This window comes from Papaver somniferum, unplaced genomic scaffold (genome assembly GCF_003573695.1).
Source record: "Papaver somniferum cultivar HN1 unplaced genomic scaffold, ASM357369v1 unplaced-scaffold_154, whole genome shotgun sequence".
Taxonomy (NCBI): Eukaryota; Viridiplantae; Streptophyta; class Magnoliopsida; order Ranunculales; family Papaveraceae; genus Papaver; species Papaver somniferum.
The window spans coordinates 5,052,591-5,168,815 of NW_020624820.1; the positions used below are offsets into that span (position 1 = coordinate 5,052,591).

At 36.7% G+C, this 116,225-nt stretch overlaps 2 protein-coding genes across 3 annotated transcripts; one reads left to right on the forward strand and one right to left on the reverse strand.

The window, feature by feature from the left end:
* Positions 1–25,882: 25,882 nt before the first annotated feature.
* On the reverse strand, positions 25,883–30,157 carry LOC113336896 (receptor-like cytosolic serine/threonine-protein kinase RBK2). Of its 2 annotated transcripts, XM_026582592.1 has the most exons (7): positions 29,879–30,157; positions 27,779–29,312; positions 27,453–27,604; positions 27,162–27,253; positions 26,941–27,079; positions 26,707–26,856; positions 25,883–26,356 (listed from the first exon to the last, which is right to left on the reverse strand). In XM_026582592.1, exons 2-7 carry the CDS (start codon positions 29,289–29,291, stop codon positions 26,195–26,197), a joined length of 2,208 nt encoding a protein of 735 aa, XP_026438377.1. In that variant the 5' UTR covers positions 29,292–29,312; positions 29,879–30,157; the 3' UTR covers positions 25,883–26,194. The 2 variants fall into 2 exon arrangements, 1 of the variants encoding a protein (XP_026438377.1); XR_003354041.1 differs by lacking the exon at positions 25,883–26,356 and having other exon boundaries at positions 26,723–26,856; positions 27,173–27,253.
* Positions 30,158–38,188: 8,031 nt separating this feature from the next.
* Positions 38,189–83,853, forward strand: LOC113336778. The gene is made up of 5 exons (XM_026582455.1): positions 38,189–38,924; positions 39,297–39,476; positions 39,905–40,555; positions 40,892–40,921; positions 83,468–83,853. The coding sequence occupies exons 1-5, from the start codon at positions 38,189–38,191 to the stop codon at positions 83,851–83,853; spliced, it is 1,983 nt and encodes a 660-aa protein (XP_026438240.1).
* The last annotated feature ends 32,372 nt before the right edge of the window (positions 83,854–116,225 follow it).

Below are 116,225 nucleotides of genomic sequence, written 5' to 3' on the forward strand. Positions count from 1 at the left end.
TCTAATTCATGGGGGTGACTCATATCATGTGTGGTGTTGTTCCTGTTTCCCTAACGGATTCCCATTGATGGGTTTTCTCTGCAATCTCGGCTAAAAAATTCCATGCATCATCCACAGATTTATCAATAAACTCACCATTACACATAGACTCAACCATGGTTCGAGATTTAAAGTCTAGTCCCTCATAGAGGATGACGACAAGTCTCCACTTCTCAAATCCATGGTGCGGACATTCACTCAACAAATCATTAAAACGTTCAAAATAGTGAAAAACAGTTTCCTCATCCAATTGGACAAAACAATTGATACTTTGACGAATAGCGATGGTCCTATGATGTGGAAAGAATTTTTTGAAAAATAGATCTGTGAGTTGGTCCCAAGTGTTGATTGATTGTGGTCTCAAACCGTAAAACCATGTTTTGGCCCTTTCCTTTAAAGAAAATGTAAACAAACGCAATTTCAGAGAGTCTTCGGACATATGATCAGGTTGCATAGTCCGACAAATTTGTTCAAACTCTCTTACATGAGTATAGGGGTTCTCAGAATCGAACCCTCGAAATATAGGAAGTATTTGTATCATGCTTGCATTTATTTTAAAAGGGTTATTGGTTTGAGGTAATACAATACATGATAATGGAATTTTTATTGACGGATACATGTATTCATGGAGAGCACGAGGTTGGCCCATTTTGAAAAGACACAAAGCCCACTATTTGGTTTTAATGGGTTTTCAAAAATTTGGTTTTTTATGGGAAAATTTTGGTTTTGATGGGATATATTTGAAAAAGAAAATTTGGTTTAAAAATGGGAGCAAAGTAGAAATTTGGTTTTAAAATTGGGAGCAAAAGAAAATTTTGGTTTTTTTTTTTTTTTTTTTTTTTTTAAAAGTAAAGTTTTTTTTTTTTTTTTAAAAAGAAAATAAAATTTGGTTTTTGAATGGGAGCAAGCCCACTGTTGGTTTTGTTTGCTTTGGCTCCGCTTGGTTGAAAACTTTTGGTGGAACTGAGTCCAAAATCTCGGCCTAGAATTTGGGTACTCGGCCCACTAACGAGTTCAACTAGCGTGATCGGTTACAAGCTCAGCTGGGTTTAAAAACCCAGAATACAAATTACCAGTCCAAATTAAACAAGCTCACAAAAATTAAATACAAGCCCACAAATTAAACAAACAAGCCCACAAATAAATTATTACAAACCCAACAGAAAATAAGAGAAGCCCAAAAATTGGCTTTAATATTACAAGCCCACAATTAAAAAATTGGAAGCCCACAATTCGGGTTCTCTTAAATGGGTTACCTTTTAAGCACAGCCCAGCTGCTCTGATATTGTTGCAAAAACCCAGTTGGGCTTTGGTTCTTTTCCTTGGTGGCGTCCCAGCAGAGGAAAAACAGGTTCAGAACAGCAGGTCCAACAGCAAATGAAGTGAAGCAGATGCAGATGCAAATGCTATGCAGTGAAATGCAAAAATAGCTAATAAAACAACAAGAAAAACACAGCACCAATCCCCGGCAGCGGCGCCAAAAACTTGGTAGGCCCCAAAGATATTATATTTAAGTGCAAAATGGTCCCCGGCAGCGGCGCCAAAAACTTGGTGGGCCTCAAAGATATTATATTTAAATGCAAAATGGTCCCCGGCAGCGGCGCCAAAAACTTGGTAGGCCCGGAGGAGTGTGAAAATTCAGCGTAATAAAACGCGGGCCTACAGTAATACCGCAAGTGCACGGTCGTCAGTTGTAGCTCGTGCAAGTACGGGTCGATCCACAGAGACTGGGTGTGTTTGAAGTGTTCTAGCTATTTTGGGCTCCTAAATTGTCGTTGGTTAACTTATGAAGCCTTTTTGGGTTTTGGGCTTAGGGGGTTTGTTTGTAATAATGAGAACTGTTTTGGGCCTTTTAATGATTTTGAAATGGATTGAACTGAGCTTGGGCTCAGAAATGTGGACTATGGGCTTTAGGTCTTAAACCTTGTTTTGGTCTTCTGGTGAGCCCAAGTTGTGCTCTGGGCTTTTGGGCTCAATGGGATTGAGCTAACAGTGGACTGTGGTCTTTTGATTAGACCTGGGCTTTGGTTTGTAAAGGGCCAATGGTTAAAAACCCAGGCTTTGGACTTATGGGCTTCTGGCTTAGTAGCAAAAGAGGAGTGTAAACAGTGGCTCTAGGCCAAATTGGAAGCAAACCAGAGAACAAAAGAATGGCAAAAACAGCAAAGATTAAACAGACTAAAAACTAAACAGCAAAAGAAAGACAGTGAGAAAAATGGTGGAAAGCAGTGTGTGAAAATGTGAAGAAAAACAGTGATACTAGAGGTAAACAATGGCTGTGAGCCAAAGGCAAGAGTGTGAAAGGATGGCACAAAGGCAGTTAGCCTAAGGCAAAGTGTAAAGAAAGAACAAGATACAAAAATAAAATGGCAAGATCCTAGACATACAAATGGAATGGGAGGAGAAGAAGCTTGTCCACTGTTTTGATCCTAGAATTGACTGTCTTTTAACAGCACAGTCAATCACAAGCAACATTGGACACTAAATTCCCCCCATTTCTCAATGAGCTCAACTTCCATGGATTCTAAACTAAACTTGATTAACAGGAACAACACACATTTAAACAACACACATTTAACAGGAACAACACATTTAACAGGAACAACTTAGGATGGAAAAACAGGAACAACACATGTAAACAACACACATTAACAGGAACATCACACATTTAACAGGAACATCACAACATTTAAACTACTAAACAGGGAATGAAAATTGCAAAACAAGAACCCTAAAAATTAACAGTGAAATTAAAATTGGAATTAAACCAAAAATTGAAATTAAACCTAATTGGTAACTTGGCTAGTCCAAGAACAGTTTTCTACAACACCCCATCTCTCAATTTATAGTTCTATACATTTTCCCCAAATTCCCCCCAAAACAGTTGAGGCTAGGGTTTGAGATTACTCACCCAATTTGACACAACCACTCCAGTTTGATGTCGACCCATGCTTCTATTTTTCCTCCTCTACCTCTCCATGCCTTCAATTTCTCTCTAGCACACGTTAATCCATCAACCCATAACCTAGGGTTTAGGTTAGGTAATAAGTTGATGGGATAAAGGGCTAGAAGGATGGGGGAAGCTATCAATCACGTGTAGGATGATAGGGTGGCAGTGTGTGAGCTCGAGGTGGTTGTGGCAGGGCGTTTGGTGGCACGGCAGGGAGAAGGTGGTTGTGGCAGGGTGATGGTGGTGGAGTTGGCAGGGTGATGGTCGGGAGAAAGAAGAAGAAAGAAGGAGGAGGAGAAAACGATTTGGGTTAGGGATCGTTTGTTTTGGGGTATAGATATTAGGTACTAGTGTGTTGAGCGGGTGCATCAAATTTTGATGTTTTGTGACTCTGAGCTGCGGGATGCGAAGATGGTAGGTTGATCTAACGGATAAAAGTGAAGATGCTGGCAGCGACCGTTGGATGCAGATATACAACGAAACTAACGGCGCCAGATGGAGTTAGGTGTTGTAGTGTTAAGCGGAAGTATCTGGGTTTGATGCGCAGGCAAAGAAGCGATCGTTGGATTCAACTACAATCTAATCTGAAGGCTTGGAATTTCAGCGCTGTGGTGCTTGGCAGAGACTTCAGATTTTGATGCTCTATGAAGGAGCGACCATCTGATGCTTCTGAGAACTGATCTGATGGCTGAGAACGGAGGCGTTTTTGTGTGTAGAAAATGAGGTTGTGCGCACCATTCTTCGCGGCTTCCTTGCGTAATTTCTTCCGGCTTTTCACCACTCTTCAACTCTTTCTGCTCTTTTTTCTCCGCAACTCATCCAATCTTTATTTATTACCTAAAAATATACAATTAAGTAAGAAAAATATTTATTCTTGAAAATAATGAAAATACAGAATATGGGATAAAATGTAGAATTAATGCACAAAAGATGAGTTAAATGCCAACAAAAAGGGATAAATATATACAATATTTGGCACTCATCAACTTATATGAGATCTAATCAATTGAACAACTCTCTAACTAGTTCATTTGAGTCATTTGAACTAGCTGTGGTAAAGAAGAATAAGGTTGATATGAAAGTGCTCATATGGCTAACCTATGGTTAACTACTGTTGAACCAACAACTTGTACACGTTTAAGGATGGTTACTCAAACCTAAATGAACGTGCATTTCATGTGTGTATAACAAGGTAAGTTCGATCTAAATGTTGAAAGATATTAGCTTGAATCAAGTCAGGTTTTTCATCTAACGGTGAATATTGAATACTTTATTACCAAGGTAACTTAGATTGCAAACCCTGATTTGAAGACTATATAAAGGAGAACTCTAACAACTGGGAAACCTAATCCCCACACCTCCTATGTGATACTAGTTGTATGCTAGAGTCGATTCTCCTTTAACCTTAGGTTTCTATCGAGACCCTGTAGGTTAACGACTTGAAGACTTCATTGGGATTGTGAAGCCAGGCTCAACTATCTTCTATATAGTTGCGTGATCTGATCTTGTTGTTTCTATTGTATTTGAGTACAATCGTAAGGATTGGCTCGAGATTAATTTCTCCGATAGGCAAGATAAAAAAGTAGTCACAAACATCTTCATCTCATCGTTTGTGATCCACAATATCTTGTTTCGCTAGTCGATTAAGATTATTGTGAGGTGATTGATATTTCTAGGCTGTTCTTCGGGAATATAAGTCTGGTATATCAATTGTTTCATGTTCACCTTGATTTATCAAAATACGAAACAAAACTCTTAGGTATTTCTGTGGGAGACAGATTTATCTATTCCTCTAGACTTTTCTGTGTGATATATTTGTTTATTAAAGTCTTCGACTTTGGGTCGTAGAAACTCTTAGTTGTGGGTGAGATCAGCTAAGGGAATCAAGTGCGTAGTATCCTGCTGGGATCAGAGACGTAGGGAGCGCAATTATACCTTGGATCAGTGTGAGATTTATTGGGGTTCAACTACAGTACAGACCGAAGTTAGTTTGTAGTAGGCTAGTGTCTGTAGCGGCTTAATACAATGTGTGTTCAATCTGGACGAGGTTCCAGAGTTTTTCTGCATTTGCGGTTTCCTCATTAACAAAACTTCTGGTGTCTGTTTTATTTATATTTTGTTATATAATTGAAATATCATAGGTTGTGCGTTGAATCGATCAATTGGGAAATCCAACCTTTGGTTGTTGATTGAAATTGATTGATCCTTGAACATTGGTATTTGGTATCGTTCAAGTGATTTCTCTTGTATTCAATTAGATTCGCGGATTTCTATTTGCTTGAGTAAGTATTGAATCGAGAAATTGAGATATAACTCCTTGATATACTTTTTATTAAGATTGAGTCTGACTGTCTAATTAATTCTCTTAAAAGTATATTGGAGTTAGTCCATATAGATTGCTAAGCAAAATATTGGGTGTGGTTGTTAGACCCCCTCTTTTTCAGTCATTCATCCAACACAAGCTTCTCATAATATAAAATCACTTTATCAAAGATATCTCCATAAATATAATGTAACTAAGGTATGACGGCACGACTTTGAGTTTTTATTACAGTTTAATGTGACCAAATCAACCCCCCAGTTAGTATTGAAAGAAAACCTCACACGCGTTAGCGAGGATGTTAATAATGAATATAACAGGGAAATCCAAATAACATGTTAATACAACAACTAAGACATGAGATAATATGCATAGAAAAAAAAAAGATAAACGACAAAGTATTCTCTTGTAGTGAAACAACCAAAGGACTTACAATCAACGCTTACTAAGTGCACAATTATTGAGGCATCAAATTGAGTAAAAAAATCAACCTTCAATAATACATATAATAATATGTTGGTTATTTGTTCTCGATCTTAATAATTAAATTACAAAAAATATATACTAGGGTCAAAAAAATCTTAAACCTTTAATTCTTGACTAATTATATTCATTTGAGTATGTCTTGAGTTCTTTTTTCATTCTTTCAAAAGGGGAATCTTAAAGAATCAAATAACAAGAATACATGGTACCAAATAGTTTGTGAACTGATGGTAAATAAGAGGTTGTCTGATTAGATTCTAGTAAACTTCAACTTAATTTAACAGGTGAATAATTACGTTTTCGTTATAAAAAACACATGATTTTTCGTTGAATATGAAATTATTTGAAGACCAAATAAGATTTATATTTTGGTTTTCACTAGCAGATTTTTATTTTTTTTACCATACTTTTTCATCAGTTCGCTAAAGTTTTAATAAGCTTTAGATTTTGGTAGTCAACACCATATTAATTATCACTAATTAATTTAGTATTTTATGACTTGAATCAAGATTGTATACAATTTATTTTTATCAAGACCAAACATCCAAAATAGATAAATTATGTACATAACAGGTAAGTAAAACTAGATAAAATCAAAGAATACTCATTTTACAAAACTGAAATATATTTAGAAAATCAAAGAAAGAAAGAAAGAAAGAAAGAAAGAAAGAAGAATGATTGTCATTAAATAGAAAGCATCTGTGATGTTCTTGGAAACAAGAAATTGGCTGAAAAATGACTTGGGAAAATGCATGACAAATATGATGAATTTTACATACGTAGGCCTCTACGTGAAATGTTAACATTTTAATTTTACCTAGTATTTATATAGTTTATGGTAGTTCGTAAACATTTAATATCTTTTTTAAGATTGAGCTACAAAATTTAATATTCAAGAAAATATGATCATCTGAGTAATGTGTCTCAAATCGAGAAAACAGATTGAAAGTTTGTTGATTACAAAAAAAATTATGGAAAAACTCAATTGAACATATTCGTTTTACACCTGGGTTGCGTATATATGTTAGCATTTCACGTATAATTTTATATATAAAGCGAGCTTCTTTTTTTTTTAGCAAAATCTCAAAAATCCTAAACCATTTTTTTCTCCAAAAAATCTTACTTCTCAAAAAATTATTTTGATGAACTTTAATTTCTAAAAACCTTACTTATATAACAATATTATGATCATAAACATTATAATCATCTTTAAATCAATAACAAGAATTTTTCTTTCCTAAGTAAAGTAACGATGAAATTAACTTTGATTTTAGTAATTAATTTAGTTGTTTTTTCGTTTGTTTATTGTGTGTTTAATCTTGGTTCAATTTAGATATTTAATTTGGATTTTTGATCTTGATTCAAGTGATTTTTATTAATAAATAATTGAAAATTTTAGTAAAAATAGAGAACGTTGATATCCGACAATCAAGACTTGCTAGGTTCAAGTTTTTGGCCAAAGTCAACATGTGGTGAAAAACATAATATATTTTTAACACCTAAACACATAGCATCAAGCTATCAAACTACTAAGATAAGCTAGTTTTTCTTCGTCGCCTCCTATCAGTATCAAAACCTAAAATACCTAAGTTGCATAATGAGTACTCCGCCTATAGAAAAATCAGAAGCCATGGCCTCGAAAGAGCAAAAAAAACGCGGAATCAACTGATAAAGTATTGGAAAATATGGAGAAAGACCTTGAGAAAAATGCTGAAGAGATCCATCAGCGATGTAAGAAAATTGATAAATTAAAAAAGGACTTGATGCATTGGAAAAATGAACTTAAGAGGGTCGAACAGGAGGAGTGAACACAGAGATCTGTGGTGTTTGAAAACATGGAAATTTACCTTGTTACTGGAAATCCCCCTCAGGGTAGGGGACCTTTAAATGTTACAGAAAGCTAGCCTCAGAGTAAAACTGGAAAGGGACCAAGTGTTACAGGATGCCAGCAGTCTCAGGGTCGAATTGGAATGGGAACTTCAAGTGGCCTGACACAGCGTCAATCTAAAAGGGGACATACAGGTGACCCAACTCCAAGTACCTCAACTTCGCGTGAAACCGGAAGTGCTGCTACCGCAAAAAAAATCCAAGAATGCTTCCAGGAAGCTTATCTGAGGTGTACGTTATGAAGTTGAGAAGCATTTTATTAGTATCGTAGAGCTATATCAGAGGTGGGATATAATGATCACCAGAATTCATGGAAGCATTATGTTGTGTTAATGACCCATGCATCATTTTCTATGCATAGTGTAGTGCCAATGTTTTAGGTTGATAATTTTGAATGAAGGGGTTTTGATTGATCCAAAAAAAAAAAGAAGCTATCAACTACTAATTGTGTGCTCCTTTAAAGTCATTTTAGATACCTACTCTATTGATGAACATATATTATTTAACTACCAATTCTTTTAGAAGCTAAAATGTTAATTAACTTTTTATCCAACTGCATTCAATCCCAAAGACTCGGTAGAAAATTCTACGGTAATTTTTTATTTTGAAATTTTTTCAGCTAGGTGGATGAACAAAGTCGGTTTGACACTATGGAAAAATTCATACAACGACGTAACATATAACGCATGACATAATTTGGATTGTGCGACCCAATATATGTTGCTTAGTGACACAACCCATGTCACTAGCGACAGATATTGGGTGGTGAAACCAAATTTTTATCACCAACGGCTAGATTCCAGTGACTCTTTTTTTATGAGAGGCTATATTTTGAATTTCTAAGTTCAATTTATTTCGATATTTGAACTCGTATTTCTCTAGTTTCTATTATCTGAAATTCTTCTTCACAGACTCTTTTCAATCTACTTATAATGTAGAAAATAATAAGGAAAACTTTTATCACAAAAAAAAAAAGTCAAAAGTTTGAGTTCCATCATTTGAAATGGCGAGGGTACCAAGTACACAATAATATTTTCGTATCATCCTCCTGTTAGACCATTGCTCGGTTGAATCCACAAGTTTTGTTATCTCAAGCTTGTTGTCAATGTTGGGTGATCAAAACTATATTTTGATTTCTACTCTACTAAGTCAAGTTTCGAATAAGTTAGAATTGTGGTTGAGTATCAGAGATCACCTTTGAAGACTGAAGATCGACGAAGAATTCAGAGAAACTTATGTATCAAGTATGTGAAGACTGAACCATTCTATTTTACTGACTATACCATCGTTCTATTTATTGAGACTATGTCTTATCAGTTATAGTAGAATTACAAAGAAGAAGTTTCGAGTCAAGCTTGTCTTGTGAAAAATCTCAAAATATGATTTAGTGATTAGATGTTCAAAGGTCCTTAACAAATTTAGTTCTATGAATTAATTTGTGGATCAATTGAAAATTTCCCATGCAAATGATTATATCACTTGAGAAAGTTTCAAACATCATAAGAAAGAAATATGAACTTATTGTTAGATATCTGAGATACAGAAATACAGGAAGGTTAGCGAACCAGTTCGTAAACCACAAGTTCAGTTGAGAATAATTCATGAATCCGGTAGCCGAACCGTGGTGAACTGAACCGTGGTCAACTGAGTTCGGTAGTCTAGTAGGGTTGGCGAACCCGGTTCATGAACCGTAGCACCATGACTCATGAACAAGCCCTACGGTTGATAAACCGTTGTACCTATTGTCCCTATAATATTTAACAAATGCTTAAAACTTATTATTTATTATGTTTAGCATTGCTAGAACTCTCTTAAACACTTCTAAGACTTCATTGGTTACTTAAACACTTATATGTTTGTACCATGATTAATTTCTTAGGTGTTTAAATGTACATCAAATAGCTTTCAGTTCTTTAGCTAACTTGCCAAATCCGAACAATCATTATACACGGTTCTGTAACCGAACCTATGTGTATAGTCTTCTATCGTATTTTAGAGACCTAAATTGTTTGCTTGATTATCAAGTTATCTTAGCATGAATTCTAAGCTAACCTTATTCTTTAAGAACAATAAATAGAGCATATTTGTCAATTGTGTGTCCTAGTTGATTCTAGAGTCGTCCTCTATTGACCTAGTCTTCCTCTGTGAAACGTTATTAGGTATATGACTAAAATACTTCATTTTAGGAATTCGTGAAGCCAAGTCCGACTATTTTTACCTTGACATTTCTTGAATCCTGATCTTGCTTTTCTGTTATCGAGGTTTTCGTAATCTCTTTCGGGCAAGATAGATAGTGATCGCAAAGTTCTCTTCATCTCAGACTGTGATTCCTCAAGATAGATATCTAAAGATGGATCTTAGTTGATCTTTAGAAGACTGTTCTTGAGAGGTGGTTAAGAATCTAGGATTCTCATCGGGAGTCATAAGTTCCGGATTTGTGAGATTGGCCAGCTTTGCCTACTGCAAACAGATTTCCATACCTTGATATTTGATCTAAACAGAAATCAAATAGGCTTATCTGTTAGAGGCAGATTGGTATCAAAAGTATTCACTTCGGATGATGCAACTCTTAGGATGTTAAGGACATCAACTAAGGGAATCAAGTACGTAGAACCTTGCGAGGTTCAAGAGACCTAAGGAGCACGACTGTAAGTGAATCGCTTGGTGGGTGGATTCAATCTCAACTACATTCCAGTCCGAAGTCTGATGGTATTCTATATCTATAGTGGGTTATTATATTATGGTGTTTAATCTAGACGAGGTCCCCGGGGTTTTTATGCTATTATAGTTTCCTCGTTAACAAAATTTCTGATAACTTGTGTTTTTCCTTTTCTGAATCATATTGTTTATCTTTATAATTGGATTTACACAAGTTTGTACGTATTCAATCTAAGGAGATATGTCCGCTTAATTGTAACGATTACGAGACTAGTTTCTTGAAGAATTTGTATTTTGAAAGATAGATAACAAGTTTAATCATTTGGAAGAATTCTGATTGAATTATTTGGCTACGACTAAATTGATCTTGGATATTGATTTTTGAGATCATCCAAGTACTCTGCTTAACAATCAGGTTCACAGAGCTTGTGTCTATATACATCTTGATTGAGTAGAGGTTGAGATATTAACTCTATATACACATTGTCAAGAATTATTAAGTTTGTCTACTTGCTATTATATTATGTTTTGTCTATACAGGTTTTCGGACGAAAAAGTTAGGTATATTTGGTATCCCTGCATTTTGAATTGGTGTCAGAGCAGGAAAACACTGTTGACCTAATAAGTCTATGTTTTCCAAATTAAGAGTGTAATCTCGATTAACGTACCGTCAGATTTTGATGTCACAAATTACTTATGATGGAAGACTGCTATGCGTTCCTTCTTAAAAGCTCATGACTTTCTGACATGGGTTCTTGTTGTAAGAGGATATAATGCTCCACTATGGAGAAGGAGTTGTTGTTGTTCCTAAAGGCATAAAAACATATGGCGATGAAGAAATCAAATATGTTAAATATAACTTTGATGGATTAAAATCCATTATCCACGCCATAAGCCAAAATCTTCAACATCATGTGTCTACATGCACTAGATCAAAAGATGCTTGGGATATCTTAGAAACCATATTTGAAGAGAATTCTGAAAACGAGGGTACCCAAGTACACCACAATCTTTCGAATATCAACCTATAAGTCATATACCAAGTGTATGGACAAATTCGAAATAATACGATAACTATTGTATTCACTTTGTGTGATTGTCTATGGATACGAAATCGAGACAATATGACAACAAAGTGTTCACTTGATGATAAGTACGGTATTAAACCGAAAGACTGCAGGACCAATATCAAGTGATTAGGAATTAACGCACAAGTGTATATACTTTATTATAATATAAAACAATTATAATTCGGAAGTAAAGTAAATAACACAACACAAGGTTTTGTTAATGAGGAAACTGCAAATGCCGAAAAACCCTAGGACCTAGTCCAGTTTTGAATACTCTCATAATTAAGTCGTTATACAATATCTAATACCAATTTCGTATAGTTGATACCAAGTAGACTAGCTACCCCTATCTATTTAGTTTCCGTAGTATCCATGCTCCTTCGACTTCTAGAGTCACGCACGTGAATAGCTACTCTTTGGATCGTATTCCAAACATCAAAGGAATGAATATATTTGGTAACCACTCTAATCAATCTTTGGTAGAAGATATTTATGAGTCGTTGTCAAAGGCTCTTCCGTTTAAAATAATAAAATCCTTTGTATGGTTAGATCAATCCAAAACTTGATTACCGAAATAGCCAATTTGTAGATTCATAGTCAGTCAATATTGTTTGTGGGTGAAAACGGTTTCTGCTGGTTTTGGTAAATTCGTGTGTGTGGTGAGAAACAAGTCTAAACCCTAAACAATGTATTGCACAGGAGTACTTTTGATTCGAGAGATCAATCTGTACAATCCTGCCCTAAACCAAGAAATGGTCGTTCCAGGCTTGCTTCGGTCACAAAGTGAAGGAGAAGGGTTGGTCTTAGGGAGGGAAGCGAAGAGAGTGTTAAGACCAGAATCGTTTGATTCTGAAGGTGTGGTTGTTTGTGACTTGTATCGGAAAGTAGAACTGGCTAGCAGAATGGAAATCTACCAGGTGATTTCTGGATACTATGTTGTTGCCGACCAAAAACTTGTTCTTTGGTGGAAATAGGTGAAACCTATTTATATAAGTCGTAATAAAACGTACCCTGGTCTCGTAGGAAATGGAAACGATTGAATGGTAGAAGAGTAACGTGTAACGTCAGGAATAATGATTCCATAATGAAGGAGGTGGATCCGTTTACACCATTACTTCTTGCGATTAACCTCCCCACTTTATGACACTTTCTTGTAACGGACGTATTGCACGACGTACGCTGTAAACCACCAGACCAATACCCTGATGAGTATCCCCCAGTTTGTGACATGTATGACGTCTCGAGTGTTCTCGTGGAAAACATGTAGCACTTTTCTACGTGTGGCAAGTTAAAATCAAGAGACTTTCCGTAGGAAAATAGAATGTGATGATATCAGGCTTGTCTTGGATGGTCGCCAAAAACTTGCCACAAGCCTGTCAGTTCGGTGGTGAACTTCGATGTCTGAGATTGCATCTCATGAGGAAGGGTAGCCGTTGATTATGGCTACTTCTATTGGCGCCTGATAATGGCACAATGGCGTTTTTATGTATGCCTGTGGAAATGCGTCATGGCTGGCATGACTCGTGCATGCCAGTGGCATGGTGGTGTAAGTGGCGCCTGGCGTAGCCATGGCCACTAGAGTTAGGCGGCTGGTCGCCTAAAACTTGCCACAATCCTGCCAGCTTGGTGGCGAACTTGGATGGTTGAGATTGCATCTCATGAGGAAGGGTAGCCGTTGATTATGGGTACCTTCTGTTGGCGCCTGATAATGGTACAGTGGTGCCTTTAGCGCACACCAGTGGCATTGCGGCATGACTGTCATTACTCGTGCATGCCAGTGGCGTGGCGGAGTGGCTGGCATAGTTTGTGCATGCCAACGACACGATGGTGTAAGTGGCGCCCGGCGTAGCCATGGCCATTGAAATTTTGGCACGTTGGTGTTAGACTCGAACGTGGTGTGGCAACATCAGTTTTAATAGCCACATTGATCCCCATGTTCTGTGGAACATTGTTTGGCTCGGTTGGCGTGGCAACTTTTCCTAAATTAGGGTTTGGCATGTCGAAACCCTAATTAGCATATATGGCATGTAGCATGCAGTAGGTGGCCGCGGCATGGCATTTTATACAAACGATGCCAGAGTCATGCCGGAGGAGCCATAGGCAGGCCACCATGTAGAAACGGCCACATGAACAAATATTTCCACGAGTGGCCATGGTATGGCGCCTTTTTAGGGTTTCTTAAGCCCGAACAGCTTGCGGCACGTTGGAGACCCAAGGTGGCATAGTTTTGGGCCACGATTAGAAATTAGGGTTTTATCCACCGCCACTAGAGCATGCCGCGTCTAAGGTTTAGGCTATCCAACTTGAAGTCCGTTGTGAAGCTGGTCACGCACGGAGAGTGGGTTGGCAAGTTTTGGCATGATATCGCAGTAAGTGGCGCGTTTGGCATGTGCACTTGGAATGCATGTTTGGCATGTGCGCCTGGCATGCGTGTTTGGCATGTTTGGCGTGCCATTAGCGTGTTGCCATGGTTTTGGGAAGCCAACTTAGTATGGAAACCTCTTGACACAAGTTCCACCTCTTTTAAGGCTGTGGCAGGTTTAGAGCAACCTGATTGGTCAATGAAAGTAGGGAGCCGGCCAAGCATGGGCATGGATACCTTTTTGGTGCACGTGGAAGGTTTAATGCGATATGATTGGTCGATGGGGAATAGGGCCAGCAAGTATGGGCCCAGCCACAACTCATGGGAGTGTGGCGGGTTTAAAGCGACCTGATTGGTCGACAAAGGAGTAAGGGACGGTTGGGTAGCATGGGGCGTGGCAAAGTGGCTCCGGCTGGCCTATGGCATGGCTACGCTTCCTCTCATTGTTGCTCCTACTCCGCAACTCCTTTATTCTTTGCTTTCTGATTTCGGGTAGGACTTTGCACCTACTAATCCATGTCGGGTCAATTTCTTAGTCTGGGATTGTTGCTACATGCACCAGTCTGGATAAATTTCATGTGAACATATTGAGTTGCTCAATAAATACGCCAGTGGAGAGGTTGAACACTCATTACTTTACATGGCTTCGTTTCTTTGCAGAGTGACGGCACATTAAATGTGAGGTTTTACAATTTTAACCTTGAACTAAAAACCACCATCAACATTAAGTCCCCTGCTTAGCACGTAACAATGGCATTGTTGCGGGGTGAGCATGAGATGGTGACATATAAGGATAAAAATCGAAAGGGAAGACATTAAGAGATTGTGAGGAAAATTCGACTAACCTTTGGCAGGAGGCATGTGTAGTCTATGATCCTCGTGTTGGCATACTTCTGGCTTGGCCACAGGGTGCTGATGCCATGTAGTGTTGGTGCAGCGAGTTTTGAATACAAAGATGAGTGTTGAGGTGGTGGAGCCTTCAGCACTATAATGTATTGAGGTAGTATGCATGACAGCACAGTTGTGAGTGTTGAGGAATTTGTACGTATCAACACTAAAAGGAGGATGTGTTGAGGCAGTATGCCTGACAACAGAGTAGTGAGTGTTGAGGATTTTACACGTCTCAACACTAAGAGGATGGATGTGTTAAGGCAGTATGCCTTGCAACACACTGGTGTTGAGGAATTTGAGCGTCTCAAAACCAAGAGGAAAAAATGTGTTGAGGCAGTTTGTCTGGCAACACAGTAGTGAGTATTGATGAATTTTCAAGTCTCAACACCAAAAGGAAAAATGTGTTGAGGCAGTTTTCCTGGCAACACAGTAGTGAGTGTTGAGGAATTTTCACGTCTCAACACCAAGAGGAAAAATGTGTTGAGGCAGTTTGCCTGGCAACACAGTAGTGAGTATTGAGGAATTTGCACGTCTCAACACCAAGAGGAAAAATGTGTTGAGGCAGTTTGCCTGGAAATATAGTAGCGAGTGTTGAGGAATTTGCACGTCTCAACACCAAGAGGAAAAAATGTGTTGAGGAAGTTTGCCTGGAAACACAATAGCGAGTGTTGAGGAATTGCATGTCTCAACACCAAGAGGAAAAATGTGTTGAGGCGGTTTGCCTGGCAACACAGTAGTGAGTGTTGAGGAATTTTCACGTCTCAACACCAAGAGGAAAAATGTGTTGAGGCAGTTTACCTGGCAACACAGTAGTGGGTATTGAGGAATTTGCACGTCTCAACATCAAGAGGAAAAATGTGTTGAGGCAGTTTGTCTAGCAACACAGTAGTGAGTGTTGAGTAATTTTCACGTCTCAACACCAAGAGGAAAAATGTGTTGAGGCAGTTTGCCTGGAAACACAGTAGTGAGTGTTGAGGAATTTCATGTCTCAACACCAAGAGGAGGGTGTGTTGAGGCAGCATTCCTGGCAACACAGTAGTGAGTGTTGAGGAATTTGCACGTCGCAACACTAAGAGGAAGGATGTGTTGAGGCAGCATGCCTGGCAACACAGTGGTGAGTGTTGAGGAATTTACACGTCTCAACACTAAGAGGAAGGATGTGTTGAGGAAGTATTCCTAGCAACACAGTAGTGAGTGTTGAGGAATTTACACGTCTCAACACGAATAGGAAAGGTGTGTTGGGGCAGCATGCCTGGAAACACAGTAGTGAGTGTTGAGGAATTTACACGTCTCAACACTAAGAGGAGGGTGTGTTGAGGCAGCATTCCTGGCAACACAGTAGTGAGTGTTGAGGAATTTGCACGTCTCAACACTAAGAGGAAGGATGTGTTGAGGCAGCATGCCTGGAAACGCAGTGGTGAGTGTTGAGGAATTTACACGTCTCAACACTAAGAGGAAGGATGTGTTGAGGAAGTATTCCTAGCAACACAGTAGTGAGTGTTGAGGAATTTACACGTCTCAACACGAATAGGAAAGATGTGTTGAGGCAGCATGCCTGGCAACACAGTAGTGAGTGTTGAGGAATTTACACGTCTCAACACTAAGAGGAAGAATGTGTTGAGGAAGCATGCCTAGCAACACAGTAGTGAGTGTTGATAAATTTAAACGCCTCAAAACTAAGAGGAAGAATGTGTTGAGGAAGCATGCCTAGCAACACAGTGGTGAGTGTTGAGGAATTTACACGTCTCAACACTAAGAGGAATGATGTGTTGAGGCAGCATGCCTGGAAACACAGTGGTGAGTGTTGAGGAATTTACACATCTCAACACGAATAGGAAAGATGTGTTAAGGCAGCATGCCTGGCAACAGAGTAGTGAATGTTGAGGAATTTACACGTCTCAACACTAAGAGGAAGAATGTGTTGAGGAAGCATGTCTAGCAACACAGTAGTGAGTGTTGAGGAATTTACACGTCTCAACACTAAGAGGAAGAATGTGTTGAGGAAGCATGCCTAGCAACACAGTGGTGAGTGTTGAGGAATTTGCACGTCTCAACACTAAGATATTTAAAATTTATTGAATATGCCTAATAGATATAAAACATTTAGTTTAAGGATAGTTACTTAGGTATTTCTCCGCTAGGCATGTCCTTCGCGCATGATTTGGCTTTGGGTATTTTAGGCTCCCCCATGAGTGAGCAGCATCAGGCGTTATTGATGACATCTGGATGATGACGGGTTGATAGACGGACAAAAGTCCCCAGGTCTTTTGATGGGATGAAACAAAGGGTGACCACAATTATTAACCTTGGATGGCTGCGATCACGATCCTTGAAAGGGAGGAGTGTGGTGGCTACGGGCACGAACCTTGGAAGGAAGGAGTGTGGCGGCTACTGCAAGATCTTTGGCAGGAAGAAATGGCGGCTATGGCACGATCCTTGGAAGGAATGAGGCGTTGAAGCGGCTACGGCACGATCCTTGGCAGGAATGAGGCGTTGAAGCGGCTTCGACTCTTGGAGAGGACGTTGAAGCTTATCGAGAAAAACGTTGAAGCTTCGGCTTCGGATCCTGGAGCAGCTTATGGAGAGAACGCTGAAGCGGAGCGGCTCCTGGAGCCCAAAATTCATAAGACACGAAAACTAATAAGAAAATCTTCTTCGTCTTCAAATCTCCAATTGCCTTATCAATAACCTACACAACACAAACTTGGATCCTCTTGTGATCAATCACGCACTGAACCGAGTCAGTTAACGGTGAATTATCACAAGAAGTTTTTAAACCGCAAATGGTTCCAAAGATCCCGTCGATACTTTGATCTAGTTTTAATGACCCTTATGTCAGAAGAGAAGGTTTTCAAGAATAATCAAACTAGGTGCAATCAAAGTTTCAACAACCCTTAGTCAAACAAATACATAATCGAAAACTAAAATAACAATGTAACTATCTAGTTTCTCACCAACGGTACTCGTAAAGCTTCTTCATCCCACAAAAGTCTTTAAACGAGCGGTAGTAAGAGATTTCGCCTAATTAGGATACTTTCCTCTCCGGATAGACGGTTCCACCAGAAACAACAAGATTGAAGTTTGCCTGACTCCTGAGATGTTTGCAAGAAATGCAATCTCAAGTATTCATAGACCAAGGTTGTTTGGACAACAAGGAATTTCCAAAACCGAAAATATTCTCCACATATGCAATAAAGTACCTAATTTCGGTTTTCCTATTTCCAATTCATTCCAAACCATATTTATGAAATCTCTCATAAAAAACTTCTATTATTAGCTTTGTACATTAAATAATAACCTTTTCCATAGGATATGCTTCAATTGCTGGTAATTAAAACATATATATTTGAAAATCATAATCAAATGCTTTTTAATATTTCGGTTCGGGATCACCTTGAGTATCAAGGAATATCTTTAAACAATTAATGATAAGAATTATGTACATGTTCAAATAATGTCAACATCTAGAAGTTTCTCATCTCAGCAAACCCTAATTCCAAAATCACACAAAACATAAAGAGAAATGTGAATATTGGAAACTCGGTTTTGTTCCTTGGGATCAGTTATACCATGACTCACAATTTAAGTTGTGCCTGGTTATACCATGCTTCCCAAATATATTGTGACCGGTTACACCATGCTTCCTAAGGTAGTTTGTAATCGGTTACACCTTACTTCCAAGATTAGCTTGTGATCGGTTACACCTTGCTTCCCAAAGTAGCTTGTGACCTATTATAACTAACTTCCCAATGTATCTTATGACCGGTTACATCTTGCTTCATAAAGTAGCTTGTGACCGATTACAACATGCTACATTATAGGCTATGACCGGATATACCTCAATTCTTAACATAAGTTAAGATAGCTTCTACCTTGTCATCTTGTATTGGTCAACCAAACATATTCAATAAGAAACCAGACCAACACTCTCATGATTTCCCTTTCGATTATGAAACAATTTCATACATATACTTCCTTAAACCAATGTGATAATACATAGTTTTCTAGGATGAAATGATACATATATCTACACATAATCAAGTAACTAAATACATAAATTATGTTGATGTCATATTTACGAAGTTCAAAAGATAAGTGTTATACTTCGTAATTCAATATAATTCCTTGACACTTTGATCATAATGATATGACCAAGTATAATCACTAGAGTATTATATATATACAACCTCACATGTTATGTTTTCAATATAATACGACTTGAAAGATAAGTTAGGCATGGAAACAAAGAAGTACTCCTTGTTAGGACATATATATAAAACAGCGATGTTTGTGCCCAAGACATTTAACACAGAAAGAAGTATCGTTGATAGAATTTCTGATAGAATTTTTCAACTATGTCTTCTTCATCTAGTTTAACCTCTAACAAAGACGATGTTTGGAATGTTTCGTTTCCTTCTAAGAGAGTTCGTTTTGAATCTTATGACAGTGATTCTTGTCAAGATAAAGGTGTTTCTACACCTAAGTCTGATTTGTCAAGCTCTCAACCTAATGAGTTTACTCTTAAGATAAATGTGATGCTTAGAAAATTTCAAGCTTTGAACGAAGATATGCATTCATTCTCCAAAAGAATTGAAGACAAGATTGAGATCATTGAGTCAAGGTTGACTCTGATTGAGGAAGAGTTGGAATCTTAGAGAGAAGTTGGATACCACACTCTTTCTTCTCCTTAAATTTTTCTTTTTACTAGTTTACTCCTTGTAGGAATTTTATTCTTATTGTTTAAGGAGGAACACTAGTTTTTGGAGTAGTTTTTATGTGTTACATTAGCTATTCCAAATATTATCATCTTGCATAGTTAAGTTTATTAATTAAATTTTATTTTGGAAGATAATTTGCAATACCTAATCTTCATGGTTATATAATGGTTTAGTACTACAATGATAAGAAGAGGAAAAAGGAAGTTTGCGACTTCTACCAAGATGACATTCATGAAAAAATAAAGGTTTCTTTATTATGTTTGATAAGGAGAAGACTCTACTAACATGTTGCATTGTGTTAAATGAAGGGAGGCCAAGTCTTCTATGCCAGATGGCTGCGGATGGTAAAAAGTATTGGAGTAAGCATGATGTCTTGTAAATGGTGAAGATTGAGATGAGGTCTTGTCAGTGAAGTTGATAGGATATAAACCATTACTGTGAGGGCCTTGTAAAGTAATCTTTCCAGAGAAGAGATCCTTCACAGTAAAACCAATAGGATGAAAAGTAATTGAGCATTTGTTATTTGAGGTGAATTTATGGACAGACAACAAATTGGCTGAAGCTTGTGGTACATGTAGCATATCATTCAAAGCAAACATCTGAGCATGAGCATACTTAAAAGAAGATCCAACAATGAGATATTTCCATGCTTGTACCATTAGCAGTGTGAATTTCTTCAGAACCCTCAAAAGGATTAGAAGTATGTAACTCATATTCATCAGCTGTAATATGATTATTGGCTCCAGTGTCTGCATACCAAGGATTCTCCTCCAAAATATTTGTAGAAGCCAACATAGCACTTAAGTGATGAGGTGTCTTAGTGTTTTGATAGGAAAAATTCATTTGATTGCGACAAGAAAGAGCATCATGTACATGTTTGATACGAATTTGACAAACAACAGGATATGATGTAGTTGAAGTAGATGGTTGTGAAGTTGGTGGTGGTGGTGATGGTGGTGGAATAAAAGTAAAGTTGAAATAGCTAGGAGCTTGGATGAAATTGAAATTGACTCCTAGAATGTTGATGAGAATAATTACCTCTACCACGACCAAAAGATCCAGAAGAATATTTATTTCCCATAGAGGCTTGAAAAACAGCAAAGCTCTGCTATTAGCTTCAGAAAGGAGAGCGGAGGACCTATTGTGAACTCCAATTCTTCAGAGAGAAGAAAATTATGAAGTTCCCTCGAATCAATAGGTGGATAAAGAATTCGAATTGATGTGCTAAAATATTGATAATCTTGACCAATTTAGTTTAAGATAGTTACAACAAGTTCATCATCTGAAATAGGAGATCCAGATGCAGCCAATTGATCAGCGATTTTCTTGATCTCACCTAGATATGTTGACATAGATCCTGAACCAAGCTTCAAGGATTGAAGTTTGGTAAGAAGTTGAATAGAATGTGTTGTCGAGCTCCTTGCAAATCGTAATGCAATATTATCCCAAAGTTCTTTTGCAGAAGTAGCGCCAACAACATAAGGAAGAACCGAACCAGAGATTGTTGATTGGATCCATAAAGTTAATTTATTATCATCTTCGATCCGGTTGTTGTAAGATTGATTGATGACATCTCTGTTATCACCATCAATCCATTCTTGAATGTATTTTTATAAACAAGAAAGAGATCCATCAAGAAAACCTGATACTTTGTATTTCTTTAGTAGAGGAAACAAAACACTCTTCCAGGTAAGAAAATTATATTCAGTCAGTTTGAAATAATGGTGGGTTTGGATGTAGAATTTTAAAAATGGGATTTACGGGTCCAGGGGATTTGGTGGAATTACGTTTCCCTTGCTACATTTGGTTGCCCAAATTCCTGGAATTACGTCTCCGACGGGATTCACTTTTCCAGCAAATCCTCCATATAGAGTCTGACCCATCCCCCCTAAGATTTGCTGGGAAACTTATCAGGGGATTTATGGACCCACTTTTTTTTACTCCAAATCTCATATATGTACGATTTTAAGATTCTTAGAGCAATGCCAAACAATACATGGACTTTAACACAAGAAATTTTTATGAATCCTAGGAATCTCAACTGAGTTACCAAACATACGAGGGATTTACATGAATCCCAGAATTTGTAATCCCGTCGGATTACAAATTCCTGGAAATTGTGAATTCTGCAACCAAACCTACCATAAATGATAATGGAAATGTGATTAAGGGGAATTTGAGAAATTCGAGAATCATAATGATTGTAAGCCATTGTAGATCGTGAAAGAATGAAAATAAAATTGCAGAGAGATCAAAGATCAAAGAAGAAGGCGGCGGAAAAGGATCTTACCATACGAATGATACCATAATAGATTTATGTTCTTGATAAAACAAGAATGTGAAGAAGAAACTGATTTACAGAGTAAACCTAAAAACATATTCAGACAAAGTCTGTGTTCTTCATTACAGATGCAAAGAGAAACTATAAAAGCATTTATAGTTTTATACAGATACCAAAACCAGATAACCACTCTGTGATTCAGCAAGAGAACCAATGAGAGACTAGCACGTGTGAAAAGAAGACTGGTACAACTGTGACCAACTGACATCTAAGAGGAAGACATGAGTTAACCAGTAATCTGTCTATTAAAGATAGTTAACCAGTAACCTATCTATTAAAGATAACAACGAAAAAAAGAGGATCAGAGTTTTTGATTATAGTGAGCTACGCCAACGGAACGAAAAGTCCAAGACGCGTTTGGATATCGGAAGCAAAGAGATTTGGCTTCAGAAAGAGTCGATTTTTTTATTTTTAGAAATTGTTCTGAAATTTCACACCGACACTAACTTATTACTCTTTGATTTCTAGTAGTTTATACAAGGTAACTTTGTCTGTCCGATCCATTACGATGGCTGTTAGAAGTACGAATTACAATATAGAAATGTATTATCATGTATTTTTCTCTTAGATCATTAAGTTTTCTCTTATAAAGAGGAACACGACAATGAGTGTTAAGTGTTTGTGTGAGGACTTTCCTCCTGGTCATAAAATTTGTTTGGATAATTTTTTTTACTCGGTCAATAAAATAGAATAAAAAAGCGAAACTGTACAGGGATCAGGCTAAGTTAGCGCTAAGCCAAAAGGCCGCACACTAAAGTAACCTAAAAACGAGAGTAAACCTCTCCAGGCCATTCAACAGATTGAATAAAACCTGGCCGACCCTCATAAAACTCATAATGTTCCTCAGCCAACAAACATGCTTGTTTGGCCGAGACATCTTCTGAAAAATTAGCCTCTCTGTAGCTATGAACATAACTAATATTGTTGTAAAAAAGTCTTCGCTATTCTCCACCTCTGCATTAGTTGCCACGGTAACTCTCCTTTTTGAAGAGCAAAGAGGCAACTCATCGAATCTGATCTGATACACAAGTTCTTCACATTCCATCTTTGAGCAACGACAGCACCATAGATAACCGCACAAACTTCAGCATAGAAGTTAGTCTGCCAACCCAGACCAACGCATAAAACTCCCAAGACTGCCGAGTTGGAATCACGAAAAACAACACCAGAACCAGTTTGCCCCGGGTTGCCAAGTGATGCACCATCACAACAGATCATAAGCTCACCAGGATTTGGTGGCGACCAAGTAACTTCAATTGGATCAGAGTGATCGCAAGATCTATGCTTCACTCGAAAGAAATTAACAATACGCAAATCATCCAAAGTATTATGCATATGGCCCTTCATTATAATAGAGTTATCACGAATTACCTGATGAACTCTTCCTTTAAATTCCAGCCAACGAACCCGCATGTTCTCAAAATAAGCTTTGTTACGCAACTTCCATAACTCCGTGACTATTGCCAGATTAGCAACAAGCCAAAGGTCTTTTATCATTCTACTCCGTCCCTTTGCCACCTTGTAAGATGCAACGAGATCCTCGTTTGGCTGAAGCTTAAAAATAGCAGCTGCCTAATTCCAAATCTTCTTAGCAATTTTGCAATGCCAAGTGATATGGCTAACATCCTCGCAATCTTCCCTGCATAATCGACACATAGAAGGCATCTCCCTACCTGTCTTCTTCATAACATTATCATCAGAGGCACAACATTGTTTATGAAATAACTTCCAGTACTGAACACTCAAAGTAGGATGCACAACACTTCTAGAGAAAAGAACTGCAGCTGGCAACACTTCAATTGGCCCACGGATGGCAGCCTTGGCCGACTTGACAGAGAAAACACCCTTACTGTCCAAGTCCCAAATATTATAATCATCTCCACCACCAATAAGAGGCAAATTATCAACGTCAATATTGCAACGAATCATCAATTCTTTAGTCTTTGGAGGAATAACCCAAGAGCCATCAACAATAATATCACTAACTTTGGCCTTAAAATCATTAGGCCCTTTTGTTGTAATGCCAAGGCGGCTCGCAATTGAAAAATCAGCACACCAATTATCAAAGAATAAGGAAGTATTAGCACCATTACCTATAATTGAGCGTGTATGTCGTTGCACAAAGTTATGTACCAATCTGATTCCTGGGAAAACCGAAGAACCCAACTTATAATCAATCAAGTTGCCACTAACCTTGAAATATTTTGCCTTCAAGAATCTTGCCCAAGTCTTATTAGAGTCACGGATCGAGACCCACAACTTCATAAGCATGGCCTTATTAACATCATTCAACTTCTTTAGCCCAAGCCCACCTTCACGCCTAGAACGGCATAGATCATCATAAAGGACCGTGAAATGTTTGCGCTTCTCAGCATCACCAGACCACAAAAAATTGCGAATGGCCCTCTCCACCGTCTTGATGGCTGTGCAAGGCCATTTATACACAACCATGGAATGAAGCAAGTAACTAGAGATTACTGATTTGATCAAAACTAACCGGGCTTGAAAAGACAAGAGTTTACCCTTCCAACCTGCCAGCTTATCCATAATCTTTTCCATAACCTGACGAACATGAATATGACGCACAATACCAGGTTTCAATTGGATTCCCAAATACTTATCCGGGAATAGCGCCCTCTCCATGCCCATAAAGTTTGCAATAGCAACAGCACGAGAATGTCTATCTCCACCATAATAGAATTTGCTTTTGGCATAACTAACATACTGACCGGAAGCCCGTTGATACATGCCAAGCATCTCCTTCAAATTCTGCAGACTATGAAGATTGCCTTTACAGAAAATAAGAATATCATCCGCAAAGAGTAAATGAGTTGGAGCCACACCTTTCTTACTCACCATGTGATGCATACTTCTAGCAGCAAACAACTTTGAGAGATTGCGGCTCAAAACATCTTCAATAAGAACAAAAATCAGAGGGGAAAGAGGATCACCTTGACGAAGACCTCTTGTGATACTGAAAAAACCTTCAGGGCTACCATTAATCATAATAGAAATACGGGCAGAGTTGAGAATACTCAGCAACCACGAACACCATGCCTCAGAAAAGCCATATTGACGAAAAACTTCAACAACAAACTCCCAACTAACCGTGTCAAAAGCTTGGGCTATATCCAATTTAAGGCCGACATTACCATGTTTCCTTTCAACACTAATCTCATTGATCAGTTCCGAGGCCAAAGCTATGTTCTCATGAATATTTCTTCCTTTCATGAACGCCACTTGTTCTTCAGAAATCAACTTATTCAACACCGTGCCAAGCCTGGTCGCCATAATCTTTGTAATGATTTTGAAGAAGAAGTTGCTTAAACCGATTGGCCTATAGTCTTTAATAGCATCAGACTTGTTATTTTTTGGAATTAGAACAATAAAACTAGAGTTAATGCCATTAGGAATTTTCTTCATCGCCCAACAGTTAGCAATAGCATTAAAAAGATCTCTAGAAATAATGTTCCAACAGATTCGAAAGAAAGAACCTGTAAATCCATCAGGGCCAGGTGCAGAATCCGCTCCCAGATCAAAAACCGCTTCCTTAACTTCCTCCAAGGATGGGATAGCATCCATAAAAGTACTCTCATCAGCTGAGATGCTCTCATGCTCGTAATCAAACAAACTCGGATCAATATTAACAGCTCCACCATTGAACTTTGCACAATAGTGATCAAAATTTGTTTGGATAAATTAATTCCAACCGGGGATGAATTCTATAGCTTTGTTTAACTTGTCGTGGAGCAACATGATCTAGACTTCTAGTAGAGTTTCACATGGATAAATACTGTAACCAAGACCAAGGACCCAACTCTCTTGAGCGGACCCAACCAACCTGACCGGTCTCACTGATGATGGCCATCCCCAGCAACAAGCCCTCAACCTAAGAGGATTCAACCCGACAAAGATGAATATTACCGGCGCATTAGACACTGGTATTTGGCTTACCAGGATTAAAGCTCCAGGATCAAAACATAGGATGTTTGACCATAATTGGCCGTAATGCCACTATCAAGGAGGCACTGGTTATAATCTCTGCAAAACTAGCAACATCGTTCACACACAGCCAAACTACTGAGCTATAAGAAGAAGTTATTCTATTATAAACAAAATGCAATTTACTTTCTTACAAGAGTTATTTTTCTGATGCTCTGAATAACATACATCTACAAATACCTAGCACATATCATTTATAAGATTCATATGAAAATCTGGAAGCTCGATGCAGAAATGCAATTCCAACTGCCAAAATTCCAGAGGGATCAAATAACTGACCATTAGACTGCGGATCATATACACCCTTTTTCCGGGTGTGGTTCTCGAGATCACAGCTGCCCAGTGTTGTGCTAGGAATATTATTTTCTTTCCGCTACACCTAATTGAAGGAAATAATTTTACTTGTACGAAGCCTACAAGCCCTTCTTTCCAGGGTTCGCTGTTCACCAAGTAGAAATACTTTCACAGCGATGTTAGAAGTCGAGAGCAATCTGTTTATGACGATTAAGATCTTTTAAATATCTACTCCTGCTGTAGTCTTCCACATCAAAGAACTCTGCAGAGCAGGTTCTATGAAGGGATCGTCTTTGACACAAATCTGAACCAGTTTCATTGCCTTTTAGAAGAGGAACGATCTGCACCAAAAGAAAAAAAAAAAAGAACAGTCAAAAATTAAAATTAGACGCGTAAGTTGGTTTTCACCTGAAGCCTGTCCTAGTATATGTGAAGCCAATAGAGCTCGACTATTTTTAAGTTAGTTTTCACCTTAAGCCTTTAGAGCTCTGACTATTTGAATATGTTATTTTATCTCGTATATCACCTACTGGACTCTAGTCAAATCCAAAATGAACAACTGCACCTAACAATGTTCCTAGTGCTCACACAATGTCTTCTTTTATTTCATTCAGTAAAATCAAATGAAATAAATTGCAGTGATATATGAGGAGGGGAAGTTTTGAATATCTGACGGTTTATCTCAACATACCTGAATCATTCGAGGTCTTAAAATAGACGAGTGTTGAATGCATAAAGCCGCAGCTGAAGCCACACGATTCATCTGTTGTCGGTCATAGGAATCCCCAAGAGAAGGATCTACGAGCTCTTTGAATTCATTCTTATCGAGAAAAGGCTTTGCCTGTAACACCACCGAAAATAATGAAACTCAGTAATAAATTATTGGAGAAAAACATCTATTTATCCGAGAGGTAGTCACACATACCCACATCACAAGGCTTTGTTCTGTGTTGTCTTCTAAAGCTCGTTTTCCAGTGATGAGTTCCAACAGTAGAACCCCAAAAGCAAATACATCTGTTTTTTCATCCACGATACCATGCATGCTGTATTCTGGAGCAAGATAGCTGCCATGGACAAAAAAATTTAGAAAAGTAAGAATCAGAAAGTCTTATTTCCACTGAAGAAAAGAACCATAGAGGTGTAAACATTATACAAACCCAAAATGTGCCTTCAAATTTTGTAACTGTGTGGTGAGTCCACTGGTCCGGCAACCATTTTGATAACCCGAAATCAGTAATCTGTATCAATATCGTGGAAAAGAACTTATTATTAACATGTAACGGACCACAAGTACCAATTGAACTAAAATTAAGCATTGCAACGAATGCCTGAAGCTCAAAATAGTACAACACATTCTAAATTGCAAGACAGTAACTTATCCACAAAGTTGTGATATTAACACGGGGTTCAAAATTCTCTGTGAGCCGCAAAAAGTACCTGAGGCTCAAAATTCTCAGTGAGCAAAATATTAGCAGTCTTGATATCTCTATGTATGATACGTCTCTGACAAGTCTCATGAAGATATAGGAGTCCTGCTGTCCCAACAGCAATTTTATACCTAATTCCCCAATCCAATACATTGTTGGAACCTGAAAACAACAATTAAGGAAATACATTGTTAGCTTCAAGAATCTCTTCTTTTGATACTAATTTTCAGAACTTAAGCATTCTAATGCGGAAAAGCGAATAACATGCTGAGATAATTTTGCACCGAAAATTGCGAACATCAATAAACAGAAAGCAATACAAATTAGTGAACAAACCGTGAAGCACTGATGCTAAGCTCCCATTGGGAGAAAATTCAAGAACCAAGTGCAGTCCCCCTTCAACTCCATACCCAATTAACTTAGCCGTATTCGGATGGTTGACATGAACTATAACACCTATTTCAGATAAGAAATCACCAGTTCTCTCTTCTTGTGTACCTCGAGTAAGCTTCTTAATTGCTACGAGTTGCCGATCTTGCAAACGCCCCTTGTATACTTCAGCATAACCACCCTTTTCAATCAGCTTATCAGAACTGAAATTTTTTGTTGCTACCTGAAGTTCTGAAATGGTGAAATTCCTCCAAGAAGGTTTGAAACAACTGAATTCATTAGTATTCTCACTAAAACTTCTTCTCTCGCAAACTGTAACCTTAGAAACACCTCGAAGTGGAGGTAAACTAGCAACCTTAGAAACACCTCGACGTGGAGGTAAACTAGCCAGACGCCTAATTGATCGACTTTTCAAAACACTTAAAATCATTCCGCGCCAATGACTCCGGCGTGAATTCGATTGAGAATCAGAATCTGATGTAGTACTACTAGCTTCGGGGGGAAAATCAGTTTCAGATTCTGAACAACTCCTTTCGGAATTCTCAATAACTCCTCTTGGAGATGCCCATTCTACCTTTCCCTCTACCACAAGAGAGATCTCAGTAACTCCTGTCGGAGGAGTCCCTTCTACCAGCTCCTCTTCCAATATAGAATTCTCAGTAGCTCTTGTTGGAGATGATGTCTCTTCCACCTTCTCCGAATTCTCAATAACTCCTCCTGCAGATGTCTCTTCTACCATTTCCTTTTCCATTACAGAAATCTCAATAACTCCGGTAGGAGATGTATCTTCTACCTTCTCCTCTTCTACATTAGAATTCTCAATAACTCCTCTTCGAGATGTGCCTTCTACCTTTTCTTCTTCCACAATAGAGTTCTCAGTAATCTCTCCTACCTTGTCCACTTCCATAATAGGATTCTCAATAACTCCTCTTGGAGATGTCTCTTCTACCTTCTCCGCCACCACATTAGAATTTTCAATAACCCCATTTGGAGATGTCTCATCTACCTGCTCCTCTTCCATACTGGAATTCTTAATTACTCCTCCTGTAGATGTCCCTTGTACATTTTCCTCTTCCACAGTGGAATTCTCAATAACTCCACCCGAAGATGTCTCTTCTACCTTGTCCTCTTCAATTATAGAGTTCTCCGTAACTCCTGTTGGAGTTATCTCATCCACCTTCTCCTCTTCCATAATTGAATTCTCAATAACTCCTCTTGGAGACGTCTCTTCTGCATTCTCCTCTTCCACAATAGACTTCTCAATAACTCCTCCTGCAGATGTCTCTTCTACCTTCCCCTGTTCCATTCCTCCTGCAGATGTCTCTTCTACTATCTCCTCTTCCACAATAGAGTCCTCAATGACTCCTCTTGGAGCTGTCTCATCTACCTTGTCCTCTTCCATAATTGAATTCTCCATAACTCCTCTAGGAGATGTCTCTTCTGCCTTGTCCTCTTTCATATCGAAATTTTTCTTCAAAATCTGTTAAAGATAATGAGATAAAATTAGCAGGACTTTAAACGTTTAACCTGAATAAACTGAAGAGATGGGCCAAAAAAAAAAAACGATATCATGATAAGTTTGAGAAGATGAAAAGATTGGAACTCTACTCCAACAAAAACAACAAAAATAAACAAATCAAAAGATGTCAAAACCTATAAAAATCTAAAACCCCACTGTAGAAAAATCATGAATAGAAAAAACCCAGAAACTCAACTTCCCAAAACTCAACTGACACAGAAAAATTGAGAGAGGAAATCCCCCAGATACAGAGGATACAGGGGATTCTGGAAACCAGAAAATGCCAAAGTTTCAGAAAACGCTAAAACCCTTTGTGAAAAAACAAAAAGGAAAATCATGTACAATAAACATGAATTTTATAAAGAAACCCCTAAAACACAAATACAGAGAGTGTTTAAAACAAGTGAAGAACTGATAAAAGGAATCAACTTTCTTCATAATCATCATACACAAATACCAAAATCAAACATACCCATAAGAAGCTAAAATTAAATCAACCAGAAGAAATAAGAAACAAGAAGACTTACCAAAGAAGGAGAAGCTACTGTTATAACTTATTGCGAAAAACCCTCCATTGATTCATAGAAGAAAAGAGAAGGAGATATAGAGATAAACATAGGTAATCCTAGAGTTTGATGCTTCAACGGTTGTATTTTTCATACATTATTCCTAGATTCTCTGCTCAAATATAGCCTGGTTTTTCTTCACCCTATATACTCTGTTTCTTTCTTCTTCAGTTTTCAGTAAAATGAAATACTAGTAAAAAAAATGGAAAACACAAGTACAAAAGCTACTGGCTTTGTTTCTCGTTCTTCTTCTTCTTTGTCGAGTCAAATTCTTCTTTCTTTATTTATTGGGTTTTGAAGGTTACAATAACTCTCTTACAAAAAGCCGTCACTCGGAAGCACGGACACTGACACGGGACACGGACATGACACGACACGGACACAGGAATCGGCAAAAATTCAAAATCATCAGGACACGGACACGTCTATATATATATTAATAAAATGATTTTTATATACTAAGATCATAGTGTTATAGTATATCAGATACATTAATCAAGCAAATACATGAAAGAAACTCAATTTTATGCCGTTAGGTTAGCTCACATATAGAAAAATTAACAATTATAGTGATTTTCTTGACAAACTAGGTCACCAAACTACTAAAATGGAGTATAAATTTTTTCACGTGTGTCGTGTCGGTGTCCCATGTGTGTCGTGCGTCCGTCTGACGCGGACACGGTGCTAATACCGGTGTGTCCGTGCTTCCCTGCGGCGTCACAGTAGCAGTCGGTGTTTTTTCCTAAGTTATTTCTACACGTGGAGCACAATTTAAAGCCTTATTTAATGATAAATCCTTTTAAGATCGTTAAGGGGTAATTTGGGAATTTATCAAGATATTACACAACGGATATTTCAAAATTTTATCATGGTACACTTCACAACTACTGTATGGCTGCTATGATTTTCATAACTTCAAAAATAATTTAGTTTATCAGAAAAAAAAAAAACAAACATTGATTAATGATGAATCCGGTGATAATGATTATTCAATGATGAATGGAAGAAAAAAAGATGTTTTATACTGATATCTTATTTTATTACGTGGAGGTAGAAGTATCTGATCTGATTTTGCAGGAAATTTTGTCAGATGGGAAGAAATAACAATTGTATTTAGCAAGTTACATTTGACTGTAATTTATATCGATTTTTCAAATTATAAGAGAGAACATGTAAATATCGACGTTTATTTTATTTGATATCAATAACGGTATCTAAAATAACGTATTAGTAGTTGTAGTTAGTCGTTTTGTTTAACTGAAAAAAATTGTTGATTAACAATGAAAGTGGTTGTAATAATTGTTCAATGATGAATGGAAGAAAAAAACACCAGATAATATTTCACATGAACATCTTTTTATTACGTAAAGATAAAAAAATATAGTCGGATTTTGCAGGAAATTTTTTCAGGTGGGAAGAAATAACAGTTCTAAATTAGCAAGTTACATTTGGCGTTTTTTTAATTTGATTTGTTTCCTTTATAGAAATTACTTCAAAATTATGAGTATTTTTTCAAAAATATTTAACATTACAATAAGCCAATTTAATATCGGAAGGAGTTTGTGTTGAGTCGGTTGACATTTTTGCAGTTCAAGAAATATTACATAGTCAAATTTTACGCTTCAAATAAGTACTAGTTAAGTTTCGTTAAAATTTAATAGAATATATCTTCGAAGATGTTTTTAGGAGATAGTGATGAATTAGAGGCATTTAATAAAAATAGTGGTCGTTATAACTATTATAATGGTAGTTTGATGGCATTGTCTTGTCTAATATATCAGAAGAAAATAACTAATTAGCGATGTAACTGGTTGTAATAATTGTTCAATGATAAATGGAAGAACAAAAGGTCAGATAATATTTTATATTAGTATCTTTTTTTTATTACATAAAGACATAAATGCATTTGGTCCGATTTTGAAGGACATTTTGCCATGTGGGGAGAAATTACAGTTGTTAATTAGCAAGTTAGATTTGATTGTAATATAAATCTGTTTTTCATATTACAAGAAAGAGAGAAACACATGCAAGTACCAACGGTTGTTTTATGTGATTTCGTAACGGTATCCAAAATAACGTATCAGCAACTACAGTTATTCGTGTTGTTTAACAAAAGAAAATTGTTGATTAACGTGGTTGTTATAACTTTTCAATTATGAATTGGAAAAGATCACGTCAGATAATGTTTTATGATTTCTTCTTTTTCTATATCAAAATAAAAATATCGGGTCCAATTTGCAGAACATTTTGGCAGGTGTGAGTAAATAATAGTTGTATTATACAACTAGATTTGATTGCATGTTATATCGGTTTTCCAAATAAGTATTAGTTAAGTTTCATTCAAACTTAATAAAATATCACATCTGAGGTATTTTTACGAGAAAAATAATACATAAGGGATATTCAATAAAAACAATGGTCGTTATAACCGTCATAACGTTATTAATAATTGCTTTTTGTCGTGTTGTATAACAGAAGAAAACTATCGACTAACAGTGAAACCGGTCGAAATAATTGTTCATTGATAAATTGGAGAAAATCACATCAGATATTTTTATGATTTTCTTTTTTTTAAACTATATCAAGATAAAAGTATTTTGCAACCAGTTTCCATAACATTTCTCCAGATTTGAGTAAACAATAGTTGCAGCTTAAGAAGTTATATTTGATTGCATTTTACATCTGTTTTTCGAATAAGTACTACTTGAGTTCCATTAATACTTAAATAAAATATTACTTAGAGATATTTTTATGACAAAATGATTGTTGTGTATTTAATAGATACAGTGTTTGTTATAACCGTTATAATTGTATTGGTAATTGCATCTTGTCGTTTTGTTTGATTAAAAAAATTATTGATTGACGATCAAAGTGGTTGTAATAATTGTTTAATGATGAATTCAAAAAAAAATCACGTTAGATAATGTTTTATGCTTTCTTTTTACTATATCAGAATAATTATTTTTTTCTAGGTGTGAGGAAATTATATCAGGATGCTGGATTTGGTTGTAATTTATATCGGGCTTTCAGATTACGAAAAAAAAAACTAGATGCACAAACCGACGTATTCTTGTTTTATTTGATATGAATAACGATATCATAAATAAATAATATAATCAAAGTTCCTTGTAAATCAAATCATGATACAAATTCAAGCACTAATCCCCTACGCACTGCGAAAAAATTATATGGAAGTTGAGTTGTTAATGACAATAGGAAAACCTCCATAAAAGACAGGGACAATACGAAAAAAATTATATGGAAGTTGAGTTGCTAAATATATTATCCACAACCTAACCAAATCTAAAAAGTCGTTGTGACCAGATTGGGTACCTATCGAACAATCATATATATATTTTCTTTAATATGCTTATGCTATCCTTCAAACTTTTACATGTTTTAAATCATTTATTTTTTTTGTCATATCTTCTGTTTTGTCCATAATTGCTTTTTTAATGTTATGATAACGGATTTCCCATTTGAGAATATAATTTACCAAAATACAATTGAAACCCTACATTACAATATTCTGAGATCTTAATTTTAAAATTAGTATATTTAGTGAAATTTGTAAGGCAAAACTCAAACCCAAAAACGCTAATGACTCAAGAGAAATCAGACCTGCAAGAAGAATATCGATCGATACAACATATATATAAGCCTTTTCCATAAATAGTGAATGATGAGTTCAAGAACTGAGGTTTATATGAGTCGATTTTTTAAGTTTTAATCCATTTGAAAGAGGCATGGTTTATGGAGAATACTATTCTAGAGAAAAATAGGGATTAATAAGAAGGAAAGTTGAAATCGTGGAAGAGAAAAAGAAGCCTGGTAGTGCTTTGTGATGTTACTTTGGTTGAATCAAGCGTTAAGAAATGGACCAGCTAGATCTGTGTTTCTATTTCCCCCCTAATCACCTAGGGGCATGATAGTTTATATATACATGAATACTCCTTGGTCTATGGATATCAAAACATGTATATTATAATAGTTGCTCTTGGACCAAGTTTTATATACTCTATGTAAGTTCAAATTCCATGTAAGGAAACCATGAAAATCCAAGCGTAATGGTTCAAAGTTGTTTTTTTTTTCATTCCAATGCGTGTTCCACGATGATGTAGAAGATGCCTTGGAATCCAAATGGAAACGTCGATTATTTGGCTCTTTGGATAAGGGTCGAGTCACTTGTTGCTTTTCCCTAAACATTCAATCTAGAGATCTTATGTTAGTATGAAATAGTGGCAAGTAATTTGGCATTTTGGAAATCCTTTTATATATTTAATATTATTTTTTTATTCTTTATCCAAATATTGAAGTGACGTCAAGTCTGGAAGATGAAACTTGGACACCATAAGACTGATATATGATTTCAAAACCTTAATTTCTCAACCTCTCAGTTTGTAAATTAAACCTGAAATGACGAGGGTACCAAGTACACTACAATCTTTTCGATATCAACCTATATGACATACACTTTGGGTGATCTAATATAGACAAAGACTGTCAACCACAAGATGTTTACTTAGTATATAATGTTAGTTCGGAACGATCCAATTATGGGATCAAACAAAGTGTCTGATTAACATAAAAGTGTATTTACTTTAATTATAACTAAGAAAATAATTATAATTGCGGAAAGAAAAGTAAATAACACAACATCAGATTTTGTTAACTAGGAAACCGTAAATGCAGAAAACCCCCAAGACCTAGTCCAACTTTGAATACTGTCAAAATTAAGTTGATATATAAAGACTAATACCAACTTCATATGGTTGAGACCAAGTAAGCTAACTCCAAGTTACCGAGTTCCTTCAGTATCCCTGACCATATAACCGATATGGCCAATGCACATGAATCCTAAGATAAAGTCAATTATCTTAAGTTGCTTCACTTGCTGTAAAGACTTCTTGCACTAAAATCCTTTGGCGTCTTCTGAAACAGTAAATGTATAATTAGTATTCTGAAACAGTAAATGACTAATTCAAATATGTTTGTTGAGTTAAACAAAGGTTCTTCCGTTTAAACTAATAAACACTTTTGTCAGGTTTAGATCAACCAAGATTTAGATTATCAAGATAACCAAATCTAGGTTCACAACCTATCAGTTTCAGATTCTGAAGAATACCACCAAATGATATATCGCCAATTTATACGACAAGCTACGAAAGTATATCAAAGATAAAAAAAAAAAATTGTACTGGATACAACCAATCAAGTGTACATGAATTATATCACAAAGATCAGAAACCAATAATAAATCTTCTTGTCTTCAGAACTTTAGTATTAAAGGTAGGTATAAGAAGTTTTTTAATAGCCAGCGAATCGGGCGCAACTCAGGCGAAAAATCGGTCTAAATCATTTTCATTAAATTCTTTGATCTACCTTGATTGAAACATTCCCTCATTAATTCAGGTGATTTCTAGTGTCATTCAATGATCGGTGTTAACAATATGGATTTATTTTAACAAAATAAATATGTCTGATTCAATGAGGAATCAATCAGGTGAAAAATCTGGGTCTTCTTTGAATCCAGATGAAATTCTTATACCCGATGAAACTAATCATAATTCTTTTGCATTTGTTACTTTCATCCCTGATGAAGATATGGATGAGAGTTTAGAGGAATGGATTTAGCTTAATTGGTAGATTAGATCTGGTAAAATTAAAATTTGGGGTTGTCGAATTTTCTTTAAGAAGGCAATGGAATACTTCAGGTAAGATTCAGTTAATCCACATTGGTAAAGGGTTCTTCATTATAAAGCTGGAGAATGAAGCTGATATGAACTTAATATGGAAGGGAAATTGGGAAGTTGAATCACAAGAACTCAAATTAAGGAAATGGGAACCCAATTTCAAACCAGAATCACATAAATTATCTATGGAAAATGTTTGGGCTCAGCTCCGTGGTCTTAATATTGAACACTTGAAGGAGAGGATTCTAATGGACATATGGAAAGCTTTGGAAGACCAATTAAGGTGGATAAAAATACACTGAAGAAAGAAGCTGGTTATTATGAAAATATCTTGATAGAAATGGATTTGCCCAAGGAAATACCTACCAAAATCAATGTTGAATCTAAATATGGTAAGTTTGAGCAGGCAGTTAATATTCCTAATAGGCCAAAATTTTGCTATCATTGCAAGATTGTAGGTCACTTTACTTCAAAATGCAGAAATAAGAGAAGGGTGCAAGAAAAATCAGATAATGAGGCTGAGACTAATAGAGTACCTAAACAAGTTTGGAGAAAGGTAAATAAAAGGACTCCTTAACCTCATGTTAGATTTGATATATGCTATCCTGAAATTTTAGCAGAAGCAATTACTCCAATTTTTCAAGATTTAGAAGCTTCACAGGATACCCCTGTAAATTCAGGTAAATTTCATGTATTACAAGAAATGTCTGAAGATGTGTTTAATTCAAATATTGAGTTTCCTGCTCAATCAGTGGAAAATTTGTTGAAAGCAGCAACTGGAGCCCCAACTATTAATAAGGCGAGTACTATTATTCCACCAATTGGAAAGAAAACTTCAAATGAGAATCCAATTAAACCTAAATGAAGTCCAATCATGAAAGCAATGTTCTTACTAGACAATAAACAACTAATTTAGTACTGAAGGGTGGCAAGAGGGAATTCTTGAGGATAAATTATTCTCAGCCATTAACTCCAAAATAAGAGTGGTATATTGGAATATCCGAGGCCTGAGAAGATTGAGGGCCCAGGATAAACTTAGGAATTTAGTAAAAACTTTTAACCCTTCCTTAGTAATTATTGCAAAATCAAAAATACATTATTCAATAGAGTTTTGTAAAAAAAGTTGCAGGGTATGCATTATGAAGCCATTCACAATTCAAGGAATATAAACAAAGGTAATATTTGTATTATGTGGATCTCTTCAATTCAAATACCAAACATTAGTTTTTCTTCTGATCAAGCAATAACAGTGGAAGTGGAAGATAATATTATTATTGGTGTTCATGCAGCATCATTGACAGTGAACAAAAGGAGTTTATTGAATAATTTAGTATCAATTAGTGCTTTGAATAAACCATGGTTGGCTTTGGGAGATTTCAACACAGTAATGAAAGAAGATGAAAAAAGGGGTGGGCTTAAACCAATGTTATTGTCCATGCTAGAGTTTAATAATTGCCTTCATAGTTGTGGCCTAATTCAGGCACCAAAGAAAGGTCTTGAGTTTTCCTGGTGTAACAATAGAGTTGGGATAAAAAGAATTGTTTGTAATCTTGACAGAACTATGTTTAATGATAAATGGATAGAAAATTTTTCTAACTGGGGTTATATGAGCAGCAGAGGTATTTCAGATCATAGTATTTTATATGGAGGTAATAAATACATACCAAAACCTAAGAATGCTCCATTTAGAGCTTTAAAAGTTTGGAAGAGCCATACTGAATTCTTGAACTGTATTGAAAATTCTTGGAATCAAAGTCTGGAAGGTAATCCTATATTTGTATATATGAGCAAAATGAAAAGGCTGAAAAAAAACTTAAAGGATTGGAGCTGGTTAACCTTTGGTGATGTAAATCAGAAACTGAAGCAAATGGAAGAGGATGTTATGTCTGATACTACTGCTTCAGACAATAATCCTGCAGATAAAACATTATTAAATACTCTTACAACTGCAAGGGGTAAACAAAAGTTTTATTGCAACAACAAAGAGAAATTATACAACAGAAGTCAAGAGTATAGTGGCTAAAAAATGGTGCTTCAAACTCCAAATATTCACATCAAAATGAAGCTAAGACAAGCTCAAAACATGATAACTGAACTGGAGGATGAGGAAGGAAATATTATTTCAGACCAAAAAGCAATAGCAAATGAACTAGTAAAGTACTTTGAAGACAAATTTAAATATCAAGAAGTCAACATAGATGAAAGCATTTTTTTCAAGTGTGCCAAGAATCATTACTAATGAAGATAACATTCAGATTAACTCCACTCCTTTAGCAGAAGAAATTAAAGAGGTAGTTTTCAATTTGAATCCTGAGAGTGCTTCTGGGCCTAATGGTTTTGCAGGTTGGTTCTACAGATTCTCTTGGGAAATCATTAGTACAGAGTTTACTAAGTCAATCCAGTTCAGCTGGAGAAAGAGCTTCATTCCAAAAGGAATAAATTCTAAATTCCTGAAGTTAATACCAAAAGTGAATAATGCAAAGAAAGCCAAACAATTCAGACCAATTGGGCTTATGAATTTTATCTTCAAAACCTTTACAAAAATATGGGTAACAAGATTGGAGAAGGTGATAGATAAATGGTGTCAAATCAGCAAGGTGCTTTCATAAAGGGAAGAAATATCCAAGAACAAGTGGCATTAGCTTCTGAAATGACCAATGAGATTGATATAAAGAGGAGGGGAGGAAATTTTGGATTAAAGCTTGATATTATACAAGCATATGACTCCCTTAGTTGGAAGTTTCTTTTTCAAGCTTTAGGCAAATTTGGTTTATCAGATCAGGGAATACACTGGCTTCAAGTTCTGCTACAATATGCAAGTATATCAATCTTAGTAAATGGAGGACCAGAAGGATACTTTCAGGTTGGTAGGGGATTGAGGAAAGGGGACCCTTTATCCCTTTTGCTTTTTGTTATTTCTGAAGATATACTTAGCAGTAACATCTCCAAAATGATACACGATGGAAATCTGAAAGCAATGGTTAACAGAGGAGGTGTTCAGCCCTCACATATTTTCTTTGCTGATGATATTTTTTTATTTTGTAATGGTGAAAGGAGAAATGTCAGCAAACTAATGGGTCTACTAAACAAGTACCAAGCAACATCTAGACAACAAATAAATCTGGAAAAGAGTAAGTGCTTCATTGATGGTACAAGTCAGAGTAGAAGAACTCAAATTTCTGAAGATTGTCATGTTTTTTTGGCTGAATTCCCTGATAAGTACTTGGGGGTAATGTTGATGCAAAGTAATGTTAAAGCCCAACATGTATGGAGTGTGGTGGATATGATGCAGGAGAAGTTGGCTGGATGGAAGGGTAAGATACTATCTTTTCAAGAAAGACCTATTCTAGTCAAATTTGTGTTAAAAAGTTTTCCAATTTACTTAATGTCAGTTTATAAGTGGCCTAAGAGGGTAATAAAGGAGTGTGAAAGAATTATCAGGAATTTTTTTATGGTCAAGGGATCCAACAAATAGAAAGATGATTACCTTGAAATGGAATAAAAAATTTTCTCCAATGAGTGAAAGAGGCCTTGGACTGAGAAGATTAGATGTCATTAATAAAGCTCTTTTAATGAAGTTGTTATGGAGAATTCTAAATGGAAATGATGAGTTATCAAAAAAAATTCAAGCTAAGTATATGAATAATAATGGATTACATACTACAAAAAGTCTTCCATTTGGCCAGGTTTGAGATGGATAATTGGTGAAATGAAGGAAAATACTAGATGGATTGTAGGGGATGGAAATAGTATTTCAACTTGGAGTGATAAATGGGCACTGGATATACCTCTGCAAGAAGCATTTCCTGAAAATGCTTACATTTTACAATTTCCAAAAATGAAAGTGTCTGATTTTCTTCTTGATGGTAAACGAGTGGTGCCAACTGAATTTTGGAGATGATTACTACAAATGACTTACATGTGGTTAGTAGAGGCAAATATGAGAGAATCTATACTGGTACCATTACAGGAAGATTCACGGTTGCATCAACAGTGGAAAGCTTGAGACAAAAATTTCCTTTTCTAAATTGGACTAAAAAGGTATGGAATAAATCTGTACATCCTAGTATATCTAGTAATGTTTGGAAACTTGCCAGAAACATTTGTGCAACTGATGACAATATGAAAAAGATGAACTTTAAGATTGCATCTAGATGCATTCTATGTAGAAATGAGGAGGAAACTAGAGATCATATTCTTTGGTATTGCAATTATAGTAAAATCATTTGGAGCTGGCTTGGTGGAATGTTTAATTTCAAGAATCCAAGATCATTTGATGAGATTTTTTAACTAGCAAGAAACAAGATCCTTGCTGTTAAAGAAATATGCTTAAGTGCTTTCATAACTGTGAAGGAACTCTGGTTTCTGATAAATGAGTGCAATTTTGGGAACGGGAAGTGTGACTTGAATGTAACCAAGAAGAAAATCAAGCAAGTAATGCTGGATAATGATCTCAGATTGACAGCAATAATATGGAATACTCAATATGATTTACAGATAATCAAGTATTTTGGTCTGAAGACAAGGAAAGTGAAGAGTATGAGAACACAAGAAATATACTTCAAACTTCCAGAACAAGATAAACTGCTACTCTGCTGTGATGGAGCTTTTAGGGCGAACCCTGGTAATGCTGGTTATGGAATAGTGGGCAGGCTTAGTTCTGGAGAATTTGTAGTTGCTATTTCAGGTGGACTAGGGGTCTCTACAAACTATTATGCAGAAGTTTTTGCAGTGTTAATGGCAGTGGAATGGGCTATGAATAAAGGGTTCAATAAACTTGTTTTCAGAACTGACTCTAAAGCTGCCATAAATGCTTTTCAGAATAATACTATTCCATGGTTTGCTGCCACCAGGTGGGAAAGAATTTGTGAAGCAGCCATCTCTTGGGAGTTCATTCATAGCTACAGAGAGATCAATTTTTCAGCAGACAATATGGCAAAGAAAGGTTCGTTATTGTGCAGAGGGGATCAGAGAATATATAAAAATAAACCTGACTTTCTTAGTTGCCTAGAAAATCCAAACCAAGTGTACTATAGATTAAGCTGAGTAGTTTACTTTTTGTAGATTCTTTTATTTGGTTTTCTCTTTTGAATTCTTTTGATACTATTCTTGTAAGTTCTTGAGTTTTAATAAAATTTTATTATTCAGCAAAAAGAAATAAAAAATTCAATATACCTCCACAAATAATTTGATCCCCTTGTAATCGTAATTAAGTTTCAATTATCTTTATTTTGGTCTGAATTTGATTATTTTTAATACTCTTTCTTCACTTTTTTTTTAGATTTTGTTGGGGTTGAGATGTATTCTAGAGGTACTTTAACACCACCACCCAAATTATTTTATGAATTGGACTATTTCTCCATCCATATCAACGCCACCAAAACGCCTTGTAGACATTCTAGGGAGCCTATTCCTAATCTAGGAAGTACTCTATATGTCGATTATCTCTTGCTCTCTCCCTCTGTGTTTGTGTAGCACCCTTTATGTGTAGGTTGTTAATATTAGTATTTAGTTGCATTAAGGTAGGAATGATAACACGATTCCATTCTTTAAATTGCTATTACAAAAAATTCAAAAGAAGATCAAGCTAAGCAATAATTAAATATGTTGATGGGATATTTCTCTAATTGGATATATTAAATGCAACCACCAGGGAGAAGTGCCGGAATTCTTAGCTTAGCTGGTGTTTATATCTTACTTTTCGGATGCAAAACTGAAAGTTACTTAGAATTGTCCGAGTGACACACTTTGTAGAATTGTCCGTGAAGAATGACTATTTCAATCCGTTATTGCTAAGTATGCAAATGGCAGTAGAACCTATTTTATTAGTACATATTGCTATTTATTAATACAATTTGGATTTACTAAAAAAAAAAGAAGCTAGGTTTGTAAATGGCCATTAGCAAATCTGAAATATGGTCTAAATTTCATACTAAACCACTTACACTGGATGGTATATGTTGTCTTAGCTCAAATGAAAAAGCACATGGTTCTCAACCATGTAGGTGTGGGTTCGACTCCTACATATGGCATTACTATTTGAGTAGGCAACATTACATGCTTCCGACGATAAAAATAGGTCTTGTGAGAAGATATTAGGGAATCTGCTTCATTAAGGGATAGGTATTGGCGCGAGAGTCTACTGTGAAGGTATTTTTCTCATTCTCTCTCACTGGGTAAAATCTCAGTTGATTGTCAAAAACTGAAAAAACGAAAAAAATGTTATCATGGGATAACTGAGTATCTCAAATTTACTCATGGAAAATATAAGCACATGCTCTAACTGAGTGAGTTATAACACAAAACATTAGTTGCTTCAGGAAAAAACAGAGCAGCACGTAGACATGATAGGTGGACATGGGAGAAGACAGAGCATGAAGTACCACGGGTTCCTGAAAAAGGTGGTTTTGCAATATTTTGGTTTCATCAGTTTTAGATAATGATTTTTAGTGTTGTTTCATTTTTTTTATTTTATATTTGTGTACGAGGGACAATGTTGGTAGGTGTGCTGAGCTTTGTAGATTAGATGAGGGAGTACAATAATTAGATATAAAAACAATTGTTGCATCACCATTTAAGCATCATCAGACCAAGGAGATTAGTCCTTCCAGAGGCACATGAGAAGTTCAAATATCGCTAAATTGCATGAAACGGTTAAAGATTGTAAAGTTAGAGAAGCTTTTGAATTCGGAGATACAAGTATAGGAAGCTGAGACTGCACAGTTGTTTAGTGACCTTCAGATATTCACAATCTTCTAATTTTTATTTAAAAAGAGGGTACATGAAGCCATTACAGCCAAGAATTTTGAAGGTGTTACTCTAACACAAGTAGGGATTGAACAGAGAACAAATTTAGTCGTTTATATCCCGGTTATTGTTCTACTAGGAATCATAACTTCTTATGAAGATCATGCACAAGCAAAGAACCGGAAAGGTGGTAAGCAGGTGTGTCCTTTTGTTTCTTTAGTATTTATGAATCAAATGGGACATAGATTAACTACCTCCGACTCATCGACATGAATTGGGCAGTTGATGAGCTTTCAGGACAGAATAAGTGTTCTAAGAGCAACTCCGGTGGTGCGAGTATAACCAAAGATCAAAGAGGGAAAAAAAGACAAAATTTTGGGTTTAGTCTGGTGCGTGACGCTACGGTGGAAAGATTAAATTTGGTCAGGCGTACACTATACGTTCGCCTGGTGTGGGGCGTGGAGTATACAAACGCCTGGTGTGGAACGTGGACTATACGTTCGCCCAGGTGCGTGGAGTTTCAAAAAAAAAATGGGGCGTTGGTATAGTCAACGCCCCATGATATTTGCAAAATTTAAAAAGTGGGGCGTTGATATAGTCGACGCCCCACACAAAAGAAAAAAAAACAGGCTTGCACTATACGTCAGTCTGGCGTGGGGCGTGAAATATACGTCCGCTTGGTGTGGGGCGTGGACTATACCAACGCCTGGTTTGGGACGGGAACTATACGTCCGACTGGTGGTGGGGCGTGGACTATGCCAACGCTCGACTATATTTGTGTTTAGTCTTGGTCCTAGACCAAATATACTCTAGGCTTCAATCGTTGATCAAAATTTGATCGATAGTACGTCCCACTACGTCTATTCAAAAGACCAAATATTTGGGTTTAGTCGCCCACTGTGGACGCTCTAATGATTAGAAAATGAGCTCCCTTCCCCGCTCACTCAAAGTTTACTCACTCAAACTAGGAGATGGCAAGATTTTAGTCAACAACCATTAGTGTAGCTGAAAGGATGTATTTTTCCATTATCTATATTTAATGACAAGTTTGCTTCCCGTGTGCATATTAGCAAATACTTGCCTATTAAATATATTTCTAGCAGAATCACCACATTATCAACCGGAAAGAGAGGCATACCAACTGATGAGAAGGTTTGAAAAATGTCAAAGACTTGATTATACTGTCTCTATGGTTACTGCAGAATTTTGTTTGTTGTGCATAAATGTTTTAGTGTATAGTCAGGGGAGCTCAAATTTGAATGTACACAACCAATACTTCCAACTGCTTCTTTTATGCACCGGATACATTCTCTCGCCTATGTTGTATTTGGATACTCGGTGTTTGTTAAGAAGAGCTTTTAATTCGAAAGAACGTATTCCTTTGTTATAAACCAAATTTATTTATTGAGATGTCCTTCGTATCTAAGTTTAGGATTTACATATCTTGAACACCAAGTCTCCTATCTATATAAATAGATGCTTAAATATTATATCCTCTACGCACATTAATAGAGTTTTCTTCTTTCTTTTCTAGCTCACAACACGTTATCACGTACGTGTCTCTATCGAGCTCCACCGAAAAAGCAAAAAGAAAAGAAGCAAAAAAGAGTATTCTCGGTCTGTAATAGTGTGAAGTGTGATCAAACATGGATAAACATTTTGCCACATATGCAAATATGGAATCACTAGGGAGACATCTTATTCTTTAATCTTTGTTTTTAAGTTTATTATACGCTTTTATATCTAATAACAAAGATTTGTTGCATATTGGTTCCCATTGAATATTGAGAAATATTTTTTTTCTGTCCTTTTGTAGGTCGAGTCGTTGCACTGGCGGTATGCTAGGAAGATTTTAATTTTCAACCCTAGTTAACTGTTTGGTATGCAAGATGAATCAAAGCTGTTTGTGGATGAGATTTGTCCTTTTTGGCGTTTGTCCACCACTATATCAACGGTACTTTATGTATTTCCTAAGGCACTTTATGTTTTGTTCTTATTTCTTTCTAGTTATTGTATTTACGAAGGCAATCAATCATGTTGAATAAGTTGACTTTTCTTTTTTTTTCTCTATATTTTTTTTCTCATTAAGAAGAGAAAAATGAATCCACCGAAGATGGTTTACGGTTTTTATCTCTTTAATGAAACTGTAATCACCAAAAATTGTTTATTATAATTTGATACATTTACGGTAATTATTCAAATGCATGGTTGAAAAATCTACGTCTAATTTAATTGATATCTTTGTTAGACAGAGATCATGTAATTAATAGTTTCTATTTTTTTTGTAAGAAACCATCCGTCAGCTACCTATGCGATATTGAAAACGAAAATACTTTTTTAATTTGTCAATACAATTTTATTAATTGTACAAACCAATTGGTAGTGGTTTTTCTCCTCGATTCTCTTTATGAGATGCAGTTTAAGAACATTTAGCCAATTTTGGTTATTGATTTCTACACCTTCAAAGAAATCCTCATCAACCGAAAGGTAGATTTTTCTCTACAAAGAATACCATAATGATCTCTTTATTTTCTTAAAAATAATCATATAAGTCAATTGAAATTGGTTTTCTCTATTGGCTTCTGAATGATATATCGTTATTATGGTATTCGAAAATACAAACGCTGATGAAACTAAGAATTATTGGATTCCCGAGGAATATTGAACAATCTTTATTTTATTTTTTCGTCTTAATTTTCTCCAAAATTTGAAATAGTTCCACTTGTAGATGGAATTAGATACTAAAGGGTGCGCACCCGGCTTGTTAGCCAATTGTTATTAGTCCTTATAGTGACTATATTGGTCTTAATTTAATTTTCTTTTGATAAAGAAAATGCATTCTAGAGTGAATAATTATTTCGTTGTCCCTTGAGGTCACGATGTTATCGGAGATTTGTTTGCATATTTGAAATGCTTTTGGTTTTAACATAAACCTTTATTTTATTTTATTTGTTTTTGTTCCAAAAGTAATCCATGGTTGATGGTAAATATGTATGTCTATTAAGACTATATTTTTTTATGTCAAAAGATATAGTTCATAATGAGTATATGTCTCAAATTAATCGGGTAATATACTCTACGAAACATGTTTTCGTATATGAGATATGATAATTTCTGCCAGAATCAGGGGGGACTATATGCTATTAGAGGTTGGCATTAATTAACTTAAAGGTTATATCATTTCTCTCCCATCGTTATCAAATCGAAAAAGCATGTCATTAAATAGGTGTGAAAAAAATCTCATTTAGCTTTCCAATAAGCTTATGCCATTTGAAAATGCAAATCCAGTCACATCTAAAAAAAAATGTATCCTTTATAAGAGGCTAAAAATAGTACTCCAGTAGAGTCTATCAAAAAGATCCATATTCTCATAGTTCATATTTCCTCACTGGAAGATGAGGAGATTATAATGCATGCGGACGCTGGTACCAGCAATTCTGCGAATTTTTCAGGATGTGCATAAATTTGAGAAATGTGTGGGATCGTATAAGATAATTATTGTCGAATATTCATCTACAATAGCTACTGAAATAATAAGGATGGTGGTTGTTGACCCCTCTGCAGGGAAATATCGACATATGTGATTGGTTGGCATGCAATCAAAATTAATTTGGATTAATTTCTCGACTGACACGATCCAAAAACTAACACCTTAAACATGCCACTATTAGTTACAGGTTTGTGTAGTCATAATGCGTCGTTATACGAGAAATTTGTTCGTTTGTAAAAACGATTTGAGGGTCTTATTTTTTTTATTTTATTTTAGACCCCTGGGATTGATTTAATAATTGTTATCTTTATATAATGAAATTGGAATGGTAATCCTTAAAGGACTCATATTGCATTCACACAAGAAATGTGGTCGGAGAACATATTCAATTTGTAATCCTTGGAGGATCCAAATTATATTCAGGAAGCCACCTGACTCGATCATATCAGGTTTAAAAATCCTTTCAGTGTTTTTTTTCAAAATATTTGTTGAGTAATAAAATCCGGATTAGTTGATGACATCAACTTTGTAGGTCTCTTGAAGAGCCCTTAAAAACACAAAAATCCACGCTTTAACAGCATATATTCTATTTTTTTCCTTTCTTAAATCTGCAGTTAGAATTATGCTAGTATAAACTCGCATTTAAGATATACTAGAGTTATTATTTTGATGCTTATTTAAAATAAAAAAAAAACTCATATAGTTGGGTTAGCATCGATAAATACGTCAAAAGTTGTACTTTTTTCCCTACGTTTCAGGTTTTATCCTGTGTGGTTTTCTTGACAAGGTTTTAACGAGGCAACATCTTTGATGTTTAATTTTCTTTTATTGTTGATATTTGTGCTTTCTTTTTTTTCCTTCATCCAAATTTTTCCCATTGGGTTTTACTGGCAAGGTTTTAGTGAGGCAATTTAATTCAACATGGTGGTCATCCAAGGGTGGGTTGTATCAATTTCGGTTATTTGGTGGATTCCCACTATTAATTAGGTCATTTTGTAAGACCACATCAACATTACCATCTCCTATGAATTTGGTTATCATTATAATCCATATAAGATGTGATCACAAATTTTGCTCACCTACGCAACTGTAACTACGTATTGGCACTTTGTTGAAGAAATTACATTAGCTAATTCTGCAAATCATCTCGAAAATATAGCAATGCATGACACAAGTTCTTAATGTGTTAAATAAGAATGTAGACTCTGCAAAAGTATAATCGAAGACAATACTGCTTGTGCAACATAAAAGAAAACTTCGACAACTAGCAGACATCTTCATGAAAACACAATGATTTTATACATTCAAGAAAATCGTTTACTTAATTGGGATGTCTTAACTTAAAGGTTTGCAAGACAAGAATTTACTTAAGTACTCATCAGGGGGAGCAACATCATACAAGGTGCATTTTACTGGACTTATCGCGTTATATTATTTTTCCTTCGTCGAGGTTTTGTGCCACTGGGTTTTTTCTTGTCAAGGTTTGAATGAGACAACATATGCGTGTCCAACACTGTCTCAAGTCTTACATGCTTGTGCAATTTCAGGTTTTTCTCTTTTGAGTTTTCCTGATATGTTTGTATTGACTTAGCCACAATGGTCACCAGGGGGAGTGTTATAAACCAAGTTTATTTACTAAGATGTCCTCCATGTCTAAGTTTAGGGTTTACATATCTTGGACACCAAGTCTCATATCTATATAAATAAAGGCTTAAACATTGTATTCCATACACACATTAATAGAATTCCTTCTCTCTCTTCTAGTTCACAACACTTATATTGTGTGAATGATTATTAGTAAACCTTGTTGCTTGTGAATCAAGGAAGAGGATGTTGATTGAGTTCTGGAAATAAGAGGAATTAGTAATTTAATTAGTGTTTCTGTTTTAATTTTTTTTTTATGTAAGTGTTTTGTTTTGATCGATTATATATGGGTTTGTGTTTGTTTTAAGTGTATCCAAGCATTATGGTTGGCCCCATCCATTCCATATCCTTCATTTGTAGGGATAAGTACCAAAATGCAACTACTATGGTCTCCCATATCTCTACAAACCAAGGGATATCCATTCCCTTCCCTACAAAGTGTATCACATCTAATAAGCTTTATAGGGAAGGGAAATGTGACGAAAATCGAGTTTCTGTCAAAAACCATGCTTTACAGAAACTGAGTTTCCGTAGGATAACTGATGGAAACTAAGTTTTCGTATCCGAAAATAAATTTTTTTGACCTTTTTTTTCTACCACACCCCATCCTAAACATCCATCACTAATAACAGCTCTATCCTCTCCACCGTCGGATCGCAACGGTCATATTTTCAAGAATCCTCTATAAATACAACTCTTACTCTCTATTCAAATCACTCCAAATCAATTAATTTCTTATCTCTCTTACAATTGATTTCTTAATTCTCTCCTTGTACCATAGTTGTTTGATTTATATCTTTATCTTCTACTACTCAAGTTCTTATATTTTTGGTTAGATTCAAAATAGTTTTTAATTTTACACATCAGGAAAAGGTTGATCTTACTAATGCCTTTAGTTATGTGAGTTATGATGAAATTGTGGGTGCGCAACAAAAAACCTCTTTATTTTGGATACGTATTCACCAAGTATTTGTCTAATGCAATGACAATCCTACTGTAAGAGATTGGAGTGCCTTAAAAAACAAAGATGAAAGTAATAAAAAAAGATATCAGAGAATTCGTCAAAATTCTTAATACTATATATCGACAACACAAAAGCGGCGCGTCACATGAAGATTTGGTAAGTTTTTTTATATTTATTATAAAAAAAATTTGTTTGTTGCATTTAACTAAAATTTTGGTACACAATATTTCAGAAAGGAGAAGGTAGGGAGCAATTTCACAAACAAAATGGCATGCCTTTCAAGTTTGATGCATGTTATGAATTGTTTCGAGAAAAGGTCCAGTGATTTAATTATGAACTCACTGTAAACCAAAATAGTCAGTTGTTTAAAAAGAGATTTCATGGAGTAATCTACTATCAGGCTTAAATAACCAAATCATAATCATAAACCACATAGCCATAAGATAAAAATGTAATTAATCTGATACATAATTCAAGCCTAAAAATATTTTAAAATCCATCTTACATATCTCTTTAGCATTAAGACATTTAAACAAACATAAAAGTTAAAGGGTTATTATTCATCCTCTTCCTGCTGGTCGCCATCATCATCATCATCATATTTGTCTACCACATGTCGGTCTCCATAAACATTATTATTTGGTCATTGTAATCTCCATAATAATCAAATGCACCATCCCCGTTTTCACCGGGAAAAATTTCTTCTTCTAAATATGTATCATCATAATGTCCATCCGATGATGGAAGTACCACGTATTCCATATCTGAACCCTCTATACTAGACATGTCCCCTGCCTCGCCTCCTCTACCCGTACGCGCATCAATGTGCTTGACAAGATTTGTTCTTAATTATAGGTACATTTCTATGTTTTTCAGAGATAACATAAAAACACGACCTTTAATGCTAGGATATGGAATCGGAACAGGAACAACTCTGCACCAATCCCTATCCCAACGTTAATGCTTAATGATCATGCTGTGTAAAATAAGATAATATTTCATAATTAGGTTCAAGTCAGAATCATACCAATACTTACACGGTGATCCGACAATTCAGAATTTAGCTTGAAGCACTCCAAAAGCATTCTCATCTTTTCTTTTAGCCATTTGATACTTTTTGAATCTCACATACTCTGGAATGCCCAATGTCTGACTGAAAACTTGTACAATTGTAGTCAACTTTGGATAAATATCATCGGCTAAGAAATAACCCATACTGTATTGGTGACCGTTGATGACATAATTACATGGAGGTGATACACCCTTTAGCATGTTATCGAAAAGGGGTGAGTGTGCCAACACATTCAAATCGTTATTTGATCCCGGCATTCCAAAAAAATTCATGCCAAAACCACAAATCATATGATGCCACCACCTCTAGTACCATAATACTCTCTTTCTCTTTACCGCGGTAAACTCCTTGCCAAGTTGCCAGACAATTCTTCCATGGCCACTGCATACAATCAACACTACCAAGCATTCCTGGATATATTCCTCGTTCCGCATTCTCAGCTAACAACCTCTGAACATATTCAGGAGTGGGTTGATGCAAATATGTTTCTCTAAAAGTCATGCAAACGGTGTGGCAAAATATTTTTAGATAATAGTATATTATGGTAGCACCCATACGAGTGTAATCATTAACACTATCATCTGCCGTACTTTTGCGAAAAAATTTCATCATGATAACTAATTTCATATGTGGAGAATGCCCCGTAGTACTAGTTGCAGCCGGACGTTGATGCTATTCTAGATCCACTTCAAACAATTTTCCTAACAATTTCTCGAATAATTCTTACCTCATGCCTTGACGTTGTTTGAATTTTCTGGAGGTATAACCAGTTCCCGGTATAAATTAATCATTCACCATTTTCTCATTATGCGGTGCTCAATCTCGGGTAATTACACTATGTGTTTGCACCTCCATAGGTATCGGTTGACGAATGATACGCAGTCTCTCATCCAAACAAAATTGTGTAAACATTAGCAAAGCTTTTTCTTCTTCGTCACTAGAAGTATCCAAATGTATTACGTATTTAACTCTCGCATAAGCACTCATAAGACTCATGTTGTACCTTTTCAAACAACAAATATAATATCATTTTGTTTGTACCATACATAAATACAAGCCAATCAATATGATAATACATCAATAAAATAGAAGTTTACAAACATTTCATTCAACATATCAAGAGATGCATCACATAACAAGATCAAATTAATATCAACTAAAATCAAAATCAAATTAATTTTAAACCTAGAGTTACAATCACTCACCTTTGGTGATTTTGTGGATGGAAAACGAAATTGAAGGATGAATTCGTTTCACCTTGGAGTAATGATCAAACCCGTTTAATTTAAGCCAATGAATAATAATTAATCACATGAAAATAAAAAGGGGATAAAAGGGGTTTTAGAGGGGTTTAAGAGAAGAAAAAAATATAGAAGAAGAAGAAGAAGTGGAAGGAGGGGTTGATCTCCTGGAACTTTATTCCCCTATGATGAAAATTGAGTTTCCGTCTGGTCAAGTCAAGGAATTGACTGGGTCGGAAACTGAGTTTACGTATGGCACTATTTTGACGGAAACTGAGTTTCCGTCTCGTGAAGATAAGGGATGACTTACCACCATTATGGAGATGCCTTGTGATATGTATCCCTTCCATACAAATGAGGGATAGGGAATGGATGGGGCTGATGATAGTGCCTGGCCTAAGGTTGAATTTTGGGTTATTTAGGAATTTAAGTAAAGGGTTAGGGATTTGATGAATTGAAGATCTTGTGTTTGAATTAATGATGAAGAAGGTAATTTCAACAGTGATGAATCAGAGAAGAGTTGGGTACTGATTTAATTGAAGTTATAATGGTCATGAGAAGTTTGATTTTAATTTGATTGAGAAGTTAAGAATCACATATTAGGTTTTTTTTATTGTGTTCTTCCCCGGATTAAGAATTGAGGTTTGTGGATTTAGTTGAACTGGTTGTTGAATCGTGTATGAGAAGATGAATTTCAATTGTAACGAAGATATTATTTGGTTGTTGTGTATATTGGTGTTTTCGCGAAGTAGAGCCATATGTGATGAACATGAAGGGAATTTGTGGATTTTGATGTGTATTTGACAACCCTAAGTTAACATGTCGAACTTGCAACATGTGGTTAGGATCAATTCAACTCATAGAACATGCCGATTAGTTAAGTTACACTAGAGAGATTATGCAAAGTGGATTGATTGACTAGACACGAGTAGAGAACTTATTATACGAAGTGACTTTGGAGTTTAATGGACTTGTTGAACTTATAAATTTCTAGAATTATTAATAAACGTATTTTTTAAAGAAGATTCATGTTCACTAGTGGAGAAATATCCCCTAATCATTCTTATCATCATTGTTTGCATTATTTGTTTCATAGTTTTTGCATTATTCATATATTCAGAAATTTAATCGACAACTTAGACTCAACTCTCCCTTAGGGACGAACCTGCTTGTCCGCATACTACTAGTTAGTTTAAAGAGAAGTAAGGAATTTATTTTTGTGAGTTTGACACCTCATCATGTCGTTGGTCGACCTTGAGGCTTTTAAAGCCGTGTGACCAACCTATTTTGAGCTAACAGTTTGGGGCGTTAGTTGCAGGCTGGGAGCAATTTGATTGGTCGAGATTAAAGGAGGATCGTCGGTGAGCATACCGCCACTTCATTGACCGCCAAAATTGGATCTGGGCCGGTCAATTTGGATATCCAAGTTGGACGTCCGAGATCGTTTTGCGTCAATAATGTGTTGTCGCTAACATAATTTCGGGTTTTTAAACCGCGCAACCATCCTACTTTGAGCGATCGGTTTGAGGCTTTGCTTACAAGCTGGGAAGGCTTCGATTGTCAGAGGCATAAGTGGGCCCGCCGGTGTGGCCACAAAGCTTGTCTGATCGTGTCAGGAGGTGGCTAGGCTTGGTAAATTATTCGGCCAAATCGTGTGGCCATGATCATTTTAAGACTGAGATGGGCAGCCTATATTTGATTTCTTAAGGAATTATATGTGTCGAACAACCAACTTCCAACTTTAGTTAATAGTGTAGGTTGCGCATTTAGAACGATTTGATTGGTCGATGGAAAAGAGGGGACGACAGACAATATGGGCATGGCCGGCCGATGGTACGACGATGCAAGCTCGAGCGAACCGGCCGACAAAGTGGAGCGGCCGCGTCCCTTTTGTTGTTGCCTTCATGTGTCGCAATTCCTCGTTATTTCTTATTTTCGACTTTTGGAAGGATTTTCTCCTACTATTTCCATCGTAGATCAACTTCCTAGTTTTCATAGGTTTGGCCTCTACTAACAGGGTTTGAGATATTGCGCAGGCTACAAAAACCTAATTTTTGCAAATTGATAAAATTAGGTTAGAAAAACTGAATTTTGCGAGCTGTTACAAAATCAATCAATTTTGATGAATTTTGCACATTGATACAAAAATCACTAATTTTTATCTCAGAGGGAAGCATAACTTTGCGTGTCTCTGATTGAGTACTTTCATGCACATCTTAATCCTAACACTTTGGGAAATTCATGATACTCAACTGCGAGCGAACATTAATTGTCATGTCATGTCAATATTAAGAGTTCATCTGGGGAACATAACATAGATTAAATATTTGAAATTTATAGAATATTTGGGATTGTTGCTACATGCACCATTCTGGATAAATTTCATATATAAGTATACTGAATTGGTCAATACATATATAAGTAAAGAGGCCTACGCACTCATCACTTTTAAATGGCTCTGCTTCTTTGCAGAATGACGACACATTGAATACAGGGTTTCACAATTTTAGCCATATACTAAAAACCACCATCAACAGACTTGAACAAAACAAAAACAACCCTAACAATATCGATGTGCTTCCACAAGTTCCATCACAGATAAGATATGGAATCACAACCAAGATCATAAAAACTCCTAAAATTAACAGAACCTTAGGTTTACAGAATATATAGTAGAAAATGATTTTAGTTTTAGGAAATGTATATATCTGAAACCCTAGCAATAATAATTTTAAATTAATAAAAACCCATCCCCCATTCATGAAATTAAACAAGTAAGTTCGAATTTAATCTGATAAGAGAAACAAAGAATTTTCTTTTTCAATTTCCTTACCTAGGGTTTCTCTATTTCGCATCTTCCAGTCTTTCTCCCGCACAAGTAAGAGAAGGAAAGAATATTTTTCTTCTCTTTTTTCTCTAGTTATTAAAGTTACTTTAACTAACCAAAATGTCATTTTACATAGGTTTATCGCGTTATTATGACATATAGCGGGCTAGAGTAGATGTCATTTAGACTAGGGTACATGTTATTATACAGATTAAAGTTTTCTCTTAGGAATAGGCGTGACCCTCAAAGAATTTATAGTTTATTCCTGATAGAGTAGTTTATAAGGGGATTAACAGGGGAAACCAAAGGGTCATAGAGCAAATAATTCCGGAGAGAAATTTGTAGAGGGGCATTACTGTTTACTGAATTTTTTTCAACCAAATCAATCAAAATGGCTGGTGATGATGATCAACACAGACGAAAGGGTAAATCCCCTATGGCTTAAGAGCAACTATTGGAAGAACTAGAAGATAAAGAAAGACGAGAAAGGCTATCAGCCACTATGCAGATGATTGGGCAGATGACCAAGGATGATCTGGAGAAAGTACAAAAGAGAGTAGGTGACTTGATGAATGATGTTGAACTTCATCCTCTCTGGGGAAGATATGCATGCTGCAACGAATGAAAACAAAATAGAAGAGAAACCAATAGAGAAACCCCAACAAAGAAACAACATTTACATTTATAGCCTTTGGGGATGCAAAAAAAATCATTGAGGTTAAGCAGACTAGCGGGCATCAAGGCTGACATGTACGAAGTATCTCATCAACTTAAAGAGTCTGATCTCAGCACATATAAATATGTATTACAAGATTATGCAAAATATACAGTTGGAAAAAGGAAGACATGGGATAATGGGAATGAATTATATTGCAATTTTATATTTCTCTTCCTTGTTCCCAGTTTTATTAAATTTTTATTTGGGTGAAATTATACAATTCTGAACATGAAGATTATACACCTTGTACTATAGTGTCAGAGTATTCCTTAATCTTGTAGAGAAGTCGAATCTATAACATTGTGTTTATATAAATGACAAGTCTCTTAAGTTTGGAATTTCATCAAACTTTTTTTTTTCCAGTTTAAAATAGACTGGAAGGGATGACAGTCCAGCATTAAGCACTACAATTTTGAATTATGTACTTTCATCTACTTGTCTACCTGTACAGAAAAATATCCAAAAGAAAACACGTAGACTCAAATCATTTTTACCAATGAGTAAACAAACATAATATTCATACTCGAATTTATCAATAGAAAGACAAAAGGTATATTAATAATGAATCATAAAACCAAACCACACAAATCAGAGACAACATTATAGAATACCTCTTTTCTTTACAATACAATAAATAATGATATGTAGTTCATGTACAAATCACCTTTTTCATTAGTTCATATCGATATGTACTGTAGGATGATATTCAAGCATAAACTAGGTTGTTTATACAATACATAATGATATGTAATGGATATACAAATCATTTTTCCCTACTCATATCCATTTGCAATTGTACATCATCCAACATCAATTTCTTCGCACATAATGCTTTCAAGAGTGTACAAACCCGTAAAACCAGATAGGTACAATCTCCTTGTGGTTTTTGTAGGTGTTTTTGACTTCTTTTTCGCATTCTTTATATTACCTGCATAATCAACAGGGTTATCTCATCAGAAACCAAAGTAACAATAACATATTAAAATGCACCAAATATATATATATATGTGTGTGTGTATGTGTGTATGTGTGTGTGTGTAACTTGCATCCATCAGTACATTTCGATATGCACATGACTCTTATTCAAGTAGATGTTTTTCACATAATACGTGTCAATATATAATGTTCCACAATAGCGCATGTCAATATGTACAGGTTTATATTTTTTTCTTTTTATTCAACATCAAAACCTAATACATATTAATATGTACTGTTAGATCATGCACACAACACTAATCTAACTATCCAACAATACATCAGTTCATGTCAACATCAAAATAATACATAGTAATGTGTACTGTTAGATCAACACTAATCTAACTATTCAACAATACATATTGATACGTATAGTTTCTTTTGGAAGGGAAATTAGAAGTCATTTTAGATTTGTTCCTTTTTTTGGTACAATTGCTTTCATCCACTTTGTTAGTGAAGGAGTAACAACTTTTCTATTCATTTGTTGTTGATGGTGAAGGAGAGTAATAACGTTTCTCTTCCTTTTTGTTGTTGGTGAAGGAGTAACAAGAAAACGAATCACAAAATCAGATCAAAAAAAATCTCCATTAAAACAACTAGGGAAATCTTGTTTGATTTCATCGAATCTAGAGTATTCTTGTTGATTTTCTTTTGCTTTGATGATGATTGATTTGGGTTTTATGACCTAGTGTTTGAGGGTGAAGATGATTTCTGCTGATTTCAGTAATTTCGTGCGTGTGGGTGAGAAATGAGTTTAAACCCTAAACAATGTACTGCAAGGGAGTACTTTGATTCGAGAGATCAATCTGTACAAATCCGTCTTAAACCAAGAAATGGTCGTTCCATACTTGCTTCGGTCACAAAGTGAAGTAGAAAGGATGGTCCTAGAGAGGAAAACGAAGAGAGTGTTGAGATTAGAATAGTTTATTCTGGAAGAGTATTTTTTGGACGACTTGTATCAGAAAGTGAAACGCTAGCAGATTGGAAGCTAACAAGTGATTTCTGAGTGTTGTATTTTTCCTTGGTGGAAATAGGTGAGACCTATTTATAAAAGTCACAACGAAACGTACCCTGGTCTCGTAAGAATTGGAAACGGTTGAGTAAATGGAAGGAAGCGGTAACGGGTAACGCCTGGAATTGATGTTTCCATAATGAAGAAAACGTTTCACCATTACTCCTTGTATTTACTAGCCGCCTCATTCTTATGACACTCTCTTGTAACGGGCGTAGTGTACGCCGCACGCTTTAAACCGCCAGACCAATACCCTGATGAGCATCCCCCAGTTTGTAACATGTCCTGATGTCTCGAGTGTTTTTTTGGACTACGTGTAGCATGTTGCTACATGTGGCGGCCAAAGGATTTGGCGTTTGTGGCCAAGGTGGTGCTGTGACCAAAGATTTAGCATTGCAGCCAGGTTATTGCCACGAGTCGTTCGGTGGCTAGTTTGTACGGATGAGATCTGCATTTTATGAGGAATGATAACCGTAGACTGTTACAACCCTTCGTTTGGAAACCAACGGCATGGTTGCAGCGTTTGCATGCTTTTGGCACGGCCAAATTAGGGTTTTCGCGTCGTGGCCAAGAATTGGGGCTTGGAATTGGGAAAAAGGTTTCCATGCCTTAGGTGGAGAACTTGGACGGCTGAGATTTGCATCTTAGATGGAAGGGTAGCCGTTGATTGTTTCAACCCTCCGTTTGGCAGCCAGCGGCATGTGGCAGGGCTGGCCTGGCTTTGGCATGTTTTAGGCGTGGCCAAAACTAGGGTTTTGGGAAAAACCATGATGTTTTGCCTTGGGTCGGAAGTTTCCATGCATTAGGTGGCGAACTTGGACGGCTGAGATCCGCATCTCAAATGGAAGGGTAGTCGTTGATTGTTGCAACACTCTCTTTGGCAGCCAGCGGCATGTGGTAGTGCTGGCCTGGATTTGGCATATTTTAGGCGTGGAAAAAAAATAGGGTTTTGCGAAAAACCGTGATGTTTGTCCTTAGTGCGGAAGTCGTCATTCGTTAGCTGGCGAACTTGGACGGCTGAGATCTGCATTTCAGATTGAAGGGTAGCCGTTGATTGTTGCAACCCTCCATTTGGCACCTAGTGACATGTGGTAGGGCCGTCCTGGCTTTGGCATGTTTTAGGCGTGGTCAAAATTAAGGTTTTGGGAAAAACCTTGATGTTTGATCTTCGGACGGAAGTTACCTTGAGTTAGGTGGCGAACTAGGAAGGCTGAGATCTGAATCTCAGATGGAAGGGTAGTCGTTGATTGTCGTAACCCTCCGTTTGGAAGCCAACGACATGTGGTAGGGCCATCCTGGCTTTGGCATGTGTTTAGGCGTGGCCAAAATTAGGGTTTTGGGCAAAAGCGTGATGTTTGGACTTGGTCCGGAAGTCGCCAAACGTTAGTTGGCGAACTTGGACGGCTGAGATCTGCATCTCAGATGGAAGGGTAGCCGTTGATTTTTGTAACCCTCCATTTGGCATCCAACGACATGTGGTAGTGTCGTCCTGGCTTTGGCATGTTTTAGGCGTGGCCAAAATTAGGGTTTTGGGAAAAACCGTGATGTTTGGACATGGGCCGGAAGTTTCCATGCATTAGCTAGCGAACTTGGACGGCTGAGATCTGCATCTCAGATGGAAGGGTAGCCATTGATTGTTGCAACCCTATGTTTGGCAGCCAGCGGCATGTGGTAGGGCCGGCCTGGCTTTGGTATATTTTAGGCGTGGCCAAAATTAGGGTTTTGGGAAAAATCGTGATGTTTGGCCTTGGGCCGGAAGTTGCCATGCGTTAGCTGGCGAACTTGGACGGCTGGGATCTGCATCTCAGATGGAAGAGTAGTCGTTGATTGTTGGAACCCTCCGTTTTGCAGCCAGCGACATGTGGTAGGGTCGGCCTGGTTTTGGCATGTGTTTAGGCGTGGCCAAAATTAGGGTTTTGGGAAAAACCGTGATGTTTGGCCTTGGCCGGAAGTCGCCAAGCGTTAGCTTGCAAACTTGGACGGCTGATATCTACATCTCAGATGGAAGGGTAGACGTTGATTGTCGTAACCCTCCGTTTGGCAGCCAGCGGCATGTGGTAGGGCCGGTCTGGCTTTGGTATATTTTGGGCGTGGCCAAAATTAGGGTTTTGGGAAAAATCGTGATGTTTGGCCTTGGTCCGGAAGTTGCCATGCGTTAGCTGGCGAACTTGGACGGCTGGGATCTGCATCTCAGATGGAAGGGTAGCCGTTGATTGTTGGAACCCTCCGTTTTGCAGCCAGCGGCATGTGGTAGGGTCGGCCTGGTTTTGGCATGTGTTCAGGCGTGGCCAAAATTAGGGTTTTGGGAAAAACCGTGATGTTTGGCCTTGGCCGGAAGTCGCCAAGCGTTAGCTTGCAAACTTGGACGGCTGAGATCTACATCTCAGATGGAAGGGTAGACGTTGATTGTTGCAACCCTACGTTTGGCAGCCAACGACATGTGGTAGGGCCGGTCTGGCTTTGGTATATTTTAGGCGTGGCCAAAATTAGGGTTTTGGGCAAAACCGTGATGTTTGGCCTTGGGCCGGAAGTTGCCATGCGTTATCTGGAGAACTTGGACGGCCGAGATCTGCATCTCATATGGAAGGGTAGCCGTTGATTGTTGCAACCCTCCGTTTGACAGCCAGCGGCATTTGGTAGGGCCGGCCTTGCTTTGGCATGTTTTAGGCATGGCCAATATTAGGGTTTTGGGAAAAATCGTGACGGTTGGCCTTGGGCCGGAAGTTGTCGTGCGTTACCTGGCGAACTTGGACGGCTGGGATATTTATCTCAGATGGAAGGGTAGCCGTCGATTGTTGCAACCCTCCGTTTGGCAGCCAGCGGCATGTGGTAGGGCCGACCAGGCTTTGGCATGGTGGTGCAGTTGGCATGGTTGGCATGCCTCTGGCGCGGGATGTGGCTGGCATGGCATGCCATTGGCACATTGGTGCGGATGGTGATGGTTTTTCCAAAGTGGTTATAATAGTGGTAAAAAGGTTCTTTTCAGACTTGTGAAGAAAACAATTTTCAGATTTAAATTAAACTAAAATAATTAAATAAAGTTTTTCAAAGTTATAAAAAAAACACCAAGACTGTGGATTCCACCATTGTCCCATTAAATGATAAATTCTAATCAATATTCATGCGATTTTTCCTTTTCAAGTAATTCTAATATTATAATAAATTTTTGAAGTAATAGTTGTAAACACAAAGCATGAAACATCAAAAGTTTTAAAACTAAGCATGCTTCATCAAAGCAATTCACAACTACTCAATAAAAATCAATTTATCTATATTAGTTCTATGCATATAATCATATAAAAATATTGCAAATAAATAATAAAAACAGAATTATACCAATTAATCTGGAACAATTGCTTCCTCCGTCGCCTTGGCTAATGGGTTTAACTCCTCATCCCAAAAACATAATCAAAAGATGTGTTCATGGCTTAAAAGGTGTTTTTATTGATGAAATAGTGTAAAAAGAAGTTTGCAACGCTGTAATGGTGTTACAACGACACTGTTACAAACATAAGTGTAGCTATAAACGATACATTTCTGTTGCTGTAAAACAACGACACTCTGTTTCGGCTTTTAAGACTGTTGAAGAACGACTTCCTTAGCTAGTCTGTTCTTCCTCTTCTTCTTCGTCCTCGAGCAACAACAACAGCAACAACAATGGTTCCTATAACTTCTTCTTCCCGACTCTCCTGAGCTCTAAACTCTCTCCTCTCACTCTCTACAACTCTCCCCCCCTTTTTATGACTCAAACCAACCTTTTATATCCACCAGACTTCCCAAAAATCTCGTATAAATCCGAGATTATTCCTTTTTTCTTCTCGTGCAGTTGAGAGAAAAAATCTCACTTCTGAGTCTTCGTACGCGTCTTCTGGCCTATTCTAACTCTCAAAACTTCTATATAGACTCGAACAAGACCAGGTACACTCAATACATCACCGTATCTTGTCCCAAATCTTCTCAAGTCAATCCACATGACCCAAGTATAACCATCTTCCTGTTTTGTAGAAAATCCACGTATTCAACCCAAGTTTTTCGAATCTGAAGGACTTACCAGTCATGTGTGAGAGTAACAAGCTGGAATTCGTCGATTGGAAGAAAATAAACACCTCAACGAAAAGTTTTGTCGAAGAAACTATATTATCCGTGGGGAAAAATGTAGACCCGAAAAGGTTTTATCAAGTAGAACATGGATCTATAATGCTTCTTGCAGAAGTATACTGATCTAAAAGAAAGCAAAGTCCTGGAACGTTTTTTCAAAGAAAACACGGGTGAATTTCTCAAAACTTAAATGTAAACTTCTCAAAACACCATTATCGGAGAAATAGTGCTGAGAATCAAAAAGGAAAAATCAGAGGGAAAGATAAATATTTTACCGGGACTAGAGTCCCTGTTTATAGCGCCAGATTCTGAACACGAAAATAACGATAACATCCACGTGTTCACAAACAACATTCGCATTTTGTACAAAATCATGGGAAGAGATTAAGTACATATATAACCATGTGGGTTCGACGACTATCAGACTCCGAGTCTTTGGACTCGTCATCATCTGGTCATGGGGGAATAAATTAAATCACACATACGATTAAGGTATGATGATAAAACAACAAGTAAAGTGCGGAATGTAAATAAGGCAGTGATTTTACGTGGTTCGTCACTAAGGCCTACGTCCACGGGGGTTGGAGTTTCACTACGTGTTGAAGAGTTACAATGACATTCAAGTGACTCTGTGTAAATTACAAAGGTAAATGGGGAGATGGAATTCATACTTACTCTTCCTATTTCTCTCTCCTATAATCTCCTATACTCACTGAAAAACTGGTTGACCCCTTCTCTCTTAGTGGAGAGGGGTATTTATAGGGATGATGCATGGGGTCCACTATTAGAGATAGTTGCTACCTTATCTTCTTGATTTCTGTGTTAATCCCGCTGATATATTCGTTCTTGATCGAAGGCTCCAACGGTTATATGTAGTTGCGAAGGGCTTCCCCTTTCTCTTCCACAGATTGATTGACACGTACCATATGCTTAGGGTGTTTAATGCGGGTGGTTGGGACGGTTCGTACGAGTCAGAAAGATGTCGGATGCCCTTGTCCCATCCTTGTCAGTAGGACCAATCCTCACTGTTGAGCTTGGATCTCCCTCGAGATGGGGTAAAACAGGTCTTTGGGTGCTCTTCAGTACTTCGCGGTGGCTCATTCTTTCGGTTCTCCATGATTCTTAGTCGTCAGATCAATTCGAGATGATTATGTATAGATGACATATTCCCCTTGGGTGTTGATACGTGGCATCGTGCCTTGATGTCTCTAGATGTGCGTCTTCCACGTGTGACTCTTTAGACACGTGGCGAGTGATGAATTATGTGTATACATTGTTGAATATTGCTGCCAATGACAGTCATTAGGAGAAGCAATTGAGAAATGAGAAGGTCGGGTTTCATGGTGACGATTGGTGATGAAGATAAAGAAACAATGAAGTATGTGATGCTTTCTCGATCATTCAAGGCGTTACGAACGCGCAAATAGAGAGACTGGTGATGAAACTCAAAAGAAGAGAAAACGATGGATGTTGCGATGATAGCTGATGGTGCAAAAAGTATGATGGAGTTCTGTGGCGCTGTGGTGCTCGCTGGAGGAAGAAATGGACAATGGAGAAAGGGATAGCTCTTTGCTATCATCGGTGATTGAAAAGTTTCCGCTCGAGTGATCATAGCTGTTTAGCAGCGATGAAGTTGATGCTGTTATTGACGAAGATGAAGATAGCTCGTGTCTGTTGCATGGAGATGGTTACCGAGCAAAGTTTAGGGAAATCCAGGGAGAAGACTTTTCTCAGATGGATGAGTCACCGAGGGATTATAAGTTGAGTTAAGAAAACACATGGAAACATATTTTTCACGGAAGGGAGAATACCCGTGAATGGTTGTATTTGAGAAACCAAAAATTCAGGAGAAAAATAATTTCATGGAGGGCCTGGTGTACGTGAGTTCTGCCAGAGTCAAGAAGTTCAGAAGATGAAATTCACGGACAGTCTGGTATCGTGTGGGAGAACATACGACATGTACTGTTAGTTCTCCGGGTTTTCCATATTTGGGCGTGACTAGTTTTGGGAGTTTGGCTAGTTTTTGGCAAGTGGTCACAACCTAATTTGACCAGGATTCATGTACATGCACATCTAAGTTTGGGAACCCTATTAAAGAGAGAGTTTGAAAATATCTCGATGATTATCTTTTAATCTTTTAATCATGCCTTTGGAGATAAGAACACAAGGAAGAAAATCTAGGGTTTGGAGCGATTTCATTATCGTAACAATTTCTCTTCCATTTTCTTACATGTTCAACATGGGTGTTTCTACATCCATGATTATATAAACTTCTTAGTTATTGTGGATGAATTCTAAGTTCTAATATATGATTCAATTTAGCATATAAATCTATTTGAACCCTTCACATGATTATTGTTTGTTTTTACAATAATTAATTTTATGTTTGAATTGATAATTTTTTTAGGTGGCCAGCTGAACTAGTTTATTAGTTAACCTAATGCTAGTAGAGAATTAGGATATCCGTAATTGTTGAGTATTTCTCTACATGAGTAGAAATTGTGAAACCTTGTAGAGGGATTCTGTGGAGAAATCGCAAGTAGAAACAACACTAGAAACTGAACCTTGCGCTAAGAGTTCAACTACTAGGATTGACCTAAATTCACAAAAAATAAAGCATTCGAACAAATTACACTTACAGTGCGTTACTTCTAGGTGGTTTATAGAATAGAATCTGGCATTTGAGCGCGTCGGTGTCCAGTGACTTATGGAATTTTGAGGATAGCACTGCGCTAGCTGCTTTCCTGCGGTTAATAATAATCTGTGAATTATACAGAATAGATGAATATGCTACTTTGATGAATATTTAGTAACGAAGAAGGATTCCCTGATCATATTTCTCCATATTGCTTGCAAATCAATTTTCAATTGCCTTATTTTCTTTGTTTACAACTTAAAACAAAAACCCTCCAATTGTGACCTTTTTGACAACTAAACTCCCTTCTCTTCGTGGGAACAATCCTTGCTTCCATTATATTACCAATTAATTGTGTGGAAATAAGTGATTTAATTTGATTGCACTCACGATAGGCACTAAATTTTGGCGTCGTTATCTTGGAGCAGTCGGTAGCTTTAGTTGTGTCTCTTAGTTTTATTTTGTTTTTAGTTATTTGCTTTTAATTTTTAATTCTCGTTTTCTAGATTTTGGTTTCAGGTACCTAATCTCTGGCATCGAAGGATTGGAATTACGAGAGGTGCGGAATTCAAACCCGTAAAGGGACGGTACTACAATCAAGTAAGAAATTTCAACAAGAACCCTCTATATCAACAATGGTAGGCGGGGTGAATGATCCACCTCCACATCCAGCGATGAGGACATTAAGAGATTTAACATCACCATGTTTATAATCTTAAACAATGTGTATTACTCTAACTGACACAGTGGAACATAATCCAATCCTTCTTCATTGGGTTCCAAAGTTCAAGGGACTACCGGGTGAAGATCCTAATCGACATCTGCAGCAGTTTCAGAATACAGTAAGAAGTATGAAAAATAGCGACGATGATGATGATGATACAACTTTCTACAAGCTTTTTCGTTTTCATTAACGGACCAAGCAGAATCATGATTATATTATCTCCCTTACGGAAGTATTACCACATGGGCCGGAATGAAAAAGCTGTTTTTGGAGAAATATTTCCCTGCTTCTAAAGCTGCAACTATTCGTAAGGAAATCAGTGGAATTGTGCAGATTACTGGAGAATCTTTGTACTACTATTGGGAGAGGTACAAGAGATTTTTGGCGGGTTTCCCACACCATCAGATACCACCACAACTTAGCATTACATACATATATGAGGGGTTACTACCTCATGAGAGACACTTGATTGATGCATAAAGTAGTGGTGCATTGACTAATAAAACTATCGAGGAGGCTACTAGTTTGATTGATAGTATAACTGCAAATACGCAGTAATTTTATACTAGAGATTCATCTTTAAAGAGTTAGTGAGATGGGAGATTCTTCACACATGGAGCAACGAATGAGCAATGTGGAAAAAATGATATAACGTATAACATCTGCAGTTGTTCCTGCATATGAAGAGGATGCCGAGGTAAATTATATATTTCCTAATCAGAGGCCAAGGTATGATCCCTACTCTAATACTTATAATCCTGGTTGGAAAGATCATCCAAATTTTAGTTATGCGAATAAGCAAGCTGCAACTCCTAATCCATAAGTGGTTTTCAACAACAATTCCAACCACAACAAAAATCTCTAACTGAAGAATCTAAGATTGACATGCTCATCTCCATGTTTCAACAAAGTCAACAGAAGTCTGATCAAAATCAGTTGAAAACTGATAATGCTATTAGAGATTTACAAACTCAGATGGGGAAAATGGCGACATATATGAATCAAATGAAAGCACAAGCTTCGACAAAGTTTCCATCACAACCTTTTGTGAACCCAAGAGATCACCTTAATGCAGTAACTCTAAGAAGTGGGAGACAAACTGAAGAGCCACAACAACAAAAGAGTTTAGTAATGACATCGAAAAGGAAGTAGAGGAGGAAACCGTCCCAAAGGAAAAGCCAAACTCAATTGGCCAACCTAATGACACGGTTCCCACTTTTACCGTACCACCTCCTTTCCCTAGTCGTTTTTCCAAATCAAAGAAGCAAGCTCAAGATAAGGAGATCATGGATATTTTCAGCAAGATACAAATCAACATCCCATTTATTGAGGCCATCAGAACTGTACCCAGGTATGCCAAGATTTTGAAGGATTTGTGCACAAGGAAGGATAGGCTGATTGCTAATGAAATTACTCAGGTGGGAGAAAGTGCTACAACTATGCTATTGAAGAAGATTCCTGCAAAGTATGAAGATCCGTGTGGCTTCACTGTGCCAATTATTATTGGTAATCGACGAGTCGAGCGTGCTTTGCTTTATTTGGGAGCATCCATAGGTGTTATGTCAGCCGATGTTTATGATTCTTTGAATCTTGGACCTTTAAAAGAGGCAAAGATTACTATTATTCAATTACCATGTCATCCATAGGTGTTATATCCGAAAGGGAGTCGTGGAGGACGTGCTAGTTCAAGTGAATCAGTTAATCTTTCCGGATGATTTTTACATTGTGGATATGCAAAATGAAGATAATTGTTCATCTACTTCGTTACTTCTTGGGAGACCGTTTATGAAAACTGCAAAGACGAAGATTGATGTGGATAATGGTACACTCACTATGGAATTTGATAAGGAGATCATTCACTTCAACATATTTGAGGCTATTCATTTTCCTAGTGATGTGCATATGCACTCCGCTTTTTCTATTGATGTTATTGATTCCTTAGCACAACAAATGTTTGATTTGAAGATGAACTTGGAGTTGTGTTGCGAAATAGCATTGATTTGGATGTTCATCGTCAGACGAATTTGGACGTCGATTTAGTCAAAGAGATAATGGAGATGTGTGGTGCTTTAACAACATTACAAGAGACCAAAACGGGTAATATCTCTTATATTTCTTTACCCGTAACTAAGGAGGTTCCTTTACCTTCTATTGTACAGGAACCTAAATTAGAATTGAAGCGTCTTCCCGACCACTTAAAGTATGCTTACTTGGGTGATAAAGAGGAGCTTCCGGTGATTATTGCAAAGGATCTCACTGCCATACAAGAAGAACATCTACTCCGGGTTCTGAAAGAGCACAAAACGGCCATTGGGTGGACTATTGCTGACATCAAAGGCATTAGTCCATCAATATGCATGCATAGAATCCTTATGGAAGACGAGTCCATCAATGCTCGTTTGTGCATTAGGGTGCTTGGTCGTGCATCACTGTCAAGTACACTGGCACTATTTTATGGGGCTTACTCAGTGATGGTCCAGATGCCCAGTTGTTTAATATTTATTATGAGTTTATGAAATTTAGTGGAGAATAATTCATTAAGCTGAGTAATAAAGATGAGTAGTTGTTTATTATCAATTCATAGGATCATCCGTGGATTCGACCATGAATTCGGAGTAATAAAATTATCTATTACCATTTCATGAGATCAGCCGTGGATTCGATCATGAAATCAGAGTAATGAGATAAGATAGTTTGTTTATTGCCATTCATGAGATCAAGCTGTGGATTCGATCATGAAATTGGAGCAATAAAAATAGATTATATTCTGTGAATTCAGTAGTGAATGTCATGGCAGAATTAATCTATTGCAGAAAGGGTATTAGCCAGTTAAACCATCATACACATTCTGAAAGGTGCATAGTCAGAGAGTAGCGAGTGTTGCTGGTAACTTGAAGGTGTTAATGCTCTTAATCTTATGGAGAACCACTTGAGTCTATACAGGGTCTCTCTACATAGTCAGGGAACAGTGAGTGTCACCGACGTCCTGAAGGTGTTAATGCTCTCAATCATACGGAGAACCGTCTAATTATGTTATTCTACATAGAGGGCATGATGAAATGCCATGGATCGAACGCTCATCTAGTGGAGGCTTTTCGAGAGACTTATTCATCATGTCTCATAAAATATGAATCGTCACATGCCTGAAAGCCGTGTCAGAAACATGCAGTATCATGATTTTACGGTTTTGGCCTTTGTTGAAAATCCACCATCTACATTAAGTCCAATGCTTAGTGAGGAACAGTCATGTTCCGCGGTAAGCATTAAATGGTGATTTTCAGTCGACGAGATCAGTGGTTGAACTCAGTTGTACAAAGTTATTTTTCGAATCCTCGATTTGCTCCAATAGTGTCATGTACATGCAAATGTTCAGGTAAGGACCCTGAATGATAGAGTGTCATCCCGTGAGATGAGGCACTGCTGATTTGTACGGTCGGGCCTCCTGTTTTGGTCGGTTTAATATTTTCGGGCCCGAGCCCAAAAGAAATCCTTGTTTTAAGAAAAAATGTTTGTTTGTTCGTTCTTTTGTTAAGAAACAAACAAAATATAGTGATAAAAAATTTGTCTATGCGCTTTCACGAAAGCCAAAATTTAATTTTTAAATATATGAGATTTCAAAAAAGGGAATAAACTCTCATTTCAAAGGTGGATGCTCGTACGAGAGAAAATTTTTTTTTTTTTTGAATAGACGTGCGTCTGTTAGCAATAAAATTCTTTATCTATGAGATTTGATGGAAAATTTTATTTTCGATATGTGAGCTTTCATAAATTTTAAAAAAATACACTTCTCGTTTCAAAGACGGATGCTCGTGAGAGGGAGCAAAAATATATACATATATTTTCAAGTTACGTGAGTTTCACATTAAAAGATATATTTTTTGTAAAATCAATGTTTTGTATGAGAGTTTTCATAATTATAGAATGAACGTCTGTCCAATTTTGGAAAAACCAGTGAATGTTCACACAGTGAAAATTTATATGAAATCAAGTTTTGATTTTCAGCAATTGCTAGAAGTAAACAATTTTTGGTAAAATATTGTTTATATGGATTTTGTGATCTGATAGTGTATGCACAAAACCAATGAGTGTACACTCGGTTAGATTCGCTCACACGGTGAAAATAATGTGAATTTTTTACATGATGGAAGTTTCGTGAATTGTTCACAGTTTTATGAAAATCACGTTATGGTTTCGAATAATGAAGTTTTTTCATCTTTGCAGGTTTGAAGGAGCGAACCAATTCTCGAGATTGTAATCACTACATCTAGTGAAATTGTAAATAGGTAAGAGTTGGATGGTTACCATTTTTGTATATGTTGTTGTGAACACTTTCACTCCATGATTCATGGTTTTATTGATTCCTGCGCTTTGTATGAAAGATGTGCTGAAGTAACCACTTTGCAAGAATTACAGACTCCCATGATGATACTTCCAAAGATGATGTTTCCAGAGATGACATCTCTATGGATGAAACTTTAAGAAGCGGTACTTCTGGGACCTCTGAGTGATGGTGAGAGACCCTAAAATATATCTTGAGTTGTCAGGGAAAGTGCATTTAAACATATATCTTGTACTTTGTATGAACAATTAGTATTCAGGGAAAGTGCATTTAAACATATATCTTGTACTTTGTTGCACGGTGATGAATGATTCCCAAATCAGTCAAAGAAAGCCCCAAATGCAAGGTGATTGATTATCCCTAAAATATAACTACGAGAAGTTATAAAGGCATGATAAGAAAAGTTTAAACTTGAATCCAACATGGTGTCCATTGGGAGACACAGTCAACCAAGTGACACAAGTCACACAACCATAAATAAAGATGGTTGATCACTGTGATATTACAGTATTTTGGAGTCCTGTAGGTGCTCAGTTTTAATTATAAAGACTTTGAGCATTTTACAGGAAATAAACCTTTGCGAGAGGAGAAAATTTCCACAGTGAAGGACTCATCTTTAACAAGGTTGAATTGGGGGTCCTGGAAAAATAATTGGGGAATCCTAACTACAGGACAAAAACAGTCATGAAATAATAATTGGGAGCTATCCGTTATCCCACTTTGTAAAAAATGTCTAAACTATCACAAATCATTAGTATTAATTGAGTGTTAATTATTTGTTAATTAGTTTAGTTAGATTAAAATCAGATTTAGTGATAAAATTTTGATAAAAGAAAAATTGTGTTTTTGTGTTGTGGAGAGAAAGAAGTTGAGTTTTGGGGGGGAAATTTAGGGTTATTTGAAATGAGTGATTCCAGTGGAGGAATCCTATTGCTCAAAATGAAGGAACCAATCCTCAAAATGAAGAACCCGAAGCTCAAAACAATCAGGTAAACTTCCTATACTCTTCAAATTGTATGAATGATGCTCCAAGTGGTCGATTCATGTACACTATGCAACTACTCAGAGTGAGGGTCGTTAAGTCGAGAGGGTAATAAACCAACGACTCTAAGAAGTCGTCAATTACTTGACACAACCTTTGACAACTCAAACCTGCAACTTTTGCAGGTTATGAAAAATCGTCAACCAAGTGTGATATAATTGACGACTCCAGCTAGTTAGGTCACACATAGTCGTTAACTTAATATGTTTAGAACCCAACCTCTAAAACTTTTTACTCTCTGAAGATGTTACTCTTAGGGTCATTAATTTGACATTCCTATATACTGACGACCCTAACGATCCATTTCCTATTTTTTGAACAGAGAACAAATTTTGTATCATATAAAGTCGTTAGTTTCATAAAGGGGTCGTCAAACAAAGAATCGTTAATGATTTAGAAATATATTGACGACCCTATCACTATTTGTGACAGAGAGGTGGTTCTTCATAAGATAGAGTCGTCCGTATTTAAAAAGGGTCATCGAGAAGAATCGTTAACGATTTAGAAATTCCTGGACGACACTATTCTAGGGCAGAAAACTAGGTTTAGGGTCGTTATCTACTACACCCTAGTGGTTAACGATTTTTCATCAATTCAATATGCATATTAAAAATCGTTAAGCAATAAAAAACCGTGGTTAACGACCCTAGAACTATAACTGCAATTTTGCAGTTAAAAACCTATTTTTTCAATCAACAAATCAAATTAAACGCAAACCCAACTTAGATTAGGGGGTTTTAGTTCACTTACGACGATGAATCGGTGAGATTATTTTTCTCTGAAGTCGTTAACGGAATGAGAGACAGTGGGAGGGAGGGAGCGGAGGAGAAGAAGTTTTGATTGAAACGAAGATTGGGGCCGAGGTTAGTGGTTAATGAGATTTTTAGGGTAGTTATTAGAGAAGGATAAATTGGTATTTTCATCAACATTTTGAAAGTCCTCTATCTTTTATGGGGTGGGTATAAATTGGGTGAGGCCCCTAATTATTTTCCGTGGTCCCCAATTCAACGTTGATATTTAAGTTCAAAAATTCATGTGTTAGCAATTAAGTCATAAGTGACAATATAGTAACTTGGATATAAGGGGGGCGACCTAATATCAGAAATGACGTGTTACAAAATCACTCAGTGCCAGTGCTTTGAGAAATGAATTTGTTAAAATAACTTGTAGTGCAGATGGATGCTTGAACTTGGAAGGGGATTCCAAGAGTCTTTTCAAAGCAAATGTGTATTAGCTACAGAATCTAAAATCTCTAGAGAATAGCCTCAATAGACCGCGCATAATAAATAATAAAATTCTAGAGATTAATGAGTTATCGAGGGGAATGACTTTCAGCCTATTGTAACATGAACTTTCATAAAAAGACTCTACCTTGTTGATTGGAGATCTCATGATTTTGGTTCAAAGAGATAACAAAGGTATGTAAAGTTCGAAGTAAAACACTGTAGAAGATGAAAAACTTCTTCTACTCATTACTATGATAAACCCAAACAGTATTTCCTGTACAAATGATGAAGGGTAAGCAATGCTTTTAATGATTCCTTGTTGATGGTGGATTTTCAACAAAGGTTAAAACCGTAAAATCATGATACTACATGTTCTGACACGGCTTCAGGGATCCATGTGACGATTCGTGTTTTACGAAGTATGATGCATATGTCGCTCGAAAGGCCTCTCTGGAGCGTTCGACATCGGGAATTTCATCATAGCCTCTATGTAGAATAACATAATTGGGTGGTTCTCCGTAAGATTGAGAGATTAACGCCTTCAGGATGCTGGTGACACTCACTGTTCTCTGACTACATAGAGGAATTCGCCTCTACATAGAAGAACAATTGGGCGGTTCTCCGTAAGATTGAGAGCAATAAAGTCTTCAGGACGGTGACACTCACTGTTCCTGACTATGTAGAGAGACCCATGTATAGACTCAGGCGGTCCTCCATATATGAAATGTTGAGAGGGCAAAACGTCTTCGGGACATTAGCAACACTCACTGATTTACTGACTATACGCAAGAGATTGAATTCTAGGTCATATTCACCACTGAATTACTCCTATTTCATGATCGAAATGGTAATAGATAAATGTATATTACACCGATTTCATGATCGAATCCACGGCTGATCTCATAAAATGGTAATACATAATACTCCGATTTCATGGTAGAATCCACGGATGATCCCATGGAATGGTAATATCACCGCTCATTTCATTACTCCGATTTTATAATCAAATCTGCGATTCCATGAGATGGTGATGAAATTATCATTTTATTAATCCGAATCCATAGTCCAATCTGATGTTGATTTTATGGATTGATAATAAATAACTACTCATATTATTACTCAGTTTCATGAATCATTCTCCACTGAATTTCATAAATTAGTAATAAATACTCAACAACTGGGCAACTGGACCATCACTGAGTAAGCCCCACAAAAATGGTGCAAGTGTACTCGACAATGATGCACGACTGAGCACCCAGATGCACGAACGATCATCCAGAAATAATGAGGAATCCTTCGCAAAACAGGAGAAAAACATTAAATAATAATAAAATAATAAAAGGCGCACAGGGCGGGCCCACCGGCCGGATAGACGACCGTGCCCTAGCCACGGTCGGTCCATACCTCTCCCATTATTTTTCTTATTTTTGTTATTTCATGAACTCATGAAAAATCCTTGGTTTTTAGAAACTTTCCTTGTTTTTGCAAAACTCGTGAATTTTCTGTAACTTTGTGGATTCACGAAATAATATTATGAAATAAGGAAAGGTGTGCGTAACCGGGCAACCCAGCCGGCCGGCCATGCCCGAGCCGTGATCGGTCCTACACCTCACAATCCTTAGCTTTTTATAATTATTATTCCCTAATCTCACGAAACTCCTCCGTTTCAACAAAAATTCATGGATTCTCCATAACTTCAAGGATTCTCCATAACTTCAAGGATTCATGAAAAATAATAAAATAGGTAAAGGTACGTGGGACCGGACAACCTAGCCGTCCGGCCATGCCCTAGCCATGGTCAGTCCCACACCTTGAAATCTCTAATCTTTCATAATTATTATTTTCCTCAATTCATGAAACTCCTGGTTTTGAGCAAAATTCATGATTTCTTCATATTTTCTCAAATATTGCTCAAATCACGAAAAACCAAAAGCCAACATGGTCACACGACTGGCTAGGCTCTCACGACAATTTCAAATATTAAAAAAATTTATTTTAATATTTTCAAAATATTGATGAATAGAGCATACATGCTCATTCCAACAAAAATCGAGAATTCTCAGTCGATGAAACTCTTCTGAAAATTCACGATTTTGCTCGAACGCGCATCAGAAATACTGAAACTCTCAGTATGGATACATGGACACCATGGAAACAAGTTCATGCCTTCATGACCGACCAGAGTCATTCCTAGGGCTTGCACAAAGCCGGTCCCACATATTTTCATAATTCTGACCTAATTTGCTCAATTGCTCATACTGGGCCCGAACTTTTTCCAACCAACTGGGGGATTCTCCAAATGACCAATAACTGGTCCCGTGACCACCAAGATCCGGTCCCATGCCCTCTTGGTCGGTCCCCATCGCTCATGTTTAGGTTTTATCACATAATGCCGAATCCAGCAATTTTTCAGTAAATGATGAAACCACCATTTAATCATCATTCTTTCACCAACTCTCAAACTGAGAACCCTGGTGCGTATTCACTCGAGCACTGGGAACCACATGGACGCTCATCATCCCATGTGGTCGGTCCCTCTTCATTCATGACCAATCCTCAGCAATTCGCCAATTGATGAAGGATTGATCGAAAATTAGGGTTTCGAGTAAACGCTCAACGAAACCATCATTCTGAGCAGACACTAATAAATTTATGCTGATCCAGCAATCAGCATCTAAATTAATTATAAAATATTCAGTAATCCACCAATATTTTAATTAATATTTTATTGGGTCACGTTAAAAATTCGCCGAATCGAGCAATACTTGCTCAATTGCTCTCAATATTCAGCAATTCATCAGTAATTTGTCGAACTGAGCAATACTTGCTCAGTTGCTCGTCAAACCCTCAATATTCAGTAATTCGCAGAATTTATCAATATTTGCTCAGTCGCTCGTCAGTAATTCATCAGTGAATCAACAATACTGACATCCATTCATGCTTGATTCAAAGAAACTTAGACTCATTGTCTAATCAGTCAACAATTGACTAATCAAAACAAGTTTGCGCTGCAGACTCCACGATTTGTGAGACATCAATCACGTCACAAATGGGGGGGATTTCACTTAGGTTTTGGACTGGCGGTCTACGGCACGTGGATTCATCCACGACGAGAAATATGTGTAAGTCGTGCAAACGGTTGAAGGAGTTAGCAAAGTAGTGGGTGCACGATCAGTCAAGTCTCCACACGACGTGGAACTGACTTTACCACGATCTCCCACTTTCCAACTCTTTCACTCAATAAACCGTCACACTTACAGGGATCAGTGGGTTCATCATTCAGCAATTATAAATAAGTCTAAATTCGAGGATAGCAGGCAATCAATCATCAGCATTGTCATACGCCAACAATTCGATAAAACTTATTCACAGAACTCAACTTCAGCAATTCATCAATATTGCAGAAACCTTTAACAAGCCACAATCCTTGATCATCACTGATCTCATACAATTCTCAGCCTCCTTCCTATAGATCAACTCATCTCCCTGTTTGCGACTGAATTGATTCTGGAACAATCGTTTTCTTGGTTTAGGTCGGAGTCCTACAGATTGATTTCCCGAATCTAAGCACCCCCTTTGCAGTGGCGCATCTGTGTGAGGATTAACATTTTGCCCGGCTGAGGAGTCTCGAAAGCACGCTCGTCTTTTCACATCCCAAAAAACCGGTGACCCGTTTTTCCCCATCCACATTCCTATACTTAGAAATAAGTGGAATAAGACAGGTTACTCTTAATAGGAGATCACCTATATGATTAAGAAACGTGGCCATTTCTATGAGAATACTTAGGCTATATTCTCTAAAGCACTCATGAATCCGGGAATTGTTCGGGGCTAAAATGAACACAACCGTAAGAACTAAAGGTGCCCGAAAGAAGCAATGTGAATTTTGTTGTCTCAATTTACATTATAAAGTTGAATAGTTCAAGACCAACGGTCAATAGGCGACTAGTAAATTCGACAAAATTCACTAGGGAAGGTTCAAAGCCAAAAGCCACCTATACCGATGTTGTAGCTTTCATTATGTAATCCCAATGTTTGTCTTTTCGATTCGTTTTCTTTTGATTCGCTTTCTTTTTAATATAGACGATTTTTATTCATGTGGGGATTGTTGGAATTATAAGAGTTAATTCCTTAATCATTATGAATATAAAGTAGGTGAAGGGACTAAGCCAAGGGTTGAAAACGGTTTAGTAATACTAACCACCCAAACAGTTCCTAAACACTACCAGTTGTGTATTTTCGGAAGTGATGTAAGTCTGTTAAAGGACCAAATGTGGTGCCTCTTTGGAACAGACTTTTCCCCTGTTTTTCAGTCACCAATTCTCCTATAAATTCTCCTCTGATTTTCCAGTTCAATATAAGTTTTTAACTCCCTGTTTTGTGTCAAGTTTTGAGTGTCCAAGAGATTACGTATTTACATAATTTAGTTTGATGTGTCTTGATTATTGTATCATGGGAAACAAATGCCAATCAACCATACGGTATCATTGTGGGGGCGTAATCTTTTTAAGTACATAGAACACACAATCCAGTGTTTGATATCTCTATCTATATTCTATCCGTCATTTTTCTTTTCAATTGTGTTACTGATTTGAATGCCTGAATTACATTGAAACTGTGTTTTCTATATTTATATTAATGTATATGAAGATGGATATTGAATGAAATACAACTTCATTGTATTTATGGTGAACATAGGGGATGAATTTAACTAATATCAACATACAGGTTTACAAGGTGTTTGTGAAGGTCACAGTAGGACATGACCAAGTTTATGACTTTTGATATATTTGGATATTTCTTACTTATAACATTTATAGTATTGTGTCCCCTGTACCTATCACTTAGTATATTTTCCAACAAAAATTACCCTCATGACTTGTTTATGCCAACCCCATATATAATTCTGTCAAATATAGGATTTTCATGAGACATGTAAGGTCTCCTAGTCCTTCCGATGCTAATTGTGGAAACTTGAAAGAGAATTCTGAAGCCATAATCAATCTCTATTGGGAATATAAAACTCTGCTTATATATGAGTAAAATATATAAACTTGTTTAAAGTATGCCATCAGATATGGATCATGCTTCTATAATTTAGCAGTTTCTGGTAATCCAAAATTCTGTAAGATATTTTGGCAGATCTAGGTGAATGTATTTACCTTGCACCATTTCAGCAGAGTAACCGTCAGGATGGAGAAGAATCTCCACCACTATTGATGTAGAAATGCTTGTCCCATTTTAGAATGGGACATCCAAAATGTGATGTGAGATACCGAGACCCTTAATGTGATCAAGCCAAGAGATTGGTGACCTTCTAGTTCTCATAATTCTACTTTTGGTGCAAAAATAAGACCATCTTAATCAACTTTAATCTCTTTCGAGGTATCAACATCATTGCACTTTGTACGGTAAAAACAAAAAAACAAAAAATCATAAGAAAACAAAAGAAGAACCAATACCTCTATACTAAAATCAAAACTCCATATCAAGCACCAATCAAGAAAATCTATTGCAGAAAGCCACTGTTGAGGCTAGATGAGCGAGATAAAAAAAAAATAGATGGAAGAGATGAGCGACTGCCACTAATTTATAAGTCTTCGGATAAAGGAGAATTTTTTTTTTTAAGGTTAGGATGGATATGAGAGAAATCGAATAAACCTCCATATTATGCCTAGTGAGAAGAACTTTTCTGTCGGATGGCAATCAAACGATTCATACCTGAGTACAAAAAGAGCTGAAAAGCATTTACAGTATAGAAATTAAAAGTAGTAATGTACATAGGACCTCACACACCCAAAAAATAAATAAATGATAATACAATAAACCAAGCTAAAACAGTTTCATGATTTGGGAGTACGAAAAGAATTAATTTAAAACATATTACAAACTATATCCATCAACGACAAACTAATTTCAGCTTACCAATAAAGAAAAGAACTTCCATCTACGGCAGTGGTGATCAGCAGAACTTCCGCACTCAGGAATTTGTTACCAAAAAGTTGGGGTATTTGTCCTATTTGCAAACAAACAGATTTCTTAACTAATTGGAGGGAAGATTCCTTAACTAATTGTTATCAATGGATGAATAACATGTAGCTATTTTACAGGATCCATGGATTACATCTTGTACTGTAAGGCAACGGCCATTATAAGATCCATGGATCGATTATATTTAGCAAACACACTACTGGACCATTTCTTTATAGCCGTGACTTAGATAGATTCCTAACTAGATCCACTACTGACCCGTCAGTAAGATATATTGCTTGATTCAGATGTTAGACTGGCCAAATGGAGAAGCACCATACCCAGAATTTCATCGGTTGGAGCATGTATCTTGTATAGTAATTAAAGATGGTTGGAAGATTGCCGTTCCTTTAAATATATATATATAGAAGCCTTTTATGGATTTATCTGTTGTTAAGATATATGTAATGTTTGTCGTAAGTTATGCATCCTGCACCTACTTAAACCTATAGAAAAAAATATTTCTAAGCTTTAATTTCAAGATGTAACCGGATAAGATAATGTAAATAGACACAAATAAGACGATAGTAAATAGACACTTGGGGGACACAAAAGAAGCACCATTTATAAGCATAAACCGTGAAAACATTGGAGTGATGTTCATTAGTGCCGATTGTATAAAATTTCATAATCATCCAAGTGAATCTTGAAGATACAAGGCCCCACATGAATGATTTTACAACTCATTAAAGGTTGTTTTCTTGTGATTAGAGAAATATGATCCAAAGATTTTCTCCTCTAAATTGAAGGAAAAACAACACACCATACTGAACTATGTGACACACCCACGCCACTGGAAAAGGAGGTATGATGCGTTAGTACGTAAAATTGACCATGATTAATCTGTCGTAATGGAACTGCTCTAGCTATTTCGAAGTGGCTTTCGAAGTCAATATCAATGACCAAACATTCAGCTCCTCCAGTATCACGGTGAATGACCACGTCAGTATATTCATGATCACCTTCACTGCTTCACAAAAGTAGAGAAAGAAGTGAAAAATATGTCAAACGATGCCAATTAGTTAAAGTTGTAGCTTAATGTTGTTTTCTTGCAGCAAGAGAGAAAAGAATGTAAGAAAACAATAACAAAAGAATGATATAACTCATCATAATCTTTCATTTTTATACAAATTTCAATTCGTTTAATGTACCAAGATAATTAAATATTTCTCATTACGACTGTATTTATGCTGGATACCTCGAAAAACATATATGCTTCACTATTACCTGTAGCAAAACTTAACACTAAATAATTATACAAGTAACAGATTATCTTGCCAGACAAAGTAAATCTACTCTCTGGACATTCACGTATATCAAATATATAGAGGAGGAGGAGGAGGAGAAGGAGAAGAAGAAGAAGGAGAAGGAGGAGTTTACTGTAAACTAAACCCACAAATTGTTTACAGATATTTTAAGAATGGAACGATGAAAGTAACAACAATTCGATGTTCTTTGCAAACAATTGAAGATTCAGGCTTAGCTTTCTGAACTGATTAATTAAAGTAACCACATTTTAAAAGCCTATAAAACCGAATTCATGTTCTAGGAATCCCGGGCTATCATATTCTAACCGCTTCACTTACGTGAATTCGTTAAACCACTGAATATGCATGTAGTCAATGAAGAAGTATGCTGCAATTTTTTTGTCACCTTGCAAGCGTTCATCCGTCCGTACACATACACATTATACACGACATAATTTATGTTTTATGCGGACTGATAGAGAGTCCATGGGAAGTAAGCCATCGTCGGGTTTTTCCTCTTATATCGTAATTCTCTAGTAAACTTACAAAAAATAAATAAATGGTTGACCAGTAATTTAGAGTCGCCTCTTATTTCCAGATGCGTGGCTCCTGCCCGTTTGGCCAGCGACAACCCTATGAAAAAAGCTTCATATTCCGATGAATTGTTGGTGCACTGAAAGTCTAGCTTGAAAGAATGCGAAAAGACTTCACCAGTTTGAGACACTAGAACTACACCCGCTCCTCAAATATTATTCTAGGGGTGGCGGAGCCGTCGAAATATAGTAACCACATTTCTTCTTTGACAAAAGAGATCTCTGGAAATTCCCCAGAAGGTCTTCATGCAGTGTGGTGGTACATTCTCCCGGGAAGGCTGCTAGTAAGTTTGCTACTTCTTGTCCTTTAATAGACCTTGGGGGAGCGCATGTTATCAAGCTCTGACATTTGGAGGATCCATTTTTCCGGCCTGCCTGTCAAGGATAGTTTTGAGAGCAAAAATTTGACAGGGTTGGCTTTAGATATCAGCACCACTTTGTTCGACAACAGATAATACCTAAATTTATGAAAAGAGTGAATTAGGGCTAGACATGGTTTTTCAGCCTTGGGATATCTGAGTTCAGGATCTCTCAAAGTTCGACTGAAATAGTATATAAGATGTTCAATTTCTTCATCGTCTTCTTGAGCGAGGAGAGCCCCAACAGCAGCATCGCTGGAAGCAGTGTAAAGGCACAATGGTCCTCCTTGTATGGGGGATTTCATGACAGCTGGCGATGACAATATTTCTTGGATCTTCCAAAAGGTTTATTGTTGTAGGACGGTCTAAACGAAACTTGCTCCTTTCTTCAGCAAGGGGGTGAATGAAGCAATAACCTGGGCTAAACCAGGTATAAAACTTCGAATGTAGTTTACCTTGCCCATGACGCTCTGCAGTTATTTCACAGTTCCCGGAGACGGCATCGTGAGGATTGATTGGGTCTTGGCTTGGTCAACTTTGGTTCCCTCAGCAGTCACATGGAATCCTAGAAACTTGCCCGAAGAGACGCTAAAAACACATTGCAAAGGGTTCATTTTTAGTTTTTACTCACGAAATCTTTCGAACACTTGTCGTAGAACCTTTGTGTGGGTTTCTCGAGTTCTTGATTTGACCACTATATCGTCTACTTAATTTTTAACTTCCTTGTGCATCATATCATGGAAAATTATAGTCATGGCACATTGGTAGGTAGCTCCAACATTTTTAAAACTGAAAGGCATCACAGTATAATATAGTTTCTGAGAGGAATTCAAAAAGTTGTCTTACTTGCGACGTGCTCATACATCTTTGTTAGAGCATTGCTCGGTCGAACTCGCATGCATTGTTATCTCAAGAATGTTTGTCAATGTTAGTGAACAAAACTATAAATCTTGATTTCTAGTCTATTATATCTAAGTCTTAGACTAGGATAGAAGGTGTAGTTGAGCTCAAGGACTTCATGAAGATTCATCATACACAAAGAAGAACTGCTCAAGGAACCGGTGGAGCTTCTCGACAAAAAGGTATGTGAATTCTTGGACTTATCTATCACTCAAAAGTCTATCTAGTCTATCTCATACATACTCTTTGAGACAAGAAGTCATATGATATATATATATACTTGGATTATAAACATTTGGCATTTCAAGCCGAGTATACCTCGCCTATCTATATCTCGAAATAAGTGCTGGTAAGCTTTTCTTTTCGATCAAGTTTATCTTTACCTAGTGACGAAAGTCATGTTATGTTTCAATCATCTTGAAAATTGCTTTGACGAGAAATGGTGTAGCAACTGTATAACGTCCCCTAAGAATGTTTTAATGATTGCAATGAGAGTTTAGAATACATAACCAAAGGTGGACATAAACATTGTTGTGGAAACACATTTATACATAAGTCATATTTCTTGAACCAAAGTTTGCGAACTTTGTTGATCAAGAGAAATCGGATGGCAAGTGCCAAGTCCGCGAACTGCCTAAGTACTCAAACCCCGAGAATTTCAGCTGGAATTATCAAACTGCTTGCGTGAGCCAAGTTCGCGAACCCAGTCCGCGAACCGGCATAGTTCTCATCCCGAGAATTTCTGTTGGAGTTTGTGAACTCTATCTGATTGCTTAAGTCCGCGAACCTAGTATGCGAACTTAAGAAGGTTATATATCTGAAGATGATTTCTGAATTTAAACTTATAAAGACTAAGGAATGCTTTTGCAAACCGTGGCTATAAAGTTCATGAACCGATTCAAGTTAATCAAACCGTCTTTGCTTCAATTGTGTCTTGTGTAGAACATGAGATCTTCTAGCAATTGAAAAACTCTCTAACTAGTTCATTTGAAGCCATCTGAAATAGTTATGGTGAAGAAGAACATGGTTGATAAGAAATGCTCATATGGATAATCTTTTGGTTGACTATGTTTAAACCAACAATACACACGTTTGGGTACGGTTAACAAACCTAGAAGCGTGCAGTACAAGAGTGTATAACAAGCTAAGTTTTCGATCTAATGGTTGAGAAATATTAGCTTGAATCTAAATAAGGTTTCATCTGACGGTGGATATTATTTGCTTTGTTACTAAGGAAAAACCCTGATTCGAAAGACTATATATAGGATACATCTAGTATTGTGATATTAGTTTGCATACCAGATTCGATTCTCATTTAACCCTCTGGTTTTCTTTTCTCAAACCGGGTTAAACGATTTAAAGACTTCATTGGTATCGTGAAGCCGGACCGATACTACGTTTATCGTAGTTGTGTGATCTGATCTTACATCTTCTATCGTACGAGTACAATCATATTGATTGGCTTGAGATCGTGAGATTTCTCCGATAGGCAAGATATAATTAGTAATCACAAACATTTCATCTCATCGTTTTTGATTCCTCAACATCTTGTGTCGCTACCATACGATTAAGATTGTTGTGAGGTGATTGATTAATTAGGTTGTTCTTCGGGAATATAAGACCAGATTATCAATTGGTTCCTGTTCACCTTGATTATTATCAAAAGAAGGAATAAAACCTTTATGGTTTATCTGTGGGAGACATATTGATCCTTTGATAGACTTGTCTGTGTGAGTCGGATTTGTTTATTATTAAAGCTTGCGATATTGGATCGTAGAAACTCTTAGTTATGGGTGAGATCAGCTAACGGAATCAAGTGTGCAGTATCCTGTTGGGATCAGAGGCGTATGAGCATAATTGTACCTTGGATTAGTGGAAGACTAATTGGGGTTCAACTATTGTCCAGTCCTAAGTTAGTTTGTAGTAGGCTAATGTTTGTAGTGGTTTAATACAGTGTGTGTTCAATCTGAACTAGGTCACGGGGATTTTTCTGCATTTGCGGTTTCCTCGTTAACAAAACTTCTGGTGTATGTGTTATTTCAATTTTCGCATTGTATTGTTTTATCTTTATAATTGAAATAATACAGGTTGTGCGTTTAGATCATCAATACGAATAATCCAACCTTTGATTGTTGATTTTCATTGATCGATCCTTGGATATTGGTCTTTGGTACCTTCCAAGTTATTCCTTGTGTTTGATTAAAGACTCATTGATTTCTATTAGCTCGAGTAAATCAAAACATGAGAGAGATATTAACTCCTCGATATACTTTTCGTCTGGATTGAGTCTGACTATCTAGTTGATTCTCTAGCAAAGTATATTGGAGTTAGTCCATACAGATTGCTAAGTGAAATATTGGGTGGTGTTGTTAGACCCCTGCTTTTTCAATTGGTATCAGAGCGGGAAAACGCATTAAAGACCTTATAAGTATGTGTTTGTAGCAATCTGATATGTGGACAGAATCTCATACGCATACCAAAATGCCTCCTAAAGCGGTCGACTTTGTCAAGAGTCTCGGAAATACCTCAAAGGATCACTCATTATATGATTCTTCTGATCCCGAGGTAGGAAGACTGTCCCATCTTGTGTTGGTCATTCTTCCTCCAATGAGACATTGTACATCATGACAAAGGCTGAAATGGAGCTCATCAGATTTGTAAAATATTTCACTGAGTTTGTTGATCTACATGATCATGATAAGATCATTGATGAATTTGAAATGTCTATTGATCGTGAACATGCACTCTATAATATTATAGGGTTGAGAAACTTCTTCAAGAAACCTATCTACAGCGCGAAAAGATTTGTGATCTTGAAAAGATGATTAAAGAAGGCTCAATTAGAGAAAAATGTTTGATCAAGACGCATTCATCTGATCTTGATAGACTTCGTGTTGATAAAGAGAAACTTGAAGCATCACTTGTTCTAGCCCATGGACAGTGTATATCCCTGGAGAAAGAAAACTTTGCCTTAAGGAAATATTCTTCTGCACAAACTAATTCTCATGAGTTACAGTACAAAATGAAATTTTACCCTGATGAAGATTACGTCAAGAGAAATTTTCATAACTTACAATCTTCTCCGGTGGGTATGAAGGTTAAACAAGTGCCTGTGGTTGCTTCTCCTCCACGAACCTATACCTTATGTGGAAAAGGAAATCACTATGCTATCCATTGTTTTGCCAGAAAGAAACAGATCTATAAACTTCGTAATTTGTTTCTTTACACTATCAATGGAACAAATAGTCAGTCGACTACCGCAGTGAATCGAATATTCAACGAAAACCAAGAATCTTATAAACATGAATTTCTGTCTAGAAGTCTTAACAGGGGACAGGTACACTCTAATCGAGTAAACTCTCATATTTCTTATGAAAGTATTCCCTGTGTTTATAAGAATGTTTCTGGTAAATCTAAATCTAGGAAATGGATTTCCATATATTCTGATCCGCTTGAACCAATTGCAAGAGGCCCTATATTTAGTCCTCAGAGAAAGCCTTCAGAAGAATATGCTGAACTAGCTATGTCTTATTTTTCAGAACTGAGTGATAACCAAAGAAGGAAGGCTAAACAAAACAATGTTCATTTAATGAACTGAATGCTCATACTTGTACAAATTAATCACAAGGTTGATATCTCACCCACCAAAAATCCTAGTTGTGTGAGAATTGAATAAGTATACTTCTTGAAAAGTAACTCTGATTAGTTAGCTAATTCCTTATCGTTCTTAGATGGATAATCATTCATATACTTTTATATGAGTATTTTGTCATTTTTTTAATATTTTTTGTTATTTTGTTTTTATTTCAACTTGGCTTTCGAAAACAAGTTTGTTTTGTTTCTGGACTTCTAAGTCATCCTCGTACAGGTACTTGTACGGTTTTGGACTTTGTCTCATATACCTATCTTGTAAACCCTAATTCTCTCAAATCGTTCATATACCTTTCCTATTGAGTTAAAGTATTATAATCTAGGTTTCTGTTCGATGGAGTCTTCTTCTTGTTCGTGGGATTTACCTAAAGACTTCATTGACAACGGTATATCTTTTGAGTTTGATAAATATAAGGGAACTCTTATTGAAGTTGAAAGATACTTTCATCAATCTCATGTTTCCTACTCAGATATTTGGGAGAAGATTCCAAATAAAGTGGTTATTGATACTCAGCAACTTGTTGGGACTATGAAGTGTCTTGATGTTGTAAGGGCTGAGTTGAAAAAGGTTAATTGTAACCTTGATCTCATGAAGAAACATGTCAAAGAGCCTCCCAAAAAGGATGTTCCCTCAAAGTTTACAGAGGTTGTTGTCTCTCATAAGCTTGTTAATCAAGAGACTCATGCACCTCCAGAACCATTCGTCTGATGTTGTTAGTGCTCGGTTTTGGCATAAGAGTCTGTTTTTGATTTTGTTGCCTAGTATGTCTTCTTTTTGACTTAGTTGTAATAATAACTAGTGCTTGAATATGGATGATTGTGACTACACATAGATATTATTGTTTTTCATCTTCTTGTATCTTTTTAGGTTTTGGGTTTAAAAATTCTAAATTTTTTTGGAGGATGATGGTTTGCAATATTTAATCTTTTGGTTTGTTATATTGCAACTTGTTATGGGATTTGGTGTTTACGTCCGTGAACTATGTTTTCCCATATTTTGTCAAAAGTAAAGTCGTTCATAATCGGTATTCGCCTATTGATTAAAGGATGAATAAACTTTTGACAATTACAAAAGTTGAGCCTATATTATGAATCTTTTGATGGAAGATAGGTTAAAATCTTTTGTTTCCAAGGATTATTTCTATTAATTTTGTTATGAATATAATGATGGAAGATATAATGAATCCTTGAGTACTCCACAGTAAAGATCTTTATTGATCCATATCTTTTGTATTACTGTGAGGCTCCGTAATGTGTCTTATATTGAGCACGATACAACTAAGTTGATTATTATGATTAGATTTGTTGGTTGTTCCATGACATATGTTTTGTCGAGCATATTGAACTAAATTAATCATCTTGTTTGATTATTTAGTTATTGCTCCATAAGTCCTCTTGTGTCGAGCAAAAACAAATGACAATTAAATTGATTACTTTTGTGATTAGTTTAATTGTGTATCCCAAATAGATTAATTATGGGGTCTCTTGTAATTAGTCTAGTTGAGTACACATATATTCCATAAGCCTTCCTTGTGTTGAGTATATGTACGGCTATCCTAATCATTCTCTGAATGGTTATGTTAGTCATATGTTCTGTAAGTTTACTTATGTTGAGCATATTCAAGTTGACCACTTTATGTGTTTAATTTGATTGTGTATACCGATTAAATTAATCATGGGTTTACTTGTGATTAATTTGATTGAGTATGTTGGATACAGAAAATCATTCTCATGGTTTTTAGTGTCCAATTAAATCCTTTTTTTCCTTCGAAATTAAGGTCTCTCTTGTTGTTCTTTCGGGAATGACATCAAATGGGGGAGAGTTCTTTTGAACTTGTGCTTAATAGTCATATCTTTGTGGGGAGTGCGGATGTGGAATATTAAAGAGGTTATCTTGTATCTTTAAACTCCTTGATGAATGTTGTTAGCTTCGGCTATAAGATTGCATCTAAATTAAGTTGGTATTTTTTTTTTCTTGTGTCTTGAAATGTCTCTTTCGAAAATTTCATTATGATCCCGTTCTTGTTCCTTTGCCAATTTTATTAACAAAAAGGGGGAGAATTAATATGTAGTTTCATACTACAAATACATATGGTTTTCGGATCATTATGTAAGGGGGAGTGGTTTCCATGTGAGATGGATTATTGACTAAGGGGAAGTGGACATATCACCATAGTATTATTGTTGAACTTGTGATACAATTGAACTTTGACACTGTGTAACAATACAATGACACTGTATAACAATGATCGAGACCGATGTTGTCTCATTGTTATAGCTACGGATCTTCAACAACGGTGATGCTAAACTTATAACTTTTGGGATCATTGGAGTACTTGCAAGTGACGAGTATTTCGAGTAATGTTGAAGATTAGACTATAGAGTAGGAGCCACTGAAGTTCTTTATCTTTTTTGTATTCCATATGTATTGATAGTTTTGTCACTAAAATTGACAAAGAGGGAGATTGTTAGAGCATTGCTCGGTCGAACTCGCATGCAATGTTATCTCAAGAATGTTTGTCAATGTTAGTGATCAAAACTATAAGTCTTGATTTCTAGTCTATTATAGCTAAGTTTCGGACTAGGATAGAAGGTGTAGTTGAGCTCAAGGACTTCATGACGATTCATCATACAAGAAGAAAAAATAATCAAGGAACCGGTGGAGCTTTTCGACAAAAAGGTATGTGAAGACTTGAGCTTATCTATCACTCAAAAGTCTATCTATTGTATCTTCTAATCTTTGAGACAAGAAGTCGTATGCTATATATATAGACTTGGAGTATACACATTTGGTATTTCGAGCCGAGTATACCTCGCCTATATATATATATCTCCAAATAAGTGTTGGTAAGCTTTTCGTTTCGATCAAGTTTATCTTTACCTAGTGACGAAAGTCATACTATGTTTCAATCATCTTGAAAATTGCTTTTATGAGAAATGGTGTAACAACTAAATAACGTCCTCTAAGAATGTTTCAATGATTGGAATGAGAGTTTAGATTACATAACCAATGGTGGACATAAACATTTTTGTGGAAGCACATTTATGTATAAGTCATATTTCTTGAACAAAAGTTTGTGAACTTTGTTGATCAAGAGAAATCGGATGGCAAGTGCTAAATCCGCGAACTGTCGAAGTTCTCAAACCCGAGAATTTCTGCTAGAGTTATCAAACTACTTGCGTGAGCCAAGTTCACAAACCCAGTCCGGGAACCGGCGTAGTTCTTATCCCGAGAATTTCTGCTAGAGTTTGTGAACTATATCTGGTTGCTTAAGTCCGCGAACCTAGTCTGCGAACTTAAAAAGGTTATATATCTGAAGATGATTTCTGAACTTAAACTTATAAATACTAAGGAATGCTTTTGCAAACCGTGGCTATAAAGTTCATGAACCGATTCAAATGAATCAAATCATCTTTGCTTCAATTTTATCTTGTGCAAAACATGAGATCTTCTAGCAATTGAAAAACTCTCTAACTAGTTCATTTGAAGACATTTGAAATAGTTATGGTGAAGAAGAACATGGTTGATAAGAAATGCTCATATAGATAATCTTTTGGTTGGCCATGTTTAAACCAACAATGCACACGTTTGGGTACGGCTAACAAACCTAGAAGCGTGCAGTCCAAGAGTGTATAACAAGCTAAGTTTTTGATCTAACGGTTTAGAAATATTAGCTTGAATCTAAACCAGGTTTTCACTAACGGTGGATATTGTTTGCTTTGTTTCTAAGGCAAAACCCTGATTTGAAAGACTATATATAGGAGACATCTAGTATTGTGTAGAATTAATCCCCACACCTTACTGTGATACCAATTTGCATACTAGAGGCGATTCTCCTATAACCCTCTGGTTTTCTTTTCTCAAACTGGGTTAAACGACTTAAAGACCTCATTGGAATTGTGAAGCCAGACCGATACTACTTTTATCGTAGTTGTGTGATATGATCTTGCATCTTCTATCGTATGAGTACAATAGGAAAGATATAAAAAGTAATCACAAACTCTTCGTCTCACCGTTTGTGATTCCTCAACATCTTGTTTCTCTACCATACGATTAATATTGTTGTGAGCTGATTGATTAATCTAGGTTGTTCTTCGGGAATATAAGACCGGATTATAAATTGGTTCCTGTTCACCTTGATTATTATCAAAAGACGGAATAAAAACTTTAGGATTTATATGTGGGAGGCAGATTGATCCTTTGATAAACTTGTGTGTGTGAGACAAATTTGTTTATTGTTAAAGCCTGCGATTTTGGATCGTAACAACTCTTAGTTGTGTGTAAGATCAGCTAAGGGAATCAAGTGCACAGTATCCTGCTGGGATCAGAGGTGTAAGAGCATAATTGTACCATGGATTAGTGGGGGACTAATTGGGGTTCAACTATTGTCCAGTCCGAAGTTAGTTTGTAGTAGGCTAGTGTCTTAGCGGTTTAATACAGTGTGTGTTCAATCTGGACTAGGTCCGGACTTTTTCTGCATTTTCGGTTTCCTCGTTAACAAAACTTCTGGTATCTGTGTTATTTTAATTTCCGCATTATATTGTTTTATCTTTATAATTGAAATAATATAGGTTGTGCGTTTAGATCATCAATACGAATAATCCAACCTTTGGTTGTTTATTGTCATTGGTCGATCCTTGGATATTGGTCTTTGGTACCTTCCAAGTTATTTCTTGTGTTTGATTAAAGACTCGCTGATTTCTATTAGGTCGAGTAAATCAAAACAAGATAGAGATATTAACTCCTCGATATACTTTCACCTCGATTGAGTCTGACTGTCTAATTGATTCTCTAGCAAAGTATATTGGAGTTAGTCCATACAGATTGCTAAGCTAAATATTGGGTGGTGTTGTTAGACCTCCGCTTTTTCAATCTTTATTTGGTTGTAGTCGATGTACCCATCCATTTTTGAGAACATTCCGTGCCCGGTGGTGGTGTCTACTAGCATAACAATGTTGGGAAGGGGAACAACGACCTTGGGACAGCATTTTTTTCATATCCCTAAAATCGACGCAGCACCAAATTTGGTCGCTTTTCTTCTTTACAGGGACCACATTGGCCAACCAGGCCTGATGGTGAATTGGTTTGATGAAACTGGAATCTAGTAAATTTTGAATCTCAATCTTGATTTGTTCTTCCACATCATGTCTAAACTTCCTTGGAGATTGCTTGACTTGCCTGGATCCATGTATTATGTGTAGATGATGAGTGACCAGTTTTTCGTCCATGCCAGGCATTTCCTCGTATGTCCACGCAAATACATCTTGATATTCTTTAAGAAGATTCATAAGTTTTGCGCGTTCATCTGCACATAGATCCGAACTAATGGAGACGGGTCGTGGTGATTCTTCGCTTCCGATATTGACAATTTCGAGTTCATCTGTGGTAAAGTTGGTGCCCTCCTGTAACCGTTGTGGACCGGTCTAGTACTTATTCTTGCGGCTTGTCATCATGATTGCATTCCATTGGGTTGAGATATTGTACGGTAGTCTCTCCTGCAAATTGCTAACAGCGGCGCCGATATACAATTTTCCCTTTTTAATCACGACTTGCGACAAAAGCCCGCTTCCTCTTGGTATGAGGATGCTACGAATTTCTGTCTAACGAGGAAGGATGGGCGTGTCTTGTCTGCTGAGGTGTACCGTGAGCTTAATTTGGCCCCCTTGTTCAGTGATACGAGCCTGTCCACCTCTTCAGTTTACGTCCACGTAGGGAGTGGAGTGCAGTGAACCTTGCCTAATGAGTCTCAAATTTTTTTGATAAGTGCATAATTCATATGATTTTAGTGTCCATTTCATACTTGTTTTAGTTATTATTCTTGCATATTTTCGTATTAATACTCTTGTTTTCTCTTGTTTGCCTCTATTAGGTGAATCATCCACAAAGAAGCTACAAAGTTTTGAAAAGATATGGAAAGCAAAGTATTCCAAGAATCCAAGTGCCAAATTCCAACAGAAGTAGAAGAAATGCGGCGAAAAAGAGCAAAACGCTCATAATCAAGAGACGGTCCAAAGACTAATATTAGATCATTCAAATTAAGGATTTCTCATCATCATCTTTAAGGGAATCGAAATATAATAAAAATGCAAAAGGAATGAGGTCATTCCGAGTTCGGATGAAGAAGTTACGGCCAAAACAGTTTTATCAAATACCGAAGACAGTGAAGTCCGTGAACTGGGTTTGCGAACTAGGTTCGCAGACTTAATTCCGAAAAAATTTGCTGGATTTTGAAGTTCGCGGACTGGGTTCGCAAACTTAGCAATTGGGAAACGTGTATTAACACTTTGGAAGGCCTAAGGGCACGTTAATTCGTTATTTCGGGTCGGGTTCTTAAACCAAACTAAATACGTGAAGACCAAGCAACGTAAACTTATAAAAATGTATTAGGTTATATGAAAAGATATCATATCATAAGGTCAGGAAATTGTAAGCTTGGAGAGAAGAAACATCACACGGAGCGATTCTCAATCGTAACGTTATCTCTTTACTTTTCTCATATGTATATCATGGATGTTTCTACATCCATGAGTATATAAAAACCTATTGATTGGGGATGAATTCTAAGTTGTAAAATTGATTTGATTTAATATATGAATCTATTTTGATTTCTCCATATGATTATCGTTTTTGTTTACTATTAAAATACTTATGATTGATTGATAGATTATTTAGGTGGCCAACTAAATATATTTGTTAGTCTAATCTATTGCTAGTAAGGGTTAGGATATCCGTAATTGTTGAATAATTCCTTACACAAGTAGAGAACGTGAGACCTTGTAGAGGGATTCTGTAAAGCAATCATGTATAGACACAACCCTAGCAAGTAGACCGAGCGTACTGAGTCTAACTACTAGGATCAAATCTAAATTCACAAACCTTAAAGCATTCGGTGAATTACATCTTGTAAGCGTACCTCAAGGTGGTTCATACGAATAGAATCTGGTAACTAAGTGTACCTGTTATCTAGTGATATAAGGAATTTTGGGTATAGCTAAGCGTACCTGTTATCGGTTGGTGATAATCTATGATATGAGGAATAGATAAATATATTAATTCATTGACAGTTTATTAGCGAAGAAGGATTCCTCAATCATAGATCTCTCTATTGATTACAATACAACTTTATTTGCTTTGATTATTTATTTTTTCACAATCTAAAACAATACCCCCCTTTGTGACACTTTAACAGCTAAAACTCACTGCTCTTCGTCGAAACGATCCTTACTTCCATTATATTACCAGTTAATTGTGTGAAAATAAGATTATTAGTTTGTTGAGCCTACGACACCCATAAAATTTTGGCGTCGCTGTCGGGAGAGCAGTCGGTAGCTTTAGTTGTTATTTTTATTAGTTTTGATCTTGTTTTTGAATTTCTTTTTACTTTTTAATTTTGTTTTCTATATTTTTATTTCAGATACTTAATCTCTGGCATCGAAAGACTGGGAATACCAGATGTGCGGAATCCAAACCCGTAAAGGAACGGTATTATAATCACGTCAGAAAATGCAACTAGAACCCTCTATAGAAGAGGTGGTTAATACAGACGAAGAGAGATATCCTCTACCACCTCCTGCACCTCAGGAGAGGAAACTGCGAGAGTTGACATCTCCATGCTTAGATTCACAACCACTATGTATTACAATCACAAACCCAATGGAGCTGAAATTGAACGTTCTTCACCATCTACCAAAGTTCAAGGGACTTCCAGGTGAAAATCCAAATCGTCATCTTCGGAAATTTCAAAAAAGGATGACGAGTCTTAGGAAAAGTACCGAGAACAATGATACATCAGTGTTGCAAGATTTTAAATTCTCTTTAATAGATTCGGCGGGAAAATGGTTGTATTACCTTCCCCCAGTGAGTATTACAACATCGGCGGAGATGAAAAAACTATTTTTAGAGAAGTATTTTCATGCTTTTAAGGCAGCCTCTGTTCGTAAAGAGATTAGTGGTATTTTTCAGATTACTGTGGAATCTCTTTATGAATACTGGGATAGGTACAAAAAGTTAGTGGCAAGTTTCTGGTGGCTCTTGGAAAGAGTCACAATTATATAACCTGCAAGTGCGCATGGTCTAGTGTATAGAACAGGGAAAGCAGGGTCGAACCACAGAGACTTGAGTGTGTGTGAAGTTTCCTAAGCTATTTCTCTAAGTAACAGTGACAGGGCAGTGAACAAAGAGGTTACAGTGAAACAATGGCAGCGATAAACAAAAGATGACAGTGAAACTAAAACGGTGAAAAGAATGTGACTGTGACAGTGGTAGTGACACAAAGGCAGTGGCCTAAGGCAAAGGCAGTGAGCAATGAGAGAGTGATACTAAGGTTTTCAACTCCACCACTAACTTATGTTTAAGCATTCACTGAATACACTCTTGTTCTTGTATTGACATGGGTGAAGATATTGATCTTACCTATATCTAAGAAGTTTCTCCACCAGAGAAATCAAAACCAACACAAGTATTGCTCCATAGTACTAAGTGTCTAGCTAAAGTACACCTAGTCTAAGGCTCAACAGTGGCCTGGTTTAGCATGATTGGTGGCTATGTCCACATAGAGGGATTCTAACTACAATGCATACAAGGCATGAATTGTGAAAGCTAAATGAAGACATTGCAATTTGATTTTCTCCTAAGCATTTTTAACAATCAAGCATGCATTATCAGTGGACACCAAGCACATGTTAGGGATTCATTGAGACCCTAGTAACTGAATTAAAACATGAACTGAAATTAAAACATAGAATTGAAATTGAAATGAGAAAAATAAAACATGGAACAGTTGAGGTCCTGGCTAGTCCAGGCCTCTAAAGAGTGAAGCTGGCTAATCCAGACATGATTCTAACATTACACAGTGGCTCAATTTATAAGTTACACAACCCTAATTGAAAATCCCCAAAACAGCAAGATTAGGGTTTTGTAAATTAATGAAAATAACTCACACCTTGACCGAAATTGCTTCAACCCATACTTGTACTTCTCCTCCTCTGCTACTCCATGTCGCTCCATCGTGTCTGAAACCCATCTGCTTCTCGTACTCAAACCCTAGTTTCTGTCTCTCTTGGTTGTAGCGTCTAAGGGAAGCTAAGACCGAGATAGAGAGAAGCTAAGGGTTGATGTGAACTCTGGATCTGGTCGGGAAAGGGAAGGTGATGGTGGAGGAGAGGTGGTTGCAGAGCTCTCTGCAAATGGTCGGGGAAGAAGAAGATTTTTAGGTGAAAGAGATTTGGGGAAGAAAAGAGAGATGGGTTGAGGTCGATGGATTTGGATGCTAGGGTGTTGATCGGAACATCAAGTTTGATGAACAGCAAGCGGAAGGCGATGCATCGTGGGATTTGGAAAGAATCGAACGGTTAGATGGAAGGATGTGTGAATCGACCGTCGGATGTGTAATACAACAAAATGAACGGCGCATGATGGGGTTAGGTACTATAGTGTGGAGCAGGATCCTCAAGTTGGATGTCCAGTGAAGATGCGACCATTAGATGATGAGATGGATTTGATCTGACGGCTAATATGAGAAACGGGTTTGGGTATTGAAAATGGATTGTAGGAATTACCAATCGGTACTAGTTTAGTGATACTAGTTAGTGGCAGGTCCACCCATTAAAGCCCAGTAATCAGAGGTCCATAATTAAAAGAAAACATAAAATTGGACCAATTTTTTTTATTCCTGGTCCTATACACGTGGGCATGTGAAATATGAAAATACCAAAAATAACCTTTCCTATTTAAAGACCTATAAGCACGAGATGAACATTTCACGTTTCATATTCGTTTTCTTTTTCTCTTTCCTCTCACTGCTATGCGATCAGATTTATGGTCTTCTTCAATATCTCTCGCTTCTACCAAATCAGTTGAAAATTTCTTTGTTGCAACGTTTATATTAGGTTTTTCACGATCTAATCGTGGTTGTATTTGATTTCGTCTTTTATCTCCGTGTCTAATTTGTTGATTATTTTACTAGATCTAGATGAATAATCAGATTGTTTGTTCATTTTGTTATTAGATCTGATTATACTAGTTCTATTTTTGTTGGTTTTAGATTTGTTTCAGTTTGTTGTTGTATATGAACCAACAGTACGTATATCCCGTACTGACAGAAACCTAGTCTACTTTTAAGAAGAAGAAGAAGAACAAGAACAAGATGGTGCATCGTTATGATTTACGAGGAGAATATTTGTTTTCTGTTTCCAGGTATGCTTTCTAATCATCTTATTTGATTATTTAGTTCGGTTTTTCTTCTTTTGATTTGTTTTTTTGATTGTATTCTAATAATCAAATCGATTTGATTGACGCTTTTATGGTTTTTAGGTTTGTTACAGTTGTTTTTCGTATATGAATTGACAGTACATATATGGCGTACTGATACAAAATTCTTCTGATTTTGTTTTATTTGAAGTTTTTCCAATTTTTTTGGTTCGATCCATGAGTATGTATGTATAATACTGAAGTTTTGTCACCTTTTTTGTCTTATCCGTCAGTACATATACGAAATACTGTAATATCTGTTTCGATCCTCTTATTTTTCATAGATCCGCTACTTATTCTTGTCATCCAGTTGATTTGTAGTTAATGAATCTTCAGTACATATATCGCATACTGATAGGAAGTGATATTTGGCTGTGTTTTTGCTCCTTTTTTAGTCTTATCCGTCAGTACATATATGAAATACAGTAGTATCTGTTTTGATCTTCTTATTTTTTATATATCCGTCTCCTATTCTTGTATGCAATTGAGTTTTTGCCACTTTTTTGACATGCAGTTCAGCTTTTAGTTGATGAATCCGCAGTACGTATCTGTCAAACTGATATAAACTTCTTCTTATTCTGTTTTATTTAGAGTTTTGCCACTTTTTTTGGTTTGATCCATGAGTACGTATGTGAAATACTGAAATATGTGCTTTGATTTTTGATTCGGTTATATTCATGGATTCATCATTTCTTGACATGCAATTGAGTTTTTAGTTTATGTATCTGCAATATGTATATGACGTGGTGATACAAACTTCTTTTGATTCTGTTTTATTCATAGTTTTGCCACTTTTTTTTGTTTGATCCATGAGTACCTATGCGAAATACTGAAACAGATGGTAGCTTTGTTGTTGTGTTTTAATATTGTTATATTCTGCTCACATTTACAGGTTCATATGTCAAATGGATACGTACTCTATATGTAACCAGTGTTGCAGATATATACTCAGATTTGTAAGTGGTGTAGCAGAGATGTACTCAAAATTTTGTAAGAAGTGTCGCACATATGTACTCAAATTTGTAATCAGTGTAGCAGACATATACTCAAATTTGTAAACAGTGTAATAGATATGTACTCAAATTTGTAAACAGTGTAACAGATATGTACTCAAATTTGTGGTCATTTCCATGTTTTAATTAAATTTGGACCTCCAGATAAAACAAAATCCAGATTTGGTATAATGTGTTACATTCTTCACACGTGTTTAGCTCTAGGGTAATGTGGTCATTTTGTTTGTTCCAAACAATTATGGACCTAGTGATAAGTCTCAAATCTGGTTGGACCCTAGTATAACTAACTTATTGGGCTTAGGACCAACCAGCAAATTTGGGTGAGGATTTTGGGCCTTGGGTATGCCAAGCCCATATCTTCTTTGAGAACAATTCTTCCTTCTTGAACCCGTTTCTAGCCTTTGGTCTTGCGTACAACATTCTTCGCGGCTCCTTGCGTGATTTCTCCCGGCTTCCACCACTTTTCTGCTCTTTTCGCTCCGTAATTCCATCCAAACTTTATTTATAACCTAAAAATGCAAAATTAATTAAGAAAAATATTTATTCTTGAAAACAAGGAAAATACAGAATATGGGATAAAATGTAGAATTAATGCGCAAAAGATGAGTTAAATGCCAATAAAAAGGGTGCAAATATATACAATATTTGGCACTCATCAAATACCCCAAAACCTGAATTTTACTTGTCCTCAAGTAAAACAAAACTTAGGGAAATCCTAACTATACCACTGTCGCTGGTCTCTCAAATGCATTTAGCATATGCACTAAGCCTTTTAAAACAATGTGTCCCTAGTGGACGAGTTGAAGTCTCGTGAAGGTTTACCAGAGGTGTACCCACAAAACTTTAGGACAAAATATGAGCTCAGATTCCATGAAACGTGACATGTGCAAGACAGTTTAAGCTCTGATAGACGCATTTATGTGTCTAATATATCTCAATTGTATATTTTGTTAGTACTCGATTTTGTACTTATTTGGTTATTTTATGTATTTGTAGGAGTTTTTGGAAAAATAAGCTCTTGCGGCGAATTTGGCTCAAAACGTGGCATTTGGACCTCCGTAGATAGCACACCAGAAGCTCCCCAGAAGTGTACCGGAAGTACCCCAGAAATACCCCGGAGGAACCCAGAAAAAGTGTGGAAAACATCCCAGAAAAATTACTAAAGGCACCCAAGGATATGTGTTATTTACACCCCTCAAATGGATAAGGGGAACCCACTTGATAAGGGGTGACCACTTGCTATTCATACACCAGAACTGGATAGGGGAGGTCATCTTCAAAGTTTCAAAACTGGAAATTGGCGGGAAATATGACAGCAGCGACAACAGATTTGGAGTTGGATTTTGAGCGACTTAGGAGGAGATTCAATGGGCATATTTGGTACCTACGGACTCTAGAAGACATAACAGGCCTAATGCAATCATCTAGACCCATCCAATTGGGCTGGATAAGTCGGAATAGTTGATCAAAGTCCCAACAGGATACAGCTTCTCTGTTTAGGGTTTGGGATTGGTCAGAGAGATTTATGGGATTTTCTTGCGTGGGATATACTTCAAATAAGTTGAGTCCAAGTCCTAGAAGATATTTGAGACGAGAGAATAGCTAAAAACAGCGTGGAACGCAACAAGAAGAGGATTATTCTTCAAACTGCCCGTAGAGAATAATGGAGATTTCCAACGAGTTTGATCGAGTTTCAAGGGGATTCAAAGCCTATAAATAGTTGGGTTTATGTCATAGAAGGGTTGGAAACAATTAGGAGAGAGTTTAGAGGTCAGGAGAGCCGAGAAAAATCGAGTTACAGAGAAAAGAGTGCTGCTGCTGTGCTGCCATTAAAGTTCCTGAAGAACACGAAGAACAGACTCGCAGAGTCTGTCGTTCTTCAGCAGACTTATTTCAAAACCAAGTGTCGTTGTTTTCCGCGGTACACAGATATCGTTTATTTTCAACCCTTTTCCACTTTGTAACAGTGACGCTGTAACACTTTTACAGCGTTGCAAATTTCTGTTTCAGCTTATATTCATCAATAAAAACACCAATTTTAGCCATGAATTTATCTTGTGAGTGTGTTTTTGGGATGAGGAGCTAAACCCATTAGCCAAGGCAACGGAGGAAGCCATTGTTCCAGATTAATTGGTATAATTCTAATTTTTCTATTTTATTTGCAATATTATTATTTAATTATTTGCATGAATTGAATTTGATATATTAGTTTTTATTGAATAATTGTGAATTGACTTGATGAAGCATGCTGGGTTTTAATAACTTTTGATGTTTTATACTTTTTGATTACAATCATTACTTCAAAAACATATTTGAAGCAAATATTAGAATTGATTTTAAAGTTAGAATTGCATATAAACTATTTAGATTTTACTATTAATTTGGTCAATGGTGGAATCCCAGTCTTGGTAATTTTCTCTAAACTTGAATTATTTTATTTAGTTGTCTGTTTAATTTAAATCTATAAAAATTGTTTTCTTCACAAGTCTGAAAAGACCCAGTTTTACCACTATTACAATCACTTTTGATAAACCATCAAGCTCACAGCAAAATGGATATGTCAATCTAGCTTTCTAAGGCACAATCCTAGCACTGATAACAACTAAAGACATGTGATAAGAGTGTAAAGTGTATCTACACATGTTAAGAATTATTAGAAGTTATGACTACCAATCGCTAAGAGATAGGATTTTAAGCTAAGAACCGAATTCAAAGCCAAGCTAGCTGTCCGGCTTTACGAGAATTTTGAATGTTCACCCAAGAGTTGGTGATATTTCAGTTTACCCGCGTTATATATCGATGGCTGCACCCTCCTTGCTTATTACAAATAACAACAAAAGATGACTCTTATTTACATAGACTACTCTCTTTTATTTTATTTTATTTTATTTTATTTTTGTAAGAGAGAAACTTTGTCTTTAACATGACAAAACATGGAATAAATAAATACTTGATATTTTTGTATTTTCCTGAGATTTTTCTGATTTTTTTTTTTTTTTGAACTTGAGATATTTACAACATGGTAACACTTTTGATATATGAATAAAGAGAAAAATTAATTACATGACACTTAGCAAGAGGTAGCCCTTTTCGATGCACACGGTCAAATTCAATGGTTGCTTTTCTTAACGTAACCTCCAACTTCTATCCCAGCCAACCAAAGAACAAGCTAGTCAAGTCTCATTCAGTATTCTAGATGATTGACAGTCTACTTAACCGATAAAACACCTACCCGAGGCTAAACATGCATTAGTAGATCGTGCATGTGCAAAATTCTTATCATCATGTGAATTGTGCTAGAATCAGGGGTGCCTTATCATCTAGACTAAGAATCCTACGTTAACATATATGCACAAAAATCACTCTTTCAAGGTAAATGAGCTCCATTTTTTTTTTTAATTTTTTTTTCAATTTTTTTTTTTCAAAAAGGAAGGAGTTCTATTTTCAATTATAACATGTGACCGTGGTATCTACTCTATACCCCCAAACCTAAACTAAACATTGTCCTCAATGTTTCAAAAGATGATCAAAATTAAAATAACATACCATGAGAACGATGCTAAGTAGAGAAAAGGAAAGAGATTACGGATATTGGCGAAAGCAAGTTTTGAACTCCATTATTCAATGGCTAGAATCCAACATTTTTCATCCGAGAGTCACATTGGATTAGCACAATATATACAAAAGAAACACAAGATTCAACTAAAATTTTATCTACTGGATTACATACAAGAAAATTCACCATACACTAACAATCTAAAGAGTTGAGGATCAACCCATAAGACGAAGTGTAGACATTTCAACAGCTTCACACAATAATAATATGATAGACATGCAAGTGAAGCTGTGAAACAAAATGAGCTACCCCCAAACCTGGATTTTTCAACAGATGTAAGTTTGGATACAAAATCTCGCAGTTTTGGGGGTTCATCAAGTATGAGGTCTAACTCAAAATGGACTTTGTTTGGGATGGTCATAGAAATGAATTCCAACTGTGGCTCTTTAAAGATGTTATATTTAGATGCAAAATAGTCCAAGAGGACTTGGGAAGCGCACAGTTCCAATCCTAGATTAGGGACTCTCAGAATAGTTGGTTTAAAAATTTTGTGACAAACCAATTCTAGGTTGGGTGGAAAAATCTCAATCTGTGATTTAGGCAAGAAAGCATGCACTTCTAATTTATTTTCATGATCAATAGTACTAGTACATACTTTCCCTAAATCAGAAACAGGTAAATCATGCTCACATTCATCGAACAAAACATCAAGACCTAAATCGGTATCATGATTGTTCGTAGTATTCAAATCAACATCGGAAGAAACAACATATTGTGACTTAGGCAGGGAATCAGACACATCAAATTCGTTTTCATGCACAATAACATTAATGTCTATAGAAGATTCAATCTTTCCTATGTCATGCTCATCTTCACAGCACAATTGTACAAGCCTCATATCAGTGTCCAAATTATCTGAATTGCAATGAATATGAATATTAGGAGAAACATCATTCATGAAGGTCGAGGCAGAGAAGCCTAATGTATTTGAACCCAAAGGTTTCATAACATTTTCAGTATAGACATGTTCTTCTAACATAACATCATAATCATCATCATCATGATAGGGATTTTGCAATCTAGGATAATTGTCAATCCTAAGGTCGGAGCTATCACAAGAATAAGACTCTAACTCATGGGGGTGACACATAACATGTGGCGTTGTCCCTATTTCCCTAACAGATTCCCATTGATGGATTTTCTCTGCAATCTCAGCTAAAAATTTCCATGCATCATCCACATTTTTATCAATAAACTCACCATTACACATAGATTCAACCATGGCCCGAGATTTAAAGTCTAGTCCCTCATAGAGGATAACGACAAGTCTTCACTTCTCAAATCCATGGTGCGGACATTCACTCAACAAATCATTAAAACGTTCAAAATAGTGAAAAATAGTTTCCTCATCCAACTGGACAAAACAATTGATACTTTGACGAATAGCGATGGTCCTATGATGTGGAAAGAATTTTTGGAAAAATTGATTAGTGAGTTGTTCCCAAGTGGTGATTGATTGTGGTCTCAAATCGTAAAACCATGTTTTGGCCCTTTCTTTTAGAGAAAATGTAAACAAACGCAATTTCAGAGAGTCTTCGGCCGTAAGATCAGGCTGCATTGTACAGCAAAGTTGTTCAAACTCTCTTACATGAGTATAGGGGTTCTCAGAATCGAGCCCTCGAAATATAGGAAGTATTTGTATCATGCTTGCATTTATTTCAAAAAGGTTATTGGTTTGAGGTAAGACAATACATGATGATGGAATTTTTATTGTGGGATACATGTATTCATGGAGAGCACGAGGTTGGCCCATATTGAAAAGACACAAAGCCCACTATTTGGTTTTAATGGGTTTTCAATATTTTGGTTTTTTACGGGAAAATTTTGGTTTTGATGGGAATGGAAAACATTTGGTTTTTAGAATGGGAGCAAAATTTTTGGTTTAATTGGGAGCAAAGTTTTGGTTTTAGTTGGTTTTGGGCTCACTAATTTGAAGCCCAACAGAAGTTATCACACACCCACAAAAGAAAGAAAAAATAACAATACAAATAATTACAAGACCACAAAAGAAAGAAAAAATAAAAATAAGAAAAAATAAATAAAAATAAAAATTATTACAAGCCCAAAATAGAAACAAATTAGTTATTACAAGCCCAAATGAATTTTAATGAGGCCCAGTTGGGTTAGCTCATGGGTTAGGCTTACTTGATTTTTGGAGGGAAGCCCAGTTGGGCTTTTATCCCCTTTGTTGCACTAGCCCAGTTGGGATTGGATCTTCCTTAGCTTTTCTTTGCAACCCAGTTGGGCTTGGTTCACAGCAACAGCACTCCCAGCACACAGCAACTGCAGCACAGCCTGCACAGCAACACTCAGCAGCAGGCAGCAGCAGCAGCAGAGGCTGGCAGCAACAGTTGACAGCAGCAGCAGCAGTTCAGCAGCAGCAATAGCCACAGCAGCACCAGCAACTCAGCAACAACAGCACAGCAACAGCAGTTGCAGCAGTCTTGGCCTGGCACCAGCAGGAGTACCACAGCAGCACAAGCACAGAACAACAACAACAGCAGCAACAGTAGCAGCTGCCAACAGCAGCAGCTGCTCCTCTTCCTTGGCCTAGCAGCAGCAGCAGCCAGACCAGGTCCACAGCACAGCAGGCACAAAGAACAGGCAAGCAAAATAGTCTCACAACAGCAGAAGCTGTCAGTTCACAGCAACAGGAGCACCTGGTAAGCTCAACAGAAGCTGTCAAGAACAGCAAGAACAGCAAGGGAAAATGATGCAAAGATGAAAATGCAAGTTATGATGCACTAAATGCTTATACTAAGATGCAATTAATCTAAGATGCAGGAATGCAATGCAAAACAGTAAAGGAAGCAAGAAAACTTTCAACACACACGCCAAGTCCCCGGCAGCGGCGCCAAAAACTTGGTGGCTCTTGGAAAGAGTCACAATGCAAGTGCACAGGGTCTAGTGTATAGAACAGGGCAAGCAGGGTCGAACCACAGAGACTTGAGTGTGTGTGAAGCTTCCTAAGCTATTTCTCTAAGTAACAGTGACAGGGCAGTGAACAAAGAGGTTACAGTGAAACAATGGCAGTGATAAACAAAAGATGACAGTGAAACTAAAACAGTGAAAAGAATGTGACTGTGACAGTGGTAGTGACACAAAGGCAGTGGCCTAAGGCAAAGGCAGTGAGCAATGAGAGAGTGATACTAAGGTTTTCAACTCCACCACTAACTTATGTTTAAGCATTCACTGAATACACTCTTGTTCTTGTATTGACATGGGTGAAGATATTGATCTTACCTATATCTAAGAAGTTTCTCCACTAGAGAAATCAAAACCAACACAAGTATTGATCCGTAGTACTAAGTGTCTAGCTAAAGTACACCTAGTCTAAGGCTCAACAGTGGCCTGGTTTAGCATGATTGGTGGCTATGTCCACATAGAGGGATTCTAACTACAATGCATACAGGGCATGAATTGTGAAAGCTAAATGAAGACATTGCAATTTGATTTTCTACTAAGCATTTTTAACAATCAAGCATGCATTATCAGTGGACACAAAGCACATGTTAGGGCTTCATTGAGACCCTAGTAACTGAATTAAAACATGAACTGAAATTAAAACATAGAATTGAAATTGAAATTGAAATGAGAAAAATAAAACATGGAACAGTTGAGGTCCTGGCTAGTCCACGCCTCTAAAGAGTGAAGCTGGCTAATCCAGACATGATTCTAACATTACACAGTGGCTCAATTTATAAGTTACACAACCCCAATTGAAAATCCCCAAAACAGCAAAATTAGGGTTTTGTAAATTAATGAAAATAACTCACACCTTGACCGAAATTGTTTCAACCCATACTTGTACTTCTCCTCCTCTGCTACTCCATGTCGCTCCATCGTGTCTGAAACCCATCTGCTTCTCGTACTCAAACCCTAGTTTCTGTCTCTCTTGGTTGTAGAGTCTAAGGGAAGCTAAGACCGAGATAGAGAGAAGCTAAGGGTTGATGTGAACTCTGGCTCTGGTCGGGAAAGGGAAGGTGATGGTGGAGGAGAGGTGGTTGCAGAGCTCTCTGCAAATGGTCGGGGAAGAAGAAGATTTTTGGGTGAAAGAGATTTGGGGAAGAAGAGAGGGATGGGTTGAGGTCGATGGATTTGGATGCTAGAGTGTTGAGCTGAACATCAAGTTTGATGAACAGCGAGCGGAAGGCGATGGATCGTGGGATTTGGAAAGAATCGAACGGCTAGATAGAAGGATGTGTGAAGAGACCGTCCGATGTGTAATACAACAAAATTAACGGCGCAAGATGGGGTTAGGTACTATAGTGTGGAGCAGGAGCCTCAAGTTGGATGTTCAGTGAAGATGCGACCATTAGATGATGAGATGGATTTGATCTGACGGCTAATATGAGAAACGGGTTTGGGTATTGAAAATGGATTTGGGTGAGGATTTTGGGCCTTGGGTATGCCAAGCCCATATCTTCTTTGAGAACAATTCTTCCTTCTTGAACCCGTTTCTAGCCTTTGGTCTTGCGTACAACATTCTTCGCGGCTTGCTTGCGTGATTTCTCTCGGCTTCCACCACTTTTCTGCTATTTTCGCTCCGTAATTCCATCCAAACTTTATTTATTACCTAAAAATGCAAAATTAATTAAGAAAAATATTTATTCTTGAAAACAAGGAAAATACAGAATATGGGATAAAATGTAGAATTAATGCGCAAAAGATGAGTTAAATGCCAATAAAAAGGGTGCAAATATATACAATATTTGGCACTCATCAGTTTCCCTCACCACAACTTATCTCCAACACTCATTATTCAATATTTCTACGAAGGTTTACTTCCAGAGCGAAGTTTGATTGATGCATCCGTTGGTGGTTCACTTACTAAGAAGACAATCTCGCAGGCGACTAGTTTGATCGAAATTATGGCTTCGAATGCTCAACAATTTTACACCAGACATGACTCAAATGTTAGAATAGTTAGCAATATGAAAGAAACTTAGTAATCAGAGCAACGAATGAACAACATGGAGAAGGTAATACAAAGGACGGCAGCAGTGATCATTCCTTCATATGAACATGAAGCTGATGCTATATTTCCTAATCAGAGTCCAGGTATGATCCATACTCCAATACTAACAATCCTGGTTGAGAGGATCACCCAAATTTTAGTTATGCTAACAAGCAAGCTGCAGCTCTTAATCCGTTTGCAAGACAGGGTGGTCTTCAACAACAATTCCAACCACAACAAAAACCTTCAGTTGAAGAATCTGAGATTGACATGCTCATTTCGATGTTCCAAAAAAGCCAACAGAAATCCGATCAAAATCAGTTAAAGAATGATCCAGCAATTAGATATTTGCAAACTCAAATGGGGAAATTGTCTACAACATTGGGTAAGTTGGAGGCACAAGCATCAACAAAGTTACCATATCAACCGTTTGTGAATCCAAGAGAGCATGTTAACGAGGTTACGTTAAGGAGTGGAAGACAAACTGAAGAGTGACATCAACAAAAAGAGGTTAGTAATGACATTTAAAAGGAAGTAGAAGAGGAAACCTCTTCAAAGGAAAAGACAGCCTCAAATGGCCAACCTAAGGACACGGTTCCCACTTTTACCATACCACCACCTTTCCCTAGCCGTTTTTCCAAGTCGAAGAAGCAATCTCAAATAAAGAGATCATGGATTTTTCAGCAAAAATACACATCAACATTCCCTTTATTGAGGCCATCATAATTGTAGGTATGCCAAGTTTTGAAGGATTTGTGTACAAGAAAGGATAGGTTGATTGCTAATGAGATTACTCAAGTAGGCGGAAGTTCCACGACAATGTTATTATTAGTAACCGACGGTGCTTTTCTTGATTTTGGAGCATCCATAAATGTTATGTCAGCCGGTGTTTATGATTCTTTGAATCTTGGAACTTCAAAAGAGGCAAATATCACTATTCAATTGGCTAACAAGTCCAATATATATCTTAAGGGAGTCGTGGAGGACGTTTTAGTTCAAGTAAATCAGTTAATCTTTCTGTTTGATTTCTACATTGTGGATATGCACAATGGACATAGTTTTTCATATACTTCGTTACTTCTTGGGAGACCGTTTATGAAGACTGTAAAGACGAAGATTGATGTTGATAGTGGTGCACTCACTAAGGAATTTGAAAATGAGATCATACGGTTCAATATTTTTGAAACCGTGCGTTATCCTAGTGATGTTCACTTCCGTACCACCTAAATTACGTGTACTTGGGTGACAAAAAAGAACTTACGGTGATTTTTGTAAACAACCTCACCCCAATATAAGAAGAACGTCTTCTTAGGGTTCTGAAAGAGCACAAAACGGCTATTGGTTGGACAATTCCTGGTATCATTTGCATTAGTCCATCCATGTGCATGCATAGAATCCTAGTGGAAGATGATTTCAATCCAGTACATGATGCTCAGAGTAGGCTTAACCCCCCCCCCCCCCCCCCCCCCCCAATGATGGAGGTCGTGAAGAAAGAAATCCTCAAATTACTAAGTACGGGGGTGATTTACCCAATTTCTGACAGCAAATGGGTTAGCCCGGTACATGTGGTATCTAAGAAAGCAGGTGTCACTTTTGTTAGAAATCAATATGATGAACTCGTTCCTACAATAGTTCAAACAATATGGAAAGTGTGCATAGACTACAGAAAGCTTAATGCAACAACCCGAAATGATCATTTTCCTTTGCCTTTCATTGATCAGATGTTAGAGAGGTTAGCGGGGAATTCACATTATTGCTTTTTGGACGGTTATTCGGGTACAATCAGATTTTTATTACACCAGAATATCAAGAAAAGACTACTTTCACTTGTCCTTTTGGTACGTTTGCTTATAGACGGATGACGTTTGGTCTTTGCAACGCGCCTGCCACTTTTCAGAGGTATATGGTTAGTATATTTTCTGACTATGTGGAACGCATCATGAGGTATTTATGGATGATTTTAGTGTTTATGGTGATTTATTTGATATTTGCTTACAAAGTCTTGAACTTGTGCTTAAAAGATGCATAGACACTAATCTTGTTTTAAATTTGTAGAAATGCCATTTTATGATAAACCATGGCATAATGCTCGGTCACATTGTGTCCTCTCGAGGGCTTGAAGTTGACAAAGCAAAGATAGACTTAATAAGAAACTTACAATATCCCTCTTCAGTGAGGGAAATTCGTTCTTTTCTTTGTCATACAGGTTTTTACAGACGGTTTATCAAGGATTTCTCCTAAATCTCAATGTCGATGTGCAGATTATTGTAAAAAGAGGTTATTTTTTACTTCAACAAGGAGTGTAAGGATGCCTTTGATAAATTGAAATAATTGTTGACAATTGCACCAATTATCCAGTCACCGGATTGGAGTTTTCCATTTGAATTAATGTGTGATGCAAGTAACTACGCAGTTGGAGCCGCTTTGGGTCAAAGAGTAGACAAGCTGTCTCATGTGATTTATTATGTATCTAAGACCCTAAACGATGCACAAATCAATTATTCTACCACCAAGAAAAAATTTATGGCTATAGTGTTTGCACTAGATAAATTTAGATCCTATTTGGTGGGTACAAAAGTGATTGTATATTATGATCATGCAGCACTTAGATGCCTACTAAAGAAGAAAGAAGCTAAGACAAGACTTATACGGTGGATCCTACTATTGCAAGAATTCGATTATGAAATAAAGGATAAAAGAGGTGTTGAAAATACTGTTGTTGATCACCTTAGTAGACTTGTTTTTTCCAGAGAAGAACTTCCTTTACAAGATCGTTTTCCATACGAACAACTTTTCTCAATTGAAGATTCAACATCTTGGTACGCGGACATAGTGAACTACTTGGTTACAAGACAAGTACCTAGTACAATGTCTAATTTTTAAAATCTTAAGCTTAAGAAAATAGCCAAGCAGTATGTGTGGGATGAGCCATACCTGTGGAAATACGGTTCTGATCAAATCATCCGCAGGTGCGTACCTAATTCTGAATTTCAGTCAATTCTTACTTTTTGTCATACGTATGCATGCGGTGGTCACTTTGGTTCTAAACGTACCGTTTTCAAAGTACTTGAAAGTGGATTTTATTGGCATATCCTATTTGAGGATGCATATATTTTTTGCAAATATTGTAATAGATGTCAAAAAACATGCAATCTAGGTGCTCGAAATCAAATGCCACTCACACCAATTCTTGTTGTTAAGTCTTTAATATGTGGGGAATTGATTTTATGGGAACTTTTGTCAATTCTAATGGAAAATTTTATATATTTCTTGTTATGGATTATGTTTCGAAATTGGTGGAAGCTAAAGCCATCCCTACTAACGATTCTCAAGTTGTTTGTGAGTTTGTGAAGGAATATATTTGTTCTATACATGGTACACCAATAGTGATTATCATTGACGGAGGTTTACATTTTAAGAAATCCTTCCATGCTCTACTCAAGAAGTACAACATAACACACAAGGTTGGTACACCGTATCACCTACAAACCAGTGGGCAAGACGAAATCTCGAACCGTTAGATTAAATCAATTCTTGAGAAAACCGTGAACACTGCACGAAAAGATTGGAGTTACATGCTTAATGATGCATTATGGGCATATTGAACAGCGTAAAAAATATCGATTGAAATGTATTCATATCGGTTTGTCTAAGGAAAATCTTGTCATCTTCTGGTTGAACTTGAACACAAGGCTTATTGGAAGATAAATATGTACCACATGGATTATGACAATGCAGGGAAAAAAAGGAAGTTACAACTTAACGAGATCGAGGAGATATGTAATGATGCTTACGAGAGTTCTCGTATTTACAAGGAGAAGACAAAAAAAATTCATGACAAGATGATTTCTCGAAAGAGTTTTGTTGTGGGTCAAAAAGTTCTTTTATTTTATACTCATCTTCGATTATTTCCTGGGAAGCTAAGGTCCAGATGGACAGGACCGAATGTTGTTACTAATGTTTTTCCTTATGGTACAGCTGAGATTACTAGTACGAAAACTGGAACAACTTTAAAGTCAACGTCCATAGATTGAAGCCTTATTATGAAAAATTTTCTAAGTATAATGTAGAAGTAATGAGACTTGAATATTTGCTCCCTCTGGAGGAGTAGCATCATTGGAATGCCAAGTCGGGCTGAGGACATTAAACTAAGTGCTAAATGGGAGGAAACCAATCGGTTTTGTATCTCTATCCTTTAGTTTTTAATTTTCTTAGCTTTTCATATCATATAATATCTTGCATTCCCATATTATATTTTACAAGTCTTATATCTATAATGAAAGTTTTGACGAATTCTTGTAAGAAAATTCTGACTGCGCACTTGTCACGAAAATAGCTCTCAAGACTTCATACGGAATCCGATTTGAGTGGTTGACCCCAAATTTTGAAGAGTACAGACTCATATTATTTTCCAAAAATAAAATCTTAATTTGGAGTCTATTAAGTTGGATAAATAGGCTTGGACATTTGAGTTTCGGTATTTTTCCAGAACTTTTTCAGATTGCATGTCAGTCAGTCCGGAGGCCATAAAAGTCATACCACTTATCGAAACACTGTGAAATTTTGATACCTTATAGAAAAGACGTATGTGAACAACTTTAGTTTAGGATGTGTTTCCTAGTTCCCTACCCATTGGTACAGTTTTCGAGTTTTTAAGGGCTGTTATGTCAGAAATCAGAATTTTTTGTTTCGAACATTGAGGACAATTTTGAGTTTAAGTAGCATTTAGTATCTACTATTTTCATGTGCACATAAATAAATAATACTCTTTGATTTATTGCATTCTTGAGACTTCATCTTTTGGAGTTAATTATGAGCTATTTAGGATGACACTCTACACCTTTTAAGGTTGAAACAATTCTTATAGCTATAGATTAAGTTCCATTTATTTCAATCCTTAAATATATACGTTCATAATTGAATGCGAAACTAAGCGATTGTAATAATTTGAAAGAGTCATCCTTGCAATTAATCACTACTGAGTCACTTTCATTTTATTTTTGCAGTTATATATTTCTCTAAATTGATTTGGTGGGATCCTAATACTACGGTGGATTGTAACAAGGTAATCATTGGTTGAGTATTTTTAATAAACCCATAAGACAATTGTCTTACACTCTAAAGAGTAAAGAGTGAGCCGGAAAAAAAGGGATAGAAAAAGGAAAGAAAAGAAAATTATATATAAATAAGGATCCCTCCATCCCATTATAAAAGCGGAGAAATGAAAATCTCGTCAAATAAGAAATTTTTTAGTTTTCTTAAATTTTCCAAATTATGTCTGATCTGCTCATGTTTATTATTCCATTAATTAATGAATATTTATTAAGTAATTTAAGTCCAACTAAACAACTTAAATGTAGGAGGAATTGGTTGTATACAGTGTGAGAAGAAAAAATCTCACAATTTTTCTTCGTTTACTCCCCTCTCCCTAGTTTTTTGCTTATCATATTTATGATCAACATTTTCCACGGAAGGATCGAGTGTTTTGGTCAGTGATTAACTTTGGGAATAATTATTAGTCATAAATAGCTATGCTAATACATATAGGCTTAAATAAAGGTATAGTGAAGAGAAATTACACTGGGAACATCTTTCCGCCTATATACAGGGATTATATTTTTTTATTTCTCCGCTTTTAAATAAGGATGGAGGGAGTATATAAATAAGTCTCCTCTTCATTTATCGACACTAATAAATGATAGGTCCGGAATCGCGAATAATCATAGTCGATGAAAACAAAAATCATATCATCATTATGTAGCAAATCAAAAAGACTATTGATGAGGTTCTTGACACTTTGATAGCAGTATGTGTGAAACGTTGTCCCTGTATCCGTCGCCTAAGAAAGCGTGGAGTGCAGGATCCAAGGCAACTATCACATACTTGCTGAAAAGGAACATGCGCTTAGAGTATCTAATCATGTGGTCAAGTTAAATGGGTGCTTCTCTCAACTAGTGCGCTATAAATATATATCCTTTGACAATATTCATTCAAGTATTGTTGGTAACATCTTTCACTTAAGTCAATATTTTCACACTTCACTTCTCCATTTCCATTTTCTTATTTATCCATGTGATTTCAGTATGCGAGTGTTGTGACAAACGTTGCAACTAATACAATGACTATCTTAGTAGAGTTTTGCAATCAGGTTGAATGTCACACGTAAGTAATTACTTATGTGTGATGATTGGAATGATTGTGGGATGTTTGCAGCTAAAGAACATATGCAAGCTAATTATTTTTCTTACTACTTTGTGTCTATCCTTAGAATTTCTTCCAAGGAAAGAAATTGGAGTAGTTTTGTGTGTGTACCTCTTGTAATCCCTCACGAGAATATAACTCGTCCACTAGGGACACCTGGGGGTTTAAAGGCATGTTATTCATGCTAAGAGTAAACGTATTCTCAACGAGATAGACTTTTTGTATTTAGTATTAGTTTTATTTAGTTTGCTCGAGGACTGGCAAAAGCTTAATGTGGGGGAATCTGATATGTACATAATTCATATGATTTTAGTGTCTATCCCATACTTGTTTTAGCTATTATTCTTACATATTTTCGTATTATTACTCTTGTTTTCTATTGTTTGCCTATACTAGGTGAATCATCCATAAAGAAGCTACAAAATGCTGAAAAGACTTAGGAATAGAAGTATTCCAAGTATCCAAGTGTCAAATTCCAAGAGAAGTAGAAGAAATGCGACGAAAAGGAGCAAAACGCTCATAATCAAGAGATGGGCCAAAGACTGATCTTATATCATTCAAATTAAGGATTTCTCAGTATCATCTTGAAGATAATTGAAATATAAAAAGAACGCAAAAAGAATGAGGTCATTCCGAGTTCGGATAAAGAAGTTACGGCCAAGACAGTTTTATCAAATACTGAAGACAGTGAAGTCCGTGAACTGGGTTCGCAGACTTAATTCCGAAAATTTCTGCTGGATTTTGAAGTTCATGGACTGGGTTCGCGAACTTAGCAATCGGGAAACCTGTATTAACACTTTGGAAGGCTTAAGGGTACGTTATTTCTTTATTTCGGGTCGGGTTCTTAAACCAAACTAAATACGTGAAGACCAAGCAATGTAAACCTATAAAAAGGTATTAGGTTATGTGAAAAGATATCACATCATAAGGTCATGAAATCGTAAGCTTGGAAGAAGAAACATCACACGGAGTGATTCTTAATCGTAACGTTATATCTTTACTTTTCTCATATGTATGTCATGGATGTTTCTACATCCATGAGTAGCTAAACACCTATTGATTGAGGATGAACTCTAAGTTGTAAACTTGATTTGATTTAATATATGAATCTATTTTGATTTCTTCATATGATTATCGTTTGTGTTTACTATTAAAATACTTATGATTGATTGATAGATTGTTTAGGTGGCCAACTAAATATATTTGTTAGTCTAATCTATTGCTAGTAAGGGTTAGAATATCCGTAATTGTTGAATAACTCCTTACACAAGTAGAGAACGCGAGACCTTGCAGGATTCTATAAAGAAATCGTGTGTAGACACAAACCTAGCAAGTAGACCGAGCGTACTGAGTCTAACTACTAGTGTCAAACCTAAATTCACAAACCTTAAAGACTTCGGTGAATTACATCTTGTAACCGTACCTCAAGGTGGTTCATACGAATAGAATCTGGTAACTAAGCGTACTTGTTATCTAGTGATATAAGGAATTTTGGGAATAGCTAAGCGTACCTGTTATTCAACGGTTGGTGATAATTTATGATTAATGACGAATAGATAAATATATTAACTCATTGACAGTTTATAAACGAAGAAGGATTCCTCAATCATACATCTCTCTATTGATTACAATACAACTTTATTTGCTTTGATTATTTATTTTGTTCACAATCTAAAACAATACCCACCCACCCCCCACCCCTTTGTGACACTTTGAAAAATAAAACTCACTTCTCTTCGTGGGAACGATCCTTACTTCCATTATATAACCAGTTAATTGTGTGGAAATAAGATTATTAATTTGTTGAGCCTACGACACCCATCAATTTTCATTCGGCTCAAACAGTTCAACACCACAAATTGTGCATAAGGAGACAACGAAGCTGGAATGCGAATAACTTCTTCATTCATCATAGTTTCAGGCATTAGTGATACGTTGAGGGGATGATCATGTTATTGTGAAGCCACGGTCTTCCGAGTATCATGTGGTAGTCTGGATCCTTTTATATTACTTCGAATTTTACCTTATAATGGACACGTCCTAATGATGGATTCAGATTGATATATCCATACGTGCTGGTTTGATTTCCTTCAAAATCCGTCGTCATGGTAGGTTGTCGTATGATTTTACTTGACTGCACCTTGGATGTCTTGAGAGTTCTAAGATTAGTAACTTTCGAGGATGCTCCCATATTAATGAGAGCCCTTTTGAATTCTGAATCCTTGATGCATGCAGCCACATGTAGGGCTATGTTATGGCCCTCTTCTGCCATCACGTCGTTTTCAGTAAATGTGACATTGTTGACGGACATCTCTGAAATTTTTGAGGCCTCTGGATGTGAAGGAGACAAGCATGTTTCTAGGGATATTTGATTGATTGCCATAAATGTCTCTGCTCGCTGATCCTTTGAAATGTGTAGAAGTTTGCATAAACTTTATATTAAAGAAACCGCTTCCTGGTCCACTGGCCTCTGGTTGGTAGTGAAACTGTTGACTTGGGGATGATCATTTGGGGTGTAAGTCCCCAGTGTTGGAATTTCTGGGACAGGAGAGCCGCTCAAATATGATATCAATTTGACAAGGAAATTGAGTATGTTGTTTATCGTCTCATTCATCATGGGGTATATTATTTACATGTCCTTATTTTTGACACCCAATAAATATATCCTTATTCAAGAATAAATATTTCCCTACTTTTTTATAATCTTATCCATCAAATATTAGATTCCCTTAATACCCTCACCCATATAATATTTTTCTTTATTTCAAAATGGAACAAATTTCTTCCTCTACCACTTCACCACCACCGCTAGCACCACCACCGCCAACATTCAACTACCATTCCACCACCACCGTTCAACAACCACCACCTACCAACCGCCACCACCATTAATATTTCACCACCACTCCTTAAGCACCACCATTACACCACCACCAGTCCTCCACCACCACTAGTTTGTTGCCGTTATCATCACTAGTTCATCGTCGCCGCCGCCACCGCCACCACCACTGTCACCGCCGCCGCCGGCGCCACCACTGGTTCAGATATTTTTGTATCAAAAACAGTAGTTGATCCAAATAAAAATAGAACCAACGGTAGAAGTTGATCTAGTTTAGTGGATCAGCAACGATAGTTGATCCAAAAGAAAAGGATAAATATTAGAAGTTAATCCATGTAAAATTGGATCAACAATGAAATTTTTGATCCATGTAAAATGGAGTGAACTTGGTATAAGTCGAACACGCATCATTTGACATGGATTCAGTCATGTTATCGTTGCACCACAAGTTCAACATTGGAAGAAATTTACATGATTTAAACTACAAAGCATGATTTAAACTACAAGCATGATTATACTTATCCAGGGAAATATCGTCAACAATAGGAGTTCAATGGATCAAAAACAATAGTTGATCCCATAAAAAATTGGGTCAACAACAGGTTTTGATCCATATAGATGGATCAACAACCATAGTTGATCCAATAAAAAATTGGGTCAACAACAGGAGTTGATCCCATAGATGGATCAACAACCATAGTTGATCCAATAAAAAATTGGGTCAACAACAGGAGTTGATCCCACAAAATGGATCAACAACAACAATTGATCCATAAAAACATATACAAAACAACAAAAATTGATCATTACCTGTAGATTCTAAAACACCAACAACTTCAAGACCATCTTCAAAACCAATATCAACAACTACAACAACCAAAACCATCATTATACTATTATTTCCATGACTAATTTCTCATTCGTACCTCTCCACCATTACCTCCACCAACAAATCACACATCTACATCCCCACCACCACCACCAAAACAACCAGAATCAAAATCCAACACCAATTTCATCATTCCAACCAAAACCACCTCCATCTACATCATTAATTTCTTAGTTCTAAACTATTCTCATCTACGTCACAATCACTTACAATACCACCAGTACCGAAAGAAGATTAGATTCAAGTACATACCTCATCCGTCGTCGCTGCTACAGCACCACCATAAATCGTAACCTAAACCAGATCTCGATCTATAATTGCAACCTAAAATCATATCTCGATCTATTTGAATCGGATTTCAAATTCTGTTTTTAGAAGAAGAATAATAATAAGAAGAAGGTGTCATCTGTTGATGATAGTTCGATTAAACCCTGAATCCATTAGCGGCGGAGAAGGTGGTCGTAGTTGCAGAGGTGGTGGTGGAGAGATCTGATTTTAGGTTAAGATTTAGAAGGTGGTGAAGCGACGAACTAGAAATGAAGATGGTTACGATGGAGATGCTACTGGTGGTGGAGGAGCGATGGAGATGTTGTTGCTGGTGGTGGAGCGATGGAAATTGATGGGATGGTGGAGCGATTAGAAAAGAAGAAGAATAGATAAGTAGGATGATAGATAGAAGCACAAATTTGGAAGAAATAAAAACCTTTTTGGACCCCGGATGGTCTTAGGGATGAAAAGGGACATATTTATTGTGTGATAAGGATAGAACGATATTTTGGGAACCAACTCTTTTTTGAGGGGACCCTTCCCCAATTTTGATTAAGTTTATTATGAAGTAAATTTTAGTGCCCCTTATCTAGATTTTTTGTCAATGACCAAAATAGCCTCTACTAATTATTTAAGTTTACTTCAATTAATTTGATTAGATTAGATTATTGAGAAGATCTTACTCGTCTTCCTCTTCCTCTCTTCTTATTCTTCTTCTTCTTCATTTCAAACTCGTCTTCCTCTTCTTCTCTTCTTCTTCTTCTTCATTTCAAACTCGTCTTCATCAAAATAGGAATCATTCATTTTAATTTGTTTTTCATCGATTCAGTTGAATAGAAATCATAATCGGGTATTTCTCGACAAACCAATTCATTTTAATTTGTTTTTCATCGATTCAATTGAATAGAAATCATCAAAATAGGCTTGAAATGGTAGTTACAGTGTTGAGTTCGGTTAGAACATGTTTTCTATTTGCACTAAGTTTCTAACCGAACTCGCTGAACTGAAGAGCACGAAGAACAGTTTGGTTCTATGTGACTCAGAACTTAGTTACCGAACTGCAGAGTTTGGTTGTTTCGCAAAGAAATTGTAAAATTTCCATGTAACCGAACTGTAGGGTTACAAAAATAGAAAGAAATTTTGAGGATGTAACCGAACCTTACCTATGAGTTCGGTTCGATCGCAAACATTTTAAAACCTTCATGTAACCGAACTGTATGGTTTAAAAAAATAGAAAGCAATTTTGAGGATGTGACCGAACCTTACCGCTTTTCCCATTGGTTTTATTAGTCTTAAAACCGAACTCTGACCTATGAGTTCGGTTCGATCGCAAATATTTTAAAACCTCTATGTAACCGAACTGTAGGGTTTAAAAAATAGAAATCAATTTTGAGGATGTAACCGAACCTTACCACTTTTCCCATTGGTTTTATTAGTCTTAAAACCGAACTCTGACCTATGAGTTCGGTTCGATCGCAAACATTTTAAAACCTCCATGTAACCAAACAGTAGGGTTAAAAACCTCAAGAAATCACAAATAAGTTTGGTGACATGAAATTTGACAAGTAACCGAACAAACAAAAGGAAGAGAGTTCGGTAACATGTAAATTTTATCGCAACAACCGAACTAGACACTGGAACTTCAGAAAAAAAATTGCTTTGGAGGTTCGGTTGGCTATGCTCTAAGTTCAAGTTTAAGAAACAACCTAACTTACTAATCTGAGTTCGGTTGGATCGCAGAAGCATGCAGTTTGCGATCCAACCGAACATAACGCTGCATGCCAGAACTTCCATTGATATGGAGTTCGGTAACCTGCGTGTTTGGATCAAGTAACCGAACTACATCTTCAAACTGTTCGGTTACTTGCTCATCTCACAAGGAAACCGAACAGAACCTTCAGATGAGTTCGGTTACTTGTTCATCCTCACAAGGAAACCGAACTACACCTTCAGATGAGTTCGGTTACTTGTTCTTCATATCTCACAAGGAAACCGAACTGTTCAAAATCCAGTTACAAATCTTACATTTTTGGGGAATTTTTACCAATTAAACATACATTATCTATGAGAGGATGGAGATGAAGAATCAGATTCATCACTTGAATACTCAAATGGGGTGAATTGGAATTTTTTTTTTATTTTCCATGTTTTTCTCCTTCATCTTCTCTAACTCTAATCTCACAAAAATTCTACTCATAATAATTTACTCAACTAATAATAAACCCATCTCTTAATTTAATCTCACTAATTATTTTTAACTAAATTATTTTACTAATCATAACCTAAATTCATTAGGAGGGTAGATTAGGTATTAAATAAATAACTAGATATGGGGTGACCTAGAATTACTTCCAATGTATTTACCCAAAATTGAACCATGGTCCCCCAAAAAAATCATGGTCCCCAAAAAACGGTTCTAAGGATATTTGTATAGACCATCAAAAGTAAATATTCAATTACCACATCATCAGGTCCATGTTCCTTGTGTGGATCTCCTGAACTCGTGCCAATTCGATCAAATTGGGGATTTCTTCGTTGGCTGCCATCGGCCATGGCGTTGGGAAGAGAGATGTCACCATTAAGTAAGACTCTGGCCGGAACTTGGATTTGTTGAATTAGTTCTAAGACTAACCATCCTTCTGAAAATTGGAGTTACAACCGAGAGATTAATCTCCCACTGTATTCGCCAGTTGTTTTGGAGTAAAAACTCCTTCTGCTGGTTTTGGTAAATTTGGGTGTGTTGATGAGAAACGAATCTGAACCCTAAACAAGTGCACTGCACGAGAGTACTTTAAATTCGAGAGATCAATCTGTACAATCCTTGCCTAAACCAATAAATGGTCGTTCCAGTCTTGCTTCGGTCACAAAATGAAGGGGAAGGGTTGGTCTTGGGGAGGAAAGCGAAGAAGGTGTTGAGACCAGAATGGTCAATTCTGAAGGTGTGGCTATTTTATGACTTGTATCAGAATATGGAACTGGCTTGCGGAATGTAAGCTATCAGTTCTTTGGTGTTTTTCTGGATACTTGTATTGTTGTTGACCAAAAACTGT

Coding starts and splice junctions, on each gene's coding strand:
- LOC113336896 (XM_026582592.1), bottom strand. CDS start 29,291: ATGAAAGAGGACAAGGCAGAAGAGACATCTCCTAGAGGAGTTATGGAG. Junction 27,254..27,452: donor CTGAGAATTTTGAGCCTCAG/GTACTTTTTGCG, acceptor ATATTGATACAG/ATTACTGATTTCGGGTTATC. Junction 27,080..27,161: donor ACATTTTGGGTTTGTATAAT/GTTTACACCTCT, acceptor TGTCCATGGCAG/CTATCTTGCTCCAGAATACA.
- LOC113336778 (XM_026582455.1), top strand. CDS start 38,189: ATGGTGTCAAATCAGCAAGGTGCTTTCATAAAGGGAAGAAATATCCAA. Junction 38,925..39,296: donor GAAGTTGGCTGGATGGAAGG/GTAAGATACTAT, acceptor CCATTTGGCCAG/GTTTGAGATGGATAATTGGT. Junction 40,556..40,891: donor AGACAATATGGCAAAGAAAG/GTTCGTTATTGT, acceptor CTTTTTTTTTAG/ATTTTGTTGGGGTTGAGATG.